This window comes from Falco peregrinus, chromosome 6, assembly GCF_023634155.1.
Source record: "Falco peregrinus isolate bFalPer1 chromosome 6, bFalPer1.pri, whole genome shotgun sequence".
NCBI lineage: Eukaryota > Metazoa > Chordata > Aves > Falconiformes > Falconidae > Falco > Falco peregrinus.
This window is the reverse complement of record NC_073726.1, coordinates 38307917-38434828: the sequence shown is the minus strand read 5'-3', so window position 1 is coordinate 38434828 and position 126912 is coordinate 38307917. Positions and strand designations below refer to the sequence as shown.

General features: G+C 42.3%; 2 protein-coding genes across 9 annotated transcripts; one reads left to right on the top strand and one right to left on the bottom strand.

The window, feature by feature from the left end:
• Nucleotides 1–5365: 5365 nt before the first annotated feature.
• Nucleotides 5366–26854, bottom strand: GNS (glucosamine (N-acetyl)-6-sulfatase). Of its 2 annotated transcripts, none has more exons than XM_055807725.1 (14): nt 26565–26854; nt 25832–25891; nt 24947–25153; nt 23344–23409; nt 22835–22933; nt 20247–20414; nt 16553–16635; nt 15098–15216; nt 14459–14562; nt 13963–14064; nt 12664–12771; nt 11870–11980; nt 9819–9979; nt 5366–8976 (listed from the first exon to the last, which is right to left on the bottom strand). In XM_055807725.1, the coding sequence occupies exons 1-14, from the start codon at nt 26703–26705 to the stop codon at nt 8898–8900; spliced, it is 1608 nt and encodes a 535-aa protein (XP_055663700.1). In that variant the 5' UTR covers nt 26706–26854; the 3' UTR covers nt 5366–8897. The 2 variants fall into 2 exon arrangements, with proteins under 2 accessions (XP_055663700.1, XP_055663699.1); XM_055807724.1 differs by having other exon boundaries at nt 5366–8982; nt 26565–26852.
• Nucleotides 26855–27993: 1139 nt separating this feature from the next.
• Nucleotides 27994–88630, top strand: TBC1D30 (TBC1 domain family member 30). 7 transcript variants are annotated; one of them, XM_027793395.2, is made up of 14 exons: nt 27994–28407; nt 30773–30937; nt 60505–60566; nt 60961–61026; nt 64189–64314; nt 65396–65581; nt 69096–69264; nt 72257–72425; nt 75361–75466; nt 81017–81129; nt 81314–81453; nt 83089–83295; nt 83500–83556; nt 85961–88630. In XM_027793395.2, the coding sequence occupies exons 1-14, from the start codon at nt 28152–28154 to the stop codon at nt 86740–86742; spliced, it is 2604 nt and encodes an 867-aa protein (XP_027649196.2). In that variant the 5' UTR covers nt 27994–28151; the 3' UTR covers nt 86743–88630. The 7 variants fall into 7 exon arrangements, with proteins under 7 accessions (XP_027649196.2, XP_027649198.2, XP_027649197.2 ...); XM_055808264.1 differs by having other exon boundaries at nt 28173–28277; XM_027793397.2 differs by lacking the exon at nt 30773–30937 and having other exon boundaries at nt 28000–28407.
• The last annotated feature ends 38282 nt before the right edge of the window (nt 88631–126912 follow it).

Below are 126912 nucleotides of genomic sequence, written 5' to 3'. Positions count from 1 at the left end.
TGCTTACTGGAGTACTGGGGGAAAGTGTGTATTTTGGGCATTAGGTCACAAAACTGCAGGGTGTCAAGCTTTACTGTTTTCACTGCTCAGGAAAATTACTCACTATAAAAATACTAAACATGGTAGATCTGATTTTTGTAGTTTTACCTGAGGATTACTTACAGGACTCTCACGTGAGCTGTGGACCTTGGGCCCCTCAGCTAAAGGAAAGCAGTCAAATCTTTCCTAAAAGCAGTTTTCTCCCATCGTTTTCTTGGGGATATAAAATGAACAGCAGCTAATCTAGTTTGTTTTACTGATTTAATAATCCTACCTGTTCTTCAGTCATCTTTAAATGTCTGGGAAGAGAGCAGAGCTGAATTTCTTTGAATGGTGGGAGCAAATTTTTTCACAAGCAATAGCAAACAGAGATGGACATTATACTGTCACTTCCTTTGCAAGTTACTTTTAGAGAACAGTTCAAGGAAGCTTTTAAGGATCTAGTTTATTCAAGGATAACAATTCAGTGCTTTTCAGCTTTTGCATTTTAGGATCTTAATTTTGTCAACCTCCTGGTTTTATATATTCTCCTATTTGTATTTCAGGAACTCCAGACTATAAACCAGTATGTGGCCAGCCCCACAGAGCCCGAATGGATCAGGATGGTAGCGTGATTGTGCTGGAATCTTATTTAGGCCTGTACAAAGTCAATCCAAGGACAGGACAGAAAACCCTCCTGCTATCGAGTGAAAAAGGCGATGCTACGTTCAGTGGGGAAGCAGATTGATCTTAGGTTTGGTCCTCATGCTTACATATAAATTGGAAGATCAAGGCACTTTAATCAGTTGAGATCAGTACTATAGTTACTGTGGGAACTGGGACTGATTGAAAGCCCATTGACTTCATGTTGTTAAATTTTGTTTAAAAATCCAGAAGAAAACAACAGCAATTACATTTGTCAGAGGCTTTTGGTTTGGTATGCATTATGAACATATTCCCCTGCAAGTGAAAGTAATCTGGAGCTTGGACTTGGGACAAATTGAGGATAGCATTAACTATGAGATTTGGAATTGCAATGTCTGAGTCTTAACATTGTGTGGACCTGAATAATTTTGAACACTTGGTGGTTTTGTACCTATTAATCAGTAGTCATTTTTATTAACTAGGTGTGAATGGGCTGCCTTTCAAATTCCTAAATTGATAAGAAATATCAAAGAAAAATGTGATTTATTTTACTGATTCAAGTAGCAGGTGGGAAAGACAACATCACGAATGTAAAGGGAGATGAGGTAACCTTTGCAGCCCTTTGTCCAGGCAACCTAAGTGTTGTGATTTTGTGCTGGCAGCACTGTGTACTAGGCTTCAGAAGAGACAAGCTTTTTTGATTGTGCTTGTGTTTTAGCCAAGCATGCTCTGAATCCAGCATGTTCTAGCCCTGAGGCACAGTAATGGGCTGTTCTACTCTGTAGCTGCTTTTCCGGGAAAAAAACAAACAAAACCCCACCAAACAAAAAACCCCAACCCCCCACAACTAACCACAAGCCTCAAAGTATGAATTGTCACGTGATACACCACAGTCTGGATTTTTACAGCATGTTAGTTTCTCTCTGGTCTCATCTGTCTACAGGCATGTACTTATTCTGCAGTAAACGCAAGGTAGCTAACTGCTGGTGTACTTCAAGGTATTTCTTCCGTGTAGTCATAGCCTTTGAGTAAAACTATCTTGCACAAACCGTCTGTTTGCAAAGCTGAAATTCAGTGAGTTCACAGACAAAGTTTACATTGGGTCTTCATTTCTACTACAACTGTGGATAAAATTAAGCAAGGAGAAAAATCACATGAAAGGAGATATATTTAAGGGGTGGGAAATCAAGACCCAAGTTATTAAAGGGGAAAAAAATAGCTGAAATCTCTTACTTGTCACTTTGTTTCTTAAAGCTATTAGAATTATTGTTTGGTGGTACACCTTTGCCATTTAGTATTTCACATTTGACAAGGGACTACCAGTACAAGGACAAACATAAAGGCAATTTCCTCTTCACAGGGCTTGTGTGTATATAATTCAAAGCCACCCTGCACATTTTTAGTAGAAGAAACATATTCAAATTACTTCATATCAGAAGTAAAATGTCAGCTGTTTACTTGCTTTCACAAAACACTCATGAATGCTTTCCAGTTTGATTTGAAGAAGTTGTAGTTGTTCACAGAACCTGACAGCCCTCAGTATTTTGCTAAGGCAGAAACTGCAGAATAATGTTTTGAGCTATGGGCTTTAAAGCCCCCAGGTTCCTCTGTTTTTACAACAATGCTGTGATCAGCCTGGGAAATGACGTGAACAGCATCCTTGGCTCCTTTAGTGGTACGAACTTACTGTTTCTATAAAGATGCCATCTACCATTCTGTAAAATCTGCTTTCATTTAATTTATGTTAAAACAACTTCTGAATATTTTCTGTTCAAATTGAAACCGGGTATTTTGATAGCCTAGTTGTTAATTAGATGTATTAAGGTAACCGAAACAAACTATCTTGCTTATCTCTTGGCCTCTGACCCTGTTTCAAGAACGGTGCTCAGTGGCTGGTACATGGCAAATAGGATTGCACTGTCTCCCTGTGAAAGTGACATACCAACAGCGGGAACCAGCATATGTAGAATCATACAGTATGTTAACCTCCATTCTCCTCCTGGATATAAAATACTACATTTCAATTTACATCATATGTTTTTAATCTTTTTGTAGACACAATTTTCATGTTCTTAATTTTCTGGTTTTCCTTACTTTTCTAAAAATGTAAACTGAGGCTGTGCAGTTAACAGGGTTGCTGTCAGAAACTTAGCCTAAATTACTTTTTTCTACTGCAGGAGTCAGGTTTTAGTTAATTCTAGGTAGAGGTTAACAGTTGCACTTCCCCCTGCCAATTTTTTTATACCAATTTACTGATATATTGGGCCCTAATTCCCTCAGACTCAATTACAATTATCCTGATGACTCACTCCATTGTTACAGTTACAATAGACCTCAGAGGACAAATGTCACTGAAGGATTATTAGTGAAATACTCCATTTTTCCCTTTTTAAAGGGAGCCAGTGTTTTAACAGGTTTCTATTTCATGGAAGTTCTAAAGCCAAATTTTAATATTAGTTTTCATTTAACAGAACATTTTCTATGGATAGGGTTTGGCATTTTTTTTAATAGAACCCCAGGGGGTACTGTTTGTATTACATGTAGAAAGATGAGGGTTTTTTTTCAATCAGTATTACCGAAGTTTAGTCGCTCTTTGCATTTACTATTTCCTGCAGAGTTCTTTTCTGTATTTTGAAAAATTCCTTGCATGAATCAAAACTACAGCTCTTCCATGCTGTTAAGCTTGCTGGATTTTGCAGCAGCCACTGTAACTCAGGTACAAAATTCCTTTTGCAGCTATTGGGTGAGTTGAAGCTAAAGGAAAAAAAACCAAACAAAAAAACCCCACAAACCCAAAATGTAGTTTTTGTGGACAACCTGCCTGGGTATCCAAACAATATCAGGTTATCAAACACAGGCTTATACAGAGCTGGAATATCTACTGCTGACTTCCCTAGTTTTTCATCCTTTTCTGGATGTTTTAGGACCATATTCATTCCTGAAGAGATTTATTGCAAATATAACTTTGACACTGCATAAGCATTAACTATCTGTGTCACAAAAATGTTAATTTTTTCAATATGAAAGAACTTGCTATTCTTCATTAGGAAATGCAAGAGAACACGTCATCTTTACCAGCCAGCATACCAAGACATATTAACTTTGATTTTTCAGGACCATTTGAGGATTGATTGGTTTCTTTTTTATGTATTAAACCCCAGCAGTTTTACTGTTGTGGTAACACTAAGAACCCATTTATACAGTAGGAAAATCAGTGTTGACAGAGGTAGCCCATAGTTGTAAGCTCTTAGCCCTTTGTTTACAGCAACATGATATTGTCAAGGCAGGTGAAGAACCCTTCACAGAAAATGAGGATTCTTCTGTAGGAATCAAACTCTTCAAAGTCATTCTTGCCAAGCAAGAGTCATGGAGCTGGTCATGATTATCCACGCTACATTTATAGGAACCATGCTGCCTTTTCCCTAGAACTTGCACAGGAAAAAAAACACTGAAATGGTTGATTCAGTTAAGAGGCACTTGATGGAACGTAATTCCTGTTTTTAGAAAATGGGTGGCTTTTGGCAGCTAGAATAAGTTCAAACAACTTCTACACCTTCTTGAGCAAGCAGGCACTGACTGTGCTTTAAGATTAGCGAGCAATTACTGGTCTGCCAGCTTTAGACACAGTCCAGTGGGTATTATCAAAAGATTATGTGACAATATATTAGCACTGCCATTTCTTTCTAGCCCTGCAGTTTCCCAACCCCTGCCCTGAATAAAGCATTAACGCTGTGTACTTCTTTTTCTAAAACAGGCTACTGCTTTATCATTCTACAGCATTTTTCTTCACAAACATGTCTTGTTCTTAGAAATTAACAACAAAGAGACATTGTGGCAAGCTTCCATGACCCTGATGGTGGTACCGCTTGGGCTGTCAGTGATGTCTTTGAGCATGATAGGAAGGTGTACCTAGGTAATACAGAGCTGTCTTTTCTTGTGGTGCTACAGGAAACTTTGTAGTTTTTGTAAGCTGCAGCATCAAAAGACAGACAGCGATGTTGTTACAAGCAGCCATTAAATAATTTTCTCTACTTAATGGAAGACTGCTGCTTCACTGAAGGAGGAATGAAACTGATACCACGTGGTTAAGCAGAAATGAAAACACAATGCAGAAATACTTGTTTTAGAAGCTTGTGAAAAACATCAGACCTAAATAGGTTAAAGGTACCTAATCAACTTGCTTTATAGTTCAGAAAATAGTTACGCAGATATTTTTAAACAGCTGCACAGAACCATATGAGGAATTAAAATCTAACAGGGACAGAGGTAAGTAGCACCAGTCTTACTGTTGCTCACAGTTCCCATTTTGGAAAAAGCCTTGCGTAGGATTTTATTCTTCCTCTTTCCCAGAGGTAGAACACACTGCTTTGAATTATGAACAACAGTTTCTGTATTGTCTCTTTTGTTAAAGTTTTCCATCTATTCAACAACATCAGTTTCTAAGGAAATATGAGCAAGTACAGCTTGCATTTAAATTTGTTCTCTCACCTCAGTGTTTCTTCTTGCTGCAAAGCAGTCACGTGTTGTCTTGCAAGATGCTGTAATAAGGTTCCCTGTGACCATATAAAAGTTCACTAGTGGCCACTGTTAGGTAGCAGGGCAGTAAGAGAACTGGCTTATAAATCAGGAATTCAGTCTTTAGAAGTGTGCCACAGCTTGATCCTGTGGAAAGGTTTAACTGAAGTTCATTAACAGAAAGATAGGAAGTTTGATAGGCAGTTTATTTTTTCTTTCCCCAAAAGTGCAGCAGTGAACAGGGTCCTCTGGAAGGGCACTTTCTAAACAAATGTTCAAAACAGCAGAAGTATGCTTACAACATGCTACAGCAAAGTATGCTCACATACAGACAGAGAATACTACAAATAAAATTAATTTTCACTGAATCACAATAAATGACAACTGGTTCATTATGATGAAATTTGTATTTAGCTTGTAGAATCAGACTTAAGTTTTTTAACTTGATTGAAAATGTATTATACCTGCTTTGGGTGTGTGTTTGCACGTATGTATTCTTGTTACAGCTTTATTCCTCAAAATAAAGCCAAATTTACTGGGTCTATGCTGGGTAAGCATGTACTTGCTGTATTCACTTGTGCTGAAGTGATGATACTGAGTGGGTTTTGGTTTAGGATAATGTATAAAGTTATTAACTGCATTTCTCCCTGTGTAATATTTACTTTTCCAGATCAGATCATTAAAATTCACAGCTCTGCTTTTGGTAATAACGATTTAAAAATTAAATAAATAACCAAAAAAAATAATAATCACATTTTACCTAAACCCAACTCTGTACCAGTAAGGCCCATTCATTTAACACAAATGCCTTCAGTGACAAGGTACAGATACAGTCGCAGCCAAATAGCATATGAAATGGAACATGCAGGAAGACCATTTAGTTTTAAAATCACTTGGTTGGGAATTTGACTCTTATCCAGATCTAAGTTCCTTCATAGTGGTTTTTTTTTTAATCAAGGATAAGAATTAACACTGTTCATTCAAGGCTGTAAAAATACTTAGAATTAACTCTTCATGGAAATAGACACCAGACAAGTTCCTGTTCTTCCTTCAGCTACATGCTTTTGCTGAACAGTTCTTAAGTCTTTATCAAAAGTGGGAGTGAAGCAGGTATTTTACTGGTTAAGTAAGGACTGACTAATTTCATTCTGAATTTCAATTTAATACATTTACTACCTACGACAGATTTCATGTATAGCGTGGTTCTCAGACAGTGAGTGTGTAAGTTATTAAGCCTAGTTACAAAATGCTTTACAGGTATGTGCAGATAGCAAGTATTAATTTGGGTAAAACACCTGGTCACATGTACTGAATAGCCTGTATCAATTCTGTCAACTTTCATATTAGTTATTAGGCAAAAAGTGAAATTTTCTTTTGAATGATTCCTTATTATGGCTTAAGATCACTTTAAGAAAAGATAGTGCTGTGAGTTGCATATCTGTACCCATAACAGTTTTTTTTTTCTATTAAGAAGCAACATAACACACATTACTTGCACTGAAACTTAACTCAAGCGGGAACTTGACACATGACCTAGATTTGATAGAACTGTCGAGGGTTTAACATGCAGCAATCAACGTATTTCATGCTAGCCTCCAAACAGCTACCAAAATAAAGTTTAAATGAAGAACAAGTCTCCATTGCTAGAGTTATCTGAGCAAAACACTACAGAAATGAACTTGAGGTTTAGCTCAGTGTGCAAGTAAACACTTGAGAGCATGAAAACAACTTTGGTTTTGTTTTTTGAAGACAAAACAGAGTCTGAAAGATATTGATGGGCAATACTAAGGCTTGAGAAACAAAAACCAGGATAAAGCTACAGTTGTAGTGGAGAAAAAAAAAAAAAAGTCCTGAGTATTCAAAAGCATGTAAGTTGTCTGAATATCCAAAAACCTCTGCATTTATACAGATGCTCCAGCTGAAAAGTTACCTTTCAAGTAATTTTTTTTTCTCCAAATATTTGGTCACTCTAGAGATTTGAAACTATGAGTGAGATTGAAGACAAAAACTCTATAAAAATCTAACCTGTAGACCACCACAGAAGTTTGCAACTTTAAGCTACATGAAGGAAAACTTCTGTGCTTCAGAATTAAAAGTGAAGAAAGTTCAACTTTTCTTGTAGCATTGATGTATCCAGTTTGTGGGTCTGTGCACTGGGCTATGCACCTTCACAGTTTGAAAGAGTCATTACTTCGTTGCCTACTTATTAATTACTTGTAGAAAGGTTTTTTTGACAGAAGTTGAAATCATCAGGCTCTCTGGGTAAAAGATCCAAAATAACAAACCCGAAGACTAAATAGTTGTGCCATAGTTTGTTTGACAAGGGAACAATCATCTTGCCTGATAACACAGTTGATTTGCCCATGAGCAACATGAGCTTGTCTTGCAAAAGATACACAATTCAGTGTTTCCAGAAGGTGTTTTGCCAATGAATCTATACAGAAGTTTATTCTAACACAAGTTCAGGTGTTTTTCAAGACTTCCAAAGATACTCAAGTTTGGGTATACAGGATGGCTGCATTTCAAGGTGAGCCTGATCAGAAGGTTGAAAAGACAACATCACACTTCCAAAGGGGAACCAAGTGACAGCATACTGCAGTCAGGTGTCTGACAGGCAGTCCTTTGGTGTGAAGGCCACTTACTGCAGGTTCTGAGTAGTTAGGTCTCAACCAAAAAGCAACTCTATGAAGCACGTGAACTGCCCAAAACAGCTCTCTTAGCCTAACTTCCAGTGAGCAAACTAGCTAAAAATAAATAAATCATTGCTTTCAAAATAATTTACCTTCAAGAATCTAATCAATGCAAGATGTTAGACAATACAAGACATTTGGATGTTAGAGACAGGTCAACCCTACTGTGGTGCCCCAGTTTGGTTTTTTGTGGATCTTTTTTTAGTTTTACCTCTGTTCATATATTAAAACAGAATTAAGAGTTAGCTCAAGACACAGGCACACTTATTTGAATACTTGTTAGTCTCCACACTCTTGTTTAACTCACTAAGAAGCCTATATTAAACCCTAAGAGTTTTTTTCAGTAGTACATAGTAACCCATTCCAGCATTTCAAACTAGAAGGAGGTTGAAATTACATTCTTGTCTGCAAGCTACCAAAGATGTCCTACAAAATTCATTGGTCTCATTTGAAGTGGTCTCATTGAGAGTATTTAGCATACAGATTTTAATTCTGTACAAGACACTTGCTAGTCAGATCCTGTGGTTTTGACTACTGTCTTCCTACGCTATTCTAGGCTAGTTTGCTATTGTCATTAACAGCTTTGATCTTGATACAGGAAACCTACAATTAAACATAGCTCTAAAAAGTCTGACATTGAATATGGGTGAGCATTACTGTGCAATAGCACCTGCCTATCTAATCCAACTCAAATATGCATTTACTGATTTTTAGAACAAAATAAACTGTTCAGATTCATAGGCATAGGTTCACCTCTGTGTCTGTGATGTGAAAAGTTACTTGAAAGACAAAAGTGGCAATCAACTATCTGAGCAAGACAGATTAGCCGTGTCTAACGATTTAGTTAGAGTTCAGCTGTAAGATACACATATTGCACAAGGCAACCAGCTAAAGACAAGGGGGTTTCTTCCAAACAGGGTTTGGATAGCCCATTAAAAGTCTTCCAGCTGCGATCAACGAGAGTTACAGAGACAGACCTGCTGCAGTCACTGGAGAAACTGCTCAGTGGGAGCTGATTGCAAGAGGCTCTTAAGTGCCTTGTAAGGACTGTGCAGAAAATCTCCGAGCCCGAACACCATGACTGCTGAACATGAGCCGTGGGTCAAACCTGTACCTAGGGAAAGGAACAGTCTGTGAGCGACATAGTGACCCATAGCCCATAGTGACCGACACTTCTAGGAACAGCTGTTTCTAGAATAGCTCTCGTACAAGGCTACAGGAATAGCTGCTGTCTTAATACTAGGCGGTGGGGACAATCTCACTACATATTACAACGGATGTGTTATAATGACACAACTAGGAAGCTGATAGTCTCCAAAGAAACACACGCTAGCTACAACATACCAATAGCACAGTTATCAAGCATTTAGGAGATGCATTCTAACAGAAAGCTTTGGTGCCTCAAGTTACAAACGTATGTAGCACAACTGCAAGGACATTTTAAATAGTGCTTAAAAAAGCTTCAGTCCAAATGATACTGAGTAAGGTAGTTTTAAGGTAAGAAGTGCTACACCACTTGCAACAGCTGACTAATACATACACTTAGGTCCCCACAGGAAATCTTTGCCAACAGCATCTCAAGGAACAATGAGAGCAAGTATTTGGAAAACGCCTGCCTAAAGAAACTTGCAGAGCTTTTCTTTGTCTGCAGACAAACCTGAGGTCACTTGTCTCCAACTACTTAGAATAGCTGAAGCTTACAGCTGTGCCAAGTCAACAGTAGCTGACAAGATTAAAGTAGTAGTATTAATACCATCAAGTTATATATGGTAGGTTAAAATAAAATAGAGATTAAGCATTAAAAAATAGAAGCATCAAGAAAGCATCTCTATTAAACAACTGAACATATGTCAGTAAGATTATATTCCATCATAAATACCTCTATAAAAGCTGAATTTTAAAAATACATAGTTATATTTAAAAGTATTATAATAATGGATCTGCATTTACCCAGGATCGAAGACACCTGGTGTACGGCAAGTTGCTCCTGAACAGGACTGCAGCATCATTAATCGATAGTTCATCTTTTCTAGAATTTCTTGATCAATTGTTTTAGCAATGTTATTGATCTGGTGTGGATCTGCGGTCAAGTTATATACTTCCACAAACACCTGTAGAAGAAAGATCCTGCACTGTATTAAGTCCTCAGTGCTAATTAACACTTAATCATATTATATGGGAAGAGCACTTTATAGCAGCATATATTCCCAAATGTTATTTTCAACTATGCTGCAGCATCACCACACAAGCTATATTTACCCTTACCCGTGCAGCTAAGTGGTCAAAGACAACACAGTGTGTAGGTAAAGTTAAAGTTTTGTGACAGTGCAGTGCTGTTGGAAGAGTTTTTACTTTCACCTAAAGTACTCACCTGCTACACTACAGATTTTTTTCTAATGCATAAACGGAACCTGTCTTATGACTGTAAAACCACAGCAGGAGGCCATGGCTAAGCTGGCTGTCTTTTCATTAAGGGATCAAAATACACAATTTCATGACCACTGCATCACCTTTATATGCTCTTCAGGTACTTTCAGCTGTCAAACTCAGACACATGTCTTGACTAAATGTACAAAATATGCTCAATACAAGTATGCTATAACCCTAATACAAGAAAGTTTTTGTGTGCATATGCTTTGAGAACCTTTTTGTGTGCTCTGAGAAGGTTTGTCTGGAGGATTTTAGGGCAGATTTTTGGTACATCAGATCTCTAAACCATTCTGTGGGACAAACACTAGTCAACTGTATCTCAATAATTCAGCTCATATTTTGTCTGTGCTAGAGTGAGGCCTGGTTGCAGATGATGTTGATTGAAACTGGCTGGGTTGTGTCCAACTTAAAGATGCATCTGGACAGACTTTGGTTGTAAGCTTTCTTGTAAGATTTACTGCAAGGTTTTGAAAGCCACATTGCTGCATCTTCCCAATACCGTTAGTCTTAATTTAGCTGACCTAGGTAAACTGAGTGATCAAGAAATGCTATAGCCATACCTTCTTACTGGGGATAAAAAACAAAAAAAACCCCCCAAAAACAGTGACACAAAGTGTATTATCAGATCAACTTTGGGGTCTACTTTTCTCAAGAAAGCTGCAACACTCATTTAACTTCATCATAAATAGTCATAAAGTAGAAAAATAAAATGCATGGTCTGCTCATCAGCATTTTGGTCTCCTATACAGTCTTTCTTGCTATCTCACTACAAAAGACATCTTGTAATATTTAGTCCCCTGGTTTCAGTTTTTCATTGCAGACCACCTGAAAATGTTTTGTGTGGTGGTGTGATGACCAGGGATACCTGCTGTTTATGTATTTATTACACATCTGCTGACAGTGCAGTTTACTAGATTTGTGACCCGGTTACCTCAAACCCAACATGCTCTCTGGAGCAACTGTGTGCAAATGGGCAGAAGTCAAGATCAGCCCTGTAACACACCAAGTTTTGTGCATACAGTGGGTGCTCCACTAGTGAAATTTGAGCAGTTTCTGAAGGGACGCCGTTATGTCCCTTATACCCAAACAACCTATGATAAGGTTAGAGACCTTTCTCACAGTTGTGCCAGGCAAAGAAGTGAGCAATAGAAATTACTAGCCTGGCATTTCAGTTCTCCCCAAGAAAGAGAGTTGCAGGTGAAGGCAAGAACAGCAGAGATACAGGGTAACAGAAAGTATTTGTCGTACAGAAGACCCTGACACATGGAATTAGGGTAGGACAGAGAACTGAACCCAGCACAGCTCCCTGTGAGGCTGTTAGGCAATAATCATAGTTTAGGTCTCTTCCTCACTCCACTCCCAGCCCCCCCTTTTTTTTTTCTTCCTAGAACCTCACTAGAGTTCTAGTCAAACAGTCTCACCAGTAGATAACTACTTCACTGTTTATCTTGGAAGCAATGCTAGTCTGGTTTTCAGAGTACTTTATGGAAACCTTGAGAGCAGATAAGAGTGCAGACAGTCACTCGCACAGTTGTGAACAGTTGACGTCTGCTAGTCAGACAGAGACTTACCTCCCGGTCATCAAATTCACAGTACTGCAGATCCCAGGAAGTTGACAGTGTCCTTACACAAGCATATGTGTTGTTGTAGGAATCTTCACAGACACAGTCTGGGAAGCAGTGCTATGAAGTGAGCAGTGAACAGAAACATCAGAGCAGGAAAAAACCCCAGATGAACTAGCGATACTTTCCCTAGAGTCTATACCAGCTCAAGCCAACAGCAGTTAACTGACAAACACAAGAATCAGTCTAACACATGCAAGTCTCCACTGGGGATTTTGAGGAAAACATCTTCTAAATTTGAGAAAGTGTTGTTAAACTCACCATGATTAAGCACATTTTGCCTGGGAAGCTGATGTAGACTGAAGAGATCAGCACAACACCCACTACTGAAGAGAACAGCAATGGGATGCTTTACTTTAAGCAAGCTTTCTTTAATTCAGGAAGTAGATAGTGACTTAAGTAATAGTCACAGACAAGAATTATGCGATGAGGTCACTGGGAGTTTAGAAAGAGCATGATGTCGCTGCTACCCACATTGCCAAGCCCACACCTTCCTGCGTATTTCTCTAGCCCTGAGACCCTATAGATTCCCACTGACAGGGTGACAGCGGGCTGTATGGTCATACAGACATGACTTCTGCAGAGCTCTATGTCTCCCTCCAGTTCTTAAGCGTGGCACAGGACCTGCAGAGCTAGCTTCTACTTACCAAGACACTGGGAGCTTACTTACAGGTTAGTCCATACAGCAAACAGCTTTAATTCAGCAGCTATTTTCTAATATTAACAAATCTTGTCTTGCTTACTGTGACTCCAGGTCCTAGGCCAGGACAGGTAGGATCACTGCCATTGTATCCTTCACCTTGGTACTCCACCAAGAAGTCTGATCTCCATGTCACATTTTTGTCTCCTCTCTAGGACAAGAGGTTAATGGGACTTAGTATCCACTCCGCTGTGAAACAGCGGCTCTCCACGCCTGGTATAAACTGCCTTGTAAGTATTAGTGTTAAGTCATGGTCCCTAGTTTGAGTCAGTCTTAAAATAATATTTAGCTTTAAGTTACAATGTCTTGTGTAACTAGAAGACAAGGATCCAACTCCAAAAACATTAGAAGCCCTTCTTCTGAGGGCTTGAAAGTAGTCTTCAATTTATAAAGAATCATGCAGCGATACCAAATAGCAGCCATGTGGCCAGACACTACTATATTACAGACAAGATCCCTACAACAAGGCCGTTTCTCTTGAGTTTGTATCAGACTACTGCAACAGATGGAAAAAGATATCCTCAGCATGAAAGATAAACAGCTTTAAGAAGCAACCAAATTTTAAATTGCTCCATTTGTAGCTGCATTTTAAAAGACCAACAGAGGTTTAAAATTAATACACAGCACCATCACAGGCATATACAGCAAAACAATGAGTTTCAGTTTTGATTCCATCAGAATTTAAACTAGATGCCTTTTACCTGCTTCTGTCTAAAGAACAGCTTAAGGTTTGGATACAAGGTTTTAAAAGCAAAGCACTGTTTTAAATCTGGATGATCTCCTGTGTTTCCAAGTAAGCTGCCTTCAATTTATAGACTAAATTTAATTAAAACTAAATGGATCAACTGCAAGCAGCTTTATTTAAATAGGCTTCTGCTCACTTATTGGAAAGGTCAGGTTTACATTATGAAACCACAGGCATCTTTCCAGAGGTTAGGGGGAAACACTAGTTCTACTAAAAATTGAGACAAACCAGAAATTTAAGAAGCCTACTTTTCTCCTATGTCTGTGCTGAGAAATCCCAAGGAAAAGGGGAGGAAGGATGCAAGGTAGGAACAACATACAGTATTCAAAACAGGAATCATTACAAATGGCAGGATTAGCCAAAAAATGACAACTTTCTATTACAAAATAACCACAGAGCTGCAGGTCTTATGAAAATACATATACATTTAAACAAGGTACCTACTTTTTAAACTAAGCTACGAACACCCCCTGTGAAAATAACATCAAGGGAAGAATCTGGGTTATGAGTTGACTCAGTCTATCGAAGGAAGTAGTATTCACTTTGAAGAATAACCCCTGCGAGAATTAGTATTTACTTGTCTGCCTGTCTACTTACCAGCAGTGGCAATAGTGACATCCCATCCATCTGGGTCTTATTCAAGTCATACCCCGCAATATCCAGAATAGTGGGACCCAAATCAATATTTGCAACAAGCATCTGCCGGGTAAAGAAAACTCACTTCAGAACACCAGAGCCTAACATATGTAATAATGAGAATTCTGTATTTTAACTACTTGTAATTTTAGGTACACCTAAACACTACTTAATTTCATCTTTCTAAGCTAATGGACCCTATAACATTCAAAAGCAATGACAGGGTCTTCGGAAAGTGAGCTTCACACTTCATTTACTTCTGTAGCCTGCAATTACTTAAATTTACTGATTCAAGCAAGAACACAAAGCTTTTTAGACTGAGGTCTTTGCACTTTCCATCATTCATGTATGCAATTTAATTCATACATATATATGCAGGAGGATAAATTACCTCAAGTTGATAACTGTGAAACAATATTAAAAATAAATCTGTACTCCAATTTCACTTCTTTCTTACCTTGCTTGTCTGATTTGGTTTTATCCCTGGTCCTCGAACTAGCAATGGAACTTTGATATCAAACTCATATAACTGCCGTTTGTCTATTGGCAAAGAAAACTGGCCTATACAATAGAAAATGGAAAAAGTTAAATGGCCTCTTAGTTTATGTTTTAAGAGTCTTGTGTTACATAATTTCCAGCAGCCGGTTTAAGTCAGAAAAGGTTCTTAACCTGAACTACATCCAGACAACTTCAAAGTATAAGCCTGTCTTACAGTTTAACAAGTTTGATACCACATTTTTAGCTGCACAACATCATACAGACAGGTCTTTGACAGTTTTTTACTGTTTAACTCCTTCACGGCAACTCTTCCTACAGAAGAGAGAAGACATTTCCTCCATTTCTATACTAGGGTTTTTTTTTTTTGTATACCAGGATACATCGGTAGAGATTAATGCTAAAACCCAGAACCAACCAAACAATAAAATCCCTAAACACCCCACACTGCAACTCCAGATGGTTTTGCAACTCAAATCAGTACTTCTCGTTTACAGTTTTCCACAGCTTCTGTTCCCATTTTCTGGAGTGATCATGAGGATGAAATGTTATGTAATTCCTGGATCTTCTACTAATATTCAGTAAGCAGTGAAAATTTTACCAGTGTGGAAGCCGTTGTCTGATGTGTAAAAGATATACGTGTTGTCCAGTTCTCCATTCAGTTCCAGTTTCTTGATTAGCTTCTCTATCAGGTCATCTACCGACAGCAGAGTTTGCCATCTACACAGAGTAATTCATAGTAGAATATGAAAGATTGAGAATAATTCTGACTGCAGGTAGGGCGTTCTTATTGTTTCAAGTCAACAGTGCATGCACTATAACTGGATTATTTTGCTTGCAAATCCTGAAAACAAACTTCATAGATTACTACACTGTACTTTTGGAGGCTGCAATTTAAGATAGGAAATAGACTGTTTGTCTTCAGTTCTTATTAATTTTATTCTGTAGTTTCTGAGAAAGACATGAAAACACTGATTACTTATCTGGAGACAGTCAAGACCAACTTTGAAGCAACACTGTGGCAAAGAGTCAGAGTTATCTCCTGCAAGGTCACTTACTATTAGTATTTTAATATTAAAACCTACATAGGAAGAACAAGACTGACACCAATTTATTACCATTATGGGATCCTTTTTGCTTGATATCGACATCAGTTATTTTGTATTATTCATATAATATCAGGGTCCATTATTCCAGTACAGCTAAACCCCCTGAACAGCTAGCTACAAGTTGTTACCTTTGTCATGGGGTTTGCTGCTGAGACAAGTGACTGCTCCTGTTAAGTCACCAACAAGCCTCCACAGACTATTACGCTGAATAACTAGAGTTACTCAATTCTTGGATCCTGTTGTCTCCAGGCTTAATTTAAGATTTTTTGTTGCATGATTTTACTTTCATGTTTTGCAGAGTAAGAGCCTGAAAACTTTTGTTTTCCATCTCCAAAGTGACAAGCTAATGCCCCAAAACTGCTTAACGCTGAGTTTGTTTCAGAGCTTTTAAAGAAAATATACATACAGCTTAAATAAATACGCTTCCTTTCTATGAAAAGAAGGGAACAAGCTTATCTTCACATTACTCCCTACATCCCCTTTTATAAAAATGGATCAAGCACCTGCCTTGGCCAGTCAGGTATTCCCATGTAAAAAGACCACAGTCTGAGAGTCAGGGTTAATAAATCAGATTAGATGACACATAATCACATTTGACATACATCATGTAAGAATCTGGAATTCAAATGAAGTAGAAGGTAAGGCAATTTTTTATTAAAAGCTGTTGTGCACTGAAAAAGAAGCGGTAGAGACACTGAGCATTGATGAGTCTTTTTTATGATCAGTGACGGCCGCATTTGGGAGTAAAATATTTCTTAAGTCAGTGACAGGTTTCTTTGCAAAAAGTAAACCAAAAGTCAGGTCTGCCAAAATGATGCCTGACAACTATCACAGATAATTTGACATGTATTGTCAGACTTACTACAACCCTTTTAAAAAATACACCTTTTCTTCCTTTTTTTTTTTTTTTAAAAAGTAGAAATCTTAAGCAACAAAAAATTTCTTACCGCTTTCTATAAGCATCATCAAGGAACTGTATTGAAGAGTTAGTCATTGGAGTCTTTGCTTGTCGAATTAACCAGTGCTTGTTCTGAAGTAGACAAAAAGATTAGTGAGAGAAGTATCAGCTTTTAAACCTTTCTTAGACCATTTCAACAGAAATGTTGTTTAGGGTAAAACATCCACATGATTCCTGTGAAACAGCCAGGCAATGCTATCAAACTGACCTGACTCCAATTTTACCCCCTTGGTTCATGTAAAAATCTAAGTTGCAAGTGTAGAATGTATTACAACCACATTAGGTGAGAAGAGTCTTACCTCTGTGAGAAGAAAATAGCTATGGATCTTTTCAAAGCAGTTCAGGGAAGAATCTTGTGAAAGGAGCTAGGGAAGGGTCTCCCAGAGATAAAAGCCTGAGACAGGCCTGATGGAAAAAGAAATTCTGAAGGATCGAGCAGCATTGCAAGATTGGACTTTGCTGTCAAAGTATGGTTCTTTTGGGACTGAGATTGGCAAGCACTCTTACGGAGGTAGAGAGGTGAGAAGAAACTCCTGTATCCAAAGCAGTTAGGACTACCTAATTTATAGACAGGTGAGGACAAAATCTGTAATGGTGTCACTGTCAGATTCTCACTAGCCTACGAACTCAGGACTGAAGACTACTGGAGGGGAGCAGAAACATTACCATTTTATTTGGATTTTTTTGACTCTGGAACAAGAGTGTTTCTTTAGCTGAAGCATGATTGATTCTTCTAGCTGCAACCCCAGCTTCCACAATCAGCCCCTACCCTTCTCCCCTCACCCATCCCCCCAAAGTAACGGAGATGATCTGACTCATGAGAAGTGATACTCCCACATCCTGAAGCACCAGTCTGAACAGGGTCAGCTGCTGTGCAAACACATGGGAAGGTCTGTTGTGAACAACCTGAAGGCTAGTATTAGTGGGGAGCCAAATAAAGGAGAAAGTCATGTCAATGCAGCTTTACCCTTTTCATTTAGTCAGAGGTGACCCATTCATCACCCTCAGCTTCAGCCTGTATTTAGTTGGTCACTCCTCTCTGTAGAGCCTCTCATTACGCAGTCTCCCTCCTGTCACAAGTGAATGACTGAACAGGCTCAGGCTTTTGGGACTCACAATGATGTGACTCATATCTCCTCCAATTATTCAGCTCCCCTCTTTTCTGTTCTTGCCAACTGAAGGAAAGATTTTTGGCCTGGAGACTTAATACCATGTCCAGTTTATTTTGATTCAGTTGTATTCAGATCTCTTTTATAGTAGCTGTGCAACAATTCTCTGGAGAGATGCTAAGTGTATTTCAGCAAGAAAACACAGCATAGTCAAGACCAAACATCTATGAGTTGTGCGTTGGTTGAGAGAGGAAAAAGTAAGGAAAAACATCACAGACCCCATCCCCAGCTCAGCAAAGTTCTTCAGAGAACAAAGGAGCTGGCAACTTCACCTGTCCACCAACCATATTTCACAAGGTGTGTGCTTAGGAGAGGCCCTCCGTAAGGCACAACCATACTGGATAATAAGTCACCAAGTGCAGCAGAATCCTCTCTTCTGGATTATTTTGTTCTTCGTACCTTTCTCTGAAGTTTAAAAGCTTCACACAGCACCTAAACACCTTTGTGGATTTCAATAAACTTCACACTGACTCAGGGTCCTCACATCTGCTTCTCTGTCAGGTCTCATTTCACCAATTACATACAAAGCTGTCCACCAATCCTGCTGCCTCCCTACATCCCATTTTCAAAGAAACTTTAGGTCTTGAGATAGCATACCACGTCTTGCCAGCAGAATCTGAACACAGCTGTGCTCCAATTTTGCAGGAAAAACTGCATGCAAGAGAAATACCCAACATGTATCTTAATCACGTTCTCTCTCAGAACACCTTATACAAACCACTCCCTTCTGGGCCATCAATAGTCCTGCTTGGGAAACCAAACAGCTACCCATCATTTGATAAAGTTCACAGCTGAGGATCCTAAGCAGGAATTAAAATGTCAGACTCTGGCCAGTGATGCACAACAGCTTAACTCCTATTTTTCACTTAGAGGTTTTGCCTAGATGGCTCCAACTTTTAGTACCTCTTGCCCACGTACTGTATAAGGAAGCTAGGCAACACTAATTTAGGAATCAAGACTGTACAATGTAAGACTGTCAACCAAGCATTGTAACACCAATGACTTGAGTCTAAGCCTATGTACGTATTTACTGCTATTGCAGGAATTATGCTTGCCATAGAAAACAGTGAACCTCAAAGAAGAGTTAGGCTTCAAGACAACACTGCCAGTTACAGAAATGCACACTTAATGATTGTAGCTATTGTGTCTAGGAAGAAGGGTAATGCTAGTCTGTTCCTATCATGAAATCTACTAAGACTATTGTATCCACAGATATTAACTACCAAACATAAAGTCCACCCATCATTTTGCTTTGTGTTATACAGGCATATGCAGAGCTTTTGTTCCACATAAGGGAACCCCCACATTGTATTTTTTGGCTAGCTGCTGACTTTGCTGGTCAAGTTATTTCTGGCTCACTATATTAAAAACATTCCATTAAAGTAATGGAGTCTCAAGACAAAGTTAGGGATCCTTTTATGAAGAAAAAACCCCCACAAAAGTCTGATTCCTACTCCCTAGTTCCAAACTTAACAGGTTTGGCTACAATATTTGTTACTGCCTGCAGCCCTTTTCTCCCCCTTCACTCATGTTTTCATATCATGCTGATAAGCACACAGTCATTTTGCAAGTTACAATCTTCAGCTAAAAACAAGTTTCACCCTGTACTACGTGAGTCACAGTGACCTTGGAAGAGGTATCACTGGGCTCCAGATAGGCATTTAGGCCATGTTATCTTAGTCTTAAGATTCAGTACAAACGTTGAATTGAGTCACACTGAACAGTAGCGAGTTCTGTATTTTAAACTAATTGAATCAAAAATACAGAACTTTTGTAAGTCAAATATTTCACCAGATTAGCTGTTTGTGACTTTCACTTGTTGGCAGAGTAAACCACAGCGGATTAGTCTGAGCTAGACCATATTTGGCCAAGTTTACCGGCAGTGGAAGGGACTGCCCTGTCACAGGGACCTCTGCAACTTTGTCGCATTAGGCTCAGCAATTCTGGTTACAGGTTATTTCAACAAATGAAAGGTAAGTTTTCAAAGTCCTTCGTGACTCTGAGCCCTGCAGTTCATGATTTCATGAAGTCCCCTGGTTAGTCTGATGTGCTTGTCACCTAGGGGCAGCTTTGCCATGAGCTCAAGTAATGGACCACCCATCCCCACAAGCAGATGTGCATAGGAAGACAGGGTGCTCATCGTTATTCACCTGACCTTTGCCAAGCACACTACCTATGTGTTCTCCTGAAAGCACTGAAAGAACATTTTAAGAGCTTCAGAGCAGTCTGGAAATTGGACAAGGTATTAACTTTTTTCCATTTATCAATCATAATTCCATTGTACTGCCTTATTTTTGCCACTACATTTTTTTATTCACAAGATATTATTGTATGCAAATATCTCAGAGTCACAATAAGCATATCTTACCCTGACAGGCTGATTAATGTAACTAGTAGTCATGGTACAAGCCTATTCTACTCACTGTTTAGACTTGACATCCTGGTCAGGGTCATTGTCTACTACTCTCATAAAATGGTGGTATAACCTATGCAGATTCTTGCTACTTAGCTTACCTTCCCATGAATATTAAAATTGCTGTTTCTTGGTGCACTGACATTCTGAAAGCTCTTCATATACTGTGGAGCAGCTGTCCAAGGGGAGTGCGGTGCTGGGGTTGAGATCATCATAAAGAAAGGTTCAAAATTAGATTTATACTCCAAGAAGTCCAATGACATGTTGGCCTGCAAACAGTTTTGTTAGAGAAAATGTCATACCTCCAAAGGAAAAGCAAGTATTTGAAAAATACAAACTAGACTTAACTTAGATATAGCTCAGTAGTAACTGGAAGATTTAAACTATCTCAGAAACTTATTTCTTGCTGATCTACAAATGTCCAGAACAGCAGCTTAAGATGAAAAAAAATCTCAAGTGTTCATGTTAAACAAATCATTTCTCCCACATCTCTAAACAGCTTTCTACTTCAGATCTTTACCTTAACATGACCTGGAAAGCTCATCAAAAGTTTGTGCCTATTCCAAGTATCAACAAAATTCACCTGAACTCTGTTTTCATCAAGTAAAATCAGAGCTTTCTTTAATACAGTCTGAGTCTTTCCAAGGCTCTCAGATGCCATCTCCTGCCTAACAGAAATAGCAATAGTTCTGGAAAAAAAAAAAGTCCAGCCCCACTGTTTATAGCGTATGTTCATTCTGTGGCAAGCTCCTAGTTTATGAGGCATGCCACATTTCTGCTGGTGAAGTCAGAAGCTCTAATGAAGGACAGTGCCAAACTCCACTCACTCATGCCACTTAATTTTCATTTCAGCCTATACACAACTTCAAGTAGCAAGTTAGAAGAGAACCTCCTCTAGGTGAACCTGCTTTGGCAGGGGTTGGACTAGATTTCCAGAGGTCCCTTCTAACCCTGACCATTCTGTGATGCTGTAAGTTCCATTTTGACCTTCCCTTACTCAGCGTTTGAAATTAAAGCTTCAAAGGTATTATTCACAGATGAGTTGTTCACTACTCAAATCTTGCAACATTTTCCTTTCTTGTTTGATTAGTATACCCATTCTGGGTATCCTTTCCTTTCTCTAGAACAAGTAGTACACTAGGAATTCCCTCCCCATCCTTCCTCCTAACTTGTACATCCAAGCAAGCAGGGTTGGACTCCAGTTATATGACAACAGAATTAGGGGAGGAGAAGCCAGTATGATGTAGGTAAACTCATAGAACTTAGATTTTGCTAGGAGCTTAAACTGCAACATGTCAGGACTGCAGTGGACAGATTCAGGTGTTCAGATTCTCAACGCCAGACTTAAGTACGCAGATGTCCTCAGTCAGGACAAAGCTGCTTGTGCATCACATCAAGCAACACAAGAACTCTGCATAAGCAATCCGCTCCTGTGCGCTGCCCATTGAGCGAATTAAGCTCAAACACTAGCTCTGAAATGCTAAATGCATATTTGGTGACTACAGGCAAAAGGCAGAATGCAACATGCTGGAAATCAAAATATGCTGCTATATCAATAGGTATCATACCACAAGTAAGAGGTTTATGCAGCAATGATCTACTGGTCAACATGCTTACGAGCTGCTGAAGGATCAAAAAAAGACCAGTACAATGCCGTAATAGGATAGCCTCACTTCTGGCTTATCAATTCCAATCTAGCTTTAGACAGCGTAAATCTAAATTTAAATCAGACAGTTGTTCAGTACCCTAAGAAACATCAATCAGTTCTGTTCCTAGCAAGCAGCTGTCTATGTTCAAGAACCCACTGGAATGAAACTCTAATTAGTCTCAATGGAAGACTACAAATCAACTGCACAAGGAGACTTCTCTGAGAAGAATCTTCCCGAGTGCCACATGTGACCTCCCAGCACTACCAACTCATACACTGTAACAGCACGTTGAATTAAGACTCCAGCCCGCTGGGTGGAAGAAACGCTCCCCCCACCCCCAAGCTAAGAATACTTGGAACAGGGCCTCAAGAGAGCTAGGACAGCTCTTCCAACTTTCCTTTAAGTATTTGATATCTTTGTTATCTCTTTACCTTAAGGGGGTAAAAAGGCAAAAAACTTCTCCAGTCACCTACACATTTTGCACAGTTCATATATTGCCCTCTCACACTAAGGGGGGTTGATTAGCCTCTGATATTTCCAAGTCATCAGTTTGATGTAGTTAGAGATTACAACATACTAACACATCACAGTATCTAACAAACAAAACATGGTATGAAGTTATTTTTACATGCTTAACTTCCCACTGAAATCTTGGCCCAGTTAATCTGTTACAGAAGTTGTGTATTGTAATGAAACACATCCTTCTGTGAAGTAATTTAAGTCATTGCCTACATGCATCATGTTCCTCATGCACTGCAGCAGTTAATACTAGCTTCTCTCAGTGAGGCTACTGGCTAGCAGATGAGCAATATCCCTTCTTTTCCACAGCTCCTACATGCAAACTTCCAATTTCTAAACATACCAAGAATCTTGCTCTGCTGATTAATGCCCACCCACCAACACGACAGCACAAGCATGTCATCACAAACTAATACAGCCTAACAAACTATCATCCCCTTCCCTCCCCAGCCTCCCCAGTGTAAGGGGCACTGTCTGGTCATAAGCAGCTTCTGTAACACAGGTGTTGCAAAATTTCTTACCAGTACATCTGTGAGATAATCTACACTGTAGTTCTCACCATGCTTTCGTGCTTTGCCATTTACTGAAAGAGTATAGTTGTAGTACTTCGAATTTTTCTCCTGTGAAAAAGAAAAGTCATGTGCATATTTATACAAAGTAACATGTACACTGATTACTTGAAATAATCCAAATAAGCTGCCAACAAGCATTTGTCAAATAGGTTATAAGCATCTGTCATAAGGACACTGCAAGGATTCTCAAAACTGATCTCCAACAACAAAACTTATTTTAGTGCTATCTCACACTGCTTTGGCTTTACAGGTCAGGGGCTTTCCCCAGCCACCTTAGCAGGAGTAGCCTTTGTGAAAGGCAAGGATCTGATATTCAATAAAGGAAAAAAAGGTAAGAAAATTTGTATTAAGTTGTTAGATGCTCTTTGTCTGTTCTTTCATGACCAGAAAAGTTAGAATACAAGTTGGATTACAAAGCAACTGAAATTAAGTATTTTGAAAAAAGCATGGTCACATACCAAAGCATACCAAAAACTCCATCCAGGAGGGACATGACCTACTCCCCCTGCATCCTCTGCTCCGTACTGAAAAAAGACAGACCATGACTCACAGTTTCAGTTATGATGAATAAAAGCTAGAAGTTATCTTTCATATTCATGTGCTTTATTCAACACTAGCCAGAAACCGCATTAAGCTAAATTCAATGTCAGAATGGAAAAAAAAATAATATATGCACATAAAACCACATGTATAGCCTGTTAAGGAAGTCTGGGTTAAATAGCTAGAAGGACAGTAACTGTAGGCTTGTCATCCACCAATAAAACTTAAATTTTATTCCCTGTTCTAGTCTGCACATGCAAATACTCAGAGATCCTGGAGAACGTATGTACATCATCAGGTAATGAGAGGTGATCAAAACACACAAGCAACAAGACACTCTTAGGCTTTGTGATAACAGTTCACAAGATACTAAGGACAATTTCACATAGACCAGCAGCTTCAGTTGCCCTCCCCCAAAATGTGGTATGAACTATAAGCAATGCTAGCCTCTTGTCACCTCAGTGCCAAGCGATCAACAACAACTAGCCTTTAAGCCTGAAAAAAAGGAAAGTAGCTGCTAAATCAGTGCCAAACTCAAAACAGAGGGTGCCTCAGAGAAACACAACGGGTTTTCTCAGGGTTGTCCTCTCCCATTATATGGCTTGCGCTGAGTCAAGAGATGCTCAAGAGGAAGTCAGACAAGTTTCACTTCCCCTAGCTGCCTCAGTAACATCAGCAGAAACAAATTTGTGCCTGGCTTGAAAATTCATTATTCGATTATCCCACCAACATATTCCACCAAGAAATAAAAGGAAAATAATGCTGCCAAGAACCCTGTAACTCATCCAGCTCCAAATACAACTCCATCACACAAGAGGAACACATGATCCTAGAGCTTTCAGCACTGAATTTTATGTCTTACCAGAAGCTACTACAAACCACAGCTGAGTTAAAAACATAAAAAACCCAAAAGCACACATATACAAGTGATTCAGTAATAAAAAGTGTTAGGTAACCTCTGTAAAGAGCTCTGATAATATCTGTTCTCCCAAAGAATTTGCCTCAGTGGGCATATAATATTGAAAATACCATATTAACTCCTAAAAACCCAGCACCACCAGTCCTCTGATTCAAAGGGATATATCAGTCACAAGTATTGAAACAAACCAGTTTTTTTTCTTTAACATTATTCTAACATCAAGCCTGGTCCGGCACTAGTTTGATTCTGTTCTTCAGTACCCCAAGCCAGTCATCTTTTCATTTGCCCCAGTCATTAAAATCATTACCTCTAAAAATTAACCCATCTGAATGTGATAAAAAGAGCCTTTGGATTCCATCACCCTTTCAAAACTAGCTTTTAAAAATGGTCAGGCACCTATAGAACCTGATTTTAACCAAGTTACGTTAAAGATTTGAACTTTCAATCTTATTTATCCCAACTCAGCAAAGAGAACTGTTCATTCAAGTAACACAATTTTAAACGTTTTGGGGACCCACCATCAGCTACAAATATAAAAATCAGAGTGTTTTGGAAAAGTAGACAAATGCAAGTAACAGTAAAAAAAATTAACCAGAAAATACCTCATTCAAATACTTTCCAGCAAAGAATGTTTGATAACCACACATAGTTTTGAGCAGTGCTGGGAAGGTGTATGGTTCTTGAATCTTCTGCCATAACTTGCTGCTACAGTTTCCTTCCAGAGTGTTATTGACAACATGATGATTATGTGGATACTTTCCCGTTAGAATGCTAGCTCGACTGGGACAGCAAAGCGCACTGGGAACATACTGGAAAGACACAATGAAGAAATACAAGACTGATATTGTAAAACAACCTTTCCTCAAAAGTTGTGGTTTTGAAAGATCAGCTAATAGGTTGATTAAAATGTTCACCAACATTAAGCATAGTTGTTTCTGGACACACAGAATTGCATCCCAAATATTTTCACTAGTGAAAAGCTGCACATAAAACCAGTTTTAAGTTTCTGCAGCATACACTCTTCAGCCCCCTCCTCCCCCCCCCAGATTAGATGTGGTTCTCATACAGTAGCAACTATCCATTATTTGTCAGTTGATTCACCCCATTATTTTAGCCACGGCAAGACATTAGAATATCAAAAGAGCAAAGTGGGTTTCCAGCATGCATAAAGCTGAAAGTTTTAATTAGCTTCTTTAAGTGCTTCTCAGTTTGTAATAAAAAAAATATCCAGATTACTCAGTATTGCTTTACAGCTTAAGGAAGTTATCACAAGTACTTTTAGGAAGTAAAACTTTCCCTCTCAGATTCCAAATGTAACCTTAGGCTATGCTAATTTGGAGACCTAAATGTAGTTGGAAATAGAATTTTAAAAACACACACACATGTACAGACTTCATAAAAGTATTACCAGTTTTGAGACCTTAGATACAAACTACACAAACACATACCTCCCACAGAAGTCCCAATAGTTAAATGTAAACACTTACTGCATTTAGGAAAGTTATTCCCATTTGCGCAATGAGAGCATTAGTCTTCTTTAGGGGGGTCTAGAAGAAAGATACCAAAAAGAAATCAGCTAGGAATGTAAGAATGCTAGGTAAAGTAGGGGAGCTGAAGCAGTCGTATGACTACCTGAACAAAGGTTTGCCACCCCAGTTTTTAGGCACTGCCCAGGCAAGCCACTCGGACTGCCTTTTCGCCAGGGCCGCCTCGTGTGACGGGAGCGGTTACGCAAGTCAGCCCAAGAAAGCCAAAGTATGGGGAATTTTCAGGAACCACCTGCAGCTGCAGAGGCTGCACTAGAGAAGCCCCAGCCTCGACCGGCTTGAGCCTCGGTGGCTTCCCAGGGAAGCTTCGGTCACCCGAGGAAGCTCATCACGACGTTCCCTTAGCGGGGCAACTCAGCCGGTAGGCGCGGACAGAGACCCTGTCCCCGGCTGGGGGCTGGGCCCCAGCGGCGCCGCTCGTCACCCCAGGCCCAGCGGCCGGAGCGACCCTCGCCTCACACCGTGCCCTCTCCCAGTGTCCCCAGCCAGGCTGCGCAGCCTCGGCGGGCGGCGGGCACCCCCACGGCGAGGCCGAGGCCTCCCACCACGCTCCCACCGGGCCCCACGCACGACCCCGCGCCTCCCGCTTCCCTCCCGGGCGGGCCCGCGGCGGTGACCCCCGGCCGGCCGGGCTGGCGGCGAGCTACGCGGGAGGCCAAGGGCCTGGCGTTACCATGCCGCCCAGGCAGACATCCTGGTCGTCGGTGAGGACGAGCACCACGTTGGGCCTCCGCGCCTGCCGGGCTGCCCCCGCCAGGCTCAGCACCAGCAGCGCGGCCAGCGCCAGCCCCCGGACCACCGCGGCGGGGGCCATGGCGCAGCAGCAGGGACGGGCGGGCCACCGGGCAGAGGGACGGACAGAGTCGGTGCCGCTCAACCCCGCGACGAGACCCTCGCAGCCGAGAGCGGAGCCCCGAGCAGCAGGGCACAGGCCCGCCCCGCCCCGGCATATGACCCGGGGGAGCGGCGGGGGGGCGGGGGGGCGGTGTCACGTGGCCCGGGCGGCAGCCGCGGTGGGAGCGGCCCCGCCTGCTCCCCGCCTCCCCGCCGCCGCAAGGCCCCGCCCCTCAGCGTGGCTCCGCCCCACAGCATGCCCCCGCCCCCTCAGCGTGGCCCCTCCCGCTGCACGCAGCCGGGATAGGCTGTTGCCATGTGGGCGGGAGCGGGGGTCGGTCACTGGAGTTGGGGTCTCGTCCGCCGTGTACCCCCTCACAGACGCCGGCTGCTGCCTGTGGAAGTTGAATACTACGGCGCCTGAGGGCGGGCTACGCAGCATTTTGTTCAGAGGGGGTTCTTTTTAGTTGCAAAATACCATAGCTTGCTACCAAGTTCCTGGCGTTAATCAGCCGAGGCCATCGGTCCGGCAGCGAACGTCTGGCCTGTTTGCAGTGCTATCTCCTCGTGCGTCCCAGACAGTTAATTCTCTCGGCTGGGGGGAAAATATTTTAGAAACGTTGAGGAAAAGCTCAAGGCAGAAACAGACAAGGAGCACGGTGGGGGCAAGGGGAGTGCTGGGCACTTCGGATGTCCAGGGCAATTGCAGCGTGGGCACTGGAGCGGCTGCGGCAGGTCGGTGCGCAGGGCCGGGTCGGTGCGCAGGGCCGTCCCGCTGCAGGCAGCTAGTGCGCTGGGGCGGGCCTGGGGGGAAGGGGCTGCGGCAGCGGCGGCATTACTCAGCGTAGAGGCTGTGGGCATCACAGGATGCGGTAGCGACACAGCTCCCCCAGCTAACAGGTGCGCCAGGGCTGGTGGCCGCACCAACCCTAATATCAGCTCTGCTTTTTACGTTTTACGGTGAGCTACAGCAGCATAATTACAGCCTTGCAGTTGTGTCGCTGAAGTTATGCTCTGTGGTTCCTTATGCGCGTTTCGGCCTTCCTCCAAGGAGGCGTGGGGCGTTAACCGAACCAAGCTCGGGGCTGCCCCTTGCACCGGCGAGGTAACCGGCAGGCCGGCGGCGACCTTCGCGGCAGCCCCGCCACGCCGCGCCAGGGTCCGTCCCTGTGCGTTACCGCCGTGAGGCTGCGTGAGCAGGCGAGACCTCGCCCTCCCCTCAGCAGGTGCAACGCCCCCGCCCGCCGCTGGCCTCTACCACGCCGCGCGGTGTGTGGGGAGGGAGCCGGGGCGGCCGCGGCACTCCTGCCGGGGGAGCGTCCCGACGGCCTGGGCTCTCCCGCCCCCTTCCCGTGGTTGCCCCCCCCGCATCTCGCTGTGGAACGGGCCGAGCCCGGAACTCGGCGCTGCCGGCCGGCCTCGTAAGATGGAGGTGGGGGAGCCGAGCCCGGGCGGCCGGGCGGGCAGCAGTGCCGACAGCCTGGCGGAGGAGGAAGAGGACGTGGACGAGGAGGGTCCTGGCAGCGGCCGGTCCAGCCGCACCTCATCGCTGGTGAGCGGGCTGCTTACCGAGCTCTACAGTGCCGCTGAGGCGGCCGCCCCCTCGGGCAACGCTCGCTCCCGCGTTCTCCGGGAGCTGCAGCAGCAGCGGCCGAGCCAGGTCAAGTACCTGCGGCTGAAAGGTACAGCGCGCCCCGCCGCCCCGCTCTGCCCTGCCCTGCCTGCCGCCCCGCGGGGGCTGGCAGCGGCCCCCGTCACCTCGCTGTTCTCAGTGCCTGCAAGGGAGTCCTGCTTGAAGGGTGTAGTCCCCTCTCTCCTGCCTCCGTGCCTGTGCGCACGTGTCTATATGTATGTATGGATGGATCCTCCTTCACGCGTTACAGCAGCCTCTGCGCGCGGCCGTGCCCCCCGGAGGCTTCCCGTGGGCAGGGAGCTGGTGCCTTCCTCGAACCAAGGGCCCCTGGGCTGCGTCCTCCCTCTGTTTTAGGTGATGAGGAGCAAAAATGGGGTCAGCTAGAGTTTCCGTGGCAGGTTGCACACGCTTTTGTGCTTCTGTAAGTTCAGTGCTTTTCTTCAGTTATGGTAATGAATCAATGACCAGTTTTCCTTTTATTTTTTTTTTAAGCTAAGTTCCGTTTTTCCTTAAGCTAGAAGAGATGCAATGCATACTGTCCCATAAGAGGTAGTTGGTTTTTTCAAGTCCTTTTTAGTTCTAGAGGACTTAAACTAAACCTGACAATTATAAAGCTTATTTGCAGGTAAGCATGTCTTCCAGGAACAAAAAAGGTGTAATAAAAAAAAGTAGATATAATAGTCAGCCAATCAAAATCTAAATGATAAAGGATTCTTACTAAAGCTGAAGTAGCTACAACACTGTGTGTTTGTGAAAGAATGAGATTTTCAACTCCAAGCTGACCTGGCTAGGAGGGGTGTACAAAGGCCTTTTCTCTCCTGACGTTAAATCATTGTAGACAAGGGGGGGAAAAAAGCAAGAGGTGAATAAATGTGCCAGTTCTTCAGACCTGTGCAAACAGCTTTCTGCTTCCGTGTTTGGCTTCTTAATGAGATGGTATGCCATCTGATGTTACAGGATGTAGCTCAGGTTCTTCTGTGTGTTCTGTGGCAATCTGGGAATCAACAAGAAATTTGTTTGGGAATATATTTTGTAGAATTTAAATGCATTAATTTTGCTACAAAGTGAATTGTTTTTACAGGGACAGCTAACTTACATGAGCAGGAAAGAATAAAATTCAGCTCACTGCTTTTGTGGTGACTGTGCAAGTCAGTAGGGATACAACTTAATTTTTTTTCTCTCAAAATCCACAGATGTGGTTTTCAAATACCTTGCCTGGTGCAAATGATTGGGAGTTCCAGCTGAGCAGCATGTGCTGAAACAGGGTAGTGTCTGTAAAATACAGGATGGTTTTACTAGTGGCTCCCCTTCCTTGGAATCATACCTTGCTCTTTACTCTCCCATGACTGAGTGTCCTTTCAGCCTAATTTGTCCTTTTCTTTAAGCTCTCCAGAATTATTGAAGAAGTTTTGCTGTATGAGTAGAGTTTACCATCCCACTAATAGTAGCTTTCTCCTGGATGCATAAATATTTTTCTGATTGGATCAGGTTACCAATGTATGGATTTTTTTGATTGATTTTTCTTCCAGCATCAGGGGGGCATGGTTGTACTGAAAGTGATAGGATTTGAAAACTTAGCTGCAGGGAACAGACAGGTGTTTAGATGCTGGTGGCAAGCTGTACCAGGCTATTACAGGGAAGAGCTGAAGATGCCAGCATGTGATAGGCAAAGACCCAAGCTTTCAGTGGTGGGGTGTGCCTCAGAGATCAGAACAGAGGACTCAAAAAAAAAAAAAAAAAAAATTTAATAGACTTATGACATCTCCCCAACAGCTCCCTTTTTTTTCCTGGACCTGAAGCTTACTGCATGGGGGACAATAGAAACAGTAGAAGTAAGCTGAGACATTTTGGTGAGCTAAGGGGGTCTGGTGGCACTGTGACTGACCAGTGGAAATAGCTGTGGCCATGAGTGAAGCCACCCAGTTTTCATCTTAGTAGAAAGAGTTCCCCACTTAGAGCTCGTCCTGGAGTTGCATTTCTAGCTTTGCTTGCACCTTCTTGAACATATTCCTTTGTCTGTTACCATTTGTTTATTCCCCATGCACATTTTCCACAGGCAACTTCTGGAAGGTACTGTATTTAAAATTTACACACAGGCTGCACAAATGTAGGTATGTTCTAGCTACATCTGTTGTGATGTTTCCAATTTATAATGGTATAATTTTTATATAATTATAATTTGAACATTATTATGTGCAATAGGTTGAAGTACTTTGGTTTAAAAGAAAATTGAAGATTTTGGCTCAGATCCTGAAAATGTTTATAATTGGGAATTATCCAGGTTAATAGAACTTGTAATTTATAGGAAGTTTGTATATGTATATGTCCATGGGCCAAGTCCCTTTGTGTGTCAGCTACAATAAGCTGTGAATGTTTTGGCCTGTACTGAAGTTATTTTCTCTACTTATTGGCAGATGTCGCTGAACTAACAACTATAAAACAAGAACTGAATTACAGAATTACTGTTCAGTCAGCAAAGTTGCTTCGTCTTCTGAAGCAGAAAGACAGGCTTGTGCAAAAAGTCCAGAAGAACTGTGATATCGTCACAGCTTGTTTACAGGCAGTTTCCCAGAAACGATGTAAGTACTTTCCGTGTACGTGTGTACTAGTGTAAGTAGTTTACTTCGTGAATGTGGGCAGTGTTTCAACTAAGCCCTCACACTTGATTTTAAGTCAAGAGGCCAGGATACGCTATTCATTAGATAAGACTGGTTTCCGGTGATGTCAGTGGCACCTGGGAAAAGACAAAGTTCAACTCACTCAGCGAGGTTGCCATAGCCTCAGCCCTTACTGTGGGCTGTCTGCCAGGCTTTTTCAGCTATAATTCACAGAAAGCCTGAGTTGAATTTTTTGGCGTACCTGCTGTGTTTAACTGTGTGCTTTCATATGTTTATAAGGGAGAAGCTGGAAATGGAAATTCTTCTTGCTGGAAACTATAGAAAGCACATGCAGTTGTTTTCCCACAGCATTGTTGGTAGTGTGTAACTCCTTTTGAGTTGATTCAAGATGAGGAGTATTAGTAAAAACAAACCTATGTCCCTCAAACCTCTTTATCAGCATCTGTGGTTTTGGGGTTTCAGAGAGGGTGCATGGGAAAGAGGAGAAATGTTGTTCTTCGTTCTTTTGCCTTTTCTTCCAGCACAGTGAAACCTTTTTATTTGACTTGACAAAGTTGTCATCTAAAGATAGGCTAAAGTGCTTTTGTTAGTTCTGCTAAAATGAAGCTTCGTGTAATGTTGTATGTAAAAATAAATAGAAATTACACCTTTAGAAAGGACATGTGAAAATAACCTAATGTTCCCTGTCTTATTTTTCATTAACATGCAGCGTGACAGGTACACAAATATTCAGGTACAGTAAACAAAGCATGGTCTTTTCACAAAAATGCCTGTAGGAGCTTTGAGATGCATGTAAAAATTTCATTAAAAGAATCTTAATGTAGTGGCATGTGCTAATGTAGTTTAGTTAAGGGTTTGTCTATTACCGTGAAATGTAATTTTTAAACATTTGGAAGTGTCCCTTTGTTTTACTTAAAGCTAACATGGAAGTTCTTTGCTGTCATGCACTGCGTAGGCATATTTCTTTTACCTACTCTTCTTCTTTCTCAGCATCAGCTTGATAACTGAGTCCTCAGTGCCATTAACACTTAAGCGTATACTGTAGTCTGCTTTTAAATGGGGCTACTTGAATTTTGCATGTGTCTTGAGTGTTTAGAGGATTTGACTATAAATTTTGAAGGTCTGAGCATCCTGACTCATTTGTTAGGTAAAAACCTATTGACTGAAAGGGATACGGAATTTCATCCTAAATACGAATGTTTACAAACTTCAGATACCATTTTGCACTTAATGGGGTGTTATGTTTAAGATGTGGTAACAACTGAGATAGCTGAAGTTCTGAAGTTTTAAAGTAATGCAGTTTATTGCCTAATATCCATGCATGTGCATGCAGGTTTTTGAATACTATTTGTAGGTTTGTGTATTACATCTCTTCAAGTGAGATTTTTGTTTTTAATTATTAATATAGCATATTTATCTAGTGTTCATTTTCAGCTTGTATTTCTGGAAATCCAGATGTATATTCCAGGGCACCAAAAACTTAGTTAATTCTTGCTTCAAGATCTAATCCAAAGCCACTGGGATTTGTTGAATGAATCCTGGAAACTTCAGTTGCTCTGGAATAGATTGAGACTGTTTTTATTGTTCAGTGTAGATGTACTAGCACTATACAGAGAATGCAGGAATAAGCTCTTCCTGTAGGATGTACAACTTTGAATTTCCTGGTAATCAGGCCTTTTATTTGATCAACAGCTGTCCAAAGGCAGGCACCACTCATCTTCCCTCCAACCATTTATTCTTGCTTTGGTACAATTTCCTTTGTAGTAGTAGGAACCACTGTGTGGGACATAATCAAATTGGAGATGTGATCTGGTAAGACCTTTTTCCTTTTCTGTGAGTTCCCTGTTCCTAGTTTCTGCAGAGGGTGGTAGAAATGGGTGCACAGGAGAAGGTGATTGCTTAGAGTAGCTTGAGAAGTGCAGCTGCTGAGTATGTAGTTAAGTCTTAAAGTCTCAGCAAAACTGTTATGCAAACAATGGAAAGATCTATTTTATTTTCTTTTAACTTTAAAAAAAGAACAGTTAATGTGATGGTACATTAAAAAATGCACACCTCTTCCTCCGGACCAGAATGTAAGAGAGTTTTTCTGCTCACTGAAGCCCTTGGAAACTAGATTTTCTGTAGACTACCCTCTCATTTTTACATATTCAAATCATTATTATTAATTGTAGAAGTTTTCATTGTTCCAGATTTTTCTGATGAAAGCATGTACTTGCAGTATAATGTTATGTGCCATAAAGCTTTATAATGTGCTTTCGTGTACAGTATTAGTATTATGATATCCCGTAGAACTAAAATGTTTATCAAGTAAGTATGAAAAAGTTGTTAAAATATTTTTTAAAATATTTTTTCTTTTAAAGTATGTTATTTATTGGCAAATTAAAATGTATTACAGTTACATTATCATTAATTCTAATGTTTCAAAAGAAGTGATTCTTCAACTGATTCATAGAGAATTTTATTGTATGTTTATACACTGGGAATGTTTTCCTCCCATATAATGAGATCTCTATGTAGAGATAGAACTCTAGTTTTAAATTAACCTTAACTTCACATTCAGATGTTTGAATGCTACCTTTAAACAATGTGTGTAGGCCAATTGCAAACAAATACAGTTTCAAGAAAAGATGGAAATTCTGTTGATGCTTAACTCTCGCTTTTTCAGACCCTTGTGCATATTGCCTGACAAATGCCTTCCTAGTGGTAACTTCAGTTAGTTAGGAAATTACAGGGCTGATGAGTTTGATCCCTTATTTTCTGATGAAGTGTCTAACATGGTTTAGTCTTACTCTACAGAGTAAGAAACAGGTACTGTTTAAAAAACTGTATGCCTAAAACTGTGTGTGTTCAGTATCTGACAGTTCAGCATCTGCAAGTTTTGCAGGCTGCACAGGGAGCTGTCTGGTGCTCACTCTCTGACTTGTGCACGGCCCTCTGGCAGCTTTGGAAGCCCGTGTTGGGCTTGCTTGTGCTTTAGGACCACCAATACCCAGCACAGTGCCTGCAGCTTTTGAACTCCTGAGTGGATAGAGTAAATATGGAGGAACAAACTGTCGCCAGAGACAACTTCATAACTTACTGTCTTTCTCATTGTGCTGTTGACCTTTATCCCATGTAGGTGATACATGTTTTGCATACATATAGGTATTACCATAGAAAACAAAGTTGGCTGCAGAGTGAAATGCATTTTGGCCAGAAACATGAATGCCTATGGCTATGTTGAGGTTGGATAAATTGTTTTGTTGGATACATGCTAAAAGCAGTACGCTATGCTGTACTTCTAGTTTGTAAGATACATGACTGACCAGTTTCCTTTTAGTAACACTTTTAAAACCAAAATTTAAATAAAATACTCCAGTGAAGAAAAGCAGTAAGAGAAAAATCACAGTGATGGCCTGACGGCAAACATAGCTTCTAGGCACACATTTCTCTTACTCTTGTGATTTTGACTTATTTGGAGTAACAAGATATAAGTTTGTTCTGTAGCATTGTGAACTATTTCAAACCCATCTTAGAAAGAAAGCAGTGCTTTATGTCCTTGATTGCATCATTTGAGAAAAGGAATTCAGTAAAAAATAAATCAAGGCTTTGCAGCTATGATTTAAAGAATGTACAAAAGACATCTCATTCTTTTCTCTCTTCCTGTATTTTATATAGTGACAGCTTGCTTATATTGTTAAATATAATTTTGACTGATCAAAATGCAAACCAGAGGTTCCTTGAATCACAAATCTTGATTGCCTGTCATTTTAATAAAAAAAAAAGAAAGCATGTATTATCTATATATTACTTAAAAGTAAAATCATCCAGCTCAATTGTTGCTCAGTCTGGCTGGAAGCAAGCAGGAATGCTTAAATCTGATTCAATATAGAATAAGTTGAAGTTATATTAACAGAAAGTTCATTAATATTCCCTTGTATTTTTTATGGAGAAATAATTCAGTATAAAATTTTGCATTGGTGCTGTGTAGCTATTATAGGTACATAGCACCATAACTTTAAATGGGTCTCATGCTGTGTTCAGAAAGACTTTTAGTATGCTGTGTTGTAATACTGTTTTAGAAACTACGATTAAGGATAAGTATCATTCTTCCATTATTTCAGCATTGCCTCCTGAATAGAATTCTCCAAGATAACAATAAACATTAGCTTTCTAGTTTTTCTCCTCCTGGTTTGATTGAATGCAGAGCCAGTAGAGGGAGACAGAATATTTTATTTTGTGCAGAGATAGAGATGCGTCTCTGGTTTTCATAGGTTGATGGCTTTCATATCCTTTCTTTAAACGTGGAGGGAAGTACTTTACAAATGTGGTCAGGCCATGATTGGATGAAAAGATTTAAAGTCAGTCAAACAAATGTTGTTCACAAAAGAAGTAATAGGTTCATATGTGAAGTAGATGAAAAATGGTGACACATGGCTTCTTAATTCTAACTGAGATCATTAATTCCCACATGGTTGTGGAGGTTATTCAGAAGCTTCTGACTCAGTGAGCTGACCGTTTCGGAGTCCAGCTACAGATATTCAGAAGTTTGTTTATATACTTACTAGCAATACTTGTGATCTCTTTAAGTGCATCTTAACTGGATAGACGCTCAGCACAAACTGGCATCTGCACACAGATTAGTACCCTACATGGTTCCCAGGGGATGGACTGAGTTTCCTGGTAGATGTCTGGGCTATGAAGTCTCCTCAACTTCTGAGAACATGTTACTGTCTCTGTAGCATCAACTCTTCTCACAGTGTATGGAACTCACTCAGAGGAAACTGGATGAGTGCAATTTAGATATGCAGAAGTACTTCAACATCTAGATTAAACTTCTGTTTTCTGTCTCCTTGTTCCCTCCCTCCAGAGTTTCTCTTTAGCTTCAGTCCTGCCACATCTGTGTGTCCTGTCCCATTTTCTACTTTTTTCCCCCCTTCCTAACTCTTCGTTAGCTTTTCTCACTTGATCCCAGTCTTTAAATATTGCACTTCTCAGCCGTGTTCCTTTTTCCTCTTCCCTGTGTCTTGTCTACCCTGCAGTGGTAGTGCTAGCTGTCAGTCAGACTACTCCCCATCTCTGAGTTTTCTTCACATTGTTCCTTGGTCTCTTTCATATGTTCTTCCTTGTTTTTTTTTCCTGCATGCACTAATTATCTGCTCACCTGTTTTCTCCATCTTTCTTCTTCCCTCTACATTTCTTAAAAAACAAAGGCAAACATTCACAAATTTTAGTTCATAGGATGAAATTTTGATTAAAGGTCTAAGAACAGCTTTAATACAGTATACTGTGAACTGTTAACACAGCTAATATTGATTTGATTGAACTTGAACTTCATGAGGTTCTTGGAGGAGGGGAAGATTTTTCAGAATGAGATCAATCGGCCATTGTAATAATCTCCCCAGAGAAGTGGTGGATTCCCCAGCATTAGCCACTTTTAAGATTCAGCTGGGCCATCTTGTCTAGACCCTGCTTTTGCCAAGAAAGGTTGGACCATGTGATCCTTGAGGTCCCTTCCAACCTGGTATTCAATGATATGATTCTATGATTATCACTCTGGATCAGATGTCTTGTAACATGGGACAAGCACTTGTGTACCTATGTAATATTCATGCAGGTCAAATCATGCATGTGGCTTATCTGTCTTTCCCCACTCGCCTCCCAGTAGTTTGATGTACTGTTGCAGTTGTATAAATATGCTTGAACCTGGAACACCTCTTTTAGCCTGGTTTAATTTTTTTTCTTTCTTTATGAAGAATTGAGTTACTCAGTGAATGCTGCTACTGTGGCAATTTTGCCAACACCCTCTGCCCTCAAATCTCCATTGTTATAAATTAGGGGCCAAATTTTAAGCTTGTGTTTGCTTTTCATGTTCCTCACTTTAATGTCTGAAATATATAGAGAAGGATGTTCTGTATTAAACTTAAAAATACTAATATCTGTGCGATTTCCAGTGTTTCATTTCCAATTAAAGGAGTGAGTATCATGTACTTGCTGTGTTAATCTCCAACTCTTAATTTAGATTTCCAAGTGGATGTGAAACAGGTCATTCATTTAGAAAACCATGTCTCGTTTTCAAGGTGTTGGTCTAATACATTTTAAATTTAACTCGGTAGCTCTGATGTCTACAGCCAGATGAATCTGCTTCAGTCACTTTTTATAGCAATAACTATTTACTTATCTGTTGAAAGTACATTCCTCCTTTGATGAGGTTAGAATAGGAGGTTTGCATCTTGTGGAGTCTGATTTCCTGTGAGTCATCCTCAAATGACTCAATTGGCTGCATGTTTCAGTTCAGTAGCTTTCTTGTTACCTCATCTGTATTTGTGTGCTTGGTAACATTACTAGTGTGTACCCTTTGTGGGTGCTCATGAATTTGATCCTTAAAATTGATGCTTGGCTTCTTGAAATGCATACTTAAGAAATGTTGCTTGTGGCTACTTCTTGTTTTTCCTAATGAATTGTTCTTAATTTAGTTCCAGCTGATCTTTTGTCCTTTGAAGCCTTTTGGTGGGGAAAGGGAAATGGAATGGAACAGAATTGTGAGCTTGAAAATGTCATAGTCATCTGAAGGTGTTTGCTTAAGCTGTTGCCAAAGGTAGGCTGAATTTTCTTTAGGCAACTGACTAAAGAATTTGTAGCAATACATGTGTAAATAAATAGAATATTGCTATTGATTTTTTTATTGCTATTTTTGTCAAACAGTTATGCTGCGTAGAGTGAAGGCTTTCTCTGTTATTTATGACTCAAGACGTGGAGGTAGACTGAGGATTAGTTAACAAGGATTTTGTAGTTCATTCTGTGTCTTGTGCTGGTTTGCCGGGAGTGAGGTAATGGGACAGTTAAAAACAGAGACAACCTGTATTTAGGGATGCCGGAGCTTGGCTCAGTGGGGATGGGGGCTGTGTGGTTGGTCCGTAAGCTGCATTGGACCACTGGGCAGGAGTTCTTTTGATCTGGATGGTTGACATTCACCTTCCAGTCTTTTGTGTATGGACTGTGCATGAGGGAAAATGACTGTAGACATAAGTGTGGTCTTACCAGACATGTTCATTGTTATCTAGCATTATTAATAAGTTGTGTGACATCTAGTAATATTACTGGTGAGCCCTTCAGAAGAATCAACTAGAGTGGGCAATATAAAATTAGCTGCTGTTCGATTATCATATTTCACTCTGCTTCAGCCAGCTGAGGTTCTGGGAAATCTGAAAGCTTATTCCATTGCAATGGGAGCCTGGACTGAGAAGGATTACTTTCCTTTTAATATTAGGCTTGGAGGAGAAGGACTGCAAACAGCATAATTCATTGCTGTGCACTAGGTCATGAAGAAGTGTTTCAAGGAGTAGGTGTATGTCATCTTTAGTATTTGCAAATGTAAATTAGATTGTGTATTATGGATATCTGTTAGGGGGTCTGGGAGAAAGAAAAGTGAGTGTTACCAAATATAATACTAACAGTGTGGAACACTGAACAGGATGTTGATGTTTTGCAAGGGCAACAATTTCTGTTCTTAAATGCCATTGAGAGTTTACTACCACAGTATTTTATGTACTGTTGGAAGTTACCCACATGGAAAGCATTATCTGTGTGCTAAAGGCTGACAACTAATCACTAACTGAGTAATCCTGGAATGGTTTTAGGTAGTGGTTACTTTCTTCTGATGAGAATATGATCTTGGAACTGATCTTTGAGTAGCGCAGCCAGCTTGGAGACTCACGGAAGCAGTGTGAGTGGAAGTAGTTTAACAGAGCAGCAAGTCAATAAAATTGTGGTGCAGCCCGGTGCTGCTCCGTTGCCTCTCACAGGATATTCTTCTAGAGAACTATCAACTAAGTTCCCAGACTTAAAGTGTAGTTGTGCTGTTGATGGGGGGTGGGGTACACACAGAGCATGGATCTTGTAGGTAGTAAGTTTTTATATCTTTGATCACTTGATGAGCAGTAGCGTTGGTAAGCCCTTGTTGTGATTTAACCCCAGCTGGCGACTAAACACTGCGCAGCCACTCATTCACTCCCCCCACAGTTTCACAGAATGGGGGTGAGGATTGGAAGAGTAAAAGCTAGGAAACATCTGAGTTGAGATAAAGACAGTTTAATAGGTAAAGCAAAAGCCATGTGCATAAGCAAGGCAAAACAAGGAATTCATTCACCACTCCCCATGGGCAGGCAGATGTTCAGCCATCTCCGGGAAGGCAGGGCTCCATCATGTGTAACAGGTACTTGGGAAGACAGACTCCATCACTCTGAATGTTCCCACCTTCCTCCTTCTTCCCCCAGCTTATATACTTAGCATGATGTCATACGGTATGGAATATCCCTTTGACTAGTTTGAGTCATCTGTCCTGGCTGTGTTGCCTCCCAATTTCCCTGTGCCCCTCCAGCCCTCTTGCTTGTAGGGCCCAAGAAACTGAAAAGTCCTTGACCTAATATAAATGCTACCCAGCAACAACCAAAACCATCAGTGTGTTATCAACACCATTCTTACACCAAATCCAAACCACATCACTGCATCAGCTACTAAGAAGAAAATTTAACTCTATCCCAGCCAAAACCAGAACAGTATCTACCCCTTATTCTGTACCACTTGACGTTTTTCTGACTTGGTCGTATCTTCACTGAAAAGTTGTTCTGGTCTGTGCCACTGCAGAAAATCAGATTCAAAAGATGACAAAACCTAGTGCTTAGAACAGTATAGAGCCTGGAGTCCTCACTTTGAGGGAAATTCTGCTTTAAGGTTACAGCAACTAAAATATCTTGTTCCAGCATGAAATAAAACACCCACTCACAGAAGTCAGTTGCTTATGAAGCAAAATTCTGAAAGCTTACATTTTGAACTAAAATGCTTTGTTCAGATTTTGACATCTCACCCTTTTTCATTTCATGTTATGTAACGAGCCATTTTTAAGATGTTAAAATGTTTAATCCTAAAAAGAATAAAAATTATGCTTTTAGCATTTGGAAATTGTTGCCATCAAAGTTAACATTCTGCTGTGAAGGACTTTGCTCTCTACAAGCTGGTATTCTATGGCAGAGCTCTTCATTAAAGTGGTTCCAACCAGCTTTGTTACGGAGATCCTCCAGGGAACGTGCAGCCAGCTATCTCTGCAGCTCACTCCATGGCTGTTCAGCCCTGGGATTGCCAGCATTTAGGGAGCTGAGGAGCTGGCATGCATTCCTAAGCCATAGATTTTTCTTCTGCGTCTTTAGGGATTATATGAATCCTTACTTTTCCATGTCACATACTTCATACTGTGCTGCTTTGTCCCTAACTCTGGCTGCTGAAGTCCTACCTCCATCAAAAATACCTCCCTGCCTGCTCTGAACAGAATGCCATCTTATATTCCATCATGGGCTAAAAATTCCGCAGTTCTCAAAAATGGCTTTTATTATGGGCTCCTTCAGCTACATTCTTCAGGATTTAACTAAGCAAATTGTCTTGGCAGCTGCTTTGACTAGTGGCAGGATCCTGAGGTAGGATTGCTTTTGTCACAAACTCTGGAAGTCTGTTCAGGGTCTAGGTACTTAGTTTCAAGTGTCGCTGGGCTTGATGAATATACCTGACCGATGCTTTTTTTAAAGTATCATTCCACTGCTACTTTTAATAGGAGATTGGCCACATTCAGAGTTGGGGTTGCTACTGCTGGTAAATTTCTAGAGACAGTGTGGAGCCTGATGCCCAAGAGATCCTTACCTCCTTGAGGGAGGTGCTACCTCCTGGGGCACTGCTGCTGCTCATTTTCGAGTTCAGTGAGCTGCTGTCTCTGGAGGGGTGGGATTTTCCTGGGAAAGGGAGGTGCCAGGGCTTCAGGACTAGGTGGAAGCAAATGAGCAGCAGACCTCAGGCACTCCTCTCTGAAAGAACCTTCAGCTGCCTGTTCTCTTCTGCCTGTTTGAGCCTCAAACTTAGCCCCAAATGTGCCTCATGCAGAAGGAAGTGGCTGCTGAGTACAGCAGCTTACCATTTGGGAGATACCAGGCCTTCACCCAAAGAGTGTGGTGAGACCTGGGAGACCCTGGTCAACCAGCTGTGGTGGCCCACTTCTGTGTAAACTATGGGTCAGTGAAATTCAGAGCTGTACCACTGCATCTTTCATTCTCTCCCGTTTGGAATAACTGTCCTGGGAAACAGCAGATATCTGGGTTGAGGGTGAGGTGGGGGTAAACTGACCTGTCTGAAGTGTCTTGTGTAGGTATGTTTTGTGGTTGGCCTCTGCTGCTAAGGTGAAAGGGGCATCCTGTAATAGTCACCTGAGGTGGCAAGCGTCAGCCATTGCTTATCTAACTTCAACTAGTTTTCTTTTTTCCTCTCTGTCCCTCCCAAATAAGTAGCTCCACAGTATTTTTTATTTGATTCTGTAGAAACTTGATGGGATAGTAACAGCTGGATTACAATATAAAAACTTATTCTTGTAGAATAAATACTATATTGCTTATCATGGACCTGAACAGGAAATTCAGTAAATCCTTTTGTAAGCAATTATCTGACTGCTAAATCTAGGCCCAGTTTGCAACAGAAAATGCAGATTGTTCAGTATAGGAATTCAGTATAGATTGCAGAATCACCAGATTCTTGTCCAGCAACATTTGGTATAGGATGTAAATACTCTTTGTCAGTGTGCTAGCAGCTGTGACAACAGTGAAATGGTTGAGTTAGTGCTACACCTGAGACTGTGTTTATTTTGGGTAGGCATACAACTCGGAGGTTGACTGCTTGGCTTCTTTTCCATACTGTGTAACTGTAACACTGCTGCTGTTGCAAAGTGGTAGCTGACCTGGCAGGGTAAGTTTTGTGAGGCGTGTAGAGTTCTGAGTGCACTGAATTACACTTTTCACAGCTGTGCCGTGAAAAGTTGACATACTGGATAGTACTAGTTACATAAAATACTTCTTGAGTATTAGAAATAGGGATTACTGTGATATATTTTTGTGTGCTTTTTTGATTACTTGCTAAATAATACTTGTATTGCATAATAATAATAATATTTTTTCTGAGCAAAGTGGTTCTCAAACCAGTGATATCTTATTTCTCTAGTACTGCAGTAACTTTGGAAGGTGGAATTTGATCAGCTCGAACTGAGGAGGCATGCAGTTACCTGAAGGAAGGATGCTGCTGTTTGCTGTCAACAGTCAGAACAATCTGTTCTCTGTCTACACTCCCTGTGGGTTAGTCATGACATCAGAAGTAACTGTCAGGCACCACTGTTCCCTCTGCTCATTTGCAGCTGTTCAGATGGATACCTGATCAGTGGTAAAGTTTGGTTAATCTGATAGTTCCCTGAAAAACTGGAAAAGCGATGCGTTTATTTAGTCACTCGAGAATTATTGTGGTTAAATGAGGTGCTGATTTCCACATAGGTTCTGGAAGAGTGTGAAACTGAGCTCATCCCACTCCAGCCCAGTGTGTCTGCCTGCGGCAGGGTGAGTGTTGGCTGGAGATGGAGGAGTGGGGTGCAGGGCCCAGCTGAGCAAAGGGCTCAGCCCACAGGTCTGTGTACAAAAGTGGTCATGTTCTTTGCTGTGAGGTGCTGTCAGCATCCAGGGTGTAATCTAGGAGTTCATTGCATTAAATGCGAATTTGCGATGAAACTGGCTGTATGGCCATTGCTGCCAAAGGCTGTGTGAAGGAGCGATGTGTGAGAAGTGCACCTGACTGCATTCATATTTTGCAAATCCTTTAGTCACTTCTGAACTGATGGCAGATCCTGCTACAATTCTGCAGGCAGCAAAAAGCCATGGCATCTATGGTAAACATCAGACAATCAAGATGTAAGGATTTATTTGTGTGTATAAGCTCACAGCAGGGGTGGTTGTGTGAGCTGCCTAACTATAATACCATGTCATTGCAATCTTTAATCTTTCTCTGACAAGCTTTTGGATGTGGAAACAGCCTGAGATAAAAAGTTGTGCAATTAGATTGTACGCATAGTCTTTCACACTTGTCTAGCTTAGCTCTGCCTCCTTTTTTTATTCTTCTGGGGATTACACTTTGGTACAAGTAACTGTGCTGTTCTTTTCCCTAAGTAAATGCCTTTTTTTTTTTTTTTTTTTTTGTTTTGTTACCATTGTGAACTTGTAGGAGGGTTAATGGGGCTTCACTGAAAATGCCCAGTGGGGTACATGGCCTTTAACACAGCATTTTATTTCCAGATATTGGTTGAGTTAGTCTTTGAAGAAAAGATATCCTGGATACTAGAGATCAAGTGGAGGATAACAGCTGCTTGGCATAATTAGGACTAGGAATAGACTGATTTATGGAGCATCAGGCGGTAATAGCAGCTATGTTTCTGCAGCTTTGTGAGATAATCCTGCCATTTAAAAACAAGATGCTAGAGAAGTGGGCTGTGAACTTAGTCTGTTTGGATCACTAGTCCTGCTTATAATTCTGTGCTGGAGCAGCTCTGGAGGAAATATTAAATGAGAACCTCAGATTTTAAAGTGCTCTTTTTCTTGAAGCTCTTAATAACCTAAATTTGACTTACTGAGCAGTAAGTGAATGCTCCTCACATACGCTTCAAATTTGCCAAAGAAATAAAGTCCATATTCCATCTTCATGTTACCCTATCTTTTATATTTCTCTCTTAGTAAAAGCTGGAAACCTCTTGCTGGGTTTTGCCAGCAGTGAAACAGCTTCTAAATTTAGTTCACTGTAAATTATAGTTACCTCCCTAAAATCACAGCAATGTGGTACTGATCAATATGTTTTCCCTGCCATCCATACAATACATATGGTCAAAATACAAAGCATGAACAGTTTTTGGTTCTTGGGTTGGATTAGGTATCATTGATAGCTAAGAGTTTAATGTGAGGTTTCAGCGTGGGTTTTTTCAATACGTTACTGCTAATTTCTCATCTCATCCAATGGTCATTGGCAGCAAAAGCTATTGGACCTCAATCCTGAAGGAGAAATAATTATCCGGTGAGACTAAAGGAAGTCAGAACACGAAGGTAATCAATGTGCACATCTGATCTTTTTTAAAAAAGCATACTAATCTGAGGAATTAAATATGACTAATATTTATAGTAATGCTATAGAGGCCCAGTAAAGTCAGGAACCTAATGAGCTGGTCACTGAACACACAGTACAAGGCTCCCTGAAAACCAAACTAGTAATGAGGCAAGGCTACTTGAAGACTGGTAGGAGAAGCACATGTTCAGAGGAGTGAAGTAAGTTGTCCCAAGCTACACAGTAGTTAATAAGAGCTTTGTTGTTACCAAAACTCATGCTTGCATGGTGTTGTACACATGTTCAAAATCAATTTTAATGGCTCAAAGCTTCAGTACTAAATGAGCCTTTGATTATTGAACTGAACGTGTTTAGGATTAAACTTGTACTGTTAAGAGTTGGTTATGAACTGAAATTTTGTTATTTAACTGTTGAGTAAAAAAACTTGGAGTAGTAATGTTGTTGTGACTGATAACTGTTTTCTCTTCATCTTACACACTAACTTGAAAAAAAAACCCGTCTCTGTGTCAAACTTGCTTAAATGACTAATTGTCTTGGTTTAACCCCAGCTGGTCATGAAGTACCAGGCAGCTGCTCGCTCACTCCCTCCTCACCCAGAGCAATGGGGAGGAGTCTTGGAAATGATGTAAAACTCAAGGGTTGAGATAAGAACAATTTAATAATTGAAACAGAATAAAAATGAAAGAACAACAATAACAATGATGACAATAACAGTTATAATGAAAAGGGGAAGGGAAAGAATATCATCCAGAGGGAAAGGAAGAAAGGAACACATGGTGCACAGTGCAACTGCTCACCACCTGCCCATGCCCAGCCAGTGCCTGAGCAGCGACCTGCCCGCCCTGGCCACCCCCCTGGGTATATATACATACATATATATATATATATGACATCCCATGGTATGGAATAACTCCTTGACTAGTTTGGGTCAGCTGACCTGGCTGTGTTCCCTCTCAATTCCTCGTTCCCCCCCCCCAGCCTTTTTGCTAGCAGGGCCCAGACAACTCAAAAGTCTCACATCAAAGCCAAAACAGAGCACCAACTAGCTCCTAAGATGATGATTATGTCCATCCCAGCTGAAACCAGGACACTAATGTACATACTTATTTTCCCGGAAAGGGAGTTGATAGTTTGAGGCTTATTTGCTTTGTTAGCTACTTCCTTTTCCAACACTTGCAGAATGTGTTCTGTTGAAGCTATGGCCCACATGGGAGATGAAGGGAATTATGTGGTCTAGAGGGCTTGGGGTTGCAGTAGCTTCATGTACGTGCAAAACTTCGTGGGAAGATTTCAATTTCTTTACAGAACTGGTGGCATCGGCAAATGGGAACCAATGTGTATGCGATCAAAGGATTTGGGTGGTGGTAGAGGACTTCTGTATTGACTGAAGGAAGATTTGTGGTTCCAAGAGCTATATGGGCAGGGCTTATATGAGCTTCTCTTGGAGTGAACCCCATTCCCCTCTCCAACCCCAGAAAGGGTTTTGTTTCGGTTTGTGTGTAAAGAGCGCTGTCCACAGAGATCTTGCGTACTGGGAGAGGTAAGATCCGTGCTGGAAGCAGGACTTTCTTATCCTTGAGCAGTGCAGGAACAACCTGTCTCTGCTGTGTGTCTAATGAAAGCCTTGCACAGCCTGAGCCTAGGCTTTGATGGATGTCCTTAGCATTACTGCAAATAAGTACTGAACAACATATAAAAACTTCTATGGTATAAACATGGTCCCATTCCCGTGGTGCTTCCTGGCCCAAAGCAAAGGCATTTTGGGGCTAGTAACTCTTCTAACTTTGGCAATCGTTTTTTAATATCAGAGCTTTGAAAGTGTTCTGTCTGTGGATAAATCCTGCCTTGGGGACATAGCGTTGTTTTGCTTTCTTTAATTATTTTGGGGGGGTTAAAATCTTGCTGTTTCTGAAATAACCAATGAAGCTGGTGATCCACACTGTAAAATTCAATTTCTATGCCAGATGCTAAGCAAATAATCACATTCTAATAAAGGACAAGCAGCTCAGTTTTAGAGCTGGGAGCCTGCAATCTGCTATGACCTCCATTTGTCAGCAAATATCTTAAGCATGCCTACAAATTGTACCTGTCAGAATTACTTTTTTCATATGTTGCATTAGTTTTTCTGCTGACTTGGTGATTTATTTATTTTTTAAATGACCATGTAGCATTTAAGCAGGATTCTGGGGTGCGAATACTGGCCAAGATATTCATTTACTTCATATTGTTTAGCAAGGTTAGGGAACGCTTCCTAATTTTTACGATCATGCTTTTCAGCAGTGTTTTTATGTAGGCCTCTTCAGTGATTTTTCTTCTTATGTTCCTTACCAAAATAGCATCTTTAATTATGATTCAGTAGAGACAGTTAATTTCTCTGACAAAAAAGGGTGTTTGCTCTCTGAGACCTCACTTCAGTTCATTACTTTGTATTTAATTTAAAAGGTCCTCTCTTTACTTTATTGAGCATGTAAACATTGCTATGACTTTTATTCCTGTTGTTAACTGTAGACTTTATGCTGCTGGTTAGTACAGCAGTTAAAATAGATTGTTACTTTAGCAGTCCTTGCATGACATGTCTTTTACCTTGCTCATGAGATACAAGTTAATCTGTGTATGATCTGCTCTACAGTTACAGTCGGCACATGAAGACGTTAAGTAAAATAAATGGACTCCTTGGGCGCACACACACACGCCCCCCCTTCCATTTCATTTATTTTCTTCATCAGGACAACATAGATCACTGTGCTCCTCAAATGGCAATTATAACTTTTGAGTTTGTTTATACAGTTGAACCAAATTAGAAAAAAATACTAAGAAACCTGTATGTTGTTGAATTCCACCACACCTCCCCCTCCAGTTTCACAACAGGAAAAGATCCATCCACTTACCATTTTTCTGTGGTTAAGAGCTTTTTGGGAGCGTTTGGGACATAGAAAGCTTCTGCAAACTTTTTTTTTTTTTCTTTCTGGGTGTACTTTTGTCCTTTTGGAAGATAACCTATATATATATATATATATATATATGTACAAAGAATGAAATGTAGCAGTGGACTTCAGCTTGCAGTTAACACACCTGCATTCTGGTGTTTGTACACAGGTATTTGCAAGAGTGCTAGGTGCCTGTGCTTCCCTTTAGGTCACCGTAGATCTAGTCAATATCTTGCTCTCATTGCTTTAGTATCCGAAGCTCTTCACAGCCTTCTCTTTTCTATTGTCACACCCCTGTCATTTCTTACTCAGTATTCAGGGTTATCTCATGCCTCCTACCTCCATCCTACACATATTTTAAAACAAGCACCTTCTCAGTTTCCCCCATGTTGGTATTTCCTTTTAGACGTTTAGCCATGTTGAACTTGAGTTGATGATTAAAATCTAATCCCTCCTTCAGCCCTCTTATTGACCTTATGCCTTTGTGTGTGTCCCTTGTTACTCATCTTTGCCATAAAGTCTACAGAAGCACAGTAGCAGATCATATATTAAGACTGCTGTCCACTATGCATTCCAATGTCATCTAGCTGTCTCCCTGTGCTCCTCCATATGCTAATGTGTGGGGTTTTTTTCTCTTCTTTCTTTTAAAGCAGGCAGCCTGTTTTTAGTTCTGCTTGTCCAGCACCTACTGCAATAGCGCTGCAGCCCAGAATTAGGATTTATGGGCACTGCAGTGGATACAAATAGCTTTAATAGATTGTTGGGCATACTCAGTTGTGCAAGTTTGTTGTCCTCTATTACTGGCACAATAAGGGGAACTAACTTCTGTCTTGTGATCAAGCAATGCTATATTTAAGCCGCTTTTTGTTTCCTGCATGGATAGGTCCAAGTTAAATCTCTGCCTGTCCTTTTAGTGCAGGCATTGAACCCTATGCTAAGATAAAGGTTTCCACATTGCATCTATTTTGTATTGTCAGAGTAGATTTTTTTTTTTTTCTTCTGAAATATTTGCAGTGTCTCTGATCTGTGGTGCATGATGTTTAAAAAACAAGTCGGTTTCTATTTTTCAGGAATTCTTTCAATTCTCCCCTGTTAAGCTCTGAGAACAGTCAGTTGCCAGTGATGGGCCTGGAGTGAAATAGGCTACCCTTTGCACCCAGCCCATTGGCACTGGTTGCTGTCACTTGTGTGCCTCAGCATTGCTGAATTACCAGCAAATTTAGTTCCTCTATCCTTAAAACCAGTTTGACCTAGGAATTGCAGATGCCGCGGAATACCCACTTTTTAATGTTGCGATGGTAAAAGTTGGTGACACAGGAGAGTTAATAATTTGTGATGTAAAGCATTTGAATATTAATCTATTACTACTTTTCAGTGTGATTGTATTGTAGTGACAGGTTTAAGAAAAAAATCTAGCTTACTGCTTAGTGGCTTCCTGAAGAACTCGGGGAAACAGGGGCTTCATGCTCTACTGGACTGAGTGTAGGTCTGGGAGACAGGTACGTGCAGTTCTGCTGTTCCATTGGCCTTAGCCCTGGTACTGTACAGATGTCAAGTCTTTCCCTGCCTCCTTCATTCATGGAAATAGCTATGTGTGTACAAATGGAGAGAGGTTGTAGACAGGTTCAAGGGGGTTACAGAACTGTCTGTGCTTCTGTTTTAGCAACCTGTGATGCTTTTGAGGGCTTTCATGTTCTCGCCTATGTGATCTGATTGCATAAGCATCTTGTGCCCCTCTAAGAACAACCTATGAATTGAGGGACTGTAGTCACTTACCTACACTGATTCACTATCTATGAACGTGGTGCCTTCCTGGGTGGGAAACTGGTTATCACAGCTCCACCCCATTGTGATGTAAACTGCTAGAAACTGCTTTCACAACTGATTTACAGATGCGTTCATTACAGATGTATGATATTTCAAGTGTTTTCACTGATGCTGGAAAAGTTTGGCATACTCCTTAGAGTGTATTGTATCTGCCAAAAATTTCAAGAAGCAGTGTGATTATGAATATTATTCAACTTGTAAATTGTGTAACTGTCCATCACTTCCAAAAGGTAAATTGCAACATATATTTGTGGGCAGGTGATGCTGGGGTCAAGGAGACCTGGCTCTGTTGAAGGGACCTTCTCTTTCCTCATCAGTCCTGTCCTAGTATATGCACATGTGTAGTACAGAAGGAAGGAGTGGATAGTACGTACAAGAGGGAAGGGGGAGAATGACCAAAAAAAAACCCCCAAAAAGTAAAAAAAAAACCAACAATAAAACCCATTAATTATCATAATGAAGAATCTTGAGTCTAGAGTTCTTGTGGTTGAATCCTGATTGTGCAAAGTCAAAGGATCATGTAGTGTATATAGTTATGAGCTTCTTACAGGAGTAATAGTCTTGTAGATTAATTTCCTGTTGAAAGATATACATCACACTAAACAGTGCTATTTTAATGATGTTCTCTAGATCAGTCCTCAGCAGATGTGGCTAAACAGTGTGCAGGCAATGTTCTCTTTCAGACAGCTTAGCTACAAACAAAGTTGCATGGCCTTGAGAGTGCTCTTTGGTAAGAAAATTCTCCAGATCCTCTGTTTGTCTTAAACTCTCCAAGAACAAGTGGTCTGTTTTAGGGCTTCCTTCAAGAGAAGACTGTGTTAAAGAGTACTTACTGTGCTGTCAGTGTTTGAAGGGGGAAATAAGTAAGAAGGCTATGTGCCTGAAGTCTAAAGGAAGAGGAAGCATTGGACTAGGATTGAGCTTGTTTGGATTTGTTTCTCAGCTCTGCGGCATGTTTCCTGAGACTAATCATTTAAATCTTGTTTCTCTGTTTCTGGAAATCATAGATGTTATTTCCTGTCCATTGTGTAGTTTATATTTGTGCTGAATAGCTTTATAGGCAAGGATTGGTTCAGCTCTTTTTGTTCGTGCTATCCAGTCTAGGGCACAGTGAGGTCCTGACCTCTTTTGTGACACTTATGTACAAAGTGATACAAATGATGACTAATGCAATGGAAAAGTTTAAAATAGTCATGCTGTGTTGATGAGACTATGGTGTGTCAACACACTGCACCATTTTCCTGAGCCCTACTTGTTGAAAGAGTGTAAAATGAACCTTCTGTAAGCACAAATACAGTACCAAACCTTCATTTTTGTATTGGTTCTGGAACCATCCCTTGTCCAGTAAAGACATCCCTACATTATTTGTCTGAGAGCAGAGACCAGCTCGGTGGCAGACCTGAATCTGTTAGTTCAAAATCATGTTTTTCCTTCTGTGTAACACAGATTTGTCCACTCTCACCCATAGACTCCCTCCTCACATGGTCATGAACTGTGGACATGTGAAATGGTGCTACAGGCTCTGTGCTTGGTGGTCCACACAATAGTTACAGCTAGCTGGTAGATCAGAGCATCTGCTTGGCTGCCATGCCTGAGGTAGCAAGTCTAGTAACAGCCTGGCAATGCAGGAGGTGATGCTCGACTTGCAGGCTGAGGTGGGAGGAGTGCTGAGCTGTGCCACCTTGCAGGCTTTCATGTTCAAGGACACACGCTGTAGCATTGCTGTAGGACCTGTGCCCCCTCAATGTCAAAGACTCAACAAGCCAGAGGCCTTTTTTTCAGGCTGTCAGAGATGGCTCCATCTCGTGTGTTGGCAGAGGGTGAAGCTCCAGGTGGGTCGTGCTCGTTTTTAGGCTTTTAGGATCAAGCAGAAGGAAGTGGGGCTGGTTTTGGCAGAGGATGTTTAATAATAGAACACATATAGAACTGGGTAGGATAGGAATTTTGTGCTCCAGTGCTGAAGATGGTTTAGTGGGCTACGAGTATTTAAAATACTTCTGCCTCCTGGGAGAATCTCAGACTGCCTTATCCTTTCTTCCTTCCAAAGCGGACATATTCCATGCCATGTGTTTTCTCTTATATACTACAATTTGAAAGTGACATCTTTTCTCTTTTGAAGCTCATGATGAACTACAATGCACATCCAGAACATGTGTTGGTACAGATTTAAAATTTCATTTGCTAACTTATGTAGAGCTATTTGAAGCCCAGTGGTAATGGGGTTACCTTTTCTGGTTATATTTTGTGGGCTCTTGTAGCAGTATATGGAACTCTAGGGCCACTGTCTGCTAAGCCCCATACAATGGGTTTTGCCTTGTGGTTGCAATACATCTTCCCCCCTCATCCTATTGACATATATTTCTTTCTGATATTTGCTGTATCAGCAGCTGGTGTAGTGATGCTGTCTAAATGCAATTTCTAAAATGCTTTGAGATGAAACATGTTACAGTATTATCATACAATAATTTTTTTCATGGGTACATGTTGCCTTAAGTATTTTTGCTAACGCAGGTGTCCAGAAGTGTGGCAAATGAGCTTTGTCCCCAAACTTTCACTATTTTACTGAGATGTTGTGGTATGAATCAGAATTACAGGAGGTCTGTATACTTTTCTGTGAAAATAAAGGGGAGGATGTGGAGTTCATGAAATACAGTGACCCAGCTGAAGATGTCTTACTATTTTTAGTCTTTTAATTACATTCAGTCATCTTTGCACACATCAGAAGAGAACCAGTGAACTGTGCCTTCCAGTAATGCTGGGTTTGGGTAGTTAAAGCTCCATGCAAACAAAAGTGTCCTTCTCTTTAAAAGCAAGATTGGTCTGTGGCCCCATTTCAGCTGCTGTTCCTGTCGCTGCCCCGTCTGCTTGTGCTCATTTTCCTGTTCTAGCTGCCTGTGTTTTACCTCATTGTGCAGACAGAAGAGAAGTGGGCTGACAAATGGAGAGGTTTAAGGTAAATGGAGTTGGTTTCTCTATGTCAAAACCTGGCAGTGATCATAAGACCGATCACCATCAGGCCAATCTTTAACAATTGCGCAATTTATACGTGTGAAATAGAGCATACTTCGTAAGAAATACTGACTTTAAAAAGGCATGGTTAGCAGGTGGTGGTAAGACTGCAAAGAGATACCAAATGAGGAAATAAGGTTTTTCAGAAAGTGACTCTGTTGCGTGGGAGGGAATAAATGAACTACAGGGAGAAAACAAGCAAAGTCTCAGGTTGATTATTACAAAATATCTGGAGCTGAAATATCTGGGCTAGCCAAAACGCTTTGATTTCCCACCCCCGCCCCCCTTCCCCCCTGAGTGTCATCTGTCTTGTCAGTAATTGCAGGTGAGGATTTGTGCAAGTGGCCAGACCTCTCTGCATTGGTGGATCAAACTAAATTCATGCTGGCTAGTGACATCTTTGAGTTCAAATTTGTTGTGTTTTCACCAACTTGGAATTACGGTGATTTGTCTGAAATTTCCCCATCGTTGAAGACTTATTTACAGCTTAACAGTGGTGAATACAGCAAATTTGTACAAGCTGCTGACATGCAGTGTCATGCTTAGATGTCTGCAAGTTCAGGGAGTGGTGGAGAGCACGTCTTGCCACAGGCAAATTAGAGGCTTTGCCTGATCAGTGATTAAAACCCAATGCCATTCACTTTTCTAGAAGCTAGGCTCTTGCCCTTAAGATATGTATATGTGTGCCTAATGGGAGGCTTATCAGTGTCTCTAAAAATCCATTTGTGCTAATGATTCACTGAGTCATCAAACCCATTAGTATGGCTTGGCTTCTTCATTTTATCTCCTGAAATTCACTTTTGATTTTTTTTCCTTAAGAGTAATGTTGTGTTAATTGGCTGGCATGCAGGAAAGCTTCTAAATGGTACACTGGTCGGTGGAAGTAGCTATGTCTCAAGTCACAGAATGATTGTCCTGATTGTTTCCAGTTTTCTTATGGAGTGACAAGATGAGAAATAGCAGTAGTGAAGGCACAGAATTCTCACTTTGAGAAGCTGGTTATCATCATAAGTTAAATATTATTGTCTTCCTTAGAGCTGATTTGTAATTGTTTAAAAATTGAAGATAACGTGATTTTGTTTGGTTTAGTGGGGTGACTGATTCTCACTGTAAGGATAATGAGTGGTTCCTGAAATTTTGGCTGTGGCTCCTGAGACTTTGGGCAACAGCATGTGGTATTGGATTAGCCAGTCTTGAAACAATACGAGAACACTGGTGCTATTTGCATATGGTACTCGGAGAAGAGGAGAATAATATTAGAGAGATTACATGGTTATTTCTGTATTTAAATATTTCTGTTACAGTCCCATTGGTACAATCTGTACACCTAGGGAGATTAATTCATTCCAAATTGAATGCTTTAACCACTAAATCGTCATCTCCAGCTGGCACTGAAATAAAGTGATTTGCATCATCTGTATCAGCAGGGAAGTGTCACCTTTGTTAAAAAAAGAACCACTGACACATAGACTTAATTATCTATTCAGAGTGCAAGCTAGCAGCTGAAATGTAGTGACTTTTCTCCAAAACCAAACCAGATATTTAAAGAGGCACGATCAAAATCATGCTTCTCTGGAAACAGTAACTTCTAAAGATAGCTATAACTGATCTTAAAAAAAGGCTTGCTTTGTGGTTTATATTGTGTCTCTTTTATATAATTGGTTTTGCTGCTTATCTGTTGTCAGTTTTCTCTTGTCTTTGTAATGTGGCTGAGAAAAACATCTCTTTAATAAAGGAGCAAATCCTTGTTTCAAAGCTATGGAAGTTGGCAGGTAGACTCACACTTATGGTAGCTCGGTCTTTGAGCCCAGCTAATGTGGTGCAATAAATCTTCCACAGAAGCGCGGAGTGGTTTAGATTGTAAAAGCTATTATTATTTCAAATGCTTTTCCTTCTTGTCAGTCAAACCACTAGTTTGAAGTTTGTATCAAACCCTCTTAAGATGATATTAGGTCAAATAGCACTGGAAAATAAATCTAATAAAATGCTGTTGAAGAGCTGCTTTTTAACTATTTAGTGTGTGGCGTGTTGTTAGTAGTAAGTGCTGCTGCAGTTTACATGCATAGAGAAGGCTGTTATTTTAATTGAGGGTGTTCAAAGTCTGTGCTGGAGAGTCAGAAACACAGAAACTGTGGCGCCTGCTTGCTCTTGCTGCTGCTGGGGCTGACCCTGAGCAGCCCTGGCTGCGGGACCTGACCCCAGCCTGCCCTGGCACTGAGATACCGCTACATCCGTCGCTCTCCCCGTGCTCCATGGTCTAGTAGTGCCTGTGGGACTCTTTCCCAGGACAGCTTTTTGAAAGGGGCGGCAGGATTACGTATACAAGTCCAGCTGCAGGCCAGAATCCCATGTGAGAAGTCTCTTTGCTGGACATTCAGCTCGTTTTGTTCTCGGCAGAAATTTTAACGTTGCCCCTTGTTAAGCGGCGTCAGGTGAGACGAGGCAGCGCTGCGTGTGCGGGGTGAGCTGTGTGCAGCTGTCCTGGAGCCCCTTGCCACGGCCGAGCCCCACCACTGCCTCCTGCGCTCCCGTTACTTCTAACCGGAGCTGCTGCTGCCGCCCTTCGCCTGCTGCATCCCAGGTGGTGCTGGAGGAGGAGAGGCTGCCGGTTATCCAGGCAGTGATGCTAGGATTGTGGGCGGGAGCAGCTCTTCCCCCCCTTCTTTCCCCCCCATCCCCCCCGGTTTTTTTCCCTTGTCTCCTCTCCTTGTCCTCCCTCTCCTCTCCCGCACTCAGACTCTGCCGTCTCCGCACTGCAGCTCCCCGCTAGCCGGGAGAGCCGCTGCCGGGCCCCCCGCCCCGCCATGCCCCCCGCCCTGCCGCCCTAGGCGAGCTGTCGGGTACCGCTGGCGGCGGGCGCCCGGCGGGCCGGGGCTGCCATGCGGCAGGACAGGCTGACGGGCTCGCTGCGCCGCGGGGGGCGATGCCTGAAGCGGCAGAGCTCGGGCGGCGGCGTGGGCACCATCCTCAGCAACGTCCTCAAGAAACGCAGCTGCATCTCCCGGACGGCGCCGCGCCTGCTCTGCACCTTGGAGCCAGGTAACCCGCTCCCCCCGGCTGGGCGGCGAGGCGGCTGCAGTCCCGTAAGCGGCTTAGCGGGGAGGGGGGGAGCGGCCGGAGCCCGGGCCGCCGCCTCCCCGCGGGGGCGGCTCAGCGAGGAGGACGCGGCCGGAGGGCGATGAGGGCCGCGGGTAGGCGCGGGGCGGGGCGGGGGGCTGCGCCCCGGGGGCGGCGGCGGCGGCCGACACCGGCCTGAGGCAAATGGCCGCGCCTCGCCGGCCGCCGCTGCGGCACGGGCTGCCTCGGCGGGGCCCGGCCTGCGTGAGGCGCCGCGGTCGCGGCCTGAGGCGCGGCGGCGTGTACGGAGCGCGGCGGCGGCGCTGCCTGGGCTGGGCCGGCCTCGGGGAGGGCGGCGGGGCCTGCGAGGTCGCCCCGGGCTGGCGAGCGGGCGGAGGCGGCCCCGGCGGGGGAGCCAGCCCGGCCCCAGCGGGGAGGCCGGCAGCGTCCGCGGGCCGTGCGGGGCGGCAGCGCGCTGTCCCCTTCCCCGGGGGGCTCTGCCGCTCTCCACGCGCGGCGGACCCCCGCTCTGATCTTCAGCCCTCCCGCCTCCTTTCCCCGCTCCTCCCGCCCGGCCTCGCCGCGCTTTTGTGCCGTTCGGCGGTGCCCGGTTCCCCTCCCCTCCCCTCTGCCCCCGGGCCGCCACTTTCCGCCGGCCTCTCCGCGCTGCCCGCCGCATGGCCGAGGCCGGGGCGCTGCGGCTCCCCTCGGCCCCGCCAGGCCTCCCCCCTGAACCTGCCAGCCCCTGACTTGCTGAAGACCCCTCCTCCCGGCCAGCCTTTGTCTGCCGTAGGGTGTTGTCTACATTGGCCACGGAGCCTTGCCTCGGGGGGAAGGCATCGGCTTCCGGGCGATCTTGCCTGGGTCCTGCCTCAGTACCAAAACCTTTGAAGGACCAGGGCTCTCGGCAGAAGCACTGATGGGTGATCGTTACTGAACGTTATATTCTCGTTGCCTACCATCGAAATTGACTCGTTTGGGTTTTTTTATGAAGTATTGGAAATTTAGATTCAATTTACAACGTTAGATCTGTCACTCGCAGCTGAAATGTTGTTGATCTGTTGGCTAAACCTAGGCATTTACGAAACATGCAAGCCTGGCGTCTACTGAAACAGAGCAACACATAGAAACATGTCAGATTCAGTTTCCCATTGTACTAGCTGCGTGTGCGTCAGGCACACAATGCTGACCTTTTGTGCTTGAGATGAGTTTCAGGTGCTATTATTATTAATAAGGCCTCAGATATATGCTGGTATAGGTTTATAGGGTTGCTGTTATCAAGATTTCCTGATTCATAATTCACGCAGACCCCTGCTCCTACAGTTCTCTCTTAAAATCCCATGTAACAACATTATTTGGACAATGACATTCTTTTACTTACACTCCCACAAAGATCAGGGGAGATGATCACAGGCATAACCACAAATGCTATAGTCTTAAAGCTAGGAAATCCCAGTGAGTTGGGGTTTCCATATTGTTTATACGTAAGTAAATACAGTAATGGCATTCAGGGTGCATGCTTTCATAGAGTGATGGAGATGGGGCACCTAGTGAGCCCTTAAAAAATAAGCTGAATGAAGTTTTCTTCTGATTTTCTTAGTGTCTATATCAGCTGTCTTTGTGTTGAGAAGTTTCTGTAGACTGCAGATTTCAGGTATGCTTTGATAACATTTCAGTGAGCCCTGGCTCCTGACGGAAGTTATTTCATGCAGAGTTACTCAGAATGTTACTTTTATTTCTGATTTTGAAGATGAAAACCTACATTTAGAGATAAATTACAATGCAAGGCTGAGAATCTTCCTGAAACGACAAGCAACAATAAGGTGGTAGTTTACATTGCCACTTTTTCCCCTCAGCTTGGACTCCCACTGCACACAAAGCTGTCAGGCCTTTTTCCTCGTTTGTTTTTGTTAAAATATTTATTTGCTTTCTATGGGAGAGGTTTCAACATCTGCTTTTAAGTACAGCCAAGAACCTACAGCGATGTGCTTTGTAAGTTTGAAGCTATAGCTTTATAGCCCACATATGTGCATTTGAACAGATCATCTTCCTACGCTTTTTCTGGTTTAGTATTTAGGAAAAAATTCTAGACCGTGCTCCATCATTTTGTTTAATGTTGCTGGGGAGTGGAGATTTGATTCCTTCAGGTAGGTACTTTGCTGACCACGACAATTTTCTCGCCTCTTGTGGCACTTTATGGGGTCCTGTGCTACATTTTGATGATATAGTGGAAGGCTGCTAGAGTTTGGGAATCCTTGGGGTATAATCTTCCCTCTTTTGTTGTCAGGTGTCATCATGTATTTTACATGGAAAAGCTAATGGGATTGGATTATGTGGGATTTTATCTTTCTCTCTCTTGTTTGTGTTTTTTTTTCTTTTCTTCTCTTCTTAGAATAGCTTTTCTGTAGTGGTTTCTGGTGACCTGGTTGCAAGGGAATTGAACAGGCCTTATTTTGGCATTCCTCTACCCTTCAGAAATTTGATGGGTGCCAAACCTGTGTACCTTTATGTGTGCTTGTATTTGTGGAGCTAATAATTCACATGTGTTCCCAATGCATTCCTGCACACGTTAGGTATGAAAGTTGAAAGTGTATGACTATGTCAAATGACACTATAGACCGACTGGCTTGATGTAAAAGTGTGGAGTTGTACTGACAGCAGTTACAGTCCCCAAGAGTAGGAACTACTGTTGCATATATGGTACACGTCTGCCAGGCTGTCCACGCAGAGTAGCTGGGAAGAAAAGTTCCCATGAGGATGCAAGGGGCCTTTTCTGCAAAGAACATGTGTTTATGTAATGGCCCAGAGATAGAGGATTGACAAAAAAGGGAAAATCCAGTGACAATGGGTGCAGAAGGCCTGTGGTAGGGTTGAATGGTTGTAGAGTACTGAGGGGGGAGGAAGCTGTTGGGGAATCTAGGTTAGTTTGTGGGGAGGAGGCAACTGAATGCAGAATTGAAGGGAATTGCTGGTAAGATGTAGCAAACAATGAAAGTGTAAGGGAGAAAAGACTGTATGTGGAAGAAGGCACTGAGGAAAAGCTGGTCATGATCTAGGCAAAAGTGGACAACCTGAAAAGGATGGGACTGAGTGCTACCAAAAAAAAAAGCGAGGGGGGGGAGCACAGGGGTGGGAGATTTGTTGGGAAAAGGGGAATTATGGAAATAGAAAGGTTTGGAAAGCCAGGAGAGGTTGGAGTAGGGATAGGCATTAATTTCCTTGAACCGCTACAAGTCCAAGGACAGATTCAGTGAAGAGTGCAGAAACTGCACATAGCAAGATGGTTCTTGTGCCAGAAATAACAGGCAATGAAATGCTTCTCCCAGCTTGCTGGTTGCCTTCATGAAGATGCCCCAGGAAGTTCCTGGGTGGATATAGCCTTTCCTTGCACTGTCTGTACTGTTTGTGTTGCAGCTTTTTATTTTTTTCCTCACTTGCTATTGAACAAGGTTTTGGTTTTAGGAAATGTAAATTCTTTAACATGGATAGGAATAAGGAACCATTCCTGTATGGTGTGTGGCTCACTCCTTGTGGCTCTTCCCCTTCCCTGTCATAAAACTATTACATAATTTGATTTTGGGAATATTTCTAACTGAGAACAAATAAGGGAACACCAACTCTGTGGCTTCTACAAGAAGTTACAGTGAATGGCCTGACTGAGAGATTCCTCACCATACTCAAGAGAATATGCCGTGGAGTCTGGTGTTATCACATGATGTTATTCTCATTTCTAGTAATTATCACACCTGTCTACACCTGTCCACATCTTCTGTAGATGGAGGTTCAAAGGTCTCATTTCATTCTCATTTAGTCAAGAGAGACAGCTGTCTGGGCCTCTGTGTAATGGTCATGATCATGTAAATGATAGATACGTTTTGCCTTACTCTGAGGTTATATTTTATTGTGCTTGATCTTGTGCAGACTTGGCTGTGTTTGCTTGCATCTTTCTTAGGAAGCTTGTAAGACAAAGAGATAAGTTGTTACTGGGATCTTTAAGTCTTGGAAAATTGTGACGTTATTAATATTTGGCTGCTGAGTTGGAAATCAGTACGTGATTATTTTGGAAGGCTGTTGTTTCTTTGCTACAAGGCAGTGTTAGACAACATGTTGACATCTGTTACCTTAACAAAAGGGGTTCTTGGACATGATATCTTTTCATATGTATTAGAGTTTTCTAGTACTTGCCACTAGACTGCTTGGGAGTGAGACTCACTTTTTTACATTTACAACAGACATGATGCAATTTCATCTTAGTAGGTTCCAGGCATTGTTACATTGCTTTGAGTTATTCTGAAGAGATTTATCTATTGAGTCCCTGCTGAAGTACTGTGGAGTTATGGGGAAGAATGCTAATAAACAGTTACTACCAGGAATAACTATTAATCCTTTAATGTTTTTCAAGCAATTTCTATTATAGTTTAAAGCTTTCGGTTTTCTAGATCTGCAAACATGTCTTTTAAATCTGAAGCAGGCAAATGAAAGAACCAGTCCCCAGGTCTCGGTGATGCAATTCTAAAATGCTAAAAAATTCTAAACAATACTGGGGTTTTGTGTGAATTTTCTTTCTTTTCCCTCTCCCCCACCAAAAGAAAAAAAAAAAAAAAAAGCCTTGAAGGAGAAGGCTTGGTCTTTGGATATATATTTACCAGGCAGTAAGGCTTTTAAATTACTTATTACCACTTCAGTATGCAAATGCTGAAAGGCATTTTACATTCCGTAACTATCAAATGCCGCTATAGTTTAGATTTCTGTCAGACTCATAGGCATAGTCGTCCAAAGCACTGATATTACTGTTGTTGATCTCATATACTTAAAAACTCGCAGGATTAAAATATGTTTGTTTTTTATACTTGGCTATTAAAATATGTATTAAAAATGTTTGCTTTGATGCTCTAGAAAGAGGAAAAGCTATGCATAACCTAATTTTAGCTATGGAGCAATACATAATATTAAATTACGGAGGAACAATAGAGGAAGGCTTTATTCTTTATGCCGGGACACTGGCGGGAGGGGAGGCGGTGCGGTGCGACGCGGCGTTCAGCACCCGAGCTCGGGACAGCGGCACGGGAAGGACCCCAGCCCTGTGCGTTCGCGGTGTGGGATGTAAAGCCAATTAAAAGTGTTCCTCTTTTTCGTGGTATGGCACGCACCAGTGCCACAGTTAGGATCCAGCGTGGGCCAAACTCGAGATCCTATTAGTTTGTGTAATACTGTGTTTTATAGACTATTAGCAGGCGTGCTTTAAAACAAAAATAGTTGTCTCGTACGGCCCAAATAAAATCTGAGCTTAAATGAGAATACTGACCCAATGTAGAACCCTGATATTGAGTAATAAAATAATTTTAGCACCCCAAACTTAGATATTATTTTTGAGTGGCTTAATGTCAAGAAGCTGAAATAGATGGACAGAAGCTGTCTCTCTATATTTTTTTTCTGTGGATACATATCATAGTTTGCAGTATAAAAATACAGTTTGTAGAATAGTGAACTACATGATTTTTAGTGAAATGAGTTGTGCTGATCTACATCATTAAAGAGGGTATTACTGCATTTTAAAAACATTTTGTCTGCGTATTTCTTCACAGTGGATTCAAGGTACATGTTAAGTCAAGAATTCACAGAAACAGTTTGAAATGTGGTTGTTGAAACATGTAGCTGAAATCTTGAGGTTTTTCAATTGTGGGGAGTTCCCCCGCCCCCTTCTGAGCTAAATGAAAATAACCATGTTTTGGTTTTGTTTTGTTTTTTTCCCCTTTTTGTTTCTAGGGGTTGATACAAAATTGAAATTCACTCTTGAACCATCTCTAGGTCAAAATGGTTTTCAGCAGGTAATTAAATTCGTTTTTCTCTTGAGTTTATAAAGGACTAGGTTCCCTTCAACCAAGGTACTTGCCCTAGTTAAAAAGTGCATCTGTCATCATAATGTCAGCATATTATTTGCAGCTGCATCAAGAACTGTTCCATTAATATTTGGAAAATGCAGTAGGCTTTCATTGTTTACTCAGATATCTCATAATTCTTTGTGTCCTAGAATATTATATTTTTGTTATATCATTAAGTAGTTAATCTATATTTTCCCTGTGAATGGATTAAGCTGTTAAACCTGAAATGTGTGCTGTAAAATGAAATGAATGTGCATGTCTGCAGTGTTGGAAATGTTGCTGTACTGTTCCATTAAACTAATGGGGGATTTTACACATTTTTGGATGCTTTTGCTTTTAGTGGCATGATGCACTCAAAGCAGTGGCCAGATTGCCAACAGGCGTACCAAAAGAATGGCGAAGAAAGGTAAGTAGACCTGTATGCTTTGTGGGACAATATTGCCTGTGGGTTTCTCAGGAGAGGTGAATAACATCAATATTATCAGAGTTTTTTAACAAATATTCGGACTTTTTAAGTTGTATACTGGTGATTTTTCCTATTTTACATTCTTCAATGATAACTTCACAGGGCAGCTGGAGAGAATGAGGTGACAGGTAAAGATGGTGTTTTCAATAGTTATGTTCTTTCTGCTTGAGGCTTAGGTAACTTATTCTGGTACAGATGTTACTGCTTCATTCTGTCAGTCTCAAGGAATTGCTCTGGTGAAGCTGCCCCCGCAGCTGAAGATAACTGAAAGGAGAGAAAATCTCCAGTGTAGGCTGTCAAACTTATGAAGGTGAAATTGATAGATGCTAGTGCTGACAAGAATGCTCATAGAAATGTTTGATGGGGGAAAGGCAGATGGGCTAAATTAGGAAAGTTGAGTCACGAGTGATGTAGAATGGTAGAGTGTGCCATTAATGGGAAATTGCACTGAGTTAGTGTAGAAAAGGGTCCAGTGGGATTTTGCTAAGCTTACTTTATTTCTTTCTTCAACCAAATTTGAAGTTCCCTAGCCTTAAAAAAAGGCATGTCTATTCATCATTTCTATAAAACTGAGTGACATGATCTCAGCTTTAAAAATGCAATTTTGATAAAAATACTTTTAAAGCTTTATAAAATATATATCATTCCATATATTTTTGATGCATGAGATTAATTTCCTTTTCCTGTTTTCTTCTTGCTGTCTTTCTAAACTGAACTGTTCCTCTTTACAAATCAGTGGGGAATAGTGCCATCATTTTCCTCACATCACTATGATTTTTTTAATCTCTAACTCCAGTGAATCATTATATCAATCTAACAGCCTTTTTTCTTTCTGAAATGTTCTTTTCCTACACCTCCAGTAAGTCTCTCAGACACTTTTCTGTGGTACATGAGTGGCAGAGGTCATAGAATCACAGAATGCTTGAGGTTGGTAGGGACCTCTCTGGAGGTCATCTGATCCAACCCCCCCTGTCCAAGCCGGGCCACCTACAACACATTTCCTAGGACTGTGTCCAGATGGTTTTTGAATATCCTCCCAAGGAAAGAGACTCCACAAGCTCTCTGGGCTATCTGTGTCAGTGCTCTGTCACCCTCACAGTAGAAAAGTGTTCCCTGATGCTTGGATGGAACCTCCTGTGTTTCAGTTTGTGCCCATTGTCTCTGGTCTGGTCACTGGGCACCACTGAGAAGAGCCTGTCTCTGTTCTCTTTGTACCCTCCCTTCAGGTATTTATATGAATTTATGAGATCCTCCATGAGCCTTCTCTTCTCCAGGGTGAACAGTCCCAGCTCTTGCAGCCTTTCCTCATAGGAGAGATGTTCCAGTCCCTTAATCCTCTCACTGGCCCCTTGCTGGACTCTCTTCAGTAGCTCTGTACCTCTCTTGTACTGGGGAGCCCAGGACTGGGCCCAGCTCACCAGGTGTGTCTCACCAGTGCTGAGCAGAGGGGAAGGGTCACCTCCCTCAGCCTGCTGGCACCGCTCTGCCTGATGCAGCCCAGGAGGCTGCTGGCTGCCTTTGCTGCAAGGGCACATTGCTACCTTGTGGTCAACTTGGTGGCCATCAGGACCCCCAGCTCCTTCTCTGCAAATCTGCTGTCCAGCTGGGTGGGATCTCCAGCATATACTGGTGTAGGGGTTGTTCCTCCCCAGGTGCAGGAGTTTACACTTCGCCTTGTCGGGGTGCCCTTGGGCTTATCAGCCACTTCTCCCAGTTTTGTGTCATCAGCAGACTTTCTGAGGGTACACCCTGCCACATCATCTAACTTGGATCTCTGTCTTTTGCTTCTGATTCTGCCCATCTTTGTGATTCCTTACATGTGACCACATGATGCTAACCAAAAAAGAAGCATTAAGAAAATGAATGTAGTTTTTCCACTGCCATTCCCCTGATTTCCCAATAATTTTGAGATTGATACCAAAATAAAGGAAGCATTTTGTGTTGGCAGCATGCTGATTGCTGCCTTTGCTGGAAGCAGAAGGAGCAGGGTGACATCTGCATTATTGCTGTGGCATGTGACATTTGTTTTCTGGGGCTGGCAGAGAGATAAAGAATCCAGTCAAACAACATCAGTAGGGTGTCAGCAGTGCCAAAGGCTGCTGGGAGGCAGAATAGCAGCATTCCTCTGCATGGGTTGCTTTGCAAAAGTGTAGGAAGGGACATTTCAATGCAGAAAACACGAGATTCTGGGAGCTGTCTATAAATTCCTTCATCATGTAACTGTCTAAGTGTTTAAATCTGTGGGAAGTGTCTGAATTGCTTTTCTCACTTGAGTGTGTTAGTGGCTGATCTAAAACTCTACCAGTTTGCTTTCATGATTTCTTTCAGTTTCCTGAAGAGAAAGATCCTTGATTGTTACTTCTTGTCATTGTATGATCTGTCACGTATCTTTCATGGTTCAGGAACCTTTCAAATGTTTCATAAAGGTCCAGCCTTTGTCTTAGATACATATGCATAAATCTGTTCTGGTAATTGTTAGGCTTTAAAAATAGTCAAAATGTTTGTTTTCAGAACTCCTTGTAGCACCAACAGTTTAGGAAGCACTCTTACAAGAGTAAGTTGTTCTGATCCAAGTGATCCTTTCAGATCAGTCTCAGATGGCTAATAATAGATGCTGTTTCTTCTGCAAAACTGATCAGAAGAGACCTCTGCTGAAGAGAGGCACCACTGGATTCCTTTTGTGGGGTTTCCAGGAGATCCATGGTTGAGTCTGAGGAAAGCCTGCAGCAGTGTTACCTTTCTATAAAACTCCTTTTTGGTTATGAGGTTAGAAGGGCTGAACCAACAAGGAGGTTGTGTGCTTCCATCTTGGAGGGCCTCTGTGGATTCAGTTTCTGAAAATAGACTTGCATCTTTGTAAGCAGTTCACAGACCTGGACACTTAATGCTGGCTGTTTCTTTCCTTTCTGTTTTCAGGAGTAAGGTATTGCTTTAATTGTGCAAAAATTGGTTTAGATACAGTCCTCTTCTGCGTATTTTGAGTCTAACAGCAGATGACATATAAGTGACACTGATAAGGTTCATCTAACTGTCTATATCGAAACTGTTCATATTTTACCTAAGAAATAATTAATTTTGTTGACTTGCTTTGTGTATTTCTAGGTTTGGCTGACTCTAGCTGATCAATACTTACACAGTATAGCCATTGACTGGGATAAAACTATGCGTTTCACATTCAATGAAAGAAGTAATCCTGATGATGACTCTATGGGCATCCAGATAGTAAAGGTAGCTAGCTAATTTGTTATTTTATTTTAATTTGTTAGTGAAAAGTTGAATTATTTTTTAATAGATAGAATTTGGATTTATTTTCTTCTCTGCAACTGCTTTGGCAAAAATAACATCTTTCCTCCTTCTGCACTGGTCTGGTTAGTGTTAGCTGGGGAAACAATTGCTATTAGTGATTTTTTTTTTTTCCCTCTATTTTTACTTTTTTTTAATTTAAAGAAATACTGGCGTTTAATAGAGACAAAGGAACCTAAGTTAGGTTTTTTCCTCTTCTCTATAAAAAAACACAAATGTTGTTAAAAATTATGTTTTAGAATATAGCAATTGAGCAATTTCAATTATTTTACATGAGTGAAACACCTTTATGTATGTTTCTCAGCTAATTAGTGTTTAATATTTAAAGCAGTAGGCAGTTTTAGGGAAGAGCTTAATAGATTTGTATTGCAGTGGTGACTTAAATATTAGTCTATTTACCTATTCAGGAGGTATCACTCTGTTTAGGAGAGATTGTGTTCTATAGTCACCCTGATTAGAGTACACAGAGCAAAATGCTTTGTGTTCCTGATTATTACAATTGTCATCTGTACTTGGTAATTTAAGCTTTTAGATATTACTTATGAAATATTAAACGTTGTAGTAGTATTTTTTTTTCACTTATAGCTTAAATATGAAGGACACTGTTTCTGGTTGGGTTTTTTGTTTTGAAAACTTAGTTGGCTAGTAGATCTTTTATAACTTGATAAAAACAGTTGCCCTATTTGTTCAATTAAGCAGCTGTTACATCTTGCCTCTTTAAAACCTAGATACGTGTTAATATCTTGCATGACAACATCATATGAACATCTATTAGGTAAATTGTTTACTTAAGAGTTTGCTGAACCTATTTCTCCTCTTCAGTAAGCTAAAGGTTTACAGATTAAAAAAGAAACATTGTCATCAACTTTAGGAATATGTATTGGGAGGGCGGAGGTGGAAGGAAAACTGGGACAGGAGAGAGAAGTAAAGGAAGAAGGAAAATGCACATCTTTTCTGTCTGTTCTTGGGTTTGGGCTTATTTTTTTTTTTCTTTTCTCCTTCAAAGGACCTTCACCGAACTGGCTGCAGTTCTTACTGTGGCCAAGAGGCAGAGCAAGATCGAGTGGTATTAAAACGTGTTTTGCTGGCTTATGCCAGGTGGAATAAATCTGTTGGCTATTGTCAAGGATTTAACATTCTAGCTGCACTTATTCTGGAAGTAATGGAAGGCAATGAAGGGGATGCCCTGAAAGTGAGTAAATTTTTTTTTTCAGTGCTGAAGATTGCTTTTAGTTAGGGAACTTTAGAATAAATCAGTGCATGAATTTTGTAGACAGCTTAAAAGAGCAGGACTCAAAGGGGTTAACCAATTTATATCTGCAGATTGTTTGTTATCCTGTCTGAGCTAGAATGAACAGTTTGATTATTATCACTGCTAAGAGTTTTTTCAAACAGAAACAAATGGTCATAATAAAAATAAATGGGACCACTGCTACTTGCTTTAGAGTATCTTGTCCTGTAATCCCAAATCTGCTGCCAAACACCATCAATAGCTGAAACCTTCAGAGTCCATTATCAGCCTCCTGTGTGGCAGTAACATGCAAAGCAGTTAATAAATTTGCTGTATTTTAAGGCAAGTTCTTGGAAAACACAAAATAAATATTTAAAGTGAAAGTAAATCACTTTGAAGCTACTTTCTGGGCTACATTAGTCATACAGCGTTTTGGTTTTTTTAGACTTTTTCTGTTCTAATTAATAGAAAGCTTTGTGAACTTTATAATATGCCAGAGAATGGAAATGCTGTTTACTACAGATGTGGTTAAGGATTGCCAAGATCATGTGCGTATTTCCTTGTATAAACTTGCTCGTATGTGTGAGCTGGGGTCAAATTACTAGAAGGTGACTGTGACTGGGAGATACTGAGCTGTTTGTTTTGCCTTAAACAATATTTTAAATATGGCAAATAATTAAATTCACTGAGTCCTAAAATATAAAGCTTGTAGGAGTCCAGCTAGCTAGGCTAGTATTTAATACTTCATTCTAGAAAGCTGCCTCTAGTAGGAAGAAAATACCATCATATACCTATTTTATATCAGTAAAATTTTCTTTCAGTTACTCTTGCTAAAGATTCCCTCAGTATTTTTAATTACTATTTGTCACATTCTAGTGTGATCTCATACTGTCCAGAAGCTCCCAAAACACATTATGATAATACAGGAAATATGATTGCCCAAGGTTTATGAAGTCCAAATTGATTATAAGAACTGTGTGCATCCTTATATTACTAAGTTGTCTTTTACTGTGAGCGGCATCAGGCTCCTTGTGCTAAGGAGACAATGGAATGGCACCAGACTGCCCTGGGGAAGTAAAGCACTGAAGGCTGTTAGCACCAAAATGGGTCTTAGGTGGCAAAAATAAGAATGGAAAATAATGTCTTTTCCAAGCTTAATGCGTGCTTTTGCAGGGTTGGAATTTCCCCAGAAGTGGGAGGGAAAAGGGAAGTGGGGGGAGGAACAGGAAGGGGAGGGGAAAAAAAAAAAGGAATTGGGGAATTAGCATTTGGCTGTTTTGTTGTTGTAGTCGTGCCATCTAAAGCAAATGATGAGTGACTTAGGAACAGCTGCAGAGGCTGTTGCCTGTAAAGCTGCCCTCAGGATTGGAGCTATGGGGAAACTATGTTTGGATTATTGCAGAATCTAGGAATTAAGGGAGCAAGGGGATTCTTGGGGCTTGCCAGTCAGGTCCCTTTTCTGGGAAGGATGTTATAAACAAAAGCTCTGTGTCTGGAAAGTGTCTCCCAGAGGCTGGGAAACAGCTGGCACTACTGACACCATGGAGCTTTAACTGCAGAGGACCCAACATGGGTAGCTTCAGTCAATGCCCAGCCAGGGATGCTTGAGTTTTCAGTAGTTGAGGCAAGCATGTATAAGTTAAATCCCTGAAGAACACCTCAAAGGTAGCCTACTGAAACTATGATAAGCAAGAAAATCACAGCATGTATATGTAGAAACTATCAAAGTAAGCATAAAAATCTCATAGATACTGAAATGTAAAAAGGTTTTTTCTTGCACGTTATTGTGGGGAAATATTACAAAGTCAAATAAAAATAAATATGTAGAGATGTGTCATAAAGAAAGTATCTATTGCAAACTGATAAATACCAGCTTTTCTAAAAAAAAAAACACCATTCTCAAAAAAATTCACGTCAATGAAACAGAATGGACTTCAGTGTTGCAAAAAATTTTCTGTTCTTTCCTGCGCTTTCATATACCTGAGATTTCTGAAGTAATACCACTCAGTGGGAAGGGAGCAAAAGCCTTTTTAAAATGGTTTCTTTAACATAGGGATTTATGGCTTATGTCATAATTCTTCATAAGAAATTAATAAAGACACAGATAGCATAGTTGTAAGTTAATGTTGCTATATTAAATTGTTCTTCCATTGGCTGAAATATCTGAACAAAGTACAGTGTGTTTTTAAAAGGCAATAAGGTATACCCAGTATTCAGCAAAGGTTAGGGAAGGCATCTGACAAAATATGAGACTCCAGCTTACTTGTTGGTCACCTGTTTCTTTTCAATCCTTAAAACTTAAAAAGAAAACAAAACCAACCCCGTCAAAAATGTGTAAAACCTGTTGATTTGCCTGTACTGACTACTGATCTACATGCTTTAAAACATGTAACAGAAGACTGTTACTGCCTGAAAAAATCTTGCAAGGACAAGTGGTAGTATGTGGTCACAAGCAGCAGGGAGAGAAGGGGAAGCAATAAGACTGTAAGGTTGTGCTCTTGGAACTTCAGTGTCTGCCAAGCTATTTTTGCGGGCATCTTGTGAAAAGGGAGGGATTGGCAGGATTGTCTCCTCTGTATGAAGGTGCCATGCTCCCCTCAAGCATTAGAGGCTGTATGGAACAGGTGATAAGCGGGCACGTTTGAAATGTTAACAAAAGACTAATAAGGAGTTGAAGCAGATGGGATGACTGCATGCAGGCTTTCTGGATATGATTTGTAGAGTGGCCATGGAGATTGTAAAATGAAGGTCAGCATCTTCTGTTGGGCTGATGGTGTGCATCAGCTTCTGTATATTTCTTTGTTGCGTTTGTTCATTCTCAAAAGTTTGACAGTATCCAGTTAATAACATTACCACCCATATAGTTGAGCTATCTCACTTGAAACAGATGTCTGTTTAAAATGTCTCATGCTGCTTAATTTAGCACCTTTTAAAGTGACAAGATGAAGTGCAGCACATGGTAACACATCACAGTAAAAAGTGTGGAGAATGTTTTTTTAAAGAACAGTATCTTATATTTCGGAGAGGGGGAGACAAGATGATTTAGAAGATCTGTCTTCTAGTTGTGGCAGTTAACCAGAGAAGGGACAGTGGAACTTCCCAACAGTGTGAAGAATCTCATAAACACATAAAGCATCAGAAGTGTCAAATGTTGCCTTTGGTTTGAGTAATGCTTCCAATTTGGGCATAGCTTGCTGTGACATTGATTTTGGTCATTAACGATTCATAAATTCTGGACAGCCTCAAGAGGCCTTTCACTTTGATTGTTTGTGGATACTTAGAGTACCTGTCAGTTTTAAAAACTGACAATGTTTTCTCCCCATATAAATGGAGGTACCAGAGGTATGTGTTGCCACTGGCTCTGAACCATTTTTTACTGAACAAGTAACTTTGAAATTCTATATTTTTTTCAGTTATTCCTAGAAAATAATCGGCTCTGCAACTCCTACATAGTAATATTTCATTTTCCCCACAGATCATGATTTACCTCATTGATAAGGTGCTTCCTGATAGCTATTTTGTCAATAATCTTCGCGCTCTCTCTGTGGATATGGCTGTTTTCCGAGATCTTTTACGAATGAAGCTTCCTGAACTGTCCCAGCATTTAGACACACTGCAAAGAGCTGCTAACAGAGAAAGTGGAGGTAGGTTCAACAAAATGCTATTAAATTCCTTTTTGCTATTGTTGCATCTGAGCACTGGCCTAAAAATACAGTCTTTGAAGTGTTTACATGAGTTATTGCTTAGAATAAATATTTTATAGAATCATAGAATCACTTAGGTTGGAAAAGACCTTTGAGATCATCACACCCAACCTAGTTAACCCAGCACTGCCAAGTCCACCAATAAGCCACGTCCCTAAGCACCGCATGTATGCATTTTAAACGCCTCCAGGGATGGTGATTCCACCACCTCCCTGGGCAGCCTGTTCCAGTGCTTGACCACCCCTTCCAGTGAAGAAATTTTTCCTAATATCCAACCTAAACGTGCCCTGGCACAACTTGAGGTCATTTCCTCTTGTCCTGTCGCTTGTTACCTGGGAGAAGAGCCTGATCCCCACGTGCCTACAGCCTCCTGTCAGGCAGCTGTAGAGAGCAGTAATGTCTCTCTGGAATCTCCTTTTGTCCAGACTAAACAACCCCCATTCCCTCAGCCGCCCCTCATGAGACTTGTGCTCCAGACCCCTCACCAGCCCCGTTGCCCGTCTCTGGACACGCTCCAGCGCCTCAACGTCCCTCTTGCAGTGAGGGGCCCAAAACTGAGCACAGGATTCGAGGGGCGGCCTCACCAGTGCTGAGTACAGGGGGACAGTCACTGCCCAGTCCTGCTGGCCACACTGTTTCTGACACAAGCCAGGATGCCGTTGGCCTTCTTGGCCCCCTGGGCACACTGCTGGCTCATGCCCAGCCGGCCGCCAGCCACCCCCCCAGGTCCTTTCCCACCGGGCACTTCCCAGCCACTCTGCCCCGGCCTGTAGCGCTGCGTGGGGTTGTTGTGACCCAGGTGCGGGACCCGGCACTGCTCCTTGTTGAACCTCATACAGTTGGCCTCGGCCCATCCGTCCAGCCTGTGCAGATCCCTCTGCGGAGCCTTCCTGCCCTCTGGCAGATCAACGCTGCCACCCAGCTTGGCGTCATCTGCAAACTTGGTGAGGGTGCACTCGATCCCCTCATCTGCACTGTTGATAAAGATATTAAACAGAGCTGGCCGCAGTACTGAGCCCGGGGGAACACCATTGTGACCGGCCGCCAGCCAGATGTAACTCCCTTTGCTGCCACTCTTTGGGCTCGGCCAGCCAGCCAGCTTTTTGCCCAGCGTAGCACGCAGCTGTCCAAGCCATGAGCAGCCCATTGCTGCAGGAGAATGCTGTGGGAGATGGCGTTAAAGCGTTTAGTAAGGTCCAGGTGGAGAACATCCACAGCCTTTCCCTCACCCATTAGATGGGTCGTCTTGCTGTAGAAGGAGATCAGGTTAGTCAAGCAGGACTTGCCTTTGATAAACCCTGGGTAGGCCTGATGCTCCAGTTGTCCTGCATGTGCCACATGATGGTGCTCAGGATGGTCTGCTCCGCAACGTTCCCTGGCACTGAGGTCAGGCTGAGAGAGAGGCCTGTAGTCTCCCAGATCTTCCGTCCTGCCCTTCTTGTAGATGGGGTAGATGGGCATCACATTGCTAATCTCCAGTCTTCTGGGATATCTCTAGTTTGCCAGGGATGTTGATAAATTTTTGTGTAATTGTTAATGCGTTCTTAAAGTGAAAGATGATGGGTTTTCATTATTGATAACGTTAACATAAATAGGTGATGCTCTCAGGAAAAATTAAAAGGGAAATAATTTGGTTCCACTGCTGACTGTGTACAGAGTCATGTTGAGAAGGACATAAAAATGTATGGAGTGACAACACTGTAACAACAGCTTAGTACAAGAGCTACCTTTGATTTTTTTTTATTATTTTTTTTATATTTTTTTTTTTACCTTAGCTCAAGATACCTCTTTTACCATTGCTTCTTGTAATTGCTAGCTTACATAGTTGTTCTGGGAAGAGTTACAATGTGAGAGCCGAATCGCGACTGGTTAGTATTTCTTCACCTGGGTGCTTTAGCAATTCACAGGTGCAAAACTGAGCCGTATGTCTTGGCTTGCTACCTGAAAACTGGCTTTGCACTGTGATTGATTTTTTTTTTTTTTTTTTTTCTGGTATAGCATTCCCTCCAGACTTTTTACTTTTTTTAAGCAAGATTCAGTCTTCTATTTAGTAGTGTTTTGGAGATGGTGGGCTTTTTGTTGTTGGTTGGTTGGTTTTTGTTTTTTTTTCAGTCTGGAAGCTAAGTGCACCCTGAGTTCCATCTTGGAAAAGATCTGCTAACATGTCGCATGTAAATAAACAGTGACTGTGTCCAAACTGTCTAAAAATCAAGAAGGAAGTATTTGCTTTTTGAAAGGGTTTTCACTGGCAGCAGCCTATTTGCTCACGGCCTTCAGTGCATCAGTTGATACTAGGATGCACAAAGTATCTCTGAGCATAACAAGAAAGTAAAACTTCAGAGTTTCAGGCTGAAATACTAAATCTTGTTTGAAACTTAACAAGTCAAAAGGAAAACTGAATGTGTTAGTTGCTTCTGCTAAGCTGGCAGCGCATCAGGGTATTAAAACAATAGGTAAGACTTTACAAAACAGTCACCTTCACCTTCATGTAGATAAAGACTTCTTATGCGATTAGTTTCTGAAGGAATGCAGAGGGTTTTGGTTGGTTTTGGTGTGGGGTTTGTTTTGTTTTGTTTTTTTAATGAAAGCTTTTGGTTCGTATGGCTTTGAGGAAGGAAAAGCAATGTTTCTGGTATAAGGAGAAAATAAAAAAGCGTGGTGGCGTTTTCCAAGGTTTACAGTCCAAACCCAATGCTGTTGCTTGGAGCTCTTTGCAGCACAGAAGAATGAAAGGTGGCTAAGTATGTCATTTTCCTATCACGCTTTTTCTCAGCTTATCTTTGGACAGCTGCAGGCTAAGTAAGTTTTGAGCAATAATAGAGGTACTCTAATGTATGGTGGATTTCAGTATGCAGTTTATACTCTTTGTAAAATAACAGTAAACTACAATCTAAGCATTTTTTTTTTAAAAAAAATTCATTTATTATTTCAGGAGGATATGAACCCCCGCTTACAAATGTCTTCACAATGCAGTGGTTTCTGACACTCTTTGCTACTTGCTTGCCTAACCATACAGTTCTGAAGATCTGGGATTCAGTATTCTTTGAAGGCTCTGAAATTATACTGAGAGTAGCTTTGGCTATCTGGGCAAAGTTAGGAGAGTAAGTGGTCATTTTAATCCGATTTTTCTTTTCAGTATGAGCAATATGTGTAACTTACGTTGTTCTGAAGAATGTGCTCTCAATTCTAAACAATATGTGATCGTTCAGGAGAATAATGTTGCTTTGAAAAAGCTGCACAAAGTGCCTGTATGGCTTCCCCAAAAACATGTGCTTCTGATGTCATGTCAGAATGGGCATGGTAATTGACCCTTGGTGCGGGAAATGTCTCCGGTTGTTTGTATTGTCTGTGTGTAACATCTTCATGTTGTGGTAAAAAGTTGGTTGGACTTCCCAGAGAATAGACATCTGAGGTAGCTGCTATAAACTCTGTGCAAAGACATACAGAGAGACTTGAGGATGATGAGCTAATTTAGTTGAGTACCTGAAGCTGGGAGTGTTAATTCCCTTATTTTCACTTAAGGATTTGAGCCCATTGGCTATACCTAAGAAAAGGGTTCAGTGTTACCAAAAGAGTGATCAGGTGTTACACTGTTTCTGTTAAGACCTGCAAAAATTTTTTTCTGAAAAACTCGGCTTTCAAGCACATTTTAGCTGAATTTTTATTATAGCCCTTTATGGCCTTGGAAACTCACCACACAGAACAAAACACAAGAGATGGTTAGTTCTAAACTCCTCTGTTGTTGTAGAAAATATTTGCATTCCAAAGAGTGTGCAGTGTTCCTGGAGAAATAAGTTTTGTCACTGACTTCAGTGGGAGGTGTGAGCTCTGACAGGTCGAGCAGATGTTAGTTCAGCTGGAAACCTTTTTCAGCTGGCATCAGCAGCTGCATCGAATTTTTCGTGTGATGCCTGTCAACACTCACCTTCTTTTTTTCCCTGAGACTGGACCACTGGGATTTATGTTCAGCTCTGTCCTTGAACGCTTTATTTCTTTTTTTCTTTCTGAATAAATTAGCACTGCAGGCCAGTAGCATTGTAAGAGACTTTGTTTAGTATATTTAATTTTTAATCTGAAGAACAATAATTTCCTCAGAGCTTTATTTGTTCAGTTCGTGAATTAAAGTTGCATGAATCATTTGCATTAGGATTAAGCTGTATGTAGGCCCATTGTGCTTTATTACTTTGTACTATACCTTTAGATAAAAGGTTCTATTGCAGTGGATCTCTGTGCACTTTGAAGCTGTAACTACAAATGTTCCAACTCAGATAAAAAAGAGTCACTGCTTTGAAGATTTTACCATAAAACTTAAAGCAAAAATGAAATGTGTTTTATAAAAACTTGAAGGAACAGAATGAAGAAATCTGTAAGAATATGTCCAAAAGAATAAGCTGATTACACTGCACACCTTCTAACTGTTGTTTGTGGAGAATGGGAGAAGGTCTGGCAGATTTGGGGACAGTTAGCAGAAAGGGAAACTGATGGTATAACCAGAGATCCAGAAGACAATGAGTCACTAAAATTGAACAAGAATTCAAATACAGTAAGTTTATGATTAGTGATATCAAATGAGATGAAGTAAAAGATTGGGCATTGTGGTTTTGCTGGGAGAAGACTGTGATTTTGTTCCTCTTTCTTCTCTACTAGAAATAGTACAGGGGGGATTTAAAGAAGTGGGGCCTGAAGCAGTGATCTATAGTCTCATGATCTTCATATTTCTCAAGACTATCTTTCTAGGCATGAAGATGGGGTGAGAAGTGCTTTTCCTAAAATGTGGGTGGTTCAGTCATACTTCTGTTTTGAGGTAGACTGAAGGAATGGGGGAGTTAAAAATAGCTGCAGTAAAGAAAGCAGTTTGTGGAGGTCATGAGAAACTGAAGGTATTGGGGAAGGTAAGCAGAAAATCTGTGATAACTGGCTACATACCCATTCTTTCCACACTCTCTATCTCTCTCCCTCCCTTTTTTTTTTAAAAAAAAAAAACAAACAAAACAAAAACACGACTTAATCATTCTTTTAGCTAAACTAGGTTAAGATTTCAGTAGCGGTTTCATATTTCAATGGTTGTTCCCTATAGACACTGAAGATCAAGGGAAGCTTCCTCTTCTACTCCTTAACAAAAAAGGCAGTGTACTTTTTTGATCGTTCTGGAAGCTATTATGCAGGGGAGGCTACAATATGTAGCTAGCAATGTACTTGTTTGGGATAGAAGTAAAACAAATTTTTCACTTGATGGAAGAGGATGTTCAGCAACTGAGCAACTCACGAAAGCATATTATTCATATTAAACCCCAACAAATATCACACCACCCACTACCATCCAAAAAAGACAAACAAACAAAAAACAACCAAAAAACCCAAACCAAGAACAAAACCAGCCGCACACACCACCAAAAGAAAAGCCCCAAAATCAAACCAAAGAAGTCTGCGTCTCTAAATTAGAAATAGCATTCACAAATATGCAGGATAAGAGTGAATTTTCCTTCATTCTGCATTATGTGAGCTAAGCTCTTTTGAATATAATGACATTATATAAATACACCTGTACTTAATTTACTCTACTGGAATATTTTCTGGCCAGCAAATAGGGTCTTGTCTGGCCAAAACACAGTTCAACGAGTTAATTCAGCTGTTTAGTGCATAGTGAAGAATGGGTGATAAAGCAGTCGGAAAATCTCTATACTCCCTTTTTGAGGTGGTGGGAGAGCTTCCTCGTGCTAGTAGGAGGCAGGGTTTATTGTTTCTTACATTGTAGAAGTGAAAGAGGCAGAGGCTGTTTGGACACGCATGAGTTCTTTATCGTGAGCAGTCAGGACAGTAAGCTGTGCTCAGTACATCCTTCTACTGCACCAGCATTTCCAATGTGATGTGCACAGTTTTATTATTGGGCAGTGTAGGGAGCATTGCAATAAACTTAAGAATTAAGATGACTAATGTAAGCGCATATTTTATTATGACCGAAAGTTCAGATTCGGTTTGGAGGTGTATAATTGTATGTAAGAGTAAAATAAAAGACCAACATTTGTTTTGACGTAGGCAAATAGAGTGTTGTGAAACTGCAGATGAGTTTTACAGTACCATGGGCAAGCTGACCCAGGAGATGCTGGAAGACAGTCTGATTGACAGCAATGAACTCATGCAGGTGAGTAATCGTGATTATTGTTTGTGTTTTCTCTGCATCATTCAGATGCTGATTTCTAACAAATTTCATTTTTGCTCAGATGCTGCAGAAACCTAAACTCTCTCAAGCATAAAAGTTTGAGAAAATGAGTTGAGCTGGTATGTCAATGAAACAAACAGGTGGCCTGCAGCTAAAGCTACAGTCTTATTGTGGACATTAATTATAGACAACCACTAGGCTCTGTTTGATAAAAATTCGTTGTATGTTGACAATTGAAAATTTGTTGTGATATAATGCCCATCTGGATTTATGCAAGTAAGAGGTAGGATCTTCTAGTAGTCATAATTTTTAGGGTGTTCTTTCGTTTTATGTTTTGGTCGTTTATTACACTGTGTCCTTTTCATTCTGCAGACACTGTGGGAGACAAAAGTTTATCAAGTGAGAAGGGAAAAAAGTATCCTTCATGATTTCAAAAAAGCCATGAACAGTCATCAGTGAACTATAAACAAAGACATTTGTAGATAATTGCAGTCCCTGAATTCTTAAAGCATACATCATAGTACAAGAACAAAGATCTACATTGTTATAGGAAGGGAAAGGGCCTTTAGTATCACAGACACAATTTTGTTGATTAGCACTTATGCTTCTTTTTGTGATATCCTTGAGGTGTTGTCTACTTAGTTTTATAAAGACGTGATTCTACAGTTCTGAAACTTTGCTTTTGATGAGTTAGAGCATGGTGATTATATGGGTGCAAATACAGCACACAATTCACATGAAATTTTTTACTTGTCATAGAGGAAGGAAAAAATTCAGTCTCAGTCTATGAAGTTGCATGAGTTTAGTAACAGTAGTTAGCAGGTGACTTCTGTTACCCATTAGTGGAAGCAAAACTTATTGACTATCTGGGATAGTACGGTTCCCTAGTTTGGTGAAGTACTGTCCTGGAGTAAAAGATTACTTTCAGATTTTCTAATTTTTGTTATTGTCATTGTTTTCTCTGATGAGCAAGCTCTAGGAATGGGAGAGGTAAGCACTGTGGCTTTGTTTTGCTTCAAAAATGCGAATGTAGCAGTTTAGAGGTACTCATATGCTTTTTTACATGTGTTAAGGTTTCTCACAAGACAGTTCAGATATTGAGGTTGCATGAGAAGGGCAGCACAAGCTGATCCTTCTCATATTCATGGTGTTTCAGTTCCTAGCCTCAAGTGTAGTATGAAACCCAAGATGTGGCATTTGTGACAAAGAATAATGTTGGGGAAGCTCAAGTGGGCTTTAGTGACTCAATGTGGATTTCTTTCTTTGCCCTTGTGTGTAATAGAAGATAAGGCATAGGTAACTTACTGGTTGGAGGGATGGAAAGACACTAGCTGTTACAAGTATACCAAATTAGCAGTCTTTTTGTGGTTCAGCAGAAAGTAAGAATTTGGTGCAAAGCATATGTGTTTCCATAGTGTACACATGTATTTTGTGACACTGACAGGGGTGTTAAGTAGGATAGCATTGCCATTGATAGGGAGAATGTGGCAGGTTTACATTTTCTGCATAGAGCAGCAGTGTGTCTGGTTTATGCATGCCCTTGAAGAAACCACACTATAGTTTAGATTGCATTATTCAAGTCAAAGGCAGGCACTGGCAGTGTAGCAGTCTGAGGTGTTCACTCCAGGCTCTCTTTACCAGAAGCGGAGAGAATTAGGCACTACAAGAGTTTACTATTAGCGTATATAAATGCCACCACGTGTCTGGTTGCTGCATTTGAAAAATTTTCCCTGTGTTGGAGTAGGATAATAAATATGCACCATTACATTAACAAAAGGATCCAGGATGTTTGAAGACACTGTTTTTTGAATTGCTTTAGGCTTTTTCGAGGAGTCAGCCTGAAATGAATGTTCAGATTGTTTTGTTTTCAGAATGTTCAGGTTGTTGGTTTTTCTTCTTCTTTTTTTCCCCCTAATCAAAATCAGAATGGTGAATTTACCTCTAATACTTTTCACAAGGTGGCTTGAGGATTAGTACCTTACTTCGGGAAAGGATTAAAATCCTACTCTCCCTTCCCTACACATTTCAATAAAGGTTGTGGGTGGCAATCATCTTGCTTTTCTTTAGACTTGAGTGACACATTTGCATCTGAACTACCTGTCCAGGCTCACTTAAACTATCAGAGAGTAACAGGCACTTCTCTTCCACTAGAAAACAACTTGTGCTCTAAAAGGCCTGTTTCCTTTGGGAGTTCAAGGAGGGAGGTACGGTTGATCCTTCAGGGGCAAATGTTGACAGAGCAGATGTCTAAGGTAGATCAGAGGACTCTTGTCCTCATTCTCTTAACTAGCACGTATATTTGGTGCAACTTTATCACTAAAAATGCCTCCTTTCTTCCCATGCAGACAGTACATATACCTAGGATCGAGGGCTTAAAGCTTTTGCAGATTTGTCCCTTGCATTGCAGGATTTCTTACGATGTTGTGCTGAGGAGAGCATGGCAGGGCTGGAGGAGCAAGCCAGCCTACAGCTTCCTTCTTTTTCAGATTGAACAGTTTAGGTAAATAAAGGATAAGTGCTGTACACCTCAGATGCTAGACCGGGTGAAGTTAAATACAGTATTCAGTAATGTCATTTTATTGACCTATTAATAAACTTTGATTCTAACATGGAGACAGAAGGCTGTACACCAGGTATCTGCACATACTCTAAACAGCATGTGCTAGATTGAGTACATGCTTTCATGCCTTCTCAGAAAGTGAGCATTTTTATAAGCAGCTAAACTAATTCGTCTTGCACACCTAGAAACGTTGCAGTGTTGAGGAGATGAGAAGCAAACAGGAAAAAAGAGAGGCATCCCTGTATGTTTACTGTGGTGGAGGGGAACAGGGATTAATCCCTCTGTAGCACCCTAACATTTTAGACTATCCCCCATAGACAGTTACCCTGATCTGATGGTATTCACTGTTAACTTTCTACCTGAGTAGCAGTTTGTCTGTTTTCTTCTGTGCTTGCTTTTGCTTTTTGGTTTGTTTTCTTAGTGAAAAGAGAGAAGAATCTTAAAACCTAAGTGTGGGATAAGTTTGTTTGAGCTGTATGCAAAACTGCTTACCCTCTTTTTGGAAGCCACAGCCCATTGCCTTCTGTATGGTGTTCTGCTGAGGGTGTAGATGGCTTTGCATTTTTAGGGTAAGGCAAAGGATTGACAAATGCTACTGATTTAAGGTGAAAAGAGAGGTTATTTCTCTTGTTGCTTTTCCAGTTCTCAGAATCTGTCCCTTATGGCCATAAGTAAGATAATATGTTTGGCTGCATCATGCTTCATACGTGTGTGCTGTGTTGCTCTCTGGCAGTTTCACCAGAATTAACCAAATAGCATCCAAGGCTGTGTACAGACTGGGAACAGGATGCTTTGACTCTGAAACATTGCTGTGAGAATATCACAGGTGTTGATTATAGTATTTTTTAAATGATTTCCAGTGGAACTTGCATCAGCATAAAATTTGTGGATCTCTTAGCCAGGTGGCAAGCAAGGCCTCCAGTTATAATACGATAACAAGTAATTAAGGTAAAACCATGTATGCTACATGAAGGAAATTCCACAGGATCTGGAAGAGACACAGACTGGAGACAGGCAAAAGCTAAAAGCATAATCTAAAATGGTAGGTGCAAGGAGTAAATGAAGGACTCTGAGTTGACTGTTTCACTTAAAGGGTAACTAGCATATGAAACAAGTTATCTGAAAAGGCTGTTGACATAAAGAGTAGAAATAAATTCCAGACACACCTCCTTCTCTGTGAAGGGAGCGAGTTGAGACATATGGGGGAAGAGAAAACAGGAAAGTGTGGTGGAGATCAAACAAACAGGCAGACACATTGGACCGGAGGTAGGTCTTTCTCCACATCATAAAATTCCTTCGTCTGATAGACTGCCAGAATATCACCGTTCATGGCCTAGGGAATATTTGTCTTTCACAGTAGCGTTGTAGTTTCATGGAGTGGCAAAGCTTCAGTTCATGCTCTGTTTTTTTGAAGGCATCCTCCTTGCCTTAGCATCTGTGCATGGCGCAAACTGTAAAAACATTTTCACGCAGAAGCCAGCTGAGCTACACTATTGCTGTGTTCCTGATACAGCCAGGAGTGTCCATCCTGCTTCTCATTGCTTACATCATTGCTGTTAGTGAAACCTTTTTTTTTTTCCTTCTTCTGTCAGGAAAGTCTAGTACTGAATTCATGTTTGTGATTTTCCTTAATGTATTTAGCACAGGTAAGGCGTGGTTCAAGAATGGATTATGTAGAAAATGTTCAAAATTTCCTTTCATCTTAATTGAGGCTGTTTGCCTTCAGATGAAAATGTCACTGACTTAATAATAGCGGGGGGGGGGGGGGAGGTGAAGATTACCTGTCATAGATAATGAGAAATTTTTATGTTGCTGTCTTTCAGAAGACATGTAATTTTCAAGATGGGAAAAGCTACAATATTTCAAAGAGACTATGAGAAATGAAATTTTGGTTATTTTTTAGGTTTTGCTTTTGACATGGAGACTCCCAGTGAATTGTGTGTCAGTTATTTGAAAGTCCTGAATAGTAAGTGTGCAAAAGCAGGGGGAAAAAAAAAAGGCAACTAAAATTAGTAGGAACGAATCAGCAGTGATATTGCAATGAATATGATGTGTCTTTATGCCAGGTTGTCTAGTGACACACGATGTGTTATTACAAAATTATTTAAAGCAAAAATAATGCTCAAAGAAAATGCAGTTCCAACTGTTTATCTTCTTATACTCCAAGTATTGAAGTAAATAAAATGTATTTGAGTTTCTTATGGCCTTTTTTAAGTTATAGGGACATGTTGAGTTCAGAGAGTTGCAGAGAGGTTTCTTTCTTCACCATAGAACAATTTTCTTTATTTCTTTTAAAAAACAACCACTGCTACCCACCTCCCAAAACCCCCACTAACCACAAAAAGCCCCCAGAAAACAACAATCAAAACCAGAAACCAAGAGGAGAAAGGTTAGCTGGACAATGTTGGGTACTTCCTCTTTGGCCATAACTTTTGTGTTGAAGTGGTTTCCTTCACACAAGCTCTTGGGGCTGCACAGGTGAAGTAATGGGTCTATTAACAGTCCACATCAAGTGAGCATCTGCTCCTTCCTATCTGTGCTAGTGTCAATACCTTGTTGAATACTTGAGCAGAAATGTAGGTCTTCTAGGAGATCCCCAAAACCTCAGTGATGCATTCATGTAAGTGAAATCATAATTGGAGGAAGATGATTTCCAGTGTGCTGGCAAGGAAGGGATTGGCAATGATTATTAAGTAAGTAGGAGTGGAAAAGGACACTACATCTCGTGTTATCAGTTCCATTTTTATTTTTTCCTCTGAACCAGGTATTTTTCTAGTGAGTCGGATTTTATGTTTTTTTCACGGGAGATACTGACTGAATCATAAAACTGGACTATTTCCATTTTCTTACAACACATGAGAATGCAGCATTTAATCCTGCAAGACTATGACAGTCTCTTCATGGAGAAATCTTCTGTGGGACTGTTAATTAAAATGAAAATTTTAAAAGCTGTGGGTTTTTTTTTCCCCTAGACTGTGTATACCATGGCTCAGTTTCCCTTCCCACAACTGGCAGAATTAAGGGAGAAATACACGTACAACATTACTCCTTTCCCTGCAGCAGTAAAATCAACTTCACTTTCAGGGTAAGTTTGAAATGCACTGCTTATGGTATATAGGGTTATTGCTTACCGTACACAGATAGTGGAAAGGCAGGTGGCATCCTTCCTTGTATGCTCCTAAAGAAAATAAAGATGTTTGGTAGTGATCATATTTAAGAATGTCTCTTTTTTTTTTTTTTTTTATTTCTCTTATTTACTCATTTGACAGAAGGCTAGGCAGAACCAGAGACAGTGATGAGGAGAATGACCTAGATGATGAAGACTCAATTGCCAATGCAATTGGCTGTCTTGGACCATTAAGTGGGTTTTTGGCACCAGAGCTCCAAAAATACCAAAAACAGATGAAAGGTAAAAGTGCTTTTGTTCATTTTGGAAAACATAGTTAAATCTGCATGACCTTGCAGAAATTGTCTGTAGCTTCCACTGTGAAAGCTGCTATGAAAATTTTATTTTATATTCATGTAGAGATTACAGCAGCTACCAAATGGCTTGCTCTGCCATTTAGATGTCCATTAAGATGTCTTCAAAGTCAAGTTTTGAAGGTTGTATGTATATAGTAAATGTCAGTGTGGGTTAAGGATTTGGCTGCAGTAATGACTAAAAATCCAACCCCATAGCGTTGCTCACCCACAAAAAAAGGCACATGTGGGAAAAAGTCCACGCTAAATCCATGCTTATTTCTAAGACAGCTGTTAGGTAGTTAGCATTTTCTGAAGAGTGTACATGTAATAAATAATCTTGACATTTATTAGCATATGCATGGCTAATATTGGAACCTATCAGCAGTGAGTGAATTTTGCAGGTCGTTTCACTGCCCTTTTGGCCAAACCTTCAGACTGTTGTATGTTTGGGGTATATTCATGATTTTTTAAAAAAATTGGGTATGGTTTAGGGTGTTCTGACAAAACAAATCCCCCCATGTTGAAATAAAATTTCTGACAGCATTTTGTTTACCTGTGCAAGCTCTACAAGCAGAACAAAATTCTGATCCATACAAGAAAAGCAGATCATTTAATAACTTGCAACAGGCTCTACGAAATGGTACTGGGTCAACAATGATTTTATAATATCCCGTGAGAGGCTATAGTTCCTTATCCTCAACCCACCCCCACCTTCCCCCCCAAAAAACCCAGGCTGACATAGCAGTCAGTTACCCGATTACACATCATCATTCCTTGTGGCTTGGTTTTGCTGAGACCTGTAAGCTGCAATTTTCCTCTTGATTGCTGTGGTGTTTTGTTTTTCCCTTCCTGAGGGACTGTAAGTCTCTATGTGCAGCTTCAGGCTAGCACTTAGAACATCAAACTGCTGTTGCAAACTGAGCCAAAGACAAATAAACATCCCTTGGAAAAGAATTGCCCCCCTGACCCTGGAGTGCCAGGTTGGTGGTGCATCAGAAACAGCTGTGAAAATAAATAGCGCTGCTGCTGTTGCTCTGCAGCTGTTGATGAGAGACTCTCTCGAGTTGCTTGATCCTCAGCTGCTCTGCAGTGATCCCTTTTAGTGCTACTAGCAGCTTTCTCCCTGTGGTGCTATAACTGTTTCTTGAGGCTTCTTGTTGGTATCACTAAGTTGGTTGTTTAATCTCATGCCTGCTTGACTAATGTATTTCATAATTTGCATTGTTAGCCTTCTATTTGACCAACTGAGTGTCTTTAATAATCAGTTTCTAAAGTACTTTTGTAATGGCTTGATGTGCTTTTGGGTAATTGAAAAACTGTGCTTGTAATTTAGCATTACTAGATTAACTGACTTCTGTTCTTTAAACTGTCCTCAAACCCTTGCTATTCTTAAACAGTGGTAATACTTAACTATAAATAGTGCAGCTTTGTTAAATATGCATATTATAATAATTTTTTAATTAAAGACTACACTTAAATAGGACGATAGGAATCAGACATAGGTTTCTCTTGTAGATAATCTGTGGAACTCTTGAGTATGCCAATTTACTCCTCACCTCCATTTTATTCCCACTCTGTGCAGATCAGAATGAAGAACAAAGTCTTGGTTCCAGTAACATTGCGGAATTAAGTCCAGGAGCAATAGACTCTTGCCGAAGCGAGTATCATGCTGCTTTTAACAGCATGATGATGGAGCGTATGACCACTGATATTAATGCACTGAAAAAGCAATATACCAGAATAAAGAAAAAGCAGCAGCAGCAGGTTCACCATGTGTATATCAGAGCAGGTAACATATCAAGACATGCTTCATTAACTTATTTATTGCAAGCTAACTTCCATCATAGGAGACAAAGCAAATAACATTCTTTTACATTTAACTAAACAGGCAAGCCAACAGAGACTGATGGAATATATACCACAATAGTGGGTACTACTTCATACAGACAGATTGTAAATGAGAGGGTGATATATTTTTTTTTTCTTTTATCAGGACCTGAAGATGATGACCCTGGGATTTTTTTAGGTCCCAGGGACCAGCTGAACAATGGTATTTAAAAGTATCTTTGCTATCTGGGTGCATTGTGTTGGTTTCTCTGATTAAAACTTTTGTATCTTCGGCATTCTTGGAGTTAACGTACCGATGCACTGAAAGAAGTGAAATGAGAAAATGAGTATACTTCATACCAAGTGGCAGGTCCTATTCCTAGCTGGTCCATATTATCCTAACTCCTTTGAGTTCATTTGGGCATGGCAAATTACACAGCTTAATACCTGGCTTAGATGCTCCATTGTGGCTGACAGTATACCTAGGTATAATGTTACTGCTGTGAGGATTGAGCTGGCCATTATTTATCAATTCATATTACAGACCCTATTTTGCCAGTTGCAAACTGAGCAACGTAGGGTTTAGCCTGAACAGCACAAGCTGAACACAGCCCACTCCACTCTTTCCTCCCACTTATGTGTCATCTTTCTAAGTCAACACTGAACCATGCAGATGGGTAACTGGAGAATTTTTATTCCTCTTCTAGATTGTATAAAGTTGTCATAGAATCATAGAATCATTTAGGTTGGAAAAGACCTTTGAGATCATCACACCCAACCTAGTTAACCCAGCACTGCCAAGTCCATCAATAAGCCACGTCCCTAAGCACCGCATGTATGCATTTTAAACGCCTCCAGGGATGGTGATTCCACCACCTCCCTGGGCAGCCTGTTCCAATGCTTGACCACCCCTTCCAGTGAAGAAATTTTTCCTAATATCCAACCTAAACGTGCCCTGGCACAACTTGAGGTCATTTCCTCTTGTCCTGTCGCTTGTTACCTGGGAGAAGAGCCTGATCCCCACGTGCCTACAGCCTCCTGTCAGGCAGCTGTAGAGAGCAGTAATGTCTCTCTGGAATCTCCTTTTGTCCAGACTAAACAACCCCCATTCCCTCAGCCGCCCCTCATGAGACTTGTGCTCCAGACCCCTCACCAGCCCCGTTGCCCGTCTCTGGACACGCTCCAGCGCCTCAACGTCCCTCTTGCAGGGAGGGGCCCAAAACTGAGCACAGGATTCGAGGGGCGGCCTCACCAGTGCTGAGTACAGGGGGACAGTCACTGCCCAGTCCTGCTGGCCACACTGTTTCTGACACAAGCCAGGATGGTGTTGGCCTTCTTGGCCCCCTGGGCACACTGCTGGCTCATGCCCAGCCGGCCGCCAGCCACCCCCCCAGGTCCTTTCCCACCGGGCACTTCCCAGCCACTCTGCCCCGGCCTGTAGCGCTGCGTGGGGTTGTTGTGACCCAGGTGCGGGACCCGGCACTGCTCCTTGTTGAACCTCATACAGTTGGCCTCGGCCCATCCGTCCAGCCTGTGCAGATCCCTCTGCGGAGCCTTCCTGCCCTCTGGCAGATCAACGCTGCCACCCAGCTTGGCGTCATCTGCAAACTTGGTGAGGGTGCACTCGATCCCCTCATCTGCACTGTTGATAAAGATATTAAACAGAGCTGGCTGCAGTACTGAGCCCGGGGGAACACCATTGTGACCGGCCGCCAGCCAGATGTAACTCCCTTTGCTGCCACTCTTTGGGCTCGGCCAGCCAGCCAGCTTTTTGCCCAGCATAGCACGCAGCTGTCCAAGCCATGAGCAGCCCGTTGCTGCAGGAGAATTGTAGCAGGAGCATTTGAATACACAGAGATACTATTTTTCATTAACATTATTTGCAAGGAAATATGTGTGTGTATATATATATATTTAAATATTGGGAAAATACTTTCTTTGAACAAAGACTGTAGCCAGCAGAAACAGTGCAAGCAGTAAAATGTTGATTCCCAAGGATTGCCAAGCCCTCCCCCCAAACACAAACCTTTCTAATCTTACTAATCATGATGCAGGGCTGGGTTTGGGGTTTAATCAAACTTTCACCTAATTACCTAATTCTGGGTATACTTCTCTGGTTTAATATGAGGACCTAATAGAAAAGAGTTGGTGTGATTTTTCCATTAAAAATACATTGGTTCATTCTCCTGTCACACAAGCCTTGTGGAGAGGCTTCTTTGACTGACCTTGTGTAGGGACTGAATTCCCTTTCACAGTCAGACGAGAAGTGAAGGAGTGGGAAATCTCAGAAGCCAACATTAATGTTAAACTATGTTACAGTGCAGTTCCAAAAATTGAGATGCTGTTGTCATTATGACTTATTTTCTTGGTATTCTTGGGTCTGGACTTACGTGTAGGTAAGAAGCAGGGAGGGAGAACAGGGAGTCTTTATTATGGAAGTTACAGCTCTGTGTTCAGCTCCAAGATGTAAGAGAAATTCAGTGATTTATATTTTTTTTAATGTCAGTCAGTCCTGTAAACCTTTGCTGTACCTCAGACAAGGCATCAGATTTGGTGATGGGTTCTTAAAACATTAATTCGTTTTGTGCTTTAACAATACTGTGTTTCTTTTAAACGCTTTCTTTCAGACAAAGGGCCAGTTACCAGTCTCCTCCCTTCTCAGGTAAACCATTCCCCGGTGATAAACCACCTCCTTCTAGGAAAGAAGATGAAAATGAATAACAGGTCTCTCAAAAATGCTGTTATTCACATCCCAAGTCATGCTACAGGGAAGATGTCTCCTATTCCTCAAGAAGATCTTAAAACAAAACTGAACTCTCCATGGCGCACTCACATACGAGTTCATCGAAAGAATATTGCTAGGGCTAAAGGTCAGCTGGGCTATGGGGATACCATAGGACTAATAGATGAGCAGAGTGAGAGCTGTAAAACAAATAGTCCCAGTGCAAATGAGGAGACTTCCAAACATTCTGACTTTGGAGAAGGAGAAGGAGGTGGTTTGGATGATAGGACTACTCAAAAAGCGGACCGGCAGTCGTCTGAGCCAGTCTCTACAGACAGCAGTACAAACATGTCAGTGGTTCAGCTAAAACTGGAAACACTGGAACTCACATCAGATAACAAAACCCATGCTGAGTCAACATCCCATCAGTCCAGCCAGCCACGTTTATCAGAGTCCTCCAGTTCATCCAACAACAGTGGAAACCCAGCTAAATCTCCCCAGCCTGGGAACCCAAAGCCACAGGTCTTCAATCCTTTTCCCAGTGTCAAGCCTCTTCGAAAGTCAGCTACAGCCAGGAATTTAGGGCTGTATGGCCCCACTGAAAGAACACCAACTGTACACTTCCCACAAATGAGCAGAAGTTTCAATAAGTCTGCAAGTGGCAACAGTGGGACCAGGAAACGATAATGTAGTACTTGTCACTCTATTTCTGACAGCAACAAAAATTTATATTGCTTTTTTTTAAAAAAAAGTGTGCGTGTGTATGTGTGTCCCAAAGCATTTCTAATCTTTTAAGTAATAGGGACAAAAGTGATTACCAGATGTATAAATATGTGTCTTTGAAAATTGTGCTCCCATGTTGTTATGGGATAGATTAGTGAAGATGCGCTCTGGCACCCTATTGTCGATTCTGATGGTTCTGTGGTAAAAACAAACATTGATTTGCAGCGTGAAGCATACTGTTTCTTTAAATCTAACTCAGACATAAAATCACCAGCTGCCTTTAACTCCTCAGCCCCCCGTGGCCGCCTCCTGTCTCTTTCTAAGCTTGAAGGACAAATCGGTGCAGCAGACAGGTATGACAGATTTTATGACTGTTAGGCAGCTTCCCTATTAGACCTCCTCATTATGCGGTGTGAGTAGCTGGAGAAGCCATGACTAACAGAAGCACAAGCAGCCCTGGCAGTCAAAAGTACCACTTTGTGTCCAACATTAACACTTACCTGTGGGCCATCTGGTTTCAGACATTCTTGAGCAGCATTTTGTGCTTTTTTTCCCACAGCAGTCCTCTGCTGATACTGTTTGTAATATAAATGTAGTCAGTGGGCATGAGAATAGCAGACCCAAGTCCATTTGCAACACTGGTTTGCTCCTTTTCTGTTACATATGTACATACATATGTTTATTTCTGTTACTGCTGGAGAGTTGCAGCACTGCAAAATTAGGAACAACTATATGTGTAGTTGTATGAATATTATGGCACATCTTGGCTTCAGTGGATTTAAAAGCCGTTATCTAGATTACAGACTTGTAATTAAATCATATTTGCCAGCTTAGTGGTAGGTAAAATATATGAATGTTCCAAAGTAGTTTAGGGTTTATAATTGTGTAAATAGAGTGATTAGATACTTAGGGTGCCACTTATTAAAATCCAACACATCAGCCACTATCTAAGTGGGAAGGACCCATGGGACTGCCATGGGCTTTCATGGTTTGGTTCTGTTTTGGTGTGGAAGGGCAACAGCAAAGCAATAAGCTGTGTATTTACTTCCAAATCAAAAAAGCAGCGCTAGTGGATACCGTAAGACAAGTATTTTTTTTTCCTCAATATATTAAACAGTGCAGGCAGAGAAACTAAATGTTGATAATTCAACTTCAGGTTTGCAAAATCACGTGCTCGAGCTCCAAGAAATTCAGGTTGCTCTTAAGACGTTACAGCTCTGCCGAAACTGGATGTATTGGTTGTGTTTCATTACCTTTTGTTTCCAAGTTTCCCCTGACATGAAAGTGACATTCTTTTAAACTGGAGTAAAAGCAATAATGATGAATCAGTCCCAGATTTTGCTTCCTCTTTTAAAATTCTTTGTTAATTTTTCAAATTAATATATCATCATCTATTTATTAATGTATCCCATAACCTATTGGATGCGATACCAGTTTTACTGTATACCATAATTTATAAGCTGTACAATATTCCCTGTTTACTGTTGTGGAGACAGATTTATTTTGTTGTTGTTTTATACAAGTATATGCACATAAAATAATACACAAGTATGAACACTACAAACAGAAAACGGATGTAAATCAGTTCTTGCCCCTGCCTTATTTTCAGGCTATAGTAGTATTGTCACTAATGATTATTTATAGTGCTAAGTAAATTTAAAATAATGTAGAATTTAGTCACAGATCATGGACTGTATGAGAACTGTTTCTGCCTTGATTTAGAAGAAATGGACTTCTCAAAATTTTACTGTGAATCATTCTCCCGGATTTTTCTTAGCTTTAGTGTATCATGGAGCTGTATACTGAACCAGTAAAAATAAAAAGGACTGTCATTCTGCAAAAACTGCTAAAACGTTGCGAGTACCTGTGTGGATTTTCAACATGTTAAGATGTGATTGAGCAATGGAAAATCAGCAAGCATTGCACAGATGCTGGTCTGGGGAAAGAAATGGGGATAAAATACTAATTTTAGTGATTCAAACCTAACCAACAATTGATGAGCACGCTCTGAGGGTCTTGTACTCTACTTGAACCGTTAGAATTGAGGTGAAGGAACCATGGCAACTCAGTGCATTATTTTGATGTTTGCTGCAGGAAATTTTCTTTAAGTACTGCCAGATGAGAAAACTGAATGTCATTTTAGCGGTTCAGTACCTCAAAAGATGTTCACTGTCTACCTGAAATCTGCCTGTTGAACACAGAGCAAAAGCAGCTTCATCAGATGGTCCTGAGGTGGAACATTAAGATGAGGTTTAGAGAACCAGGAAATTCCAGAGAAGTTTCCCATCATTTTTTCCTAAAGAATCCCTTCAGCAAACGAGATCTGTGGTGTAGGTGTAGCTGTGCTTGGGAGAATGGCATTGCAGCACTGAGGGTGTTGGGAAGCATGGTGGTGGGAGCCTCTGCTCCATAAACCTCCACATTTTGTTCTCCTTGAGGCCACCTTGTACTAATGCTCTCTTGGTGTGACTAAATTATCTTTCTGTTGGGATTTTTTTAAACTTGAGTTCTTTTTTGAGAAAGTATTATATTAGGATCAGATTGACTTTTATTTCTGGCAATGTGTTTCATCGTCATCAAATGGAAGCTCTCAAAGGATGGGCATTTGATTCCATTTTGAGGACACTTACAGTCCTGCAAGTGGAAACAGGTCCAAAACCATTCTGAGATTATTCAAAATTGCCTACACTTTGGGGGTAAAAATGGTAGATGGTAGAAATCAGTTTTTCAGAATTGCAGGCAGCAATTGGTTGATGAAACAGTAGATTTCATCCACAGCTGCAGGTAGGGAAAATATAATTTTGTATACTTAACAAAAATCCTACCAGAATCTATTCAAAAGAATGTAAGTGGTTGCTAGAAAGGCAACAGTATGTTATTTCAAGCAAAAATCATATGCGGCCCTTTACACTGGTATTTCCAATTCAGATAAAAGATCATGTTCAAAATTCAAGAGAGACTATACATCTGTTTCAAACCTCCACAACATATATTTTAAAACATACGACATTCATATTCCTTGACGTTCTTGCAATGAGTTACCCGGTGCCTGTCCACAGGTAGCAGTCATGCCTGGCTGAGTGGCAAGGAGCCAGTATCATCATCTGACACCAGCTGCACTGAAGCATGAAGAGAGAAAAATCCATGCCGATGCGTCCTTACCCTTGTCAATGCTTTGTTTGCTCCAGTTTTACTCACTTCTTGTTGGCAGAAGATTCATTCAAGGCAGGGGGTCATCATGTAGCCTGGTGAGTGATTTGAGATGTGCAGTCGTCCCAGACAAGCACCTTTAGCCTGTGTCATCAGCCAGCGGGGACCAGTTGGGTGACTGGTTTCTCAAGCAGCTGAAAACTGCTGTGTTTGGACACCTCTGCATTGATGACAGCATCCTTGGGAAGGTGTACTCCTCTGGGGGGGGGGGGCGTGTGTAGGAAGGATGGATCCAGCACACCGCAGGAAAGTGCACATGTGAAGGGTGTGTTCTGCTCATCCCTCTGCAGTGAAGAGCTTGAAGAGCCTTCGGGGCTTGCACAAGCTGACTTTGACTGACACGAGATAACGCGATTTAGGATGTGGAAGCTGTTTGCAGTGTAAGACCGTGCCAGGCTGACCGATGCTCAGGCCCGGCCTCCCCCAGCCTGCAGAACGCCATTTCAGCTGTGCTTCATCCTACAAGCAGCGTACAGCACTTACTGGCTCACCGCAGGTTGAAAAAGAACCACAAATGTTTCCAAGTCTTTTTCTGATAAAACCGTATCAAACCACACTGGCTTACTACAAATAAGCAGGCAGGCGTGGTGGCAGTGTGGGAGGCGATGCATGTGGGTGGAGGGGTTGGGGAGGAGGGAAGGAGCAACCCATCCAGGCAGAAGGTGCCAGAAGTTTTGAGGGGAAGCAAACTCCTCAGTGCTTGTGCTTCTTTTTAGGTTGTATATGAACAGGATGCATGATGTGCCGCTCCCTGCCCATCTTTTGTGTGTTCATAGTGATTGTGGACTTGCCTGATGCCAGTGAGGAGCCACATCACATGATGTTTTTGTCCACCCACTTGGTAGCCCAGTGATTGCTTCCAGCCTGCCCGTGCAGGAAGGAGATGCCAGCGGAAAACCCTCTGATGCTGTTCACTGCAGCTTGGTTCGCACAGTGAGCCATCGAAAAGGGAGCGAACGTTGGAGTCCCAGCCAGGGTAAAACACGTGCCGTCACTGCGGGCACACCTGACATCTCTTGGCCGGTGCTCTGACCCAGCTCTGTGGGGAGGGTGCAGCTATGATGACGCTGCCCCAAGACTGGGCTAGTAAGTGTTGTTAACTGGCAGGTGTGCCAAGCCATTGCTGGATGGATGTGGCCATGCAACCCCTGGCGAAGGCTGGTGTGCTGCCTGCAGCTCTGCAATGCGGAGCTGGCTTGCTAACTCAGCGTGGAGTCTTTGAAAGCCTGTGTGTGCTCAGACCACAGCTTGCACCAGTTTGCAGGGGATCAGGTGGATGCATGCACCACTCTACCCGAAGCAGCTCTTGGGTTGTAATCCTCCATGCCTGGCTTGCCAGCAGCAACCCTGCCTTGTCTGGTAGGAAGGGCTGCTACACAATATGTTACTTACTCTCTCCTTCTCTTAAGGGTGTGTGCAGTTTTATTTTATCACTTGTTGGTTTTCTGATATTTTATAATTGTTGGTGACAAGGGGAAATTGTTTGAGCAGCGCCGCAGTTTTTGAACTCTGGAGCAGAAGAGATGGGTACTTGCTGCATCGCAGAAAGTTTTTGCAACTGTTCCTGTCCCTGTTTGGCTTCTGCTTTCCCTTCATAAACTCCCAACCCTTGCCTGTGTTCATTGACTGTATGTTTGATGGGAGTTTTTGGGAAGATAAGGATAGCCGTGCTGGTTGGCTTATCCCAGCATCTTTCCTCTGACCACTAACAGTTGCAAACACCTAAGAAAGGAGTCCTGTAGGAACACAGTGCACCCAGAGACAGCCTTCTCTGGGGCAATCATCTGATTTTGTCTGGGCTGTGCATGTCACACAGCCAGCAGCTCATGCACAACAAACAAGTGGCGTGCTGGCCAGGCCAGCTGCATGCACAGCAGGGACCACAAACAGTGGTTCAGTAGCAAGATTTCCTCCTTCACATGAAAAGAATAATAATAGTGGAGACATGACCAGTAATGAAAAGAATAACAAACACCAGAAAACATGAGCCTGAAACAGTAGCTGTCACAGTGATTCCTGCTGTGTGCTGGTTTGCTGCTGCAGGCTCCGCTTGCGCTTCGAGCCCCATGGTGGTTCCTTCCCTCCAGGCTGACCAGCCTCCCCATGCTGGAGAGAAGCCACAGGGCTGGTCTGGAGGGATTCTCCGAAGGGGCAGGAGGTGGGAACAGGCTAGAAAGCCTCACAGGCCCTCAGATAGTCAGACATAGCTGAAGACTCAGGTCCAGTACTTCACACAGCCCATGCAGTGACGGAAGACATTTGGATGCACCCAACAGTGTTGCTCTGCTCCTGCTGCTCACTGCCCGCAATGGCGCCTCCACTGCATCCGTGCACATACCTTGCTTTCCCTTTCTAACAGCTCCATCGGCTTCTCCAAGTGATGCACAGGTATGAACACCGGGCCCAAGTCCGGGGCAGGAGCCAGTCAGTGCGGACACACCACAAGGACACCTGTGGAGGGAAGGGGTTTGCCAAGCAAGAAGGAAGCAAGTTTATTCTTAGGAAAAGTAGGTAAGGTCTCCAGCGACCATCCAGCGTAGGTATTGGAGCCCAATGCTAAAACTTTGGAAGGCCAGTGGTTTACAGGTCACCTGCAATCAGTCACACATTCTTGGGGAGAGGAACGCTGAGCAAAGCCTTACAGTGTGAACTTGTAGTTCCAGGTGTCAAAAGTGATGTCAGAAATCTTACAATTTTTTGTCTCAACTGGGACTTAAAATTGCAGCTTTCCTTACTCTTATCTTACTCTTATTCTCCTAATGACATCTTTTCATGAAACTGGGTTTCTTTCTTTTTTTTTTAATAAATGCAGGTCTCTCGCGCTGTTTTACCTACCCCAAAATACAGCTGTAAACGTGATCATCTGCTTGTTCTCACACTACCAATCGGTTACATTAGACATCATGCCCTTTTGAACTCCAGATTACTGCGTGTGATAATTTTTTATACTGTTTCCCCTGCACTAGTAAACTTTTCACCCAGCTGTAACAATACTGCTCACTGTCTGGCCCCCAGCACTCTTGGAGAAGAGGCCTTTCTCCAGAGGGAACAGAAACATTATTGTGTGCTTGGCAGAGGGGCAGATGACTTAGTGTTGCCTGACACGTTCTCCATCCCCACTAGCCAGCACTGAGTCAGTCACTGGTTTCCATCCAGACTGGAAAGTGTTTGTTCCACTCATGCTGAAGAGATGCTTCTTCTGCCATCATGTGAGAGGCAAGCTGTCCCACACCACTGCTGAACCTCCAGGCTGTTGTGACAGACAGAGGGTTGGTGGGAGATTTCACTATTTCAGTTTACAAGACATGATAGCATCTTCTGTAAAAGTGCTAAAACATCTGACCAACAAAGATGCAATATTGCTAACTCTTAGAGATTAGACCAGGTTTGCAGCCATTACCACCAGCAGGTCAGTGATGTATCTATCCCCTGACCTCAGTACACACCATCTCTTTCTCTGTTCATATAAATTCGTGATCTTCTAGCTGTGGTCACTAGATGCCACTGGTGCTCCATGCAAACGCAACTATACTGCAATTCCTGTGAAAGGAAATACAGGCATAGCTTAGTGTTTCTGTTTTTCTCCCCATTTTAGGTCAGATGTGGAGCAGTTTCCAGGCCATTCACCTTTGATTTCACATTGTACCCTCTCTGCTCTATTTGACTTCTCTTAGTAAGCTCTCTAACCTTGAGCAGCGATTCCAAAGTGCAGAGACAGCTTAATGGTGTCTCTTTGGAAACAGTGCCCATAGCAGTACACTGAAACACTCTAAAGGCTCTTAGTGGTATAACAAATTTTGTCTATGTAGGACAAGCTGATAAACGCAATTCAGGTGCAGGCAGGTGAACGAAGGTTGTTAGATTCACTGGGTGCCTTGTAGAGACTTGTTTTGTCTGAAGAGTGGGTCAGCAATGACAACCAGATATTGCCGGTCATTAATCAGCTGAAGATATTTCTATCATAAATGCTGCAGCTGAGATGTTCCATGCTGAAGTTTGAAAGAAAAAAAAATATCTTTTTGTCAGACTTCTGTAAAAACAAAACATAGCTAAACTAATGAGTACCTCCTCTTAGGTACTTGCCAGCTTGCTGCCCTGCCCTGGAGACCTTACTGTTGAACCCATGAGTGTTTCAAACTTCTGAAGTCTGAAGAAAAAACACATTCAGGTCTCTCATATGTGGATCCTGTGCCTTGAAGAATTACTTGCCTGCAGTGAAAGCTGGAATTTGCAGTCCACCTGCTTGTCCTCAGCAGTCAGTACTGACTCAAGAAATGGGCCCATGTGGAGCTCATGAGGTTCAACAAGGCCAAGTGCAAGGTCCTGTCCCTGGGTCAGGGCAACACCCAGTATCGATACAGCTGGGGGATGAAGGGATTGAGCAGCCCTGCTGGGAAGGACTTGCAGGTACTGGTGGATGAAAAGCTGGATGTGAGCTGACAGTGTGCTCTCGCAGCCCAGAAAGCCAATTGTATCCTGGGCTGCATTGAAAGAAGCATGGCCAGTAGGCTGAGGGAGGTGATTCTGCCCCTCTACCCCACTCTCGTGAGACCCCACCTGGCGTACTACGTTCAGCTCTGGGGCCTCCAGCATAAGAAGAACATGGACCTGTTGGAACGAGTCCAGAGGAGGACCATGAAGATAACCAGAGGGCTGGAGCACCTCTCCTCTGAAGACAGGCTGAGAGGGTTGGGGTTGTTCAGCCTGCAGAAGAGAAGGCTCCAGGGTGACCTTACAGCAGCCTTGCAGTACCTAGAGGGGGGCCTACAGGAGAGCTGGAGAGGGAGTTTCTGCAAGGGCATGTAGGGATAGGACAAGGGGGAATGGCTTTAAACTGAAAGAGAGTAGATTTAGGTTAGGTCTGAGGAAGAAATTCTGGACTGTGAGAGTGGGGAGACACTGGAACAGGCTGCCCAGAGAAGCTGTGGATGCCCCATCCCTGGAAGTGTTCAAGGCCAGGCTGGATGGGGCTCTGAGTGACCTGGTCTAGTGGGAGGCATCCTGGTCTATTGCAGGGGGGTTGGACTAGACCAGGGGTCCTCAAACTATGGCCTGCAGGCCAGATATGGCCCCTCAGGGTCCTCAATCCGGCCCCTGGTATTTACAGAACCCCCCCGCCGGGGGTTGGGGGAGGAAACCAAGCAGCCGCAGATGACTGCCTGCCACTGCATCTGCACGCCGGCCCCCTGGTTAAAAAGTTTGAGGACCCCTGGACTAGATGATCGATAAAGGTCTCTTCCAACACAAAATATTCTATGATTCTGTGACTTCTCAGGTCAACATGTGCCCCAGATACAGCCATCACCAGCATCCTCACAAAATGAGATGAGCCTTAGCTCATCTAGTACAGTTCAACTTTTCAGGAGTATGCTCTGCAAATCTTTGTGGCCAGACACATGCAGTGACACACAGACTTGATACACCCTGACTGAATGTGCACCAGCCGGTTTACTGCCAGGAAAAAAGCACCAGCTGAATGCAGGTCACTTGAAAAACAAACATCCTAGAGCCATTTAAAGACCGAGGCTGTTAAAACAGGACCAAGATGTTATTAGGATTTTTAAAAAGAAACACAACTCCTGCTCAGCCACTGCACAGCAACAGAGGTCCTTTAGTGCTCTGTAAAATTTCACTGTTTGGCTTCAGCACTCCCAGAGCACCTAGAGCTCTGCTTTTGCTTATGTCACCTCTGTGCCACTTGGTTAATTCACATATGAGCAAAAGTGTAGTCATGTCAGGCTGAAAAACTGACCCTAATTAACTCTGAGATTTGGCTGGCACAGCTAGAGCTGCTATTTGCCATTCAAGAATGAATTTCAGCACAGGACAAATTATTGAGTAGGGTAGAGCCAGAAATGGACTGATTTTGGTCCTTAAATGAAGATGTACCTAAAGAGAGTGTGGTCATTTCTAGCTCTGACCACATGTGATTAGTTCATCAGTATCTGGGGAAATTCAGCAGTTGGTTGCTTTACACCTCCATTTTGAGATATGCTTCAAAGGCAGGCATTACTTTTATCCTCGGAATTTGTTTTTCCCCTGTACAGCTAGTGATGTTCATGACTGAAGTCCTTCGTCCTGAACAGTTCCAACCAACAGTTTCCCTCCTGATGAACAGTATCTTCACTGTGGAGTGTTGTCTATTTTATGGTATGTGGGGGCATTTTCTGTGCCTCCTGTTGAAGTGGTGACACTGCAGATACAAAATCAAGTTCCAGGATGCTGGGACATGGCTCTGTGCCATCCACACAGGACGGATGGATTTCATCCTGTGGTCTGTGACTTCATGAGGGTGAAAAGGGAGGAAGGCATTGACTTGTTCTAAAGTTACAGGCAACAGTCTTGTTTAAAACATAGCTATAGATGGGTCTGTGCATGCACTGAAAAGGCTGCAGATCGTAAGAGTGGAAAAACTCTGTCCTAGAGATCTGGCCCCTCATATGGATGAGGGAGCCCTGGACCCCAGCACCTGCGTGCGGTTAGGTTTTATATTACACAGTAACTTTGTAAAAAGAGGATGGAGTCCTGTGCAGGAATCTTCTCAACCTGGGGTTTATTTATTTCTTGAGATTAATGAAAAAAAAGTTGAAAGATACCAATGACATAATTCAGATAACATTCTATATTAAGGATAACCCATAATAAATCTCCTGTGTCATTTCCCAACTTTCTTCTCCATTTCTATTTGCCATTGAGTACAGAAATGAGACCTGGGCACCTCTGGCTACGGGAGAGATTGACTGTACTTTGAGCTGAAGTGGGTACTGATTCTGAGATGGGACTTGGGAAGGATAGCATGGATAGATAGGAGAGGGAGTACAAGAAGAAATTATTTTTTCCTAGTCTATATTTTGAAAATACAGATTTTTGTATATCTTTTTCCTTCAAGGACACACAGTGCATCAGGCATTTAGCTGTTACCTTACAGGTGTTACCAATCTACGTGGTGAGCATTGGTGGCTGTTTGAATTAAAGTAATAATATTGCTCTAACCATTCCCCTCTCAGTGTATGAAGTGATGACACCTCAAGCAACAGCTTGCAGAGAAGGTCATGGTCTCTGAAGCCATGTGCAGCCCTCAATGATATGTTAGAGGGAACAGAGCACTACAAACACATGCAAGGTTGCTATTTGCTGAAGTTCAACATCAGGAGAGAAGTGAATCAGAAGCATGCTTACCATAATGAAGCTGTAACTACAGAGTCTGTAGGGGCAGGTGATTTTTATTTTTAGCATGCTCACCTGCTAGCAGGTTACCATGCAGAGCTGCTGGTGCTAATACTGTCTATTGATCCCATAAACTGTTGTTCATCTCCAGAAAAGCAGTTACCTCAAAAATGTTCTGGGTTTGACTTATAGGATCATAGCACCATTTAGGCTGGAAAAGACCTCTGAGATCCTCAAGTCCAGCTGTTAACCCAGGACTGATCCAGGACAGAAAATGCTATTAAATTCCTTTTTGCTATCGTTGCATTTGAGCACTGGCATAAAAATACAGTCTTTGAAGTGTTTACATGAGTTATTGCTTAGAATAAATATTTTATAGAATCATAGAATCATTTAGGTTGGAAAAGACCTTTGAGATCATCACACCCAACCTAGTTAACCCAGCACTGCCAAGTCCACCAATAAGCCACGTCCCTAAGCACCGCATATATGCATTTTAAACGCCTCCAGGGATGGTGATTCCACCACCTCCCTGGGCAGCCTGTTCCAATGCTTGACCACCCCTTCCAGTGAAGAAATTTTTCCTAATATCCAACCTAAACGTGCCCTGGCACAACTTGAGGTCATTTCCTCTTGTCCTGTCGCTTGTTACCTGGGAGAAGAGCCTGATCCCCACGTGCCTACAGCCTCCTGTCAGGCAGCTGTAGAGAGCAGTAATGTCTCTCTGGAATCTCCTTTTGTCCAGACTAAACAACCCCCGTTCCCTCAGCCGCCCCTCATGAGACTTGTGCTCCAGACCCCTCACCAGCCCCGTTGCCCGTCTCTGGACACGCTCCAGCGCCTCAACGTCCCTCTTGCAGGGAGGGGCCCAAAACTGAGCACAGGATTCGAGGGGCGGCCTCACCAGTGCTGAGTACAGGGGGACAGTCACTGCCCAGTCCTGCTGGCCACACTGTTTCTGACACAAGCCAGGATGCCGTTGGCCTTCTTGGCCCCCTGGGCACACTGCTGGCTCATGCCCAGCTGGCCGCCAGCCAGCCCCCCAGGTCCTTTCCCACCGGGCACTTCCCAGCCACTCTGCCCCGGCCTGTAGCGCTGCGTGGGGTTGTTGTGACCCAGGTGCGGGACCCGGCACTGCTCCTTGTTGAACCTCATACAGTTGGCCTCGGCCCATCCGTCCAGCCTGTGCAGATCCCTCTGCGGAGCCTTCCTGCCCTCTGGCAGATCAACGCTGCCACCCAGCTTGGCGTCATCTGCAAACTTGGTGAGGGTGCACTCGATCCCCTCATCTGCACTGTTGATAAAGATATTAAACAGAGCTGGCCGCAGTACTGAGCCCGGGGGAACACCATTGTGACCGGCCGCCAGCCAGATGTAACTCCCTTTGCTGCCACTCTTTGGGCTCGGCCAGCCAGCCAGCTTTTTGCCCAGCGTAGCACGCAGCTGTCCAAGCCATGAGCAGCCCGTTGCTGCAGGAGAATGCTGTGGGAGATGGCGTTAAAGCGTTTAGTAAGGTCCAGGTGGAGAACATCCACAGCCTTTCCCTCACCCATTAGATGGGTCGTCTTGCTGTAGAAGGAGATCAGGTTAGTCAAGCAGGACTTGCCTTTGATAAACCCTGGGTAGGCCTGATGCTCCAGTTGTCCTGCATGTGCCACATGATGGTGCTCAGGATGGTCTGCTCCGCAACGTTCCCTGGCACTGAGGTCAGGCTGAGAGAGAGGCCTGTAGTCTCCCAGATCTTCCGTCCTGCCCTTCTTGTAGATGGGGTAGATGGGCATCACATTGCTAATCTCCAGTCTTCTGGGATATCTCTAGTTTGCCAGGGATGTTGATATGTCCTCACATATCCCATGATTTGTCTCCATGGTTGGTTCCACCACTGTTAAAGCTGGCAGACCAAGAATTTTCTATTCCTTCTTTCCTTCCTTCCATCCATCCGTCCTTCCCTCTTGTCTGCTTGCCTCATCTTGTCTCCCTTCCTGCCTGCCTTTTTACCTCCTTCTTTCATCCCCACATAAATCAAGAGCATTTTCCAGAGCTGGTAAAAAAAACCTGCACAATGGTTACCTGATTTAGATGTGCTGTTTCATTTATCCAGGTTTCTGTTTTGTATTTATTTCTTCTTACTCTTGTGCAAGATCTGTGATGTGTCTCCAGGCTTCCAGGGGAAATTATGGAAAGAGCTGAATGATTTTTCTGTTACAGTACACTGCAGGGACCTGAGTGCACCATCTGGTGATGAACAAGGCCATTTTTGACACCTACACTCCTGTTATGAACCAGCCTCATCTTTCCCTTTTTTTCTTCATGTCTATTTTTCTCCTAATCAATTTTTGTGTGTGTGTCTTTCTCCTGTTAGAAGCTCTCCCAGTCAGATATTGAGTCAGTGGGGGATTTCTCTGGTTGGTGTTTTGGTTTTTTGGGGTTTTTTTGAGACTTAGCTGCCAATCTCAGGCTATACTGAAAAAAAAAATCCCAACTCCCTCCCTCAGTTTTCTTTAAAAAACTAAAAGGAGAACACTGTGTTTCTAACTCTCTTAGGTTTGAGAAGGTTTTTGCCAAAAGTTTGGACGCAAGAAGGGAAAAGGATCTCCCAAAGTTGTTATCACTGTTTTGAATTTGTATGCTTTTGGAGGCTCAAAGTCTGGTTTCTTAGCATTTTGACATGCAAAATGGTGCTGTCCTTCAAAACAGAGAGACTAGTGGTTATTCAAATTTACAGCAGCACAGAAATGACCTGCCTCATGAAGGCAACTTTTCTCAGGGTAAGATAAGCCAGAAACTGCAGAAGCTTGAATTAAGGTGGGAGCAAAGCTCCAGTTTGGGAGGCTTGGGCTGGGCATGGCTTTTCTCTCCCCTTCTTGTACGGTGACTTGTGCTCTGCCTCCCTTTCTTAGAAAACAGGTGAAGTACGTATCTGAGACTATATTTTGGCACTCGGTGGAATCACTCCAGTAAAATACAAGTCATATGAGGGAATTACTATGCAGCTAACACTGCTGCAGAAGTAGTTGCAAGTTGAAATTTCTCACTGTCACTGTATTTCACCACTATTTTACCACTGGTCAGAGAAGATGGAGCCACTGGGACTTTGTTGCAGTCAAAACTGATGACGTGAATAGTGAGTGAATTACAGTCATTTTTCTTTCAGAGGTGTGTTCTGCTCTGAGGTCCTGTTGGAAAGTATGGAAAGCTTTGATGGAGGTACTTTGATGATGATGAAAAGAGCCATCAAATATGTGTAGAAATAAAAAGGAATTCCTTCTTTTATTTTCTCATGCAGTGGACTTACTAATTGGAAGTGGGATTGATAAGCTGCATCTTGATTATTCACTAGCTTTTAAACTCCATCCAGGATCACAGAACAGAGAGTAAGTCCCGCTTGCTTTTCATTCAGGCGGAACATGTGCCCGCATGATTTTCAAGCTCTGCCATTCACATATGCAGATCATTACAGATTAAATACTTTCTTCATGTTGTTTTGCTCACTACTCACATGCAGAGATGGACTGGGGTGGAGTATGCCTCGTATGCTCTAACCCTGAAGTTATTACTCTTAAAATAAGTGTTGTAATATGAGTATGTTTTCTGGGACCTATTGCCAGGCTCTTTCTTTGGCTTTTGAAATCATATGCAATGTTGCCACGATGCAGAGTTTCAGTTTGCTTGCACCACAGGCTCTTGTTTTATGTTAAGGCCACCTCAGAATAGGAAGAAGATGTCAGCTTACATCCCTAGCTGCCTTCAAATGGTGGTCTCAGCTGAGAAATGATGGACTACTTCTTCCCTTAGTGTTTGGCAGATCCTTGGGCCTACTGAAGGGAGATGAGATGTGAGAGCAAGGTGCCCCTTGCCCATACTCTCTGGGTATAGCATGCCTCTAAATCAGGCCAAGTTTTCAGCTTGAGCTGTAGGTTCTGCCCAGCTCTTCAGCTATGATAACTGGTCTGTGGGATGTCTCCATCTACGCTATTGCTGTTTTCTTTGGAGGAGACAGGGAGCTGCTTTTGAGGCTGGAAATGCTGCCCTAGCAGGCAGGAACCTCCTTTTCCTGCATTTTCTGTATGTTCTCACCAGAGAGTATGACTTTAAGGCTGAAGTACAGGAAATCTGCCTCCCTGGCTTTACCCTCACAACCTCCTGTGGTGGCTTAGACCCATGACCGAAACAGTACAGCAGTGGCTTGGAGAGGCTGAACACGACAACGGGAAAAGGAAGAGGATTTGTGGGGAAGGAGCATCCCAACGGCAGCCAGCCAGCCAGGAGCTGCCACCATCAATAACAGCCTGTGGAGAGTGGGTGACCCAAAACTGGCATCCAGACCCAGTGGAAACTGCCATTAGGCCACCCAGATTTACCACACCAGGTTTTAGTCTGTGGCCAGAGTGCTAAACAGCAGAAAGTTTAGAAGAAATTGGACTATTGCTTGCTGCTGTTGAGAGCTAAATTGAAAACCATAACCAAGCTGATGAGCAAAATCCCTTCATCTGGCGGTCACAGAGCTCTGTGTAGGAAAGGTGAAGAGCTACACAGGGCAAGGATCTCTGTAGGGCTGCACAGAGCTCTAATACTTGTAAAAAAAAAAAGGGCGGGGGAGCTGGCAGTATGATTTTGAGCACTGACTCCTGGTACATTAACCACTAGCTTATTATACATGTATAAAAGTACAGCACTGAATGAAACGAGGCTGATATGGTCCCAAAGGCTGGAGTACAGAGCTGACAGGAGAGGTGGACTAACATTTTGTAAGGAAGGGGGATGGAACATTATGGGTGGATTTTGCTAGATTTAATGAAAGTGAAATAAAGCAAAAAAAAAAAATCTAGAGGTGTTGACAACACCTCACACTCACATTTTGGATGAAACATTGTGATTTTCAGTTTCTATTTTTGCAGTGTTCACATTATATAATCTAACTCAAATCATATGTCCTATATCATAAAAAAAGAACCTTTTCAATTGACCTGGAAGATCCCCAGTCCTCTGGCATTTTACTTTTGGAAGAAGCGTGGGGTTCTTTTTCTCCCCAAACATGACTGTTAGAGAAGGGAGGAGGAGTTATTCCTTCCCTCCATTTGGCACACAATATACAAGTGCCTTTCTCTAAAGAGCAGGTTTGTCTGTGGGCCCTCTCCGGAAGGAAACGGGAGACCTGGTTACCCAAGACATGGAGAAGGCTGAGGTACTCAGTGTCTTTTTTGCCCAGATCATGGAGCATATCCTCCTGGAAACTACGCTGGGGCTCATGGGAAATAAGGAGGTGATTGGTGACAGCCAACATGGCTTCACTAAGTGCAAATCGTGCCTGACAGCTTTGGTGGCCTTCTACGATGGGGTTACAGCATCGGTAGATAAGGGAAGAGCAACTGACATAATTTACCTGGACTTGTGCAAAGCATCTGACACTGTCCTGCATGACATCCTTGTCTCTAAACTGGAGAGACATGGATCTGATGAATAGACCACTCAGGGGATAAGAAATTTCCTGGATGGTCACACTCAAAGGATTGCAGTTAACAGCTCAATGTCCGAGTGAAGACCAGTGATGAGTGGTGCTCCTCAGGGGCTGGTATTGGGATCGGTGCTGTTTAATATCTTTTTCAATGATAAAGGGGACAGTGGGATCAAGTGCATCCTCAGCAAGTTTGCCGATGACACACCACCAAGCTGTGTGGTGCAGTCAACACACTAGAGGGAAGGGATGCCATCCAGAGGGACCTTGACAGGCTTGAGACATAGGCCTGTGCAAACCTCATGAAGTCCAACAAGGCCAAGTTCAAGGTCCTGCAAGCAGGTCAGGGCAATCCCAAGCACAACAGGCTGGGTGGAGAATGGACTGAGAGCAGCCCTGAGGAGAAAGACTTGGCAGTGTTGGTTGACAAAAAGCTCAACATGATGCAGCAATATGTGTTTGTAGCCCAGAAAGCCAATTGTATCCTGGGCTGCATCAGAAGAAGCATGGCCAGTAGGCTGAGGGAGGTGATTCTGCCCCCTTACTGCGCTCTTATGAGACCCCACCTGGTGTACTGCGTTCAGCTCTGGGGCTCCCAACTTAAGAAGAACATGGACCTGTTGGAACAAGTCCAGAAGAGGACGATGAAGATGACCAGAGGGCTGGAGCACCTCTCCTCCTCTGAAGACAGGCTGAGGGGGTTGGGGCTGTTCAGCCTGTGTCGCAGCACTCTCCAAACTAGCCAGCTGCTACAAGGTCTTTTACCATCACATACCAACATACTCTTCATGCCAGTCCCTCTACTGCCTTCTCCTAGTCTCTCCTCATCCAGGGTACTCTCACTCTTCTCCCTGCTTCTTCCTCCTCTCTCTTCATTGGCTGCCCAACCTCTTAAGAGAACCAGCCACAGCTGCACCTTACCTACATTGGCCAACCCACCGCCCCTGAAGCCAGCCCACAGCTGTACATTATCAATGTTAATTAACCCAGCTTCATCCCTCTACAAGCCTGCGGAAGAGAAGGCTCCAGGGTGACCTTACAGCAGCCTTGCAGTACCTAGAGGGGGCCTACAGGACAGCCAGAGAAGGAGTTTCTGCAAGGGCATGTAGGGATAGGACAAGGGGGAATGGCTTTAAACTGAAAGAGAGTAGATTTAGGTTAGGTCTAAGGAAGAAATTCTGTACTGTGAGGGTGGGTAGGCACTGGAACAGGCTGCCCAGAGAAGCTGTGGATGCCCCATCCCTGGAAGTGTTCAAGGCCAGGCTGGATGGGGCTCTGAGTGACCTGGTCTAGTGGAAGGTGTCCCTGCCCATGGCAGGGCGATTTGAACTAGATGATCTGTAGGCTCCCTTCCAACTCGGACCTTTCTATGATTCTAAGTGACCTACAGAACAGAAGGGCTCTTGGCTTTTGGTAACTGGAGGCTGTGGGCCTAGTGCAACACCTTGAGTTACCTGTAGAATAGCTATTCAGATTGACCTGAAACCTAAGGCTGATTTTCATCCTTCTTAGAAAATACTACTGCTTTCTGGTGTTCGTTTTGGTTTCTAACGCAGACAGAACTGAACCAATCTCCTAAGTTAGGATGCTCAGAGCTGTGCAAAATGAGACTACAATACACAAATTAAGCAAATAAGGAGATCATTAAAGGACAGAGAAGCCCTGAAGGGATGGATTGGCTTTTAGTTTGAGAGAGAATAGGTATATAAGCTCTCATTTTACACTAGATTTTACCCTTCCTTTCTGCAATAAGTCATAAGTCAGTCAACTTTTTGCTGTGACTTCAGCAGAAAACACTCTCCCCCTTTTTGTTTTGCTGCTCACAGACATCTTGGGTTCAACAGAAAGCTTTCTGACTTGGATCCAAGTATTTGCTTAGTTTAGCAGAAGTTTCTGATGTTATTCAGCATTTCACAATGGCACTGGAAGGAAATTTATCAACACAGGGATTTCCACTTAATTAACAAGCTGCCAGGAACACCCCTGGGAGAGGAGAGAGGCCATTGCAAGGCATAGCTGGATTTTGAGTAGGGAAAGCAAGGAAACATGATAGGAAGGGGTGTCCTGTAACATGGCATTTGAAGAAATGGAAAGGAAAGAAATCTGAAGAATAATAGAAAAAAGTGAAACCAAAACCAAATTATTCAGTTTTCCCACATATTCCTCTGTTTTGCTTGCCTGTTGAGCCCTGTCAGGCACCTCAGCTCAGACCTGGCTAAACTAGAGTGTCTTTATTACCTAAATGTGTCTTCTTTCTTTTGCTTGGAGTTCTTTGACAAAGATCTGAGGGTGCTCTGAGGACAAATATCCCCCATTACCACTTTTAGGACGGTTGTACCTCCGTGCTGCATGGAGGCTTGGAAACTGCAAAGTTTCTCTCTCTCCCCCCTCTCTAGAATGGGTGCCTTGCTCCTAAGTGCCCCAAAACAACAAATGATGAGACCCACCCCAGAAAGCAGACTTAGATCTCCACTTGTTTCAGATAATATGTCCTGGGAAATGAACTGTAACTGTAAGGAGCCCCTGTAAGGACCTAGACCAGAAGTTCCCACCCTGTGGTCCAAAAAAAATCTGGCAGATCACACAGTGAGCAAGCAAGGCTTATTTTATGCTGCTTTGAGCTGCCTCCAAGAGAGCCTTTGTATTTTCTCAAATCACATACATCTTCAGGTGTCAAGCCATGGCTGAAAAAGAAACTAGTGCAGCTCTCCTTTCCACTCTTTCTCTTTCTGAGCACTAGTTCACGTAAGTTTGAAAGTTCTTGGATTTTCTTTAAGTAACTTCTACTGTGTAGCTACAGTGACCTGGCCACACAAGATTAAAAGTGAAGGGGTTTTGGGGAAGGATTTTTAAATGGTTTCCTATTTCCTAAAAAGACATCATGCTTTTTGAAGTTCACATAAAACCGTGTCAAAACTGTGAGCAGAAAAACTGTAGGACAAAGCACCAAGCAGGTGGGGGTTTATTAACTACATTTCTTTGGAACTTTTCTTATCAGTGGGATTTGCACATGACTCTTTTGGGTATCAGGAAGGATTTCTACATCTCTGAGGAGAGAAGGATCAACACTAACCAATGAGCAAAATATTAATGTTTTCTGTTAGATTAATATTCTAAGACACAGAAGGCTCCATTAACATCAAAGGGGCTCGTGTTTCATACAGTGAAGAAGCTGATACAGAGCAGTGGATTTAGCAGCTGATTTTTCTCAGTGCTCAGGAAAAGAATTCCTGATGTGTTCTGCATTGTTCACATGCTGTTGCTGCACATGGGAGCCACACCGGGTGTACAGCTACAACAGGCTTGTAAGCTCAAGGAGCATCCTTTGATGATCAGCTTTAAAGAAATTTGATCCAGTTATAAGGGTGGGAAAATACTGTTCTGCCCAGAGATTTTCCTATTGAATTTCAGTGTTGCACATTCTTATAGCACCTTCTGAATTCAGGTCCCCTCTTTGCTATCACTTCTCTAGGATGCTTATCTCTATTATATTTGACCCTGAAAGACACCTCTACCGCTTTCTCCCTCAGAGTTACTAAGGCACAAATATCCATGTGGGGAAGTGGATGGGTGTTTTTCTTTCCTGTGTGGTTCTGTAAACAAGTGGTTGCTCTGAGCACTGTGGAAGTGCCTTGCCACCCTCGTGTCTATAGATAGAGTAGTCTTGGTGTTTACCATACTCCAAAGTCACACTGGTGCCAGCCAGGATAATGGAAGTGGAGAATAAGAAACAGAAGTACCAAATACAAGTAGCACAGACAGAGAAAAATTAAGAGAAAACCATGCATACCTGACCACAGCTTGGATTGGGTACAAAGGTGCTTTCTACTCTGTATGATGTACCTGATGGGTATTCACACCTGCCTGCCAGTAGATTTGAGCACCCCTGTAGGTTTTCTTTGTTGGAGAAGACTGGGCTTACTTCATTTCATATTCCAGATACTTTCTTACTGCTCCCATCTGTGGATATCTAGCTCTAGTGGCTGCCCTGCTGCTGGGTTCGTGGGATTGCCTGCCCACTCCCAAAAGTAACTGAGGCACTTTGTGCTGCCAAGCAGCATGAGGTGAATAAGTGCCCTCCTCCCGCATCCTGCTTCTAAGGATAAAGTGACATTTTCCCCCACATCAGGCCTCACTGATATTCCAGAAGACTGTATAGTTACTGGAAGCAATTGTCTCCTGAACCATTTCTACGGGTAATACACCATGCAGAGAATAATTTTTGCACTTTTTAGATGTACATATATATATATAATGAAAACTGTGTTTGTTTCTTGGAAAAATGGCAATATACAAAGGTAGGATATTGCTTAGGAGTGTGCTTATTCCCTTACACTGTCCAATCTGTCCCTTTGTTCCTTGCAAACTAATCCTCACATTGTTTTAAGTTTTACTTTGCCTCTGCATGTTTCTATGAATCGGTAGTTTGCTGGTTCAGTGCACTGCAGCACACTCTAGTTTCCTCTCCAGAACTTTCAAGCTGGTCTTAACCTCCAAGCACAGCAATCGCAAATGGGTTTTCCCAAGGTTAACTCAGACTCCCTGAGCAAATCCTTTTTTTGGGAGGGGATTCCCTGGATTCCCATTGCAACTCCCATCATGCACATTTGTCTCAAAAGCTGAGATTCATGTAAGACTGAATGATATCTCTTACAAAAAAGGTATCTTCTGAAAGCTGTATTCTTTCTAGGAGTATAAAGCTATTAACATCTCTATAACAGAGACTGTAGGTAGGCTCGCTTTTTCTAGCTTACTTAGCTGGAAGACATCACTTTTGTCTCCAGGGCTGCTGGTCACTTGGAGAATACACCAGGAAAATATCGCTGTGTTTATCCTGTTTTTAAACTTTCCTTGGTGTCTCTGGCCAGTGTCATAGGCTGGGTGAGGGGAACCCCTGAGTTAACCCAATAGGGCTGTTCTAATGAATTTATGTTCTACCATTAAATCTTTTCCCTCTGACCCTGAATCATTAAAAAATTAGCTCTTTTCCACTCCTTTCTCTTCCTGTTTCTCCTGTTGCCTCCTGGCAGGGGCGGAGCTCTCATTCTCGGTGGTGTCTGTTGTTTGCTGTGTTTGCAGCAAACTCCACTTTCTCTGGAGCTCTCCCTTTCACGTCTTCTACCCACAAGCTTTTCTCCCAGTTCTCTGTTTCTAGCTCTTCTTTTCCATGTCTGCCTCAGCTCCTTCACCACCTTGTGTCATTCCTTGGCATTATCATTAAAGGTAGCTGTGGATAGAAAACTATAATTAAATACGTAATTAAATATTGCATAATGAGTGTATAACAGAACAATAGATCGGATAAAAACACTGAAGGAAATACCTCCTGGCAGATGGAGGAAGGTCATTCACCCTGTTAATGCTATTGCTTAGTCAGTCATCTCATTAATCAGCTGCTATAACTAGTTTTTACCAGAATATTTTTGGGGCTGTTCAGTTTTAGTCCATGCCTCTTCTAGAAACAGATAGTCCTGGAGGGTTGTCTTCAGGGTCTTTTTAATCATCAGCACTCATCACCAAGTGGGGTTATCACCTCTGTGGGTTATCAACTACACTAAAGGTAAAAAATAATAGTAAAATTGAACAGTCATTTTTTTGTTTGTTTTGTTAAAGAATGAATTGCATAGCTAGAGAGTGTATAGCTCTGTATACCATGATCACTATTTGTACTGTTATTGCTCTAGCTATAGTGTACTATGGCATCAAGAAAGATCAACAAAATTGGCATTTCATTATGGTAAGCCTGAAATTGATAGTAAATGACAACCAAATAATTTGCAGTAGTCTGAAGGCTGCACTGCTAGAGTTTTCTGATGTTTTATCATTTGAGAGACACAGGCATAGTGAAGTTAATTGGCTTGCTCAGTATAGCACAGTGAGCCAAAGCCAACATGAGGCTGAACCCAGCCACCGTCATCTCCAGACTCACATACAGCCATAAAAATTGTTTATTTTCCTCAAAAATAACCAATTCAAAACAAAAAAAGATTCCTCTTGGGTACCAGCTGGTAACCTCTAGTGTCCATAAGTGGCACTGTCTTTTAAAGACTTTTACGATTTTATAATAACTGTGGGATTTTGTTCCATCCAATGCCTGATTAATTATACATTTTGCTCCTTGGGTACTAAAGCTGAAACTATAAATTTTATATATGTTTATTTACTTTTGAAAAACACATAATTTGGTTTATGGTAAGATGTACCCTATCTCTGAGAGTTCTGCATTCAGTCATGCTTCTGGCATGTTAGTTATGATCTGCCATTTCACAGTATTTGGATGGTCCTGTATCTTATGTGAATAAACTTACTTTTCCTCAGCATGTCTTGGCACAAATCTGTTCTTCTAATCCCTGCCCTTTGACATGTACATTGTGTGTAATTTTCTAAAAATGGAATGCTCCAGGTTTATTTCTTTTCTAGCTTTAACTCATTCCCCTCAGCTTAGACAGCTTCTTACCCCCATAGTGCTTTTTTTGGTAACATTTCAACTTTTTAATGAAAATTCAGTTGAAAGTTCTTCGTCTGAACGAAGATTCTTCCTTGTCATAAAACTGTTGTACTCAGAGGAAGACTGGGATATTTGAGGAATTAAGGGCAAAACTACCTCTGGTGAATTATCGACCTGATGATACAGATTTTGGCTTGAGATTTTGACCATGTCTCTTATGAGGCAGATACTCCCTGCTGATTTCAAGGGGAGTTTCAGGCACAGTAGAAAAGGATAGTACTTGAGTAAGGATCATCATATGAAATTAATGAGATAATTTTGCTTCATGCTTTCAATGTCCTTGAGACTGTGGAAATTATGCCAGTGGTATAAATGGAGAATTCTTTACTCTTTGTTAAATGTTAATGAGCACTGTGGCTGTCGCCTAGTCATGACATTTCTACATTAGTAAGTCCACCTGTAACTGCAAAGGGAGAAGTCAGGCTTAGTCATGTGGCTTATTGACCGACTTCTGTTACACCCCATCCCTAAGGTTTTAAAAAACAGCCAAATTTTTCATTCTTGACAATGGAGAGAGAACTTCCACTGCAGCAAACAACGGTTGTGAAGGTGCCAGAAGTGTAGGGTGCCATTAAATATCTTTCTCCTCCCCAAAAAAACCCCTAGTGACTAGACCATGAAGCCTTTTCAAAGAAGGGTCTTTACTAGGTCCCTGCTATTTGTCAGCAGAGTGTATATGGTCTATGTATTTGTGGGATGGTGCTTACCATTCTCGGAGATTCTGCCATTCTGTTCATAGCACAGCTGATCTGGACTTTGTCTGTAGGCTGTGGTTTTGTGAGTTTAAAGCAATAATTGGTTTGTGTGCTTAATCCAGGTTAAATGCTTTGAACCCCTTTGCTGTTGTGAAAGTTTAAATTTAAATTAAATTAAGTGAAAATTTAAATTAAATAATTACCTTGTCTTGATAGTTCTTCTTTCCTTCTTCCCTCCAAAATTTCAAAAATGCTTTCTTTATAATTTGATGATTTACAAATCCAACATAGGGAACTGAAAAGGAGACAGCCAGCCATGTTATTTACCTTTGCTGGCACCATGAGCCTCCAGCTAGATCATCTATTTAAATTTTCCAATATTCCTGGCAAAGCTCTGCTCAGTTTTCTGGTGAGTTTACTCCAAACTCAAGTATATTTTTTCTTTTATCTGCTCCTTCCAAATTTCAAAGCTTTAACAAAAAAAAGGGATGAAGGACATTTTCCTTGGAAGAACAAGCTGGAAAGCCAGAGAGAAGGGAAGGGAAATTGCCTGGGGAAGCTAAGAATAACTGGGAATATTTCTGGGTGTAAACCATGTAGGAACCTGCAAATCTACAAATCTGCAAAATGTTAAAAAATATGGGGGGACTTACTTCAGTAAGAGGTAAGACTAAGTGAATTCCTTGTTATCCTCCACCATATGTGATAAGATTAGAAGAAACCGCTATGACAATCTTGTCTGATTCCCTGTCTAACACAGTCATAAGGCCTCCTGCTTTGAAACACAGCAGACCACAGTGAGAAATACAAGCAGCCCTGTACTTCTGCAAAGCCTGACTTCCAGGGATGGACAATCCCTTGAGATTGTGGCAGTCATGCTAATAGGATGGTTGGGTTTATTTTCTGAATTTATTTAAATGGAAATCTCTAACATAGTCTCAGAGGAGAAGAATCTTCCAATAGCAGATGTACCTGTGTCGGTATGCACACACAGTTTCAGCTTTCCCTGCCTTAATCTAACTGCAGATAGCTTTTAGTTTTTTGCACAGCTCATCTCTGAATCTCCACACTCTTAATCCTGTCCAAAAAATTACGTAATTAATTTAAGCAAATAGAAATTATTTCAACAGGAGAGGCTGAGTGAAACCCACTTCAGATTAGCCTGTGCCCCAGCTGTAGGGCACAATCTTACAAGGTGCAAGAAACTGGGTTCAAACCTGTGCTGTGTGCCAAGAGAGCACAAGAAGCCCTGTGGCTGGGCTCTGTGTGCGGTCCAGCCCTGTACATGTGTCCTGGGGAGGTCCTGTCCCGCCAGCCAAACAGGCTTTTTTTTCCCCTCATCTGCCCTGTGAATTGTGCTGTGCCACAGAAATGAGGAACTTGGGGTTTAGGAGATTTGGAAACTCAAATTCCTACAGTTTTTTGCAGGAAGGAACACTACCACAACACCAGCTGGCAGAGGAGATAAGATCTAGCTACTGCCCGCAGGACTCGGATAAGCCTCTTGGTGTCTGTGTGGTTTCTGAGACTCTCTGTCTCCCTTTTCCTCTCTTTTAGTCATTGCTGAAAAAACATTAACTAGAGTGGGGCTGAGTACACGACCTGGCAGTACTGGAGAGCCATTTGGGAGTGATCCTTCCACCCTCATTTACACCTAATTTATCCAGTTTCTAATTCACTTATGCACTGCCATGTTCCCTTGGCACTGGTATGACACCTTAACCAGTCCTTAGTAATACAGAGCAACATAGTGGCCTCGCCTTGAGGTCTATAAAAATGCAGCAGTGTCTGTTTTCTGCAAACTTATCTGGATCAGTATTAATTGCATTAGGTTCTCCAAAGGGGGATATACATCCCGCACTGTCAGGGAAAGAACAAATGGATCTGGGGAGCTCTAGTGGCTCTCCTGGCATCACCTGAAGCTGGGCAAGAAATGGTGTCAGCAGACACTTGCCACGGGCTTAGCTTTCTTTTGAAAGGGTGCTGGCTAAACTCAGCCAAGTCTTCTGAAGGCAGGAGAGTTATACAAAGGCTGCATGAGTAAAGCAAGGAGTTAGTGTGGTGTTTTGCTTTCCTGTCAGCAGACTATGTCATGAGTCTGAGGTAGAAAGTGGAAAAGAACTGAGCGTGACTGGTAAAGTGTAGAAAGGGAAAACAGAGACAAGAAAAGATACGGAAGGTTTAAAGTCTAGCTATGGGAGGCTTTAAGTCTTCAAGGTCAAACGTGTTTGTGAAGGGGTTGGGAAACAGTTGCTCTCCACAGGCTCTCTTCTCAAGTACAGAATAAATCACTGTCCTCTACAGCAACAATGCAACCACTTGTCTTCAGTAATAAACCAGCACCAGGGTTTAGGATTCTTTTCTGGTTTGGTGCATTAAGAAAAGTCCTTTTGTGTTCTTAGATATGCCAGCCATAAAATGCTACCTGTGTGTCTTTGTTTCTCTTATTACTTTTTACAGTTCATAGTTCCTAATGCCTATTCATTGCTATAATTTCATTCACTTTTTTAAAAAAAATGTTTTTAGCTTATTTTGCTCTCCTCCTAAGTCAGGTTATTTTGTAACCAGCACAGCCTTCTTTCTCCAATTGTGGTATTGTGGCTTTCTTAGCATCTAGTGAAATATTCTTAAATATCTCCTAATTAACATTTTTCTTTTTGGAGTCATCTCCCAGCTGACTTCAGTCAATTGTTTTGGAGCTTGGTAGGAAGCTGGTCCTTTTCAAGCCCCAAGGATGTATATAGTTTACTGGTTTGGACTCCGTTCTAGTTACACAGAACAAAGGTAATGAAATAATGATCTCTGGCTCCTGAACTACCACTACCTCTTACTTCTGTGAATGGCATGTGTGTCAACAGAAGGGCTAAATATAAGTCCTTCCCATGTTGGATGCAATACTTGAACTCAGATGTTGCCTATGATTCTCAGAAATGAAGGAAACCATGTATTTGCAGCATGAGATCCTTGAAACCTTTATTTTCTCCTTCCTGAATATTGCAGATAGGTTTTGTAGAAGTCAATCATCATTCAAACCTCTCACCTCACCAAAAAACAAGTTCTTGTGCCATGGATGTAGTATTAATTAGATGCAATATAAAACATTTTCTAACCATCCACACCTCATGAAAATCAGATGTGAAGTTTGTCAATAGCCAGCAATGTCTGATATATTTTGTAGGTCTCTAGATTATCTTGTACAAAACAAAACATGCTAGACGCAGAGATTCACTTTCAGGATGTCTAGTTGGCAGAAATTCTCTGAAGTTATTGAAAGAGAGAGAACCTTAGTCCTACTGGTAGGTTGAATCCTCTGTGGATACAGTGTCTAGCCAGGAGCTGTAAGTCTGCTCTCTACAACCTTAACAGAAACTGTGAACAAGTTTCCATTTTTACACGCAGTCATCACCTCCTCACATGCAGAAGGTATCCAGCAACGTATCTGGGGCAGTTATTTTTTTTTCTTTTGTTTGAAACACCTTCCCACTCCCACTAAAAAAATAACTGCAGTACCATGTCTCTCCTTAGGCCACCCTGAGTGGCTGTTTTACAGACCCCAGGCTGTACGTGCTAGAGGCTGACCAGCTGGACAGCAGATTTGCAGAGAAAGAGCTGGGGGTCCTGGTGGGCACCAAGTTGACCACGAGGCAGCAATGTGCCCATGTGGCCAAGAAGGCCAGCAGCCTCCTGGGCTGCATCAGGCAGAGCGGTGCCAGCAGGCTGAGGGAGGTGATCCTTCCCCTCTGCTCAGCACTGGTGAGACATGCCTGGTGTGCTGGGCCCAGTCCTGGGCTCCTTGGTATAAGAGAGACATGGACATGCTGGAGAGAGTCCAGCAAGGGGCCAGTGAGAGGATTAAGGGACTGGAGCATCTCTGCTATGAGGAAAGGCTGAGAGAGTTGAGACTGTTTAGCTGTACTGGGTCTGGCTGGAATGAAGCCAGTTTTCTTCGTAGCAGCTCTATGGTGCTGTGTTTTGATTTTGTGACTAAATCAGTGTTGATAACACAGCAGCGTTTTGGCTACTGCTGATCAGTGCTTGCACAGTGGCAAGGCTTTTTCTATTTTTTCTCACTCTGCCCCCAGAGCCAGTAGGCTGGGGGTGGGCAAGACTGGGAGAGGACACAGCTGGGACAGCAGAGAGAGATCCTCAAACTGCCACAGGGATAAATTTCCTACCATAACAACGTGATACTCAGCAGTAAGAGGTCAAGGAGAGGAGGAAGCAGGGATGTTCATGGTTATGGTGTTTGTCTTCCCAAGTAACCATCATGCACGCTGAGATCCTGCTTACCAGGAGAAGGCTAATGAGACATAATGAATGCAGTCCATATTTTGCTTTGCTTGGGTGTGCAGCTGGTGTTTCACCTATTAAACTGTCTTTATCTTGATCTATGAGTCTTCTGGTCTTCCTTCTATTTTCTCCCCATCCCTTGGGAGACAGGAGTGAGCAAGTGGCTGTGTGGGTGCTTGGCTGCTGGCTGGGGTCAACCCAACGTGTTAACCTAGAAAAGAGAAGGCTCATGGAGGGTCACAGCAATGTATATAAATAACTGAAGGGCAGGTGCATAGAGGACAGAGCCAGGCTCTTTTCAATGGTGCCCAGTGACAGGATAAGAGGTAATGGGCACAAACTAAAATATGGGTGGCTCCATCTAAACATCAGGAAACACTTTTTTTTACTGTGAGGGTGACCAAGCACTGGCACGGGTTGCCCAGACAAGCTGTGGAGTCCCCATCTTTAGAGATAATCACAAGCCGTTTGGACACAGTCCTGGACAAGCAGCTGTAGGTAGCCCTGCCTGAGTCCTGGAAAAGAAAAGACTGTTATGTCTCAGTGAACAAGAGAGCACGAAAGAATTGATGCCCCATTGATAACCAGTGTTTGGGTTCCACCTACAGCATCCAGCCTTGGCCTTGCTCAAACACATTTTACCTGTTATAGTTTCCACCCAGCTATGGCTGATTGCTCCTGCCGCAAGCACTCCACTGCTTCACAGGATCCTTGTTTATTAACCCAAACATCATTTATTCACCACCACCACCACCCTTAATTCTGAATTTTTACTGTTTTATCTTTTATGGAATATCAGAGCATGTAGTCCATTCTTTTTACAATTACTTGTACATGCCCATGTTTTTAGTATAACATGGGAACTAGAGAACTTGCTGAAGGACTTGCTTTTCTAGCAAGTCCTTTCTTTTCTTCTGTTTCTGAACTGCCAGCTGAATGCCACTAGTACACACAGCTTTTCTATTTAAAACCAAAAAAGAGTCCTGCAGAATAGGAGACATTTTAAAGCAGCAAGGTTTTTCAAAATTTAGCCTGCTGCTGAAGGATATGTTTGTGTGTTGTAACAAAAGTCTAGCTGGACTTGTAACATACATTCTGAAGAGGAAGGTATCTGTTTTCTAGCAATGTGCGTGGTTGATACAGTCTTCCTAGGTTTCTAAAACTGAAATTATTACTTCCTAGGCTATGAAACACTGCTCAGCACACACAGGTTATTGTGGGCTTCAGTTATGATAGAAATGTATGTACTTAAGTCTCTCCTGGAGACATTAAAGGATTTTTTCACTTTGCTTGGCTCTATGAACTCTTCCAAAATGTGGTCTCCACTTCAGAGACACTGTTATAATGAAATAGTTTCTAATATCCCATGCAAATATCAGTCCTTATATACTGAGGCCAAAATAAATACAGACTAAAGACTACACCTACACTTTCCTCAGGAGCAGGCTGTATTTTGGGACCCTGTTCTGCATGCCCACACCATTATGATGCCTCTATGTTCTGTGTTGCCTTTTGGAGCACAGTGTTGAATTCAGCGTTAGCCAGGTACTGCCATCACTGAGCACTGTGGTAGGTCTTGTAGGCACTGGCTGAACAGATACAGATGTATTTATGCCTCTCCTGGCCATGGTCTAGGGATATACCAACTTGGGTTACTTCTAAGAGATGCCTGTGGGGGTTGCCTCTCTTCCAGTGGTAAAAATTAGGGCAAATGCAGGTCCATTCAGATATAGTTGAAATTCGGCACAGAAGTACCTAAGAAGATCTATCTTAGGTTTGGGGTGTCTCAGCAACTACATAAAAAGACAAACGTGCTTGAAAACCCCCTTGTCATCCTTTGGCAGTCCATCAGCAACAGCCAACTCTCTTTCTACCCGAGGTTTCTGCAAATTGTCCCACTCCTTCTCTGAAACAAAAAATGCCCCCATGAAATACATTCCCAGTAGCTTCTGTAATGAAGTGTCCCTGTTTCGCAGGACTGCATCGTTCTGAAAGCAGTGTTTGAGACAAAGTTTGAGATATTCAGTTTGTCTAAAGGATAGAGCTGAAGCTATTTTTTAATGTGTTAAATATGTTGTGTTAGGCATCCCTTTGCCAACCCTGTTTTGAAAGCCTGAGAGGAGGAGAAGAGCACAGTGTTCCTTCCCGATATGTAAATGTTGTTGGATGTTTGAAATGCGTGGCTCCCTGTAATTGCAGTTTTGACTTTAGGACTAAAGATGCATATTTGTTTACTTTAGATTTCTAATCTAGTTCATTCTGTCATGGAGTTGCACACATTATTCCAATCATAGCAGGGCAGTCCATAGTTTCTTTACTTACCATGTAGCCAGACCAGTTTCTCTGAAATCAAAGGCTTGGGGCTTATTTTGTTTATTTTGCTTCTTTTAAATAAAGAGACTTTCCAAACAAAAAGCCAAAAACGTTTTCCTGTGGCCTTCCTAGATTTGTTCTGCTTCAGTTAAAGAAAGATGTAGGACAAGTCAAAGTATATTAAGGAACAATGGAAAAACAGGGAGTAATCCACTTTTTTTTTTTCTGTGTAGAAGAGCTCCCTAAACAAAAGCAGCGACGTTTCGGGGTGTGAATCTGGGCATCCTTGAAGTCTGTGCCTGACCTCACCTCTCTGAACAATGAGCCTCCTCACAAAGAAAGTGTCAACTGTTAGCCCAGCGTTCATTTGAACTTCCTCCAGCTCCAGCAGAAAGGGAAGCAAGAAATTCCACTTAGGATGCCAGCGGGTCTCATTTGTGTGGCTGGCTGTTCTGAGAGATTCCAGATGGCTTAAGCCCTTCTTTTGAATATATCTTTTGATCTCATTTAAATTTCTTCCTGATTTCACCTGCTCTGTGTTTACCGACTGAAGAATACACAGGTGGATGTATTAACTCCACCATAGGGCACAAATGGATTAAAGGGAATTTATGTGCAGGAGGGAAGTTGTGTAGTACAGCTAATATAGCTCCAGCTCCACTCCATGATTTATGATTCAGAAACCACAGTATAATTTTAACAGAACAAACAAATGGGAAACGTTCTCCATCCACAGTGTTTTTTCTAAATGTTAGAACATGTACTTCTCAATCTGGTGGTCACCTAGAAAGTCAAGAAAGAACAAAAAACTTGTTTAGAATTAACTTTTGTGATCACATATTTTACCCTGTTCTTTGTTTACATATTTACAGTGCTGTCTATTCACACACAAGCTGTTCTTCAAACTTTCAAGATATGTTTATCTTTCGGACTTTTTCCATAACAAGTAGCAACAAATAACTTGTGCTAACAACAGTAGTCTTACTACATTAACATTGTAGGTGAACCCTGCACATTGTGGAAGGAGGGAGAGCAGTCAGGAGTATGGCACAGACGCAAGAAGGCATCAGAATACAGCAGAAAAATAAGACTGCTGAGCTGGGTCCTCATGGAGGAGGACATGAAGTGGATCAGTTTGGGGAGACAAAGGCCTTTGTTGGTTGGGTTAGCGTGTACATCTGAGAAGGGATCTTCTTGCTCCATTTAAATTGATGAGGGTAGACCACATCTTAACTTCAGTTTAGGTACCCCATTTGCATGTCAGCTATGTCAAGATGAGACCTGGGTGTAAAATTTTCTCCATAGTGTGGTTCTGTGGGGTGCATGAGCTAGGCGAAAGCTGTTTTACATTTTTTCCAGGTTCACAGCACGCTGCCATAGACTTCAGACATCAATTCTTTGACCGTGTGTTTGTACATCACTTAACACCATCTCAGTCTCAGCTGGGGCACTACAGCTGAAATAGGTATTTTAATTCTAAAGCTAAAATGGTACCCTTGGATGGGCTCAGATACCTGTCTGTCAAGACCACAGAAGATAGGGGCACATGTATGCTAATGTGAATGTTAGGATCAGTTACATTTCAGGCCAACCACATCATCTACTTAGCAGTGTCCAGTCTTGCTGACAGAGACTTTCACTGACATCAGTGGGAATTGTTGTTAGATTAAGAATATCCAGTCAGGGCTCTGGTTTATGTGCATTTTGTTATCACTTAGACTTAAAAAAAAAATACTTGCAATTGAGATGAGTTGGAGTTTTCTACTGGGAATAGGAAAATCTCAAGGTTTATTGTCATCAAAAATCGCTAGAAATAAGTACCACAGCTGACATTACTCACAGAAAATAGATCTGAAAAACCTGTACACATGAGGTTTGTACCTCTTCTGGCCCGTGCTGTGGTAGATTTCCCTGTGATGCAACATTAGAGCTAAGAAAAATTGAATTCCTTGAGAAACAACCCTGGGTATGTCCTGTTTTCCCTCCTAAAGAAGTGCAGCTATAGTGAACTCTGTCACTCTGTGTTCGTATTGCTCTGGGTGCGGTTCTCTCTAGAAAGCAAGAATGGCTCAGCAGGAAAGGTGCTGCCTAATGCTGGTGACCACATTGAGTGATTTAACACAGTATCTGGCCTGAGTGAAATTCAACAGAGGGGAAGCTGAGCCCGTTAAATTTATAGTGCTAATTCAAGTGGGTCCTTGTCCACCCCTAGCACAGATGATGAAGGGACACAGGTACTTCCAACCACCAAGGCAAGATTAGTTCAGGTGCTCTGCTGTTCACTGACTACAGAGGGTGACACGGGGTACCAGGCTCTTCACATGCTGTCTCAAGAGTCAGTATTTCAGGAAATCCCTTTGCTTTGTTTGTCTACATAAATGGAAATAATTTTTTCAACTTCAGAAGGGCTGTTGTAAGAATAAATGTGTTGGCATATAGAGATTTCTCCAGTGGAGGTATCTAACACAGGTTCCTCAGGTTTGCTTTTATGGCTTATAATGTCTTCAGACTTTGTCACATCTTGCCAGTCAGGACACTTGTTCTTTCTGTTTAGCAAGAGGTGGCAACATCTTTGCCATAAGGTTTCCTAGAGGTGGGGTTGAGTAAAGGCCAGTGCAGTGCACAGCATCAGCTTGAAAGCCTGAGACTGCTTTATAATCCACTGCAGACCCTCAGAGTTTTTACCCAGAAAAGGAAATTCTTCATGTATTGCTATGCCAGGTCCACATATGTGTTTAGATATTTACCTTAACTGATTTCTACAGGAAATGCCCAGTTGTCTCTAGAACGTGGCTATATCTATTAAGCGGCAAAAAAACTCTCTTCCCAAACTATGCAGCAGTCTTGTCATAACACCCATGAATGCTGCTTTTTGATTTTAGCTTACCATGGCTTCACACGGTGTTAACTGTGTTCTACGTAGCTGCTTCTGAGGTTTAGGGGGCAAATATGTCCAGATTTTAAAAAACATTGACTACCTTCATCTGCCATGAACTTCAGAGGGGGTTGTGAGTGCTTCATCAGCCCTCAATAACTGAGCTGATATTGTGTGGCTATCTATAAATAACAAGCATCAGGTGCATTTATCCTACTGGAAACCTGCCATGTTTTTTGCTCTCGAGGATCTCTGATTTAAAAATTATGCCTGAAAGACCAGAAGGTGTTCTGCAGAAGCACAGGATGTTTTCTGCCCTTCGGGACTTTTCCTGAGTTCCAGCTCTGGATGACAGATAGATTTCAGTGCCACAAATCCTTTGAAAAAAGTATCTCCTTAACTTGTCATTTAACTTCTTGACTTCATTATTGTCACAGCTCTGGGCACATGAGTTAGTATCAGATGATTCCATCTAGCAGACTGGCAAGATATTAAGCCCTAAAAAAAAGATTTTGTTCCTGCGGGGTCAGGTTTTTAAAGTTGCTATGAAGTATGCAGGCAGACAGTGGAAAATAAACGGCTAGGTAGGTTTGCAAAATGTGCCTTACTGCATCCTGAGGAACCCACACTTTTGAAAGGTCAGAGCTTTTGTTCTGTGAGCAGGTGAAAACATAACAGGGCACCCGCAAGATGCAGCCCATGTGCCGTGCTTGTCTCAAAGATGAGAGGAGAAACTCTCCCAGCTATAGGACTGGTAGGAGAAGAGGAAAGTCCTCTCCCTCATTTGATCTTCTAGTCCCATCATCCTGTAGCTCCTCTTTCTCCCCTCCGTGGTGCAGTGCTCCAGGAAAACACCATCAAGCAGGATGCTTTATTTCCACCATCCCTCTCACCTAGCTGTTTTTAAGTGAAAGGTACTGCAGAGAAATGTCATTTAGGCAGTTTCTGGAAACAAGCGGAAGCCCCCCTCCCTGCTCCAGGGCCTGTCCAAGAGTACTCCGCCTCCTCAGCTAGCATGTACACCGGCAGCTCCCAGGCCTGTCCTTCCATCAGTCCCTTTGCTTTCTTTTTGCACCTTGTCCACCACTTGTACAGTGTCTCCATGTAACGGGTTTGCGTGGCAAGGTTTTGGTAGTGGGGGGGCTACCGGGGCGGCTTCTGTGAGAAGCTGCCAGAAGCTTCCCCCATGTCCAATACAGCCCATGCCAGCCGGCTGCCAGATGGACCCGCCACTGGCCAAAGCTGAGCTCATCAGTGACAGTGGGAAAATGTATTTAAGAAGTGGGAACAAACCTGTGCAAGGGCAACCAGTCAAAGAGTGAGAACATGTGAGAGCATCAGCCCCGCAGACACCCAGGTCAGTGCAGGAGGGGGGTGAGGTGCTCCAGGTGCTGGAGCAGAAATTCCCCTGCAGCCCATGGTGAAGCCCGTGGTGAGGCAGGCTGTGCCCCTGCAGCCCATGCAGCTTAACGGTGGAGTAGATATCCACTTGCAGACCATAGAGGACCCCATGCCAAAGCAGTTGGATGCCTGAAGGAGGCTGTGACCTGTGAGAAACCTGCCCTGTAGGAGGTTTGCTGACAGGACTTGTGGACTCATGCAGAGAGGAGCCCATGCTGAAACAGGTCTGCTGGCAGGACTGGTGACCCCATGGGAGACCCACGCTGGAGCAATCTGTTCCTGAAGGACTTCATTCTGTGAAAGGGACCCACGCTGGAGCAGTTTGTGAAGAACTGCAGCCCGTGGGAAAGACTCATGTTGGAGAAGTTAATGGAGAACCTTTGCCCGTGGGAGGGACCCCAGGCTGGAGCAGGGGAAGAGTGTGAGGAAGAAGTGTCAGAAACCATGTGTGATGGACTGACCACAGTCCCCCTTCCCCATCCCCCAGTGCCACTGGTGGGGAGGAGGTAGAGAAAATCGGGAGTGAAGTTGAGCCCAGGAAGAAGGGGGTGGGGAGGGGGTGGGGGGAAGGTGTGCTGTTGAGTAACACAGGGCACATCCTCCTCCTCCCCCTTCAAGGACTAAACATGTTGCTTTCCTAAGTTCGCAGCTCCCACAGCTGCTAAAGAGCTGCTGCATGTTTCTCTTCCGAACAGCACAGTATCTTAATCCTAATGTAGCCTGAACACATCCTGCTGAATTCAGGAATGGTCGGTGGAGGGGTTGAGTAGTATTTGCAAAGGGTGATTTCCCTACAGTTTATTTGGTTTTTGTTTGTTTGTTTGCTTGTTTTTAATTTAAAGACACCACAATTACACCTGTCAGATAGATAGCTCCAGGTTCTTGACCTAATTATGGGAAAGAAAAGCCCTACTTGGGCTTTGCTTTATTTTCCAGGTGTCAGTGGGGCTTGTCAGATTAATTAGAGTTTTGAACCTACCATCAGCACCATAGAAGGTGACAAGAGCATTTGCTAATATGCAAATTTAAACCTTTGGTCTTCCGATATGCAACCCAGTGACAATGTCCTTCCTGTGCACATCTTGGCTGGTCACTTTTGCCTGCAATCCATGTGTGCTGTCAGTTTTCAGCTTTAGAGAGTTAGGTCTGGAAGCAAATGTTTCTCATCATTTTTCCATCACAGACAATATTCCAAAGGATACAGACAACTTGGAATGGTTTATAGAATAGCCTTTTGAAGCACAGACATGAAAATGAAGCTCTGTTTACCTATGCTATGTGGCAAACATATCTCTCAGCTCTGAGGTAGATAAAACCACATCAAGTTTCACGCAATGTCCCTGGAAAATGCTCACACATTGACTTTATGTGCATGCAGATTGAACATGGCATGGAGATGCTTTCATTAACCAGTATTCAAAACATTTTGTTAGAAGAAAAGTGGGAAAATAAATGTCTGAGAGGAATAAGCAGATGTTTGCTGTTAAAGATCAGCATGTTATACAATCGAGTTTACAATAACTGCTTTTAAATATAAACTAACTTCTGACCAGTGTTTTCCAATGTACTGCAAAATCTGCATGTTGTTCCTTTTGTCATTTACAAGTAAACACCCACTGGAGTGTTTTATAGTTTGTAAAGTTTGAAAAAGGCTTTGTTCATGAGAGACTCTTTTGATTTACTGTAAGATGAAAACCTATGTGCCAGAAGCTTTTTGGTTCTCTTAATCAGAACTGAGCAAACTTTTCTTTGGCTTGACCACTCTGAACTCATTGCCTAAACATACTAGCACATAGCTAACAATTGTGGTGGCTTTTTTTTCTCCTTTAACATAGCTTTCCTTCCCTCTGGACAGGGCAGATGTTGGAGACTGGCTTCAGCAGCCAGGAAAGGCTTCTTTATCTCCTGACAGGCCTAAACCCACAAGAACAACAATAATGAGGAAGCTTTCAAAATAAACAGAACAAATGGGTGCCTCCATGCCAGACACTAATGCTTAGCTACCATGCTGAGTCAGAAGCTGCAGCTAAAAAGTAATGTTAAGATTTGCAAGGGTGAAAAAAACCACCCTCACACTCATTGACATAAAGGTAGAACTGCCACACCTTCAACATTTGATCACTACCTATAAAAGAAGCAGTGCTGCCACTATCAGATGTTTCAACCTCATGATAGCCCTAAGCAAGGAACATGTCTTCTCTCTACTGCATGCTATCAGCAAGAGCCACTGCTGCAAGCAACAAGGATTTTTCCCTTCCCTTCCTTTCCCTGCCCTGCCCGCTCCACTCCACTCCACTCCACTCCACTCCACTCCACTCCACTCCACTCCACTCCACTCCACTCCACTCCACTCCACTCCACTCCACTCCACGCTGGTTTTGGTTGGCTTGATTTTCTTCATAGTACCTAGTATGAGGCTGTTTTAGGTTTGTACTGAAAACTATGAGAATTCAGAGATATTTTCTTTATCTCTGAGCAGTGCTTACACAGACCCAAGGCCTTTTCTGTCTCTCACCCCATCCCAGCAGTGAGCAGGCTGGGGGGGGGGCATGAGAAGCTGGAAGGGGATACAGTTGGAACAGCTGACCCCAACCGTACCATATGATGCCATGCTCAGCAATAAACGAGGGGGAAGGTTGGCCAGTGGGCAGTTGCTTGGGGAGTGGCTGGGCATCGATCAGCTGGTGGTGAGCAATTGTTTTCATTTGCATCACTTGCCTTTTAGTCTTGGACTTTATTTATCTCTCTTTGTTATTTTCCTTTTCATTACAAAGAATAACAACAACAGTAATAAAATAGTCACAATAATGATTATTATTATTATTATTATTACATTTCAAGCATTAAACTGTTCTTATGTCAACCCACAAGTTTTCTCACTTTTACCCTTCCAATTCTCTTCCCTTCACCCTGCTGGGGCAGGGAGTGAGCGAGCAGCTGTGTGGTACTTCGTTGCCAGCTGGGATTAAACCATGACAGTCATTTTTGGTGCGCATCTTGGGGCTCAGAGGGTTTGAGATAATAAGATTGACCAGAGCATATTAGAAGGGATTTAGATCTGTTAACAGTTGCAGGTCATGATATTGATTCATCTGTTCTTAGTTTATCTGATCTGCACCATGCTCTTTTTTTGCTGTACATGTTAAAGATTGGTGTTGGCTTTTGCAGTTTGTCGCGCTCTGTAGTGGTTAGTGATGTTTTGCCTAGGAGGTTTGTTACTGAAACGCTGACCTTGAGCCTAACCTGGTATTTGGGCCATTACTGTACTTAGCTACCATCTCATGGAGACAATTAACAACTCCTTCCTCTGAGAGAATTTTTGGAGGAAATACAGAATGACACCTTCACTGCTTTTTTCTGTGGTGTTTTCTCCCTTGTTACGATAACTTCTTGGTATCTTGAACATCCTTGGGTAGTTAAAATACTTCTATTGGTATTTCTTTGGACTATTCCTTTATTCTTGTCTAAAATGAACAAGCAATTTAAGAACACAATGCAGGCTCCACGAGGGTATCGTCATGGGTGGCATGACATGTGGGAGAATATGGGCAGGTATCTAGAGAACTTCTCACCTCCAATGATCTGGAACTTCACTCCTGAACAACTACGGGATCCTGATGAAGTGACAAAATGTTTGGGGAAAAAAAATGCTGTGGCTATTCCAAAGAGGCACAACTTGCTGCACTGTGCTGGGTCCCAGCCAGCATCTGCCAAACACTGCTAGATATTATGCAGCATCCACGGGGAGAAGAGAGGCGAAAAAACCCCAACAGACTCTATGGCTAAACCAGACACTATATCAATCACTCTTGTGACTAAAAAGAAACACCAGAAGTAAGAGTCAGCTGGTTTAGTAAGGGATGAAGAAGCTTCTCCTAGAAGGGAGCAGGAGAAAAAATCAGAAGAGGCAGCCTGTTTTGCAGCAGAGCAGTCACAAGAACAGGAAGAGACTGAATTAATGAGACAGAAGCCATCCCATCCCTATCCCTAAGTGAGCTGTGAGATATGCAAAGATTTTAGCTGTCAAGCAGGTGAGCTAATTCTCAGCTGGTTACTCTGATGCTGGAATATTGGGGCCAGTAGTCAGGAATTAGAGGGTAAGGAAGCCTGGAGGCTAGGATTCCTTGCTAAGGATAAGGCCATTGACAAGGGGACTGGAAAAAAAGCAGGAGTCCTCAGTCTTTGGTGGTGATTGTTGTCAAATGTGAAGGACAGGCATCCCTTCAAGGAAGAATTTGAAAATTCCTGAAGCAGATGGACCAAGATTGAGGGAGGTATCCAGTAACTGAGGGAATTAGGCATATTGGATGTCATATAACAACCTGGGCGATGACCAGACATCCAAAGACCTGGACAAAATCTGGTGCATGTGGTCCATGTGGCAAAAATTTGTACTAAATGCACCACATCATACACCCACAGCCTGGTGACAATGAGCTGGACAGACATGGAAGTGCCAACTATAGGTGAACTGGCCAGATGACTCAGAGAATAAAAAGATAATCTCACTTCTTCCATGTGGGCTTGGGTCTTGGCTGTGGACTGAGTGACCCAAAATATGTCTGAGCAAGCCGAGAAAGGTAGGTCTTCATCTTGCACTCCAGCCAAGGCCTCAGCTATTAAGAGTCAGCCTTTTTCTGTTCGAGGGAAATGGTACCGGTGGCACACACCATGTGCAACCCTGTGGTTCTTACTGCATGACCAGGGGGAGGACATGAGGAAGTGAGATGGTGGACCTACCTGGAGACTAGAAGCTTGGGTACAGGAACTGCAAGGAAAATAAACAGCCAAAAAGCATCCACCCAGGAAAATTACTGCTGCAGTGTCTGTTGGGCAGAGTAGAAATGCTGATCATACTTTTGACCCTGATGAAGGGACTTCTGTTTTACACCTGCAAAAATCAAGTAATGAAGACTTCAGCCAGGAATAGAGGGGTGCTGCTTTGGTCAGGCAGAGGAAAGAGACAACTGGGTTTACTGGACTGTGTGGATTCGATAGCCTGGCACATCAGTCCCACGTGAGTATAAGGCTGTAGTGGACATCGGTGCACCATGTACTCTAATACCATCAGATTACAAAGGGCCAGAATCCATCTGTATTTCTGGAGTGATAGGAAGATCCCAAGAACTGTCTGTGTTGGAGGCTGAGGTAAACCGAACTGGCAATGAGTGGCACTAACATCGTATAGTGGCTGGTCCAGAGGCTATATGTTATCTTTAGCATAGACTACCTTAGGAGAGGATACTCCAAAGACCCAAAAGGGTACCAGTGGGCTTTTGATATAGCTGCCTTGAGTACAGGGAAGATTAAATAGACATCTAGCTTGCCTGGACTCTCAGAGGGTTTGTCTGTGGTGGGGTTGCTGTGGGTTAAATATAGTAGGTGCCGACTGCTACCATGACTGCACCAGCAACTATATCACATCGATCAAGACTCTCTGGTTCCCATCCATAAGTTGATCCAGCAACTGAAGACCCAAGGAGTGATCAGTAAGACTCATTCACCCTTTAATAGTCCCACATGGTCAGTGCAAAAATCTTAACAGACAGTGGAGGCTAGCAGTGGACTTTTGAGGCCTGAACTAAGTCACACCGCTGCTGAGAGCTGCTGTACCAGATGTGCTAGAACTCCAGTATGAACTGGAGTCAAAGGCCACCAAACAGCATGCAACCAATGCATTTTTCTCAGTCCCTCTGGCAGCATAGTGCAGTGCAGTTTGAAGTGTACCCGGCATACCCGGAATCGATGGTCCCAGTGTGGAAACACAATCCTACCATTTGTAGTTGGGCCTGTTGTAGAGCATAGCAGTCATGAAAGGTTCTTATCAAGCTGCTCTAACTCCTTCGGTTGGTTATCAGTTGCCAGTTGTCCACAGCCAGGCCAGGTGGCCCTTAGCAAGGCAGTTGTGAGGAGGTGGCCGACAGGCTGACAGGATCAAGCAGGAAGCAAGAACAACCAAGTAAAAGACCCGATATTTTGTGGGACTGAATAGTTGGTATAGATTGGAAGGGGTGGGGGAGAGATGGAAGGCAAACACTTATGTGCAAATATTTCTTCTCCACAGAGAAGCTCTTTCCACCAAGTTTTTAGCAAAGCTGCATCTTGCATGTCCCATTGGATTTGGCTCTTAAAGGGGAGATAAAAAAACCTTTATGTTCTGTGAAAAGATCACTGAAAAAATTATTTAAGAGGAAGGAAAGCTAAGCCTTTTTCCTTAGCC

Bases quoted from the DNA above. Each gene is read 5' to 3' on its own strand.
- GNS (XM_055807724.1), bottom strand. From the start codon at position 26,705: ATGGCCCCCGCCGCGGTGGTCCGGGGGCTGGCGCTGGCCGCGCTGCTG. The intron at 22,934-23,343 runs GTATGTGACCAT...TCTTTTTCACAG, and splicing joins GGAGTTTTTGGTATGCTTTG to GAGAAAAATTCGAAGTACTA. The intron at 15,217-16,552 runs GTAAGAAATTTT...TACTCTGTGTAG, and splicing joins GATGATGCTTATAGAAAGCG to ATGGCAAACTCTGCTGTCGG.
- TBC1D30 (XM_027793395.2), top strand. From the start codon at position 28,152: ATGGAGGTGGGGGAGCCGAGCCCGGGCGGCCGGGCGGGCAGCAGTGCC. The intron at 75,467-81,016 runs GTGAGTAATCGT...TTTTTCCCCTAG, and splicing joins ACAGCAATGAACTCATGCAG to ACTGTGTATACCATGGCTCA. The intron at 81,454-83,088 runs GTAAAAGTGCTT...CACTCTGTGCAG, and splicing joins ATACCAAAAACAGATGAAAG to ATCAGAATGAAGAACAAAGT.